Source organism: Tachyglossus aculeatus, chromosome X1 (genome assembly GCF_015852505.1).
Source record: "Tachyglossus aculeatus isolate mTacAcu1 chromosome X1, mTacAcu1.pri, whole genome shotgun sequence".
Lineage (NCBI taxonomy): Eukaryota > Metazoa > Chordata > Mammalia > Monotremata > Tachyglossidae > Tachyglossus > Tachyglossus aculeatus.
In genome coordinates, this window is record NC_052101.1 from 30,558,710 (window position 1) to 30,702,888 (window position 144,179).

General features: G+C 46.2%; 2 protein-coding genes across 4 annotated transcripts; one reads left to right on the forward strand and one right to left on the reverse strand.

Moving 5' to 3' along the window:
- The first annotated feature begins 3,751 nt into the window (after positions 1 to 3,751).
- Positions 3,752 to 41,332, forward strand: CCNJL (cyclin J like). 3 transcript variants are annotated; one of them, XM_038739914.1, is made up of 6 exons: positions 3,752 to 3,798; positions 9,545 to 9,656; positions 23,265 to 23,475; positions 38,494 to 38,793; positions 39,082 to 39,241; positions 40,839 to 41,332. In XM_038739914.1, the coding sequence occupies exons 1-6, from the start codon at positions 3,764 to 3,766 to the stop codon at positions 41,278 to 41,280; spliced, it is 1,260 nt and encodes a 419-aa protein (XP_038595842.1). In that variant the 5' UTR covers positions 3,752 to 3,763; the 3' UTR covers positions 41,281 to 41,332. The 3 variants fall into 3 exon arrangements, with proteins under 3 accessions (XP_038595842.1, XP_038595843.1, XP_038595844.1); XM_038739915.1 differs by lacking the exon at positions 3,752 to 3,798 and adding an exon at positions 3,845 to 3,890; XM_038739916.1 differs by lacking the exon at positions 3,752 to 3,798 and adding an exon at positions 3,865 to 3,890 and having other exon boundaries at positions 9,583 to 9,656.
- Positions 41,333 to 56,340: 15,008 nt separating this feature from the next.
- Positions 56,341 to 62,128, reverse strand: FABP6 (fatty acid binding protein 6). The gene is made up of 5 exons (XM_038771680.1): positions 62,071 to 62,128; positions 60,762 to 60,856; positions 59,254 to 59,429; positions 58,391 to 58,480; positions 56,341 to 56,394 (listed from the first exon to the last, which is right to left on the reverse strand). The coding sequence occupies exons 1-5, from the start codon at positions 62,109 to 62,111 to the stop codon at positions 56,341 to 56,343; spliced, it is 456 nt and encodes a 151-aa protein (XP_038627608.1). The 5' UTR covers positions 62,112 to 62,128.
- Between the last annotated feature and the right edge of the window lie 82,051 nt (positions 62,129 to 144,179).

A 144,179-nucleotide genomic window follows, 5' to 3' on the forward strand; every position in this document is an offset into this window, starting at 1 on the left:
TCACAGAGATCTCCGCTCTCTGGACCCCACCCATCTTTCGGAGCGCCTCACACCCCACCTCGCCGCCCTCTCCTCTCTACCCAGTCTTGATGATCAGATTACTGCTCTCAACTCTACCCTTTCTACTCAGCTAGACTCGCTCGCTCCCCTTTCCCTTCGCCGCTCTCGCACCACTAACCCACAGCCCTGGATCACTGCCACTGTCCGCCTCCTTCGTTCTTATGCTCGAGCTGCCGAACGCTGCTGGCGAAAGTCTAAACACCATGCCAACCTCGTTCACTTCAAGTTTATCCTTTCCTGCCTTAACTCAGCCCTCTCTTCTGCCAGACAAAACTATTTCTCCTCCCTTATTGACACCCATGCCCATCACCCCCGCCAGCTCTTCCGTACATTCAACTCCCTTCTCAGGCCCCCGGTTCCTCCCCCTCCTCCTTCCCTCACCCTCAATGATCTGGCCTCCTACTTCATTAACAAAATTAAATCCATCAGGTCCGACCTCCCCAAAGTCTCTTCCCCCCTTTCTCCAACCCCCTGGCTCTCAACACTCTCTGCTACTCTCCCATCCTTCCCAGCGGTATCCTCAGAGGAACTCTCCTCCCTCCTCTCAAGTGCTACTCCGGCCACCTGTGCTTCTGACCCCATTCCCTCTCATCTTATGAAATCTCTCACTCCATCCCTTCTCCCCTCCTTAACGTCCATCTTCAACCACTCACTCTCCACTGATTCCTTCCCCTCTGCCTTCAAACATGCCCATGTCTCTCCCATCCTAAAAAGACCCTCTCTTGACCCCACCTCACCTTCTAGTTATCGTCCCATATCCCTCCTACCATTCCTTTCCAAACTCCTTGAACGAGTTGTCTACACGCGCTGCCTAGAATTCCTCAACGACAACTCTCTCCTCGACCCCCTCCAGTCTGGCTTCCGTCCCCTTCATTCCACGGAAACTGCCCTCTCAAAGGTCACCAATGACCTCCTGCTTGCCAAATCCAACGGCTCCTACTCTGTCCTAATCCTCCTCGACCTCTCAGCTGCCTTTGACACTGTGGACCACCCCCTTCTCCTCAACACGCTATCTGACCTTGGCTTCACAGACTCCGTCCTCTCCCGGTTCTCCTCTTATCTCTCCGGTCGTTCTTTCTCAGTCTCTTTTGCAGGCTCCTCCTCCCCCTCCCATCCTCTTACTGTGGGGGTTCCCCAAGGTTCAGTGCTTGGTCCCCTTCTGTTCTCAATCTACACTCACTCCCTTGGTGACCTCATTCGCTCCCACGGCTTCAACTATCATCTCTACGCTGATGACACCCAGATCTACATCTCTGCCCCTGCTCTCTCCTCCTCCCTCCAGGCTCGCATCTCCTCCTGCCTTCAGGACATCTCCATCTGGATGTCCGCCCGCCACCTAAAGCTCAACATGTCGAAGACTGAGCTCCTTGTCTTCCCTCCCAAACCTTGCCCTCTCCCTGACTTTCCCATCTCTGTTGACGGCACTACCATCCTTCCCGTCTCACAAGCCCACAACCTTGGTGTCATCCTCGACTCCGCTCTCTCATTCACCCCTCACATCCAAGCCGTCACCAAAACCTGCCGGTCTCAGCTCCACAACATTGCCAAGATCCGCCCTTTCCTCTCCATCCAAACCGCTACCCTGCTCATTCAAGCTCTCATCCTATCCCGTCTGGACTACTGCACTAGCCTTCTCTCTGATCTCCCATCCTCGTGTCTCTCTCCACTTCAATCCATACTTCATGCTGCTGCCCGGATTGTCTTTGTCCAGAAACGCTCTGGGCATATTACTCCCCTCCTCAAAAACCTCCAATGGCTACCGATCAATCTGCGCATCAGGCAGAAACTCCTCACACTGGGCTTCAAGGCTGTCCATCCCCTCGCCCCCTCCTACCTCACCTCCCTTCTCTCCTTCTACTGCCCAGCCCGCACCCTCCGCTCCTCCACCACTAATCTCCTCACTGTACCTCGTTCTCGCCTGTCCCGCAGTCGACCCCCGGCCCACGTCATCCCCCGGGCCTGGAATGCCCTCCCTCTGCCCATCCGCCCAGCTAGCTCTCTTCCTCCCTTCAAGGCCCTACTGAGAGCTCACCTCCTCCAGGAGGCCTTCCCAGACTGAGCCCCTTCCTTCCTCTCCCCCTCGTCCCCCTCTCCATCCCCCCATCTTACCTCCTTCCCTTCCCCACAGCACCTGTATATATGTATATATGGTTGTACATATTTATTACTCTATTTATTTATTTATTTATTTTACTTGTACATTTCTATCCTATTTATTTTATTTTGTTGGTATGTTTGGTTCTGTTCTCTGTCTCCCCCTTTTAGACTGTGAGCCCACTGCTGGGTAGGGACTGTCTCTATGTGTTGCCAATTTGTACTTCCCAAGCGCTTAGTACAGTGCTCTGCACATAGTAAGCTCTCAATAAATACGATTGATTGATTGATTGATTGAATAAATACGATATGAATGAATGAATGAATACGATTGAATGAATGAATGAACACGAGTGAATGAATGAATGAATGAATGAATACGATTGAATGAATGAATGAACACGAGTGAATGAATGAATGAATAAATACGATTGATTGAATGAATGAATAAATAAGATTGATTGAATGAATAAAGACGATTGATTGAATGAATGAATGAATAAATACGATTGATTGAATGAATGAATGAATAAATACGATTGATTGAATGAATAAATATGATTGATTGAATGAATGAATAAATAAATACGATTGATTGATTGAATGAATAAATATGATCGATTGAATGAATGAATAAATAAATACGATTGATTGATTGAATGAATAAATATGATCGATTGAATGAACGAATAAATAAATACGATTGATTGATTGAATGAATAAATATGATCGATTGAATGAACAAATGAATAAATGCGATTGATTGATTGAATGAATAAATACGATTGATTGAATGAACGAATAAATAAATACGATTGATTGATTGAATGAATAAATACGATTGATTGAATGAACGAATAAATAAATACGATTGATTGATTGAATGAATAAACATGATTGATTGAATGAATGAATAAATAAATACGATTGATTGATTGAATGAATAAATACGATCGATTGAATGAATGAATAAATAAATACGATTGATTGATTGAATGAATAAACATGATTGATTGAATGAATGAATAAATACGATTGATTGATTGAATGAATAAATACGATCGATTGAATGAATGAATAAATAAATACGATTGATTGATTGAATGAATAAATAAGATTGATTGACTGAATAAATACGATTGATTGAATGAATGAATGAATAAATGCGATTGATTGATTGAATGAATAAATATGATTGATTGAATGAATAAATAAATATGATTGAATGAATACGATTGATTGAATGAATGAGTGAATAAATACGAATGAATGAATGAATAGGATCGATTGAATGAATGAGTGAATAAACAGGATGGAATGAATGACTACAATCCCCAGGTGCCCCGTGCTCCGGGGCGAGCGGCGCATGCGCGGCGGCGGCTCCGGCGGCGGCGGCGGCGGCGGCGGCGGCGGCCGCAGCCCGGTCGACCAGGCGGCCGCGGCGGGAGGCGGCGTGCGGTCCGGGCTGCGGGGGGGCGGCGAGGGGCCGGGGCCGGACGGAGGGGCGGCCCGCTCGGCCTGCTCGGCCCGCTCGGCCCGCTGGGCCCGCTCGGAGCGCGCTCGGAGCGCGGTCGGAGCCCGGACGCCGTCCGCGCCCGCCGCCCCGGGGATGCGCGCCCTGCGCCCTGCGGACGGGCCCGGCCGGTAGGACAAAGGCTGCCGGCCGGAGCCCCCTCCCTCCCAACGGACCCGCTTCTCCTCCTCCACCGCGCTCGGTGCAACTTTGACAACCTCAGGTCGGCTCGCCCCCGCTTCCTTCTCCAGCCTTAGTACTCACTCGTCTTTATTGAGCGCTCACGGTGTGCAGAGCACTGGACTGAGCGCTTGGGAAGTGCAAGTCGGCAACAGAATGATAGGAATCATTGATAATCAGTAATAATGATCATGGTATTTGGTAAGCGCTTGCTTTTCCAGCCTTAGTAGTCACTCATTCAGTCGTCTTTATTGAGCGCTCACTGTGTGCTGAGCACTGGACTGAGCGCTTGGGAAGTACAAGTCGGCAACAGCATGATAGGAATCATTGATAATTAGTAATCATAGTGATAATGATAATGGTATTTGGTAGGCGCTTGCTTTTCCGGCCTTAGTAGGCACTCATTCAGTCGTCTTTATTGAGCGCTTACTCTGTGCAGAGCACTGGACTGAGCGCTTGGGAAGTACAAGTCGGCAACAGCATGATAGGAATCATTGATAATTAGTAATCATAGTAATAATGATAATGGTATTTGGTAGGCGCTTGCTTTTCCAGCCTTAGTAGGCACTCATTCAGTCGTCTTTATTGAGCGCTCACTGTGTGCGGAGCACTGGACTGAGCGCTTGGGAAGTGCAAGTCGGCAACAGAATGATAGGAATCATTGATAATTAGTGATCATAGTAATAATGATAATGGTATTTGATAAGCGCTTGCTTTTCCAGCCTTAGTAGTCACTCATTCAGCCGTCTTTATTGAGCGCTTACTCTGTGCAGAGCACTGGACTGAGCGATTGGAAAGTACAAGTCGGCTACATAATAGTAATCATTGATAATCAGTCATTTGTGATCATAGTAATAATGATAATGGTATTTGGTAAGCGCTTGCTTTTCCAGCCTTAGTAATCACCCATTCGATCGTATTTATTCAGCGCTTTCTCTGTGCAGAGCACTAGACTGAGCGCTTGGGAAGTACAAGTCGGCAACAGAATGATAGGAATCATTGATAATTAGTAATCATAGTAATAATGATAATGGTATTTGGTAGGCGCTTGCTTTTCCAGCCTTAGTAGTCGCTCATTCAATCGTATTTATTGAGCGCTCACGGTGTGCAGAGCACTGGACTGAGCGCTTGGGAAGTACAAGTCGGCAACAGAATGATAGCAATCATTGAGAATCAGTCATTAGTAATCATAGTAATAATGATAAAGGTATTTGGTAAGCGCTTGCTTTTCCAGCCTTAGTAGTCACTCATTCAGTCGTATTTATTGACCGCTCATGGTGTGCAGAGCACTGGACTGAGCGCTTGGGAAGTACAAGTCGGCAACAGAATGATAGTAATCATTGATAATTAGTAATCATAGTAATAATGATAATGGTATTTGATAAGCGCTTGCTTTTCCAGCCTTAGTATTCACTCATTCAGTCGTCTTTATTGAGCGCTCACTGTGTGCAGAGCACTGGACTGAGCACTTGGGAACTACAAGTCGGCAACGTAATGATAGTAATCATTGATAATCGGTCATTAGTAATCATAGTAATAATGATAATGGTATTTGGTAAGCGCTTACCAAAAAGCGCTTGCTTTTCCAGCCTTAGTATTCACTCATTCAGTCGTATTTATTGAGCGCTTACTCTGTGCAGAGCACTGGACTGAGCGCTTGGGAAGTACAAGTCGGCAACAGAATGATAGTAATCATTGATAATTAGTGATCATAGTAATGATGATAATGGTATTTGGTAAGCGCTTGCTTTTCCAGCCTTAGTAGTCACTCGTTCAGTCGTCTTTATTGAGCGCTCACTGTGTGCGGAGCACTGGACTGAGCGCTTGGGAAGTACAAGGCGGCAACATAATAATAGTAATAATCATAGTAATAATGATAATGGCGTTTGGTAAGTGCTTACTATGTGCCAAGCACTGTCCTAAGCGCCGGGGGTGCGGGTGGGGAGTACAAGGTGATCGGGTTGTCCCACGTGGGGCTCCCAGGCTTAGTCCTGAGCGCTTGGGAAGTCCAACTTGGCAACATAATAATAGTAATAATGATAGTAATCATTAATAATCAGTTATTAGTAATCAGTAATCGTAGTAATAATGATAGTGATATTTGGTAAGCGCCTACTATGTGGCAAGCACTGTCCTAAGCGCCGTGGGGGGGTGGACACAAGGTGATCGGGTTGTCCCACGTGGAGCTCCCAGTCTTAATCTCCGTTTTACAGATGAGGTCGCCGAGATTTTAAGCGATTTGCCCAAGGTCACACGGCAGACATGTGGCGGAGTAGGGATTCGAACCCATGACCTCCGACTCCAAAGCCCGTGTTCATTCAATCGTATTTATTGAGCGCTTACTGTGTGCAGAGCACTGGACTGACTGCTTGGGAAGTCCAAGATGGCAACATGATAATAGTGATAATCATAGTAATCATTGATAATCGGTGATTAGTAATCATAGTAATAATGATAATGGCATTTGGGAAGCGCTTACTATGCGCCAAGCACTGTCCTAAGCGCCGGGGGTGCGGGTGGGGAGTACAAGGTGATCGGGTTGTCCCACGTGGGGCTCCCAGGCTTAATCCTGAGTGCTTGGGAAGTCCAAATTGGCAACATAATAATAGTAATAATGATAGTAATCATTAATAATCAGTAATTAGTAATCATTAGTAATCCTAGTAATAATAATGGCATTTGGTAAGCGCCTACCATGTGCCAAGTACTGTCCTAAGTGCCGGGGGTGGTGGTGGTGGATACAAGGTGATCGGGTTGTCCCACGTGGGACTCCCAGGCTTAATCCCCGTTTTACAGATGAGGTCGCTGAGATTTTAAGTGGTTTGCCCAAGGTCACACAGCAGACATGTGGCGGAGTCGGGATTCGAACCCCTGACCTCCGACTCCATAGCCCGTGTTCATTCAATCGTATTTATTGAGCGCTTACTGTGTGCAGAGCACTGGACTGACTGCTTGGGAAGTCCAAGTTGGCAACATGATAATAGTAATAATCATAGTAATCATTGATAATCGGTGATTAGTAATCATAGTAATAATGATAATGGCATTTGGGAAGCGCTTACTATGTGCCAAGCACTGTCCTAAGCGCCGGGGGTGCGGGTGGGGAGTACAAGGTGATCGGGTTGTCCCACGTGGGGCTCCCAGGCTTAATCCTGAGTGCTTGGGAAGTCCAAATTGGCAACATAATAATAGTAATAATGATAGTAATCATTAATAATCAGTAATTAGTAATCATTAGTAATCCTAGTAATAATAATGGCATTTGGTAAGCGCCTACCATGTGCCAAGTACTGTCCTAAGCGCCGGGGGTGGTGGTGGTGGATACAAGGTGATCGGGTTGTCCCACGTGGGACTCCCAGGCTTAATCCCCGTTTTACAGATGAGGTCGCTGAGATTTTAAGTGGTTTGCCCAAGGTCACACAGCAGACATGTGGCGGAGTCGGGATTCGAACCCCTGACCTCCGACTCCATAGCCCGTGTTCATTCAATCGTATTTATTGAGCGCTTACTGTGTGCAGAGCACTGGACTGACTGCTTGGGAAGTCCAAGTTGGCAACATGATAATAGTAATAATCATAGTAATCATTGATAATCGGTGATTAGTAATCATAGTAATAATGATAATGGCATTTGGGAAGCGCTTACTATGTGCCAAGCACTGTCCTAAGCGCCGGGGGTGCGGGTGGGGAGTACAAGGTGATCGGGTTGTCCCACGTGGGGCTCCCAGGCTTAATCCTGAGTGCTTGGGAAGTCCAAATTGGCAACATAATAATAGTAATAATGATAGTAATCATTAATAATCAGTAATTAGTAATCATTAGTAATCCTAGTAATAATAATGGCATTTGGTAAGCGCCTACCATGTGCCAAGTACTGTCCTAAGCGCCGGGGGTGGTGGTGGTGGATACAAGGTGATCGGGTTGTCCCACGTGGGACTCCCAGGCTTAATCCCCGTTTTACAGATGAGGTCGCTGAGATTTTAAGTGGTTTGCCCAAGGTCACACAGCAGACATGTGGCGGAGTCAGGATTCGAACCCCTGACCTCTGACTCCAAAGCCCGTGTTCATTCGATCGTATTTAATCGTATTTATTGAGCGCTTACTGTGTGCAGAGCACTGGACTGAGCACTTGGGAAGTACAAGTTGGCAACATAATAATAGTAATAATCATAGTAATCATTAGTAATTAGTAATCATAGTAAGAATGATAATGGCATTTGGTAAGCGCCTACTATGTGCCAAGCACTGTCCTAAGCGCCGGGGAGGGGGAATACAAAGTGATCGGGTTGTCCCACTTGGGGCTCCCAGTCTTAATCCCCGTTTTACAGATGAGCTCACCGAGATTTTAAGCGATTTGCCCAAGGTCACACAGCAGACACGGGGCGGAGTCGGGTTTCGAACCCATGACCTCCGACTCCAAAGCCCGTGTTCATTCAAACGTATTTAATCGTATTTATTGAGCGCTTACTGTGTGCAGAGCACTGGACTAAGCGCTTGGGCGGTACAAGTTGGCAACGTAGAGAGACGGTCCCTACCCAACAGTGGGCTCACAGTCTAGAAGGGGGAGACAGAGAACAAAACAAAACATATTAACAAAATAAAATAATTAGAATAAATATGTACAAGTAAAATAAATAGAGTAATAAATACGTACAAACATATATACATATATACAGGTGCTGTGGGGAAGGGAAGGAGGTAAGGCTGGGGGGATGAAGAGGGGGAGTTCTTTCCACTGAGCCACGCAGCCTTCTCCCTTTTTCCCCTTCCCCCATTCTTCCCCATTCCCAGCCCGGGTCAATCAATCAATCAATCGTATTTATTGAGCGCTTACTGTGTGCAGAGCACTGTACTAAGCGCTTAGTCTGCCTAAGGTGCAGGTCCCGCGGGAATGGATGTCACCCAGGAGGGGAACACCCCCCCACGGGCTCTCGGACAAACCCTGTCATTAGAGAAGCAGCGTGGCCCAGTGAAAGGGGCAGGGGCTTTGGAGTCAGAGGTCACGGGTTCAAATCCCGACTCCGCCACTTGTTAGCTGTGTGGGTTTGGGCAAGTCACTTCTCTGGGCCTCAGTTACCTCATCTGTAAAATGGGGATGAAGACTGTGAGCCCCACGTGGAACAACCTGATCACCTTGTAACCACCCCAGCGCTTAAAACTGTGCTTTGTGCCTAGTAAGCGCTTAACACATGCCATTATTATTATTATTCATTCAGTCAGTCGTAGACTGGGAGCCCGTTGTTGGGTCGGGACCGTCTGTATATGTTGCCGAGTTGTACTTCCCAAGCGCTTAGTACAGTGCTCCGCACACAGTATGCGCTCAATAAATACGATCGTTTGAATAAATAAATCTATTGAGCGCATACTGCGTGCAGAGCACTGGACAAAGCTGAAGTCACTTCACTGTGAGCCCCACGTGAGACAGCCTGATCACCTTGTATCCCCCCCCCGAGCTCTTAGAACAGTGCTTTGCACATAGTAAGCGCTTAACAAATACCATCATCATCACTATTATTAAGTGGCGGACCTTGGATTTGAACCCATGACATCTGACTCCAAATCCCGTGCACTTTCCACCGAGCCACGCTGTTTCTCTGACGGTCCCGACCCAACAACCAGGCTCACAGTCTCCCTCCCCCCGGGGCGCACCATCCTAGCGCTCTTTTTGCAAACTGACTTTCTTTTCCCATTTTCCCAGGTCCATAACCGGGATCCCTTCTGCCGACCTCGGAACAGGAAAAGCGAGAATGGAAGAGTCGTGGTGGGAAGGTCTGCTTGCATCAGATATCCACTCGGCACTGAGAGGGAAGGTAAGAGTTAAGCTCTTTGGTGTAATTCTTCTTCTCTCATCAGGGTCCACTGCCTGCTGGAAATAGAATTCCTCTGTTTTGTCCGCTTTCCACCCCCCTGCCTCCCCAACAACAACAAAAAAAAGTTTTCTTCTGTCCCGATCACCCGGAGTTATTAAGCAATCTCCCCGCCTGCTATTCTTGGTGTCTTCTATCCTTCTGATCAGAGAGTGTTTCTTGAGGCAACACAGATTGTCGGTATCACGAGTGACCTCCTTCTCTAATCTGAATGAACTTTTCTAGTCATTCAACATTTAGATAAAAAAAAAATATCACCGCAGGACATGTAGCGGTTTTGGGGGTTTGCCATTGGGGATTGAGGCCACACCCACGCATTTACCTACTAGCCGATTAAGTTGAAACCGAAGATTTGGATCTTTTTTGGTGGAAGATATCTAGACCTTAATGAAGAAAACAAAACCCTGTATCGCAGTGCTGATTCCTAGAGGTGGCAAAGGGGTATGTCAGTCCACCGGAAAGCGAACAGGAAGGAATTTGCGGCCAGATGAAATCTGTCCTCCTCCAAAGAAGTTCTTATCAGAATTAGGAAAGTTAGAATGCCACGAGCGTGCCAGAAATACCTGCCTCCTTTTGCCCCACATTTAAAGTTGTCTGTGATTGGAGGGATTCTTGGTGCTCTGATGTTAATTAGTGGTTCAGAAAGGAAAAATCAAATCAACTCAGCAGAAATTTGATTAACAAACATCACGTTTCTGAACATGTTCAAAATGCTTTGCCATTTCGGGAACCAGATTAACCGTATTTGGTGGAAGGAACCTATTCCAAACTTATTTTTTTCCCCATTATTGTGTAATTGTAATACCGTTACAATTACCATTAGGGATTATTTGTATGCTTTCCTTTCTGTTTGCTTGTAGATTTACGAAGTGTTCATTATGTGCAGTACTAAGCACTGGGAGAGTGTACATAGGTGAGAATTAGGTGCCTGTCCCTCCTGGGGACTGATGATCTAAAAGTGTAAGTGGGTGGGCAGAAGGGAGTGGACACAGTCTGGAGTTAAGAAATAGTAAAACACAACACGAAAAATACACCAAATAGATGCAACGCTTCAGTAGGGATGGTGATGGTTGCCGTCTTTTTTTTTTCGATGGGGATGGAGGTGGCTGAGCGCTGGAGTAACTTGTAACTTGGAGAGTGCTGGGAGCCAGGACCCTCAGTTTAGTTTGGCTCTTTAGTTTGACTCTATCACTGGTATTAATGATTATTCTTTAAACATCCAGCTGATCCATGAAGAAATCATTTTTCCTTTAGGTGATTTTTATAAAAGAGATTGTAGAGGCTGTGAGCCTGGAGATATTTAACGAGTCATTAGACTACTATCTGGATGGTTTCAGGCAGTGACCTACCTGAATGATGGATGGGCGCTGGACCAGATGATGGATGTAGTACCTATCCAACCGTGATCAATCTCCCAGTCCCACCACATTGGTTATGGAGCAAAAGTTGGGAGGAAAGAAAAGACAGAATTGATTGTTTCTACCAACTTGTTATACTACACTTTCCCACGTCCTTATTAATTTGGTGCTTTGCACACGTTAGTCGCTCAGTAAGGATTAGCAAGGGATCAGAGATGAGTTGAGGATAACGCCAAGAAAAACAGGGAGGACAGTTGTTGGCAGGTCATCCAAGTAGGATGTATTTTTCTGTGTATTTTGTGTATTTTTCTGTATATGTTGCCATCTTGTACTTCCCAAGCGCTTAGTACAGTGCTTTGCACACAGTAAGCGCTCAGTAAATATGATTGAATGAATGAATGATGAATTTGAGATGGACAAGGTCAGCCTGATATGGATTTCTGCCAGCAGTGCTCTGCAGCTCATGCACAGGATCAAAGGAAATGGATTATGGAGGCGAGCCAAGGCTGTGGGTTAGAGGGACAAGATGGATGAAGGGATAGAAGAGCAAGTGGGGTCAGTAGGGGAGGGTGTTGGTGTCAGTGTGTGTTACAAGGGAAGGTAGTTACTAAATGTTGACTTGAAAAAATTGGTGTGGATCAATAGATCCAGAGGTCTTTGTTGGGGGAACCGGACAGATATACAAGGAAAGCGATGTGTGGGAGAGAAGGCAGGTGAGGAGGTTGTGGTCATTTAGAGGGATTTCAGAGTTGGTTAGGGAAGAGGTGGTACTAGAAATGGTGAGATGAAGGTTAAAATGGTTAAAATGAAGGGTATGTCCAAGTTGGTGGTGAATTGGAGGGACAGTTAGAGACCCCAGTGTAGGTGCTTGGTGGGGTTCGCTTGCTTAGGATGCCTGCTTCCAGGAAAGACTAATTTTTTCACCATAACCAACCAGAGCTGTTCAGGCAGTTATTAGTATTGACCAGGAGTACTAGGTGTAATTTCCTGGAACCAAAATGTGTTGCAAAAGGGCACTACAGGGTACATTTCCCCATTTTAACAGTCGGAAGTACTCTTCCAACCAGTGCTGATTTTCATCTACTGAGTCAATTTTGAAAGAAGAAGAGTAGAGAAAGACTTTCCATGTTCTCCAGTGCATTTATTTTTTTAGATGAGGAAAACTTTTTTTGTGCAAAGTGTTCTCTTAGAGATCGAGGAGAGGACCAGTCAGTTTTGAACCTCCACCTGTGTGATTTATGACCAGAAAGTCTTTCATCAGGGTAGTTTTTCCGGATGTTCTGTTTTTCCCCACAAGGAGCTAAGGCATTTGGCTTGTTTTGGTACAACAGTGTTTGTGTACAGGAGGTTAGCTGGTTTCATATCTAATGAATGCCTACATCATGGGTGCTGCCCTTTGTGAGTTTGCACTTTAATGGGTCAGCAGAATAGCATACTAATGAGCTTTTAATATAGGACTTGAAGATAAACTCGAAGATCAAACAAACTTCATTTGTTTGATCAGTTATTTTCCTTTATACTATTGAATGGCCAGCCATATTAACCTTAAAAGACACGTTAAGGTCTGGATATAAACAAATTCTGAAGAAAAGAGGATGTCCAGATCTGGGAGAAATGTCAAAGGGGAACCAGATCATTTTAGATCTATAATCAGGTCACAGTCAGATCCATGACTGTATTATCAGTTCATACAGAAATGCCAAACATTAATGTGGATTGGATATAGACAATCGTTTTTATGCCCTTAGGATTCACTTTGAGGAAAGTTATCGGTGCTCTATAAATTATGTAATCAAATTTGATTGGTGAGGTACTCCAAGAGCAGTGTTTTCAAGAAAGTAGTAAATCAGTATTACCTTTCTCCTGGTATTCTGTCCAGGGTGCTTAATGAGGATGCTGTTGGGGAAGAGCTGGGCTAAGCATTGTCAGGACAAGATAATCAGGTTGGACCCAATGTCTGTCTCACATGGGACTCAAGGTGTAAGAAGGAGAGAGAACTGGTATATAATCTTCTTGTTAAAGATGAGGAAACTGAGGCCCAGAGTGGATAAGTGACTTGCCCAAAGTCACACAGCAGCTGATGGGACTAGAACCCCAGTCTTTTGGTCTTTTTATTAGGCCACACTGCTTATTTGTCAACACCTTTAAATGATGTACAATCATTTGCGTGGTTTGTTTTGTGTGGGCCTCTAGGGCTCAGTCATCTACTTACAGTAAATCTTGAATGACTATTTGTAGGAATTTGGTTGATGTACCATCACATAGGAAGTTAGTGTCAAAACGTCATTTAGAGCTTAGTTCTTGATTTTCCAGTCCATAGTTCATTAATTGCTTATGCTTATTGAGTGCCTACTGCGTGCACAGTACTGTACTAAGTGCCTGGGAGAGAACAATAGAAGAAAACATGATTCCTGCTCAATCAGTGGTATAGTGTTTATTGCAGAACACTCTTGGGAGAACACAATAGAGTAGGTAGATTTGTGGGGGAAAGTAGAGATAAAAAGTGCACAAATTGTAAGAAATACTCGGATATGTACAGAAGTTCATGGCAGTTCATGGTAGCCCCTTGACATCAGAACCCATCCAGCCTTCTCCACTGTCAGGGAGAGAGTGAAGTGACGAAAGATCATCAGACCCTGTAGGATGTTGGGGCTGGGCTGGCTGTGGTTGCTGTTAAGCGCTTACTATGAGACAGGCAATGTACTAAGCTCTGGGGTAATCATGGACCCAGGCCATATCCCACATGAGGCTCACAGTCTTAATCCCCTTTTTACAGAGAAGGCAGCTAGGACACAGAGAAATTAAATGAATTTCCCTAGGTCACATAGCAGGCAAGTGGTGGAGCTGGGACTAGAACCCAGGTCCTCTGGCTTCCATTCTATGCTCCTGTGCTCTTTCTCTCTCTCCATGCTCTGTTTATGTTGGGGGTTTTTTCAGGGGAGTGAGAGAAGGGTTTTATTTATTTTACCTTTCCTTGGGTGTCTGTCACCACATTCCTTATTCTTAGATTGGGAACTCCTTGAGGTGTAGGCACTGTGGCTAATTCTCATTCTCATCCCATGGAGAAGACACCGTGAGAGGCTACAGAAGCAGGAGAAAAACCATCCTAGAAACCTAGATTATACAGCCTCACCAAGAGGTAGGGGTGCCAAGGTTCACTTTAGTGGCATCTCTCATCTAGAGTGGAAAAAGCTGATCACGTGAATTTGCTGTCCTCGTTTGACAGCTTCAGGAGGAGTGTTGTAGAAGAAGCTTCTTGGCCAAGTTTCCCAAGCTGTACTGTAGGCCAGAAACATCTGGGTTCATCATTGAGCTGCCCAGTTCACTTGCACTTGATTTGATCGCCCGTCTTGTTCAACTTGTGGGTTTTCCTGTGGGTAGCGGGAGGCAGGCCAACAACTCTTTCACCGCAGCGCAAGAGAGATGCATTGTTGCACTTTAAGAGAAAAAAGCCATTAAGAACTAGAGAGAAGGGGGCCAGAGGAAAATTCCACTGACTCCAAATGATGTAAACGGAGTTAGTGAGTTTAATTAACGATGTCATAGATTGTATCTGCCTGGCTGAGTGCTTACTCGCAGGTCAGAATGTATCTTGGACCATGCAGTCTCTTTCTCTCTCTTTCTCTGTTTCTTTCTCCTTTACTCCTTCTTTGCCGGTCTTTTTGGAGCAGCAAGGGTCAGAGTTAGGGCAGAGTTTCCTGAGATGGTCTGATTGGTGTAATGGTTTATTTTGTAATCGAATCCTCCAAAGGCAGATCTTAATTGCCCTGAGGAGGGCACTCCTTGCAGGTGGCTATGCTGGCAGAGCTTCTGGTTTTATCCATAAAGCAAATAACCCTTCTGAAGGCTTAAAGCTTTGCTCTGAGGGAATGGAATGATTTTTCATATTAGTGCCTCTTCTCAGGGCCTGACCCCTCAAGAGAGGGGAGTTTCGCAGCCCTGTCAGGTATTCGTCTAGGCCATTCACTAACATTGGCAGAGCTTTGCCACTGGTAGAGAGGGTTCGTTTGTATCTTAAAATAATGAGCCAGATTGTCCTCAGAGCCTAAGGCATTTCTTGGGAGTAAGTTAGGTCACAGTCAGTCTTCCTACCTCAAAGTGGCCTGTGAATGCCCTGCAGCCACCTGGAAAGTTTAAAATCATGACAGTGATGTTCTACATGCTTCCTTCCTATATGAATGTTTGTGTCTTGAGGTACCTAACTTACTATTAGAGAGAATAGAATGCATGGGAGAGTGAAATTTTTTCATCATGCCCTAAGACTCCCAGAGCCCCACAATTCAGCGTTCTGTGTGGGAGACAACCACAGCACAGAGACAATCCCTGTGAGATGATCAACATGTCCTGCTTCCCATATCTCAAGTTTCTCTGTGAAACAGGACTAGAATCAAATAACACTATTATTATTATCATTCTTATTATTATTATCTAGCCTCCTTCCTGGGACATTAGGAGATGAGTGAGTGGAAGCTGTAGGCAAAGACAGACATAGGTGTCCTTGAAAGTTCAAGCCATCCCCTCTTAAACTGTAAACTATAGGTAAGGAACATGTCTACCAACTCTGTTGTATTAAAGTCTCCCAAGCATTTACTACTTGTTTTGTTTTGTTGTCCGTCTCCTCCTTTCTAGACTGTGAGCCCGTTGTTGGGTAGGGATTATCATCATCATCATCATCAATCGTATTTATTGAGCGCTTACTATGTGCAGAGCACTGTACTAAGTGCTTGGGAAGTACAAATTGGCAACATATAGAGACAGTCCCTACCCAACAGTGGGCTCACAGTCTAAAAAGTGGGCTCACAGTCTAAAATGTGGGCTTGTCACCGAATTGTACTTTCCAAGCGCTTAGTACAGTGCTCTGCACACAGTAAGTGCTCAATAAATATGATTGAATGAATGAATTTAGTACAGTGTTCTGCACAAAGTAAGCACTCAATATCACTGATTGATTTTGTTCAGTTCTGCTTTGGCAATCTAGTAGATCTCTGAGCCACTAGAGAGATTCCTCGGTGTCAGATTAAGATGGGAATTTGTATTAAGGAGAGAGGGTCAAAAATGAGAGCACTACTATCCCCGTAAGAGCTGGAAAGTGCTTGGTCCGGTTTCAGGGCTCAGATGCCCAAGTTTCTTTTCTACCGGACTGAATGTCATGGTAGGCCTTTTCAAAGAAAATGGAAGACTTGAGTCAACCAGTGTTGCTCATGGGTTTTAGATGCAGCCCATCAAGAGGTGCTGTCTTCTAAGGCTGGGCTTCCCCTTGTGTGGTCTGGGACATGGCTGCTGTTTCCGTCACCTCCAGGCAGAAGTGGTGTCCTGCATTTCTGCACCTACTCCTTGGAGGGGAAGGAAGGAAGGTCCCCTGTGGCTTTCCTCTCTCTGAAGGGAATCTCCTGTTGCTTCTTTGGGAGAAGCCGTGGATTAATTCTCTAGAGGAGGTGGGGTGGATTCATTCTGTAGAGGGGGTGGGGCACTACAGTCCATTGGGGAATTTCAGAATTTACAGAGAACAGTACCCTCCCCACTCCCCCCCCCGCCCCCACTGCTTCAATGGTAGTTTAGTCCCTGAAGTATATGAACTATAAGCAGTCAGCAGATGAACCAAAATGTACATGGGGAGTGGGTGTATGCGTGTGTCTGTGCAGTTTTTAGTTGCTGGTAGAGACCCCCCTCCTAGATCACCCAGTCTTTCTAATGTTGAAATGGGGTCTTCATTCTTAGCCACAGTTGTTACTTCCTCCTCCCTTATGTGGCAATCATAATTAGTTCTTCTGGGAATTCAGATGGGAGGAAGAAGAGGGGAGTTGCATGTATTTTGCAATGTGCCCATAGAGGATTTTAACCCAAGATGGGTTAGCTTTTTCATTACCTTAAATCTGAAAGTTTCCACATCCTGTTGGTCATTGCATAGAGTATTTCTTCATATCTTGTTTCTTTCTGGACTGTGACTTCTTATGCAAATCCAGCCCAGATAATCTGCCAACTCTTTTTTACCGTAATCTGGATGGCTTATAAAGTAGCTCAGAGAAGAGCTCCAGTGCCAAGGAACAAGCCAGGGATGAAGGTGTTGGGGAAGCGTGTGGGGAAAGTCCTGGTGAAGGGTCGGAAGCCCGTTGTTGTCTCTTGTTTCTGGGTCGGAAGCCTGATGGTTATGGTTGGGCTTTCAGGAGACCGCTTCTCATCAGCACTGTTTCTCAAGAGAGTCAGCTGCCTGTGCAATTCCCATGTGCAATGCACTATACCTTGAACTGTTCCTTCACACTGTATGTTATTTGACCTGTCCGTTCACTTAGGAGAGAGTTTTGGCCCATGTTATGCAGCTAATCTATACTCCAGCTGAGTGGCAGGAGATCCACCATCCCTGGAAAACATAAGTAGAAGGTGGTTGGGCAAAACAATCGCTACTACAAAGGACGGTATTTATCGAGCACTTACTGTGTGTAGAAAACTGTAGTAAGTGCTGGTGAGAGTGCAACACAACAGTTGATATGGGGCTCACAGTCTAAATTGGAGGGAGGAGGATTTAATACCTATTTTACAGATGAGGTAAATGAGTCATAGGGAAGTTAAGTGACTTGTCCATGGTCACACAGCAAGCTGTCGACAAAGCTGGGATTAGAACTCCCAGACCCGTCCTCTTTCCACTAGACGATGCTGCTTCTCAATCTTTGGAAACTTTCACAAAAGGAGCAGAGATGTGCTTTGGAGGAGAAGCTCTTATTTGCACCTAGTGTCTCTGAATCTCCAGGTAAGGCGGTTAGTTCCATTACTAAATCCTGAGCTCCATCAACAATTCCAGTTTGGAGAACCAGAATTTACCAGTGTGTCACCAGCATTTGACTTAGACCTTGACTGAAGGGGCTACCTTGGCCAATGTCCATAATGCCCTCTCTAAGGAGTTCAAAGTTTTTTGCAAATGTGCCCAGTTTGCCCCTTTGATGGGCGATTTGGGGAACTTCAAGTAGGTGGCAGAGTACAGCCACAGGGGAACTGAGGCACAAAGTGGGTGTCCAGTGGTTCGGGCTTGGGTCACTCCTCTGGGTCAGGCCAAGAGCTGGGCATAATTTCCATAGTGCCAAGCTGCCTGGCCTGGGTGACCCAAACTTGCGATGTTACAGTTAGCCGCTGCATTTGTTCATTCTCCTCTCCAGTTCTCAGGAGGTGCTGGAGAGTAGGGAGAGGGCACTTGCCAGGGCCTAACTTCCATTTGGGGAAGGAGAGAGTAAGTCACACTCTCCCTCCCCCCAAAACACGTAAGGGCAGAAGCTGCTTCTTCTACTTGACCTTGTTCATGTTGAGGTTGGAGCACAAACTTTGGGTTGCAATTTCCTGGTCTTCAACTGCCTTTCAAGCACTTAGCCATTAAGATCAGCCTCTCTCTGCTCAGGGCCAGTCAAACAAAGCTTTAAGACGGCTGCGAATGTGTTTCTGGAAGGAGAAAAGCCTTCCCGAGGGAGCTCCACCCCTTTTACTTTAAAGTGTGGCCTGCATTTTTTTTTTTTCATTTCTTGAATATCTTGAATTTCTGTAGAACTTTCATGGTTCCTCATCAATCCAGTCAGGCTGGTATCCCCTTTTATAGAAAAAGAAACTGAAGCCCAGAGGAGTTAAGTGACTTGCGTAAGGTCGTAAGGTCACAGTGGTGATTAGATCCTGGCCTTCAGAGTATTTATTGAGTGCTTTCTATGTGCAGAGCATTGTACTAAGCACCTGAGAGTAAGAGTGACCGGGGATCTAATCCCAGTTTCTCCATTTGTCTGCTTTGTGTCCTTGGACAAGTCCCTTCACTTTTCTGTTCCTCCTTTACCTCATCTGTAAAAATGGGGATTAAGACTGTGATCCCCACGTGGGACATGGACTGTCTCCAACCTGATTAGCTTATATCTACTCTAACTTCAGTTCTGGGGTCTTGTCTTGTTTATTGCTGTCGAATCGTACCTGACCCCTAACTCCATGGACACATCTCTCCCAGAATGCCCCATCTCTATCTGCGATCGAGTTCTGGGGTAGATACAAGACAATCAGGTCCAAGTAGGAGGGAGAACAAAGTTGGGATTAGAATTCAGGTCCTCCCAGAACCGTATTCTTTGCACTTAGGCCACGCTACTTCCCACAGAGCATTAGTACAGTGCTCTGTTCACAGTAATCACTCAGGAAATGTCACTGATTGATTAATTTATCGATTTAAGAAGCATGAAGGACTGAGGTTAGGTGTTATTGCCATGACAGTAAACAACCAGTTTCCATCAGGGCCTGGGATCCCCTGCCTCCGGCACACTTGGCTGTGCAGCTCTGCTTGTCACTTATCCAGGCAGAACGCGCTCCTGTGCTACTCCTCTTTTGTCTTTTTGTCAGTTTCACTGTCCATTTTCACCTATGGGATAGTAAACCTTCTACTACAAACCACCCACACATTTCGTTCCTGTAACACTAACTTTCTCATCGAACCTAGATCTTGTTTATCTCGCCACCGACTTCTCACCCACATCCTGCCTCTGGCCAGAAAGCCCTCCCTCCTCTTATAATAACAATAATAATAATAATAATGGCATTTATTAAGAGCTTACTATGTGCAAATCACTGTTCGAAGCACTGGGGAGGTTACAAGGTGATCAGGTTGTCCCACGGGGGGCTCACAGTCTTAATCCACATTTTACAGATGTAACTGAGGCACAGAGAAGTTCTGACTTGCCCCAAGTCACACAGCTGACAAGTGGCGGAGCCTGGATTTGAACCCATGACCTCTGACTCCAAAGCCCAGGCTCTTTCCACTGAGCCATGCTGCTTTTTTATCAGAGAAGGAGATATCTCTTATCAGACAGATGTGTGCTGTGCTCCACTTCAAAGCCTTATTAAAGGCACATCTCCTCCAAGAAGCCTTCCTGACTAAGCCCTCCTCTCCTTTTCTCCCACTCACTTCTGCATCACCCTGTCTTGCTCCCTTCATTCATCCTCCCCCGCATCCCCATAACACGTATTTATATATCTGTAATTTATTTATCTATACTGTGAGCTCATTGTGGGCAGGGAATGTCTGTGTTGTACTCTCCAAGCGCTTAGTATAATGCTTTGCACGCAGTAAGCACTCAATAAATGTGAATGAATGAATAAACTGGGCTTTTGATTCCTTTTTAGTAACCCTGAAAAGGGACATGTTGGCAAGAATCTTATGCAGACATTATTGAGTTGGGCAATAAAGAATAAAGAATACCAACAAAGAAACCCCATAAATTGGACACAGCCTCTAACTTCTAGTAGCTCACAATCTAAGGGAAAAGGAATTGTAGGAAGATTTAACAGTTAAGCATCAAGCATGTAAAAATTAAAAATTAATAATGGTAAAAAAGTCAAACTAGGGCCACTGGGTGAGGATGTGCTGGGCACCTCTATAGAATTATAGTAGACAGATTTTCTTTCTTGCTAATAATAATAATAACTGGTAATCATGTTGGTCACAGTCTCTGTCCCACATCGGGCTCACAATCTAAGATGGGAGAGAGAACAGATTCAGAATCCCCGTGTTAGAGATGAGGAAACTGAGGCACAGAGCAGTTAAATGAGAATTAGCGTGGCTCAGTGGAAAGACCACGGGCTTTGGAGTCAGAGGTCATGGGTTCAAATCCCGGCTCCACCAATTGTCAGCTGTGTGACTTTGGGCAAGTCACGTAACTTCTCTGTGCCTCAGTTACCTCATCTGTAAAATGGGGATTAAGACTGTGAGCCCCCAGTGGGACAACCTGATCACCTTGTAACCTCCCCAGCGCTTAGAACAGTGCTTTGCACATAGTAAGCGCTTAATAAAATGCCATTATCATTAAATGTCATGCCTAAGGTCATGCAGCAGGCAAATGACAGACCAGGGATCAGAACCCTTCGACCTGGAGTTTCTAATAAAATTTCTAGTGTTCTTCTAGGTAACTAATGGCTCAAATGAGATTTTGGAAATATGTGCAACCCCAAAACTATCCTCTCCAAGACTTTTATTGCCAGAGGCAGGGCACTGTTGGCTGAGAGTTGAAATACACCCTTACAGGCTGTTTGATGCTTACCTGTGAGCCTTGGGTGTGTTCCCTTCCTTGGTGTTGCCAGGGCTAAGGGAGTGTCCAGGGACATCAAAGTTGAAAGGCAGAAACTCCCGTTCCTTCTTGCCTTCAAAGGAAAGGAAATGAGGACCAAGGCCAGAGAAAAAAAAAGGATTTAAGTGTATAATAAAGTACCTTGGATTTGTAAAGCGTTTTTGTCTTTCCATAGCTCTTTCACATTGCTTATCTCATTTTGTCTACCCAGCTATCTGTGAGTTCAAGAGGGGCGGGTTTTATTATTGCCATTGGAGAAACTGAGGTTCAGAGAAGTTATGACTTACCTGAAGCCCCGCAGCAAGCCAGTGATAAAACTAGGACAAAAACTAGGCCCAGTGGCTCCCAGATTCATGCCCTTTCACTGGGCCCCTGTGTCTTGGAGCCTGAGGGTTTACCCGGTGTGACCCACTGCACCTTTGACTTAAATATATGGGCTTTTAAACCCCTCCTGCATCTCCAAGCCAACGAGCAAACGTTGGGAAACTTTGCCTCCAATCACTGTATCGGAGGGGCCCATGATGACCAAAGGTTGCTTGGCAAGGAGTGGCAGGCAGGTGCCACAACCTGGATTGATTGTGTTTTAACCATTTTAACCATCAGCTGCTGTTGGCTGCATGATCTTAGCTAAGCAGTCTATGCCATGCTAAAAGCAGCATGGCCTGGTGGCAAAAGCATGGTCGTGGTAGAAGACATGGGTTCAAATCCTGTCTCCACCACCTGTCTCCTGTGTGCCCTTGGGCAAATCACTAAACTTCTGTACCTCAGTTACATAATCTGTAAAATAGGTATTAAGACTGAGCCCCGTGTTGGACAGGGACTGTGTCCAAAATGTCCGACATGCTCAGCTTCTACTCAAGCGTTTTGTACACTGCCTGGCACAAAGTACTTAACAAATACCGTTAAAAAAATATATATATTTTGGTGGTGTTTTCTAACATTCGGAAGCTCAGGGTCTTACAAAGCTTGCTGTAGGTTTAATGTGAAAATCAAATATAAACCCTTATGTGATTTATCATCATAATGGTATTTATTGAACACTTCTTGTGTGCAGAGCACTGAACTAAGAACTTGAGAGAATATAATATAACAGAGTTGATAGACTGGATATTCACTATCCATAATGAGTTTACAGTCTGTAAGGGAGGATGGACATTAATAGGGATTCAAGGATTTTGAAGTATGTTATTTTGACATACAAAAACTCTGAGAAGAAAATCAGCCTTTGAGGTCATCACTGGACACTTTTCTTTACCTCGCTTCCCTTTTGTGCTCTCCCTCCAGGAGAAAACCTTTCCCTTCCACTTGTTTGTCTTTCACTTTGAAAATCCGGATGCTGTAACTCACAATACAATCGACATTGAGCAATGAACATGTGGTTATCGGCTTAAGGAAATGTTGGGCCCCCTCTCCACAGTCTCCAGGGGCTCACCGGGCCAGGTGGCCAGTGTAGATTCAGGCTCTTGGGTCCTAACTAGGTAAATCACTAGGTAACAAGAAAACTAGGTATATCATTCCTCACTATTGGCTTCAAAGCTCTCCATCACCTTTCCCCCGCCTATCTCACCTCCCTTCTCGCCTTCTGCAGTCCAGTCCGCACACTCTGCTCCTCTGGTGCTAACCTTCTCGCTGTGCCTTGTTCTCGCCTTTCCCGCTGTCAACCCCTGACCCACATCTTTCCTCTGGCCTGGAATACCCTCCCTCCTCAAATCTGTTAAACTAGCACACTTCTCCCCTTCAAAGCCCTACTGAAAGCTCATCTCCTCCAAGAGACCTTCCCGGGCTAAGTCCCCCTTTTCTTCTGCTCCCCCTCCCCTCCCTATCTCCCCTACTCCCTCCCTCTGCTCTACCCCCCTCCCTGCCCCACAACAATTCTATTTATTAATGATTTGTGTATATAATTCTATTTATTTTGACACCTTTGATGACTTTTTACTTGTTTTGATGTCTGTCTCCCCCTTCTAGACCGTGAGCCTGTTGAGGGCAGGGATTGTCTCTATTTCTTGCAGAATTGTACTTTCCAAGCACCTAGTACAGTGCTCTGCACACAAGCACTCAGTAAATACGATTGAATGAATGAAATCCCGACTCTAACCTTTTGGCTGTTGTCCCCCCTGTAGGAGCTGAAGTTGCCCGCGTACAGAGCCCGCTCCCCGCTCATTGGGATGCGCCGCTATTTTGCCGACCTCTTGGCCCTGCTCAGCAATCAGTGCCAGCTGTGCCCCACAGCTCGGCACCTGGCAGTCTACTTGCTAGACCTCTTCATGGATCACTACGACGTGACCACCAAGCAGCTGCACACCGTGGCCATGGCCTGTCTCTTGCTAGCAAGTAAGTGGATGCGCTCATTTGGGCAGAGCAATGGGCCCCAAACATAGCGACCCGCTATGAATGTTTAATCCCAGCTGCACCTTTCAGAGAGATCATCAAATCACTTTATAAGACAGTGGCCGGACAGGGTTTGGAACTTTGCATGGAGCCATTTTTCATGCTCATTGTGGATAGTGGGAGAGGATTGTGGCAGAAGAAATGATTGGTTTAGATTTGGGAAGGTGGGGGTGGCCCCATGTCACTTATTGAGTGGTACTATAAATAACTATCTGTAACCTGTTGGGTTTCTTTTTTACTTGTAACTGGAATGGGAAATGTTGTGGGGTAGAGTTGAGAAACACTTGAGGCTTTCTCTCTCCCTCTAAATGCCTCTAAATTACTTTCAAAATAGGATTTGTGCATGCTGTAGGGATTCTGAGCCAGTAGGTTTTGCTCGAAGGTGGTGAATTGGATTCCTCCAACTTCATTATTGGTGACCCCTCTGTTTCCCAGCATACTATTGAAATAAGTTTGTCTTGAAATAAGTGTAGGTGAATTGGGACTAGTTTCTTTCTTGGTAATGTAGTGCTCTGCATACAGTAAGTGCTCAAAAAATTTGATTGATTGATTGGTGCGAAAGCGTACCATAGTGCATTTTGGGTATATAGCCATTGGTGCTGAGCCCAAAAGATTGCCCTGGTTTTTGTATTCCTGACCCAATCAATCAGTAGTATTTAGTGAGCACCTTACGGTGTGTAGAGCACTGAACCATGTTTATGGAATTAGAATTAGTAGACATGATCCAGGCCCTGAAGGAACTACAATCTAGTTGACCAGGTGGCAGTAGTCAAGAGGACAAGTTTTCTTAACTGTCTGCCTGCCTGACTGCCTGCCTGCCAGCTAAGACAGCAAATGGTAATTGCATCTCCGGTGAACTGGAGCAAAACTTGTGCCACAGCTGTCAGCCGGAGAGACTTACAGAGAGATTAAATGTTCTCTTTTGCCTCTGCTCTTGCTCTCTCTCCTGTGCTTGCACTTTCTTTTCCCTGCACTCTTTCATTTCTGTCCTCTCTCTTGGGAGCGTGCCCTGCCCCTCACTTAAGGCAAAAAAAAAAAAAAAGCCCTTGGCCTGTCCATATTAACATTTTATTCCTTGAATTCATGTAGGCTAATGGAGGAGGCTTCAGTCACTTCCTGAATCTCCAATGATGAAGCCTTTCCCCCCTCACCTCTACACCTCCACAAACATACTCAGATTCATCCATTTTTCACTTCATATCAAATCGTCCCTGACTTGGCTGAGTTTTAAAGACTGGCTTGATGATGACAGATGGTTTTGCACATTCCCTAAGACCTCAGCCTACTAAGAAATGTCCGTTGAACGGGGCAGAAACAAGACCGTGGTGTGTTAGCCTGGCCCTGTGGGCCTTCCTCCTTCAGGATTATGCCTGGGCATACTCTTTTTTTGACATGAGGTGGGGTGGTGGGGGGAGGCACCCCCCCCAAATGAGAGGCAGACAGAGAGAGCACATGGCTCAGGAAAGAGCAGCGCTGCCTTAGGCAGTAAAATTGACTTTTCAGGACACCTGCCATATGCTGCTATTACCCAGCGAGAGAAAGGCTTCCATGGCAGCCCTGAAATCTCTTTCAGCTGGGTTTTTTTTTCCCTCTGCATTCATTCATTCAATCGTATTTATTGAGCATTTACTGTGTGCAGAGCACTGTACTAAGCGCTTGGGAAGTACAAGTCTTTCTTAAGCTGCTCCACTACCAAGTGGGTGACAAGCTATTGACTGTTCAGTTTTAGTGAGTTCAACTTCTTCTTTATCAAAATAACAGTGCTTGTTTGGCTCCAGGCTCCGGAGACCCAGCACAGCCCAGAAACCCTCTCGACCATTTTCAAGCCACCTTCAGAAGCAGGTTTTTTTTCCTTCTTTTTCCATGAAACGGGCTTTTTGTTCACCATTTCGAGTGGAGAATCTCCCCTTTCTGAAAGCGACTGCGCTTCTGTTACAGACGAGGGGCAGATTAGAAACTCCCCAGCTGCTCCTGGTGTACGTTCTGCAGGACCAGGTCTTCCCTGCCAGTTGCCTGGTTGAAGATGAAACCAGCTGCTTTTTTTTTTTTTTTTTTACCCCCTTCCTAATCATATACTTAGATGCCTCCATTTATCACTTCATATCAGATCAGCCCTGACTCGACTGAGTTTTAAAGACTGGTTTGCTGATGACAGATGTTTTTGCACATTCCCCAAGACCTCACCTCAGAAAGGGCAGGCGAAGACACTCTCTGACTGAGATAATCCAGGGAGGTCAGGGACTGGAGGCCTTTTACAATTGGTGTTCCTGGGGGCTCAGAGCAGTTTTCACACAACCCCCTCTCCCCACCCTCCCATTTATCCCCACCACTGGTGGTTTTTTCAAAGACCTTAAAAAAGAAGAACTGGTCCACATTGCCATTCTCCCTTTGGTGGCCTCATGGCCCTTCTGAAAGGAGCACTTAAAGCCACAGTTTTCCCCTGCACTCTAGAGAGCCTCTACTGGAATTCCTGAAGGTCACAGAGAGGTCTGGGCCTTGGGGAACGATGAGATATCCCCCCAGGAAGGGAAAAGGAAATGAAGGAAAGCCACCCGAGGTTCAGCGTGCCTGGATAAAAAGTGAACAAGAAATTCAGAGGCCCAGCAGAGAAGATTGCAGCCTCAAGGTAGAAGCGTGTGTGTGGACTGTGAGCCAAAGCCACGTCATTTGATTCTGGCCAAAAGAGAGCTGAAGGCTGCATTTGGTATGTTATTTATGATATAGGGTGATGACCGCCTAAACACACATCCTTTGTGTAGGGCCTAAACTTCATCTTACACAGTGCGAAAGAGAGCAGTAATGTGTGCAGATGGCTTGTAAACAGTGAGATCAGTGTGCATCAGTAATGATGTTCAGGGAGACTGGCCTATGTCTGTTTGGGTATTCTTGGGGAAGAGAGAAACTGAGCTTGTGCGACTTTCTGTCTTTTTTTTGGAAAATCATCCTTCTAAGCTGCTTTTATGCTGTGGTGTTTTTCCTCTACTGTTTACTTCCATTCATTTCCATTTTTCTTCTCAGGTCTCATCCTGTTATTTTATCATCCACTAAGGGGTTTTGCTCGGGGTTGTGCTTTGCATTTCCTCTTTCCACTGGCCTTCTAGTACCTGGAGTGCCCTTTCTGTCAATCATTGACTCTGTCTGAGCTGCTGTTTTACAGAAAGTGGAAAACATTTCATGAAAAAACAACCGAAGGCCAAGTCAGAAATTAAAAGAAAATCAAGGGCTGATCCATTAAAAATATTTTCCCTTATGCTTTTACAGTTAACCAATAAAGAGCTGATCTCTTTTTTTCTTTGAATGATAATGGCAATGGCAATAATGTTGGAAAATGAAGTGAAACAGGTTCAAAATATTTGCCGTGATGTACATGCTTGTTCTCAGAAAGTGATGGTTGTGATAATATTTATTGTATGTTCACTGGGTGCAGTGCACTGTACCAAGTGCTTGGGGGAAGTACAACAAAACTCCCTGCCCACAGGGACCTTTACACTAATGGGGGAGACAGACATTAAAATATTTGCAAATAAAGCAGATAGTAACCAGGGAAGTCTTTAAGACCACCTCTTCCTTTGCCTCCGTACCATGCAGCTATTGCCAGAGCTAAATAGACCGGATCTTTTTTGCAGTTAGTCTACAGCTCCAACTAGCAGATGAGCCTTGAGGGAGTCTTTAAAGTTAATTTGGGAAGCTGTTACAGTAGATAAGGTAGGGGCGAGCACATCCCAGCCGGAATGATCGGTGGGTTTCATGCCTTTTTCCTTCTTTCCCCTCCCCACTGCCCTTTCTGCAGTGTGGAATGAGCTTCTAGCTCTGGGCCTCCTGAGCTCAACTTGATATATGCCCTGCTGCTCTGCTCTGGCTTGAACGTGTGCTTGCAGAATGGCAAGCATCCACACTAACTGCGTTTTAATGGCCCCTTAAGTAGGGAATGGATGGCCCTTTCTCTCTCCCAGACACTGAGATTTCAATAAAAGTTATTGCCTTTCTTCCTGCTGTACCTTACAGGCTCTTTCTGTGTAGCGATTGTAGGAAGGTGCTTCAGAGTTCCTCATGACAACCCCATATACTCCAGTATCAGTTTTTACGCCTTGCGTGCAACCTTAATCACCTTCTGGTAGACAAAGATGAACGCATGCACCTCCCGCTCGCTTTCTATACGTGGGCCTCACTTTCCGTGGAGAGTTGAGGATGGCCCTGCCCAGACTCAGATCCAGGAACACCACTCAGCAATGTGCCCTTTGTGAACTATTCATTACCACGCTGTGAATTTCGATAGTCAAAGCATTCAAGCACCTAATTCTAATTTGGAACCGAACTTGAGTCCCATCCATCAACCTAATGGCTTGGACATTTCTCAAAGCCAAACTGTTCCTCAGACTTCTGCCAGTTAAAAATCCAACCCAGTTTTTCAGATAGTTTCAGGAGGGTGAGAATGGCCGTCTGCAAGGAAAAACAGGAAGAAAGTTTAAGTAGAAGATGAGAAATTGTGTATTGCAGTAGTATTGCCATATCAGTCTGGCAAAGGAAGCCATCCCGCATGCATACACATAGATAACACAGGAATGTAGCTTATGCAGTGTATGGTAATGAATTGTTGGAGAGTTTTGGGGTGGGTTTTTTCCCCTCTCTTTCCTGTAAAGTTGTCAGCAGATTGGCAGCTTCAAAACTTCTTTGGGGGGATTTTGCTTGAAATGCTTCTTGAGTATCTTACCAAAATGGAAACTCTAGTCTGTGGGTTTTGCTTTTAGTAAACAAGAGCATGAGAGTCCTTTACATAAAAGTGTCTGGACTCTTAGCTCAGAATGCTTATTTACATCATAATGTTTTCTCAATCCAGAATTACAAACATGAAAAACAGAAGAGATTTTGGAACTAATCTCTTCACATTTTGATAGTGGTTGGGGAGGATATGTCTGCTCCTTTTTTAAAAGAAATTTGTCAAGTGCCTAATATGTTCCTATGATAATCAGGTTTGACACAGTCCATGCCCTTCATGATGGTCTTAGTCTTGTTCCCTACTTTACAGATGTGGTTCTGAGCCACAGAGTTAAGTGATGCCCAAGACCATACAGCAGACAAATGGCAGAACCCAGGACCTTTGACTCACTAGTCTGAGCTCTTTCCACTAGGCCACACTACTTCTATTATCTCCTTCCATTAGAAAATTAGGCAGATGTTCTAACCAGCAAGAAAGCTGGGTGGAAGTATAAAGACAGCAATTGCAACATATTGCTCCCACACTTATGTCCTGTGTCTCAAAGCCTTAGCTCTTTGATTCATTCCTAAAGTAGTCATGCATTCGTCAGTGGTGTTTATTAAGCACTGTACCAAGCACCGTGCTAAGTGCTAGGGTTGATGCAAGGTATCGATCAGACAGGGGGGTCACGGTCAAAGAGGGAGGAAGAGATCAATCTCCATTACACAGATGTGGATATTGAAGCACAGGGAGGATAAGTGACTTCTCCAAGGTCATGCAGTGGGCCTGGGGCCGAGCTGGGATTAGAATCTGGGTCTCCTGACTCCATCCCCAAGCATGCCCTTTCCACAGCGTGGATTACTGGAAAGAATTCGGACCTTAAAGTCAGAGGACATAGGTTCCAATCCCAGCTCTGCCTGGATCACCTGGGGTCACCTTGTGTCCATTTCCTTGTCTGTAAAATGGGGATTGAATCCTATGCCCTCTACTTGGACTGTGAACCCCATGCGAGACAAAGACTCTGTCCAATCTGAATATTTTTTATCTGCCAAATACCATTATTACTTTTATCATCATCATCATTAGAACACTGCTCCCCCATGATGGTCTGTTATAAAAAATTAAGAGATTGCATCAAAGGGAGCTAGCAGTAGAAGTCCAGTTGCCAAAGAGCTGTACATACAGTAAGTGCCCAATAAATACAAATGAATGAATGCATGCTATTTTAGGGTTTTAGGGAGCTGATTTAGGACACTGCAGACTGAACTGGCTAGACTAGTTAACCAGCACCTCTTTGGGGTGGCTTTTATAGGCCTGAGTACAGAGAAGAATCAGTGACTATCTCAGAATGGATGGGCAGGAAAAGGGCCTGGACATTTCTTCACAGGGATGACCCATGGCTGTTTGGAGTAAGAGCCACTCTTAAGCCCAAATGACTATCAGCTCCACTAAGAATCTGAATGGTATTAGGGAAGGGGACTCTTTTCACTTTACTGTTGGACTTATCTTTCCTCTACTGCACTCTCCCAAGTACTTAGTACAGTTCCCTACCCCCAGTAGGCACTTGGTAACCTCTAGATTGATTGATTAGCGCAGTGTCTTCAATAGATATGGCTATTAATAATAATTAATAATAATACTACTAGTATTAGTCATATCCCCTAATGAGTATTGCTCGTAATACTACTAGTAAATGTTAACAATAATAATAATAATTGTGGTATTTAAGTGCTTACTACATGTCAGGCACTGTTCTAAGCACTGTGGTAGATAAAAGATAATCAGGTTAGACATAGTCCCTGTCCCACATAGGGTTCACAGTCTTAATCCTCATTTGATGGATGAAGAAATCGAGGCACAGAGAACTTAAATGACTTGCCCAAGGTCATAGCAGACAAGTGGCAGAACTGGAATTAGAACCCAGGTGCTTCTGACTCAGCCCTGTGCTTCTGACTAGGCTGTGGCAACTGTGTCAGGATATGATTTGGACAAAGACCTAGAGTCTGGAAACGCATACATAGAACAGTGCTCTGCACATAGTAAGCGCTTAACAAATGCCATTATTATTATTATAATACTTTTTCTTTTTGATAACCTCAAAAGAGGTTCAGGCAGTGGCCTCAGAGTACCAGGTAAAGAGGGCTTTCCCTCAGGTTTATAAAGTCTCCTGATTTTACCTCCTTGTGACCTTTTGAGCATTCAATATGGTTTGAGAAGCAGAGAGACCTCCCAGAATGCCATTATTCAAGGAATTTTGATATTTATTTATTTTGCAAGTTTGGGGGCCTGGATAAACCTTGAGAAAGGATTAAACTCCCAACAGACACATGCCATGTCAGTGTGCTGTTATCTCCAGAAATCGACTGTGCTTCATGATTTGTAGCTGTTTCATGTAACTCCGTCTTTGACATGGTGACAGGAATTCAGGAATGTGGGTCGAGTTCAATGCTGCAGTTAGTGTGGGCCCAGAGTTTGAGCGAAAACAAAGTGGGAGCCCTAGTGTCGCTCTGACTTGGATTTCTTTCATTCATTCATTCATTCATTCATTCAATCAATCGCATTTATTGAGCGCTTACTGTGTGCAGAGCACTGTACTAAGCGCTTGGGAAGTACAAGTTGGCAATATATAGAGACGGTTCCTACCCACCAACAGGCTCACAGTCTATTCTGGATTACCTACTTATAAAAAGGTGAACCATGGTGTCCTACTTTGGAAAAAAAAGTGCTAAGAGTGATGTAAACGGGAGCAACCCTCTGCCTCTTATCAATCATCTCAATCATAGGCACATATCCGGATCTCCTGGTGCCAGCCACATCTTTGCTGGAATAGCTTGGCCTTAAAGAGAAGGATTGCCCAATTTCCCCCGTCCCCTCTCTCCCCCTCTCACTTTGTGATTGTACAGGGAGAACTAAATGTTTGCCGGCAAATAACTCCCTCGAATTTGTGCCAAGGCCACAGAGCCATTCTTTGTGCAAATGCATCCTCCAGACTAATCCCTGGGGAATTACTTATGTTAATGGATCAGTTACAGTATACTTCTCCTGACCTCTCAGTGACCTGAGCCTAATGAGCCCATCTAAGACAGGAAGCGACAAAGAGCTCCTCAGGAAGCCAGGCGAAGTTGGAAACCAGCCCAGGGCACCGATGCCTTTCTCCCAAGCCCACTGCTTTTGGAATTTTCAGAATTTTCTGCATTTTCGCAGTTGGAGGCAGAGGCAGCTCTGATTTTGAAAGCAGACTTTCCCTCCAAATTTTCCCAACGCATTACAGTTGGTCTCACAATTCCTGTGATACACGAATATGTTTCAAACTTTCTGGGAGGCTAATACGTAGAAAAAACCAGGAAACCTCAAGGAAGGCCTCTGATTCGAAGGTGGTTTGTGACCGAATTAGGATCCCCAGTTTCCATGGCTAGAGGGACACTTTTCTAATATCATATTCCCACTGCAGAATGGAAATTAACGCAGTCCCTTGCTTTTTGACAAGTGAGTTTGCCTATTGTGTGTGGATTTTTACTCATCTGCCTTGCCCCACTTCCCAGGCAGTAATAGTCATTGTCATCATCAGTATTTATTGAGGGCATCCCATATGGTAGAGAGCATTGAACTAGGCACTTGGGAGAGATGTGCTGCCCTTCAGTCAATCAGTCAGTGGTATTTATATATTGCTAATTGTGTGCAGAGATCCGTACTAAGCGCTTGGCACTGTACTAAGCCTCCAAGAACTGGAAGTCTCATGATGGAGACAGGCCCAAATCTCAAGGAACAGAGCAGTTGAATAAGTGAAATAAATCAATCCATATGTGATGAATGCTCAGAGTCTGAGAGGATGATACGAAGGGGAGGTGGTGATCTGTAAGGAGAATCCTTTTGGAGGAAGTGGATTTTTAGGAAAGCCCTGTACTTAGAAATGGGAGTTACTTTGTGTCCTTGGAAGAGGAATGTCAGAGTTGGATAAAGTTGAAGGGTCAGTTATACTCTTCATTTTGTGCCAAACCAGAGGTTTCTGTATATCAAGCAAAATCTTTCTGATGCTACAAAACAAACCTTATTATTTTTTCATAGCTTGGAGTCATTTTGGCATTTGTTGATGTTCCATCCCCTTTGCCTTCAAACATACCATATCTCCCCATCCTAAATAAACAAAACAAAACAAAAACCAACCAAAAAACCCTCTTTTCTGGATCCCTCTGCACCCAATCAGTCGATCTCCAGCTTTACCTCGTATACTTGTTCTGATTCCCATTCCAACACCTCATACGAGCTATGGACACTTGTGCTGACCTGTACCTACTGCCTCTCATTCTCTGTTGCAGTTTCTGTCCTCTTCATCCCACAGATATGGCTCATTTGGGGAACCTTAATGACTCCTTGCTTGGCCAAGTCAATCAGGCTGCATCGTAGTATCTTAATTCTCCTCAAGCTCTCTGATCTAATTATTGGTTTCTTGGATACCATTCAATCCTGGTACACCTCTATCTCCACTCATCATCTGCTTTCACTCCTTGTTAACTTTTCACTTTACACTCCTTCCTCTTTTCACTTTACACTCCTTCCTCTGCATAGCTGATCCACTACCACCTGTGAGCCGATGATTCTGTCCTAAATCTACCCCCTTGCTAATCTGCAGTCTTGGATTTTTTCTTGGCCAAGGGCATCGCCAGATAGATTGCCACTCCTCTTCAGCCACTCAAGCACCATATTACCTGAACTGAGCTCCACACCATTGGGAAATCTAGATTGTAAATTCGTTTTGGGCAGGGAGTGTGGGGGAATGTAATAAATACCACTGATTGACTGAGCACCCCGAGCATCAGGGACCACTCATTTCTCCTTTATTAGGACAGTGTTTTTCACACAGTAGGTGACACATTCCTTAGCCAGTGAAATAGAATCAGGTAAAGGATAAAATGACCAAGGCAAGATGCAAAATAGAAAAGTAGAAGAAGCATCAATTAGGTTATAGGAAAGATTCTCCTAAACAAAAGAGTGGTCTCCATCTGTGAAATGGGGATTATGAAAGATAAAGCTGGGCCCTGGGCCAGCCCAGGGAGGATTGGCTACTCATGTGGCTGACAGTGTGGCAGAGGGAGGAAAGATTGGAAAGAAATATAATAAAACAAAGGACATCAATAAATACAAAAATCTCCAAATTGCCAGGGAAGGAGCCAGTACCCTCCCAAGTGCTTAGTACAGTGCTCTGCACACAGTAAATGTTCAGTGTTCAATCATTGTTCAATATCATTGATTGATTCATTGCTCCTGCCCCCACCCCTCATCAATGGTAATTATTGGAGCCTTTTGGAGTAGTACTATAAAGTTAGTAGACTCAGTCTGGCCCCGAGATGAGGCAGGTGGGGGATAAGCAACAGAATTTAAAGGTAAGTGGTGAGCATCTCCCAGTTTAGAGGTAAGGACTAGAACTTAGTCATGGTTCTCAGGTCTCTATAAGGCTTTCAGAATGGGGTCTTTTTTATCAGTGGGTGCCAGAATAGACCTTGTATGTTTGCATTAACTCAATGCTTAGTGTAGGGTTTGGCACATAGTGAATGTGAAATAAATATGAATAACCAGAAGGACCCTTCCTTTCATCTCTACATAGAGCTCTGCACAAAGCCCAAATCCTCGGAGAAAATCTTGAGCATTTAAAACAAATCAGTTTTAGATGATTAAGATTCTCTCTCTTGGGTCAAAGGCATTATTGTCTCCTTCTTTAAAATATCTGAATTTCCCAGCCAGCGACTTCTGATACATGTGAAGTAATACTATGTCTGAGCCCTTTTCACTACCTGACTTTTTGTGCAAATTTCCTTCTGCATGTCAGTGTTTCTCTCAGCCCAGTGACAAAACAGTAAACCAAGTTCACACATCTGAAGATTTATTTTGGTTTCCCCAAACCCTCAGCTCTTTCTGCTCTTGCTTCACATTGCAGTGCCCAAAGGAAGAAGTAATTAGCATCAGAAAGGGGTCCTTTTCAAGCCCTATGCTGCAAAAGAAAAATCAAGCAGACACGCATTTTAGAGTCTAGGTTATGTGTGACTCTTGGGCCTCCTTCAAGGGGGAGAGAACTGGGGAGAGGGAGTGGGAAGAAACATTTTAACAAGTGTTTCCAAATCCTCATGGTCAGCCTTCCGGGACAGCAGATTCCAAATTGCTGTCTGGGAAGAGATAAGTAAGTGCTTGGATCTTAGGAACAAAGGCAAAATGCTGTCTCTGTAGTGTTTCTTTATTCTTAACCTTTGTCTCCCCTTCTTTCCCTCCTCCTCCATTTTATTATGGGTACTATATTGCTGGAGGCCATATGGTTATTGCAGCTCATTGCAATTCAAGCAGCAAGGCAACATTGAACCATTCGAACTGTTTGAGGGGAAGGGACACTAGGTAGGTTTTTTTAGGGTTGCCTTCTTCCCCCAGGTTCAATGGGAGGATCAGTTTTCCTTTTTGAAAATTGCTATATATAGTGAGTGTATACTAAGAATTTCTACTCCTGAGTGTGAGTTGGTGAATCGCTTCCTTCTCTGCCCCCCTATTCCCGGGAAAAAAAGAAAGCAATAGTGAAAAGCCAAAGAGCTGAATGCAGTCCTTTCAGTCTCTTCCCCCCAAATTTCCAAACCTAAATCAAACCAACTCAAAGAATAGTTCTTCCGGTGTAATCTCTGGTGTAATCGTGAGTGCTCTGCATTTGCCCATGGTAGTGGGTAACAGGTTCGCCTTAAGTGTGTTTAGCTGTTGCTATAGCCCTACATTTATTCAGCTAGTTCACTGATATGTGGCGGATTGTGTCAGCAGGGATCTGGTCCCAGGGCATTGTTGATTGACTGGAGGGTCTGGGGCCGGTCAGGGCTGGCCCTGGTACCCTTGTTTTTCTGGAGTAGTGGGCGGTTGATGGTTTTTCTGCACTTCCTGGTGACTCGGAGAAAGAATTTTCCCTGCCCCTGGTATCTGTGTGTGGATGGAAGATAAGGCTCAGACCTTCAAGTGGTGGGATTTGTATAGCCAGAACAGTGGAATGGCCACCCTGATTCACTTTCGTGTGTGCCAAAGAGCGTGCTAGGAGTGTGCACATCTTGAGCAATTAAAAATAGAACTTACTTCAGGCCACACTGACCTTAGAGGGAAATGTGCAGAAATAGGGGCCAAGGGGTGGGGGGGGGCTTGTTGATGAGAACTCAAGTTTATACAGCCCACTGGATATTGCTCCACACCAAGTTCCTCTCCTAAATAGTCATGGTATTTGTTAAGCACTTGCTATATGCCATGCACTGTGCTAAGCACCAGGATAGGTCTAATACAATCTCATGTTGCAACTTGAACCTCTGCCTTTCCTAAAAGAAAGATAGAAGAAAGCCCCAGACATAGATCTGTGAGGTTAAGGAGGAGGACAATAACCCATGCCAATTCTGGGGTCCATGCTGCAGAGGGGATTTGTCAAGTGGTGGGTAAATCCCATCAGCCCCAACCAGCTGAAACAGCTGCCAGCTGCAACCTCTGCCTTCAGGACACATAGACAGAACCTGGCTCCTCTTCTCCTTGCTATTCCTGCTGTCAGGCATCTTCCGGGACCTTCCTGGACTTCTCCCATCCATAGCTGTCTTGAGGGATGCCTTGAAAACACAGAAGCAATTGTTAAACATGGCGGTGGTGTGAGTGTTTGTAGAGGGGGGCGGTGGGTGTAAGGGAAGAGGGATAAGAGTATCAGGAAGGGAGGGGACAGTGTGCTTGCTGAGCCAGAATTATTTACCCTTTAAAAGCAGTCAGTCTACCAGAACCCCCACCCGGATGTGACCCAACCTTTCCTAGTGAGAATTGGTTCTTTGAAGTTGTTTACCTTGTAGAAGAAGAACTTCTGCCTCATACTGTTGTGGTGACCAGGCCCTGACTGGTCCTCTTCCTCCTAAGTCTAGGAAGAAAAGTTAAGAAGGCATTGTCCTTGACTCCTCCCCCTCTTTAAACACTCCTATTCGGGTGTGTCATCTAATCCTAATCCTATCTGTTTTGCCTTCACAACATTTCCAAGATTTGCCAATTCCTTACCAAGCTACCTCTTTGTTAGTGCAGGCACTTGTGACCTGGTTTGACTACTGTATCAACCTCCTTCCTGCTCTCTATTTTTTTTTTTTTTTGATTAACAGTATCTGCTATGTGCTTACTGTGTGCCAGGCACTGTGTATGCCAGGCCAGGCCCAGCTATTTAAAAGTACTGGGAAAGTCCATGTCCCATGTGGGGCTCACAATCTCACAGATGAGGTAACTGAGGCACAAGGAAAGTGACTTTCCCGAGGTCACACAGCAGATAAGTGCCAGAGCCTGGGATTAGAACCCAGGTCCTCTGACTCCCACGCTGCTGCTACTACTACTACTACTACTACTACTACTACAACTACTACTACAACTACTACACGCTACTACTTTATCCCCTAGGCCATGCTGCTTTCCACTCTTTGCCTCCAGTCTTTCCCATTGCCAGTCCATTCTTCACTCTGTTGCCCAGATTATTAAACACCATTCTGCATTCATATCCCCACTCCTCAAAAAACTTCAGTGACGATGAATTCCTCTCCATAGCTCTCTACTTCCCACTTCTCTCTTCTCTTATTACCCCTCAGCTGGTACCCTCTAAAAAGTTACCTTCTTTTGGCACCTAATTTTGCTCCTCTTGTTCACAGGATTCCCCGCTGCCTGGAAATTCCTCTCCTTTCATTTCAAAAAGATCACCCCATCTTCAAAGCCCTTCTGAAATCAAATCATTAGATGGCCTTCCTGTCTTCTGTCCTCCATCTGCCTTTGAACCCTTCCACACTGTAGATGCAGGGACTGGGCCTTTCTGATTTTACTGCCTCTGCCCGCAGCACTTTATACAGTGCTTGGCATATAGTAAATACTTAACAAAGACCACAGAAGTAATAGTTACTATTAGATGGCCTAGTGTTTTTCATTGCTAATACCACAGAACCCTGCTTTGTGTTCAAGGAAGCTAAGGGGAATGGGATTGAGGGAAAGGCATGATGAGACCTGTGGTTGATTAGGTCTTCGGACTCAGTGGTTTTCAGAGTTTTCCTGTTGCTGAGACAATCAGACCTGTTTCCTTCCTAAAGGAAGTGGATTAGCTCAGGACAGTGCATGGCATATAGTAAGCACTATTTTTATTATTACCATTATTATTATTATTATTATTATTATTATTATTATTATTATTATGCTTGTGGCAACTCTGGAGAAATACTTACAGGCTCAGATAGTGGAATTGGCTAATCCCAGATCAGTTGTTGTGTTATCATCATCAATGGTATTGTGCGCGTACTGTGCAGAGCAATGTACTAAGTGCCTGGGAGAATACAATTTAACAGAATTGGTAGACACCTTCTGTGCCCACAGTGACCCTTAGGAAACCTTCAGAGCCAGGGTGTTGCAGCTTCCTCTTCAGAGAGATTGTGACTCAAAATATATGTTATGTTCTGCTTGGGGATAGCTAACACATTTGGATGCTGGATGGTTTGTTATGCTCAGTGTTAAAGACCTCAAGAAGAGGAAATGAAAACTTAGCTACAGGCAAAATGAACCACTATGGACTTTGAAGCATTAGGTTAATATTTTAATGTAACAAAATATTGTACTGGTGATTCAGAATCTTTCCTTTTTCCAACCCTCCTGGGGTCTTTCATCACCACCCAGAACCCCCAACCACTTCAAAGTGTTCTCCCCCTCAGCTTTGCCCACTGGGTGATGGTCTCCCGTGGTAGACGGTAAGCTCCTTAGGGGTAGGGACTACCAACTCTATTTTATTGCACTTTCCCAAGTGCATAGTATAGTGCTCTGCACGCAGTAAACAGTAAGTAGATACCTTTGATTGATCGATCGATTGTGTATATATTGAGGTAAAACGCTAAACACACCCGGGTTGCGGTGGGAGGTATGAATCAATCAGAGCACTGGGAGTTGGCAGAGTCCTTTTGCTCACAAAAGGACTCTAGAATTGCACTCTAGAATTAGTTTATACTCCTTCCAAAGTGTGTAACTTGCTGCTAATCCACTGGGACAGTCATGTTCAGCTTGGAGCACGGGTTCACACACACTCTGTAAATTCATGTGGTGTGTAAATGCCTCATTAATAAGAAGCAGCCCATTCACAAGGCTGCGAAGGATCTCTAGAAGTCATTTAAGCCATTCTCCTGCCCCCAGGCTGATGTGCATCCTAAAGCCTGCACCTCCACCCCCTTGGCTATACTTCCAGTGTCTTCATTTTCTCTGTTTTGCTTCTACCTCAGGTAAATTTGAAGAGAAGGAGGACAAAGTGCCAAAACTGGAGCAGATGAACAGCCTGGGCTTCATGTGCAGCCACCACCTCATGCTGAGCAAGAAGGATCTCCTGCAGACGGAGCTGCTGCTCCTGGAGGCGTTTGGCTGGAATCTGTGCCTGCCCACCCCAGCCCACTACGTTGACTACTACCTCTTGGCCTCTGTTAGCAAGAAAGACCTCTGCAACGGCTGGCCCATCACCTCCTTCACCAAAACCAAAGCGTTCCTGGAGAAGTACGCCCACTATTTCCTCGAGGTCTCCCTTCAAGGTAAGGCCCGGAGGAGGGAGCGGAAGAAAGAGGCAAGCTTTCTTACTGCTACCTCTAATTGATGCTAGAGCCTTGCTTAGGACAAAAATCCAGGGCTGGACCCTATTTCCAAGGTGGGGGAAGTGGGATGCAGGACACAGCACACATGGATCACTCAATACTGTTTATTAAGCACTTAGTACAGTGCTCTGTAAACAGAAAGTGCTCAATAAATACCATTGATTGATTGATTTTGGACAGAGGGTGAGTAGTACTGTGGATCTCTTCAACATGGTTACTCTCTTTCAGATCACATTTTCCTCAGCTTCCCTCCATCCCTGGTGGCCGCCGCCTGTGTTGGAGCCTCTCGAGTCTGCCTACAGATTTCCCCGTCCTGGACACAAGACCTTGAAAAAATAACACACTACTCCTGGGAACATCTCAACTCTTGCATTGATATCATGCTCATGTAAGGCCCTCTACACTGTTCTTTTTAAATGGTATTTGTTAAATAATAATAATGATGGTATTTGTTAAGTGCTTACTATTGTTCTAAGCACTGGGATAGATACAGGCTAATCAGGTTGTCCCACATGGGGCTCACAGTCTTAATCACTATTTTACAGATGAGGTAACTGAGACACAGAGAAGTTGAGTGACTTACCCAAAGTCACATAGCTGATAGGTGGCAGAGCCGAGATTAGAACCCACGACCTTTAACTCCCAAGCCCGTACTCTTTCCACCAAGCCATGTGCCAGGCACTGGATTAAGTGCTGGGGTAAATAAAAGATCAGCAGGTTGGACACAGTCCCTGTTCCACATGGGGTTCACAGTCTGAATCCATGTGGGACAACCCGATCACCTTGTATCCGCCCCCCCCCCCCCCAGTGCTTAGAACAGTGCTTCGCACATATTAAGCGCTTAACAAATGCCATCGTCATTATTATTATTATAAAGGTGTTTTAAGTGTTGAAGAGTATAATAGAAGTGTGATACTTTCCAGTTTAATTTGTTACTTTTCCTATTTCCTCCTTGTGGCAAAAGACCTCTGACTGTGTATTTTGAGGATAGAATAGAAGGATTAAAACTGCCAACTGGAAAGCTGAATACTGAGACAGGGATGTGATTTAGAGTTCCAAATCATGCGAAGTGTGGGCAAGAACCGTGAATCGTTGTTCACCAAATCCCACAACACGGAGATTCTCATCATCATCATCATCAATCGTATTTATTGAGCACTTACTATGTGCAGAGCACTGTACTGAGCGCTTGGGAAGTACAAATTGGCAACATATAGAGACAGTCCCTACCCAGCAGTGGGCTCACAGTCTAAAAGGGGGAGACAGAGAACAAAACCAAACATACTAACAAAATAAAATAAATAGAATAGATATGTACAAATAAAATAAATAAATAAATAGAGTAATAAATATGTACAAACATATATACATAAATACAGGTGCTGTGGGGAAGGGAAGGAGGTAAGATGAGGGGGATGGAGAGGGGACGAGGGGGAGAGGAAGGAAGGGGCTCAGTCTGGGAAGGCCCCCTGGAGGAGGTGAGCTCTCAGCAGGGCCTTGAAGGGAGGAAGAGAGCTAGCTTGGCGGATGGGCAGAGAGAGGGCATTCTCGGTTCTCATTCTCGGTTGCCCATTGAGGTTTCAGGGTGGTAGGCTCCAAAGTGACGCATGCAGTTGGCAGAAGCATCTGGAATGTATCACCCCAGAAGTCTGGGCAGGCAGAGGCAGCCAATTCAATACAGTTGGTAAACACAATCCCTGCCCTCAAGGAGTCCAGTGGGCGGAAGGTTCTACCCCAACCTTGATGACGAGGGAGAGGGTGTGTGAGATACTGTAATGGGAGAGACCTCGATGCGAAGTTTCCATCGGCTCCCGGTGCACCTTGAGAACATCCTTTTTTGGGGTGCTGGCTCAAGGAGCCCTCCGAATAACAGGCCCTCTCAGGATCGAATGGAAGTTTCTTCCATCCCTAGGAGTGTGGGTTCCGATGCACAGAGTCCAGCGGAAGCGGTTTTTCCTCACTGTGGTCTTTTTCTCTCCTCTCAGGGCCTATGATAGTGACATCAAAGAGGCGAGCAAAGCGAAGAGCCAGCCCGGGGGCCTGCAGCCCCAGATGATGGTGCCGAGCCCACACCAGGCCCCGACGCAAGTGCTGTTCCAGCAGCCCCCCTACCCGCCGCTGGCCCAACAGTCGGCCACCCTGTCCCAGTTCCAGGGCCCCGTCCAGGACCTGTGCTCAGCCTACCGTGACTCCCTGCAGGCCCACAGGTCCAGGGGCCTGCTCTCGGGGAGCACCAGCACCTCCTTGCACACTTACTCCGCCCTGCCAGCCGGGCTGCAGCCCGCCCTGCGGACTCTGCCCCTCCAGGGCCCGATCACCATGCAGGTCACCATCGCCGCCGAGCCCAGGCACTGCCTCTCCAGGAGCTACGGGAGCAGCTATTTCAGTGGACACCACTCATACCCCACAGGATGTTTTGACAGATGACAGACTAGCAAGGTGGCAAAATAGCGAAGATTTGGGTCTGGACCGAGAGGGAGGGAGGGAAGGGGGCTCTGGAGGTGAATAAATAGAGTGCTGATTATCTAATAATAAGTGTGAAAAAATTGATGATTCTTGCAGGGGAGGGAGGGAGGGAGCCCCGGACTGAAAAAGGGGAATACGTAGAATCACTGAATATTGGAATTTTGCCCTTCTACGACGGAGTCTTTGAAAAGAGTGACGAAAATTGCAATGACATACCTCACCAAGAACGTTTCTCTCTAAAGCGCCTCTCGCGAACTGTCGACCGAGGCGGCGGGTTTGCCAGCACCTTCTGGACCCAGGACTCCGTCTCATCAAACACGATTCAGCGCAGATGGACAGATGCCCTGGAACGGAGGGACTTTTGGTCCAAGAACATTTTTGGTTTTTAGCCTTGAAGGGATTCTGATGCTCATGGCAGCTATGTCACTGTAAACCACTGTTGGAAAGGATTTTTATACTGAAATTTCCTTGATTCCCTTTGGGAAGGCCAAGGAAAAATGGTGCTGTCCTATCCTGGATATAAAATCACAGAGCGCAAAAGCTATATTTAAAGAATAAAAACACAAAGACACATCGCACTGCCTGCCTTGCGGACGGGCGGAAGATCTTGGTCTCTATGCCTTTGTTGAGCTTAAAATTTAACTCTGCCTTTCGATTTCTAAGACTGAGATGCTGCTGTCTCCTTAAGTGACTTAGCTTTTGTTCAGTAAGATTTCTTGTTTACAAGCTGTATCAGGGATTTACTATTACTTGAAGAATTTTGAGGACAATTTTTATATATGTTGGAGGGCTCCCTGCCACCTTCCACTAAGTATTTTGGACTTACTGTGTCTCACGTCCTACTTAGTAAAAACTGATGACTAAAATTGTTTTTAGTAAGAAGAAAAAGGGAACCTAATGTGAAGTTAGGAAGTGTCACTTTCTCCTGAGCTTGCAGTACCAGATGGCTCATACATTTGTGTTTTAAACCTTGTTAACCTTTCAACTCCCCCTGTAAGTAGCTGTAACAGAGAGATGGTTGAACAGTAGCAAAAGGAGGCTAATTTTTTTCCTTCCTTGTTCAGTGGTTTGGTAAAAGTGTGGCAGAATTTGGGTTTTTTGTGTTGGTGTTTTTTTTTCCCCATAACTGAATGACAGGATAACTTGGGAGAATGGTAAAAATTCATATTGGGTTAGGATGGAAAATGAAATGTGTGATATGAAAGCAATTGGTAAGATTGAAAGCCAGTATTTGAGGTATCTGCAGCTAAAGGGTTCTCAGGATGACGAAGTATAAACAAGGTGCAATATGTTTTTACTCTGACTTTGTGGCACAGTCTCTGTGGTTGTGGTTTTTGGTTTTTTTTTTATTTTTTTGTGGGTTTTTTTGCATTGGGCAACTTTGTGATTTTTTTAAGAGAATTGTTTTAAGCAAGCAATCTCTGGCTTATAAAAAAAAATGTTTTCTAAGGCTACAGTAAACGGAACCAAAATACAATGTTGTATTTTGCAACCAGGAGCTCTGTTGTATTTGAAGATGCTAGTGCCCTTACTGTTAAAAGGTGAAGTTCAACAGAGTCACAAACACAAACCTGAAAAGCTAAGGAAACCATACAGCTTTCAAAGGTAAACGGGCTGCCATTTCTCAAGCAAAAATAGCTTTAGGAAATTTAGCATTTAGTGGTTTTTTTAATTATTATTATTATTATTATTCTGTCTTATTTGTATTTATGTGTTTGGACTCCTTGCTGTTGTACTTAATGCCTGCTGCAGCACATGTGCCACTGAGGCTGGCGTTTATTGAGAGTTATTACGTGGAGTCCCTGTTTGATCATCTTACAGCAGGCCTTGTTCACCCTCCTTTGGGTAAACTGTGTCCAAGTTCGTACCCGCTGCTATCCTATGCAGGATGTTCCCCAATAAACAGGTAACCCATGTTGTCATGTCTGTGCTGTCTTCATCTAGACCTTCTCTTGCTAGGCAGGGGGAGAGTCCTCTCGTTGTTTTATTGAAACGGTATTTTGAGTCCTTCCGGTCCCAGAACGAGTTTGGGCTATCTGAATTTTCATCGTGGAAAGCCTCCCCATCTTAGGCCAATGCTTGTGGTGATTTCTGCGTGGCTCAGTGGAAAGAGCCCGGGCTTTGGAGTCAGAAGTCATCGGTTCAAATCCCGGCTCCGCCAATTGTCAGCTCTGTGACTTTGGGCAAGTCACTTAACTTCTCTGGGCCCCAGTTACCTCATCTGTAAAATGGGGATTAAGACTGTGAGCCCCCCGTGGGCTAATCTGATAACCTTGTTACCTCCCCAGTGCTTAGAACAGTGCTTTGCACATAGTAAGCACTTAATAAATGCCATAATAATAATTATTATTATCTCTGAGCTGTAAACCCAGTTTGTGCAGTCCTGAGAGAACAGCAGTAATCACTGCTCAACCCGAGCCTCATCTTGACCCTAACTGGATTTTCCCCAGCAAAGGAGAGGCTGCTGGCATAGAGAGGAGAGAGTCATAAGAACTGTGGTGGTGAAGTGCTTATTAGACGTTGAGCACCGAACTAAGTGTGAGTGTAGATGCGAGCTAATCAGATTAGACATAGCCCCTCTCCTGCACTGGTCTCGCAGACTAAGTGAGAGCAAGAACAGGTATTGAATCCTTGTTTTCCAGAACTTTGGCCCAGAGAAGTTGACTTGCCCAAGTTCACACATCCCTTAAGAGGCAGAGCTGGGATTAGAACCCAGGTCCCCTGGATCCCAGCCTTGAGCCTTTTCTGCAGGGCCGCAGTGCATATCATGGCGGCAGAAAGGGAAGTAGGACCAGGGGGTAAGGGTGAGGACTCTTCGGAGCCGGAGAGGGAAGAGCAGAAGCACACTGAAGGTAGTGAAGTTCTGGCTTTGGGGGATGAATGGAAGAGCTCATGAGTTTCTGTTGTTTCTGTTTTTTGAATGGTTTTTTGTTAAGGCACTTAGTGGTTTTTGTTAAGTGCTGGGGTAATAATAATAATGATGGCATTTGTTCATTCAGTCAATCATATTTATTGAGCGCTTACTGTGTGCAGAGCACTGTACTAAGCGCTTGGGAAGTACAAGTTGGCAACATATAGAGACGGTCCCTACCCAACAGTGGGCTCACAGTCTAGAAGACTGTGAGCGCTTACTATGTGCAAAGCACTGTTCTAAGCGCTGGGGAGGATACAAGGTGATCAGGTTGTCCCACGGGGGGCTCACAGTCTTAATCCCCACTTTACAGATGAGGCCCAGAGAAGTGAACTGACTTGCCCAAGGTCACACAGCTGACAATCGGCGGAGCCGGGATTTGAACCCATGACCTCTGACTCCCAAGCCCGTGCTCTTTCCATTGAGCCATGCTGCTCCTCTGACAAGCTATTCAGGTTGGACATAGTCCATGTCCAACATATGGCTCACCATCTTAATTTTACAGACTTTGTAGATGAGGTAACTGTGGCACTGAAAAATTAAAGTGATTTGCCCAAAGTCACACTGCAGAAGTCACAGAGCTGGGATTAGAATGCAGTGCTTCTTACTCCCGGATCCACGCTCTACCCATTAGGCCATACTGCTTGTCCATGTATAAAAAGAGGGGAGAGGGCTAGGAAATTAGGCATAATTTGACAAGGTAATTGGCCGAAATTTTGCCAAGAAGCAGCCAAAGCTATATAAAGCCGTGAGCCCCATGTGGGGCGTGGACTCTTCAACCTGATTATCTCACATCTATCCCACAGGCAGTATAGTGTCTGGCACAAAGTAAGTGCTTAACAAATGCCATTAAAATAAATTCAGATTGAGGACACGTGTGAACAGGACATGGGGTAAGGGTAGTAAGTGGTAGGCAGCTAGGGTGGAGAGGGGCATCATCTTACCTCCTTCCCTTCCCCACAGCACCTGTATATATGTATATATGTTTGTACATATTTATTACTCTATTTTATTTGTACATATCTATTCTATTTATTTTATTTTGTTAGTATGTTTGGTTTTGTTCTCTGTCTCCCCCTTTTAGACTGTGAGCCCACTGTTGGGTAGGGACTGTCTCTATATGTTGCCAATTTGTACTTCCCAAGCGCTTAGTACAGTGCTCTGCACAGAGCGCTCAATAAATACGATTGATGATGATGATGCTCTGCGGAAAAGCAGCTGGGCAGGAGTACATCGGTTTCCTATAGCACTTTTATTGCTAAAGCACTCCCACATTAACCCTGTAAAGTTGTAGGGTCACAACAGCAACGACAACCCAGTGAGGTAGGGAGAGTGGGCACTTACTATTTAGACTGTGAGCCCGCTGTTGGGTAGGGACTGTCTCTATATGTTGCCAACTTGTGCTTCCCAAGCGCTCAGTACAGTGCTCTGCACACAGTAAGCGCTCAATAAATACGATTGATTGATTATTATCCCATTTTACAGATTGGGAATCTGAGAAGTTAAAGTGACTGGCCCACCTTCACAAGGCAGGTTATTAATGGCACCGCTCAGACCCCAACCGGGGTCTTCCGACTCTGAGTACCCGGGGCCCATTGGATGCAGGCCACTACCTGGGCCCCAGTGCCAAGTTCCCAAAGCCTTTACAATCTCCGGTTTCTTTCCCATCAATCAATTAATCTTAGTGCTCTCAGCCCCCTCACCCTTCTTGGCTCTAGCTCCTCTGGTAGCCCCTGAGCAGGGAGGCTTTGCCTCCCCTTCGGTCAACAGCTGTCTGCCGAGCCACTCAGCCCCCACCCGCCCCTCGCCCTCCCCTTTGAGGGGTCCCGTTGAACGTGACATCCATTACAGCGATGGGCTAATAAAAGTCTGGTATTGTCCTCCCCCTCTGCCACTGCTGATTTACAGAATAGAAACTGATTCCAGCTAAGGGCCCAGAACACGCTCGCCAGCAGCCAAATGAATAGCTTCCTGGGCACCTGCTATGTTGCTAATATAATTAAAAGCTCCATCCGCATCTTATTTGCTTCAAATTTGGATCTCTGGCCAGCCCCTGGTTTCTCAGGCTGTCCCCTAAATTAGTATTCCTCCAAATAATGCTCCTCCAGCCTCTGGAGTGTTGCTTCAACAGTTGTGCCCATTGCTGTGACCCCGAAGCAGCATGGCACAGTGGAAAGAGCACAGGCTTTGAAGAAAGAGGTCATGGGTTCAAATCCCAGCTCCGCCAATTGTCAGCTTTGTGACTTCGGGCAAGTCACTTAACTTCTCTGTGCCTCAGTTACCTCATCTGTAAAATGGGGATTGAGTATGAGCCCCCCAATGGGACAACCTGATCACCTTGTAACCTCCCCAGTGCTTAGAACACTGCTTTGCACATAGTGCTTAATAAATGCCATTATTTATTCATTTTTATTTTATTTATTTCTGCTGGAGGGTGAGGTTAGGCAGCGAAGGCAGTTGTCCCTGGTTTTTATTTACATTGCAGGGTCACAGATTGCTCAGGGGGGCCTCGTGTTTCCTTGCTTTTCATATCAATATTTTATCGGCCGTTTTTCCCAAGGAAAGAGAGCTTCCAAAACACTCCTCACTGCCTCTATGAAAGCCTGGAGCAAAAAATACAGGGCTTGTGTAATCAATCAATCGTATTTATTGAGCGCTTACTGTGTGCAGAGCACTGTACTAAGCGCTTGGGAAGTACAAGTTGGCAACATATAGAGACGGTCCCTGCCCAACTGTGGGCTCACAGTCTAGAAGGGGGAGACAGAGAACAAAACCAAACATTGACAAAATAAAATAAAATAGATATGTACAAGTAAAATAAATAGACTAATCCAATGTGTACTACTGTCAGCTAGGTAACCTTGCATCTCTGTAGAATACCCCCATCTTACCTCCTTCCCTTCCCCACAGCACCTGTATATATGTATATATGTTTGTACATATTTATTACTCCATTTTACTTGTACATATCTATTCTATTTATTTTATTTTGTTAGTATGTTTGGTTTTGTTCTCTGTCTCCCCCTTTTAGACTGTGAGCCCACTGTTGGGTAGGGACTGTCTCTATATGTTGCCAACTTGTACTTCCCAAGCGCTTAGTACAGTGCTCTGCACACAGTAAGCGCTCAATAAATACGATTGATTGATTGATAACTGGGTGGTCCTGGGGGATGAAAGCGCTGGACTGCTTCTGAAGTGTCCCAGCAGGAAAAAGTGGGATTTCAGAACCACACCAAGTTAAATTCTGGATCTACCAGACAAGCGCAGATATCTTGTAAAAGCCTGGATAATTGAGTTTTCCGGTTCCCCAAGGTCTGTATGTAAGCTGGTTGTGGACAGGGCACGTGTCTACTAACTCTGTTATACTGAGAGTTTAGTATAGTGCTCTAAACACAGTAAGCGCTCAATAAATACGATTGAGAAGCAGCGTGGCTCATTGGAAAGAGCCCGGGCTTTGGAGTCAGAGGTCATGGGTTCAAATCCCGTCTCCGCCAACTGTCAGCTGTGTGACTTTGGGCAAGTCACTTCACTTCTCTGGGCCTCAGTTACCTCATCAGTAAAAATGGAGATGAAAACTGTGAGCCCCCTGTGGGACAACCTGATCACTTTGTATCCTGTGTGACTTTGGGCAAGTCACTTAATCAATCAATCAATCGTATTTATTGAGCGCTTACTGTGTGCAGAGCACTGTACTAAGCGCTTGGGAAGTACAAGTTGGCAACATATAGAGACAGTCCCAACCCAACAGTGGGCTGGGCCTCAGTTACCTCATCTGTAAAATGGGGATTAAGACTGTGAGCCCCAAGTGGGACAACCTGATCACCTTGTGTCCTCCCCAGCGCTTAGAGCAGTGCTTTGCACATAGTAAGCGCTTAACAAATGCCATAATCATCATCATCATCATCATTATCATTAAAAGTGAGAGTTTTGGACTGGAAAATAGCGAGTATGGCGGACAGGGAGTAATAGTGCACCATCTACTGGTCAAAGTGGGAACATCTGGTCCCTTCCCTTGGCTGACGTCATTCATTCATTCATTCAATCGTATTTATTGAGCGCTTACATCATCATCAATCGTATTTATTGAGCGCTAACTGTGTGCAGAGCACTGTACTAAGCGCTTGGGAAGTGCAAGTTGGCAACATATACAGACAGTCCCTACCCAACAGCGGGCTCACAGTCTAGAAGGGGTAGACAGACAACAAAACAAAACCTATTAACTAAATAAAATAAATAGAATAGTAAATATATACAAGTAAAATAGAGTAATAAATCCGTAGAAGCATATATACAGGTGCTGTGGGGAGGGGAAGGAGGTAGGGCGGGGGGTTTCTAGACTGTGAGCCCACTGTTGGGTAGGGACCGTCTCCATATGTTGCCACCTTGTACTTCCCAAGCGCTTAGTACAGTGCTCTGCACACAGTAAGCGCTCAATAAATACGATTGAATGAATGAATGAATGAGAGGAATGGGGGGTCTCAGTCTGGGAAGGCCTCCTGGAGGAGGTGAGCTCTCAGTAGGGTTTTGAAGGGAGGAAGAGAGCTAGCTTGGCGGATGTGCGGAGGGAGGGCTTGAGTAAGGGTAGTGCTGAAAGCCCAGAAGTTCCACAGGCAAAACAGATGAGTTTTCGGAACTCCCCAGAGAGTTACTTTCAGTATTTATTAAGTACTGAGCACTGTGCTGAATGCTGAGATGAATACAAAATGAACAATTCTCACAAAGGTCCCTGTCCCACAAGGAGCTCATAATCTAAGTAGGGGAGACCACACATAGGAAAGAGAAATACATTCTGGACAGCAAATTACAAATAATGGGAGCATTTAAAATAAAAACAGTCAATAACCAAAGTCACAGATAGGTTCTTTCATTCATTCACTCATTCAATTGCATTTATCTAACACTTACTGTGTGCAAAGCACTGTACTAAGCGCTTGGGAGAGTATACTATAGCAACAAACAGACACATTCCCTGCCCATGATGATCTCACAGTCTAGAGGGGGAGACAGGTATTAATACCCATAAATACATTACAAATATATGCAGGGTTGGACATAGGTGTATCATTCATCCAGTTTTATCATAAGTAGTTTCATTTTCAGCTGACCTATGCCTTGTTCAATTGCTTCTATGTGTGATTTTAGAATTTTAAAGGTTAAGAAGCAGGGTGATCTAGTGGATAAAACACAGGCCCAGGAGTCAGAAAGACCCGGGCTCTAATCCTGGCTCTGCCAGGTGTCTGCTTGCTGGATGACCTTGGACAAGTCATTTAACTTCTCTTTGCCTCAGTTACCTTATCTGTAACTCTTGAGCTCTAAGTGGGACAAGGACTGTGTCCAACCTGATTACCATGTGTCTACTCTAGTGCTTAGAACAGTGCGGGGCATGTAGTAAACACTTAACAAATGCCATATATATTTTTTTAAAGTTATCCCTTCCTTATCCTCACACCATGCCATGATCTTGCTGCTGAGTGCCGTGGTTCCAACACAGCCTTAGGGCTGATAGGGCTCCGAGAAGAAAACGCAGCCCATCTGGAGTAAGTGCATAGTGTGGGAAGCAGGGGATCATTCCCCCTGAAGAAGCACAGACATTGGCCCAATTCGGAATTTATTCCAAAAAATGGCATCTGTGGTTCCCTGGTTCTGGCATGACACTTGTGATATATGCATCTCCTTGTCCAGAATTTGTAAGGTCCTTCAGTGGTCATCCTAGGCATAGGGGTCCAGATCCTTTCTGATCTTCCAACATCTTGTCTCTCCCTGCTTCAGTCTATACTTCACTCTGCTGCCCAGATTATCTTTCTACAGAAATGCTCTGGGCATGTCATCCAGCTCCTCAAAAATCTCCAGTGGTTGCCTATTAACCTTAGCATGAAGCAGAAACTCCTCACTGTTGGCTTCAAAGCTCTCCATCACCTTGCCCCCTCCTACCTCCACTCCCTTCTCTCCTGCTGCTAACCTCCTCATTGTGCCTCGTTCTCCCCTGTACCGCCGTCGACTCCTGGTCCACGTCCTACCTCTGGCCTGGAATGCCCTCCCTCCTCACATCTGCCAAACTAGCTCTCTTCCCCCCTTCAAAGCCCTACTAAGAGCTCGCCTCCTCCAGAAGGCCTTCCCAGACTGAAACCACTTTTCCTCTGCTCCTCCTCCTCTCCCCATTGCCCCTATTCCCTTTCTCTGCTCTACCCCCTTCCCTGCCCCACAGCACTTGTGTATATTTGTACATATTTATTATTCTATTTATTTTATTAATGATGTATATATATAATTCTTTTTATCTATTTTGATGCTATTGATGCCTGTCTATTTGTTTTGTTTTATTGTTTGTCTCACCCTTCTAGACTGTGAGCCTGTGTTGGGTAGGGATTGTCTCTATCTGTTGCCAAATTGTACTAAGTGCTTAGTACAGTGCTCCGCACACAGTAAGCACTCAGTAAATACGATTGAATGAATGAATAGGGATCACAGGAGTATTGAGGGATAAACCAGAGACACAGGGCCAGGTAGAAGTGGTGAAATACAAGGAGTCAGTTGATGTGTGGGTCCAGTGCGACCCATTACATGGACCAGGGTCTGAGTTCCTCCAAGGTCTGAATCTGAGGCAAAATATCTGTCACTTCCCTGCTATGTTACCTTGGACAAGTCGCTTAACTTCTCTGTGCCTGTTTCCTCATCTGTAAAATGGGGATTAAATGCCAGTCCTCCCTCACCTTTAGCTGGTGAAATTGATGTGGGGAAGGGACTCTGTCCACAATCTGATTAGCTTGCATTTACCCCAATGCTTAGTACAGTGCTTGGCACATGGTAAGTGCTTAACAGCGCTTGAAGCAGTGTGGCTTAGTGGAAAGAGGATGGGCTTGGGAGTCAGAGGAGGTGGTTTCTAATCCTGGCTCCACCACCTGTCAGCTGTTTGATTGGTAAAATGGGGATTAAGAGTGTGAGCCCTACAACCTGATTACCTTGTATCTACCCCAGCACTTAGAACAGTGCTTGACACAAAGTAAGTGCCTAACAAATACCATAATAATAGCAATAATAATATTTATTAACAAATACCAAAATTATCATCATTTTTATTATTGTTGTTGTTGTTGTTGATGTTAATTGGACCAAGCTGGGCTGAGCTTGCCCTCCACCACTTCCCGCAGAGCTCTGCATGGGTGGGCGGGGCCTGTGAGCACCACAGGCCCTGAGCCCCTAGGATTGACTCAGCTGAATTTGAATCTGGTTCAGGTGAATGGCCCTCTGGCCCCAGTGGTGTTCCCATATCAGACTGGAGCGAAATACCTGAGGGCTGTCTGTGGCAACCTTAAGTTTCTCCTTGGAGAGGCCTGGAGAAGAAGACCTAGCAGTCTAAAGGTCTACTGTTTAGGGAGCCTCAGACCCTGGAATTGAGGACAGGCCAGTCCACTTATAATAATAATAATAATGATGGCATTTATTAAGCGCTTACTATGTTCAAAGCACTGTTCTAAGCGCTGGGGAGGTTACAAGATGATCAGGTTGTCCCACGGGGGGCTCACAGGCTTAATCCCCGTTTTACAGATGAGGGAACTGAGGCACAGAGAAGTGAAGTAACTTGCCCAAAGTCATACAGCTGACAACTGGCGGAGTTGGGATTTGAACCCATGACCTCTGACTCCAAAGCCCGGGCTCTTTTCCACTGAGCCACGCTGCTTCACTTCCAGCTTATCTGGGGACAGGATAGATCTGTAGCCTTGAATCCTGTCACAGCTTCGGTTTTTGGCTGCCCTCACTTTACTGCAAAGTGTGGGGCAGGTGGCTGAAAAACTGTGGCTGAAAAACAGTCCGTGGCTGGAGAAGGGGCATTCAGCCAATCAATCACACTGGAGGGAGAATTCTGTGCTAAGAGCTTGGGGTACGTACAATACGGTACAGCCGGTAGACTCGATCAACTCCTCTATACTGTAAACTCGTGGGCAGGGAATGTGTCTACCAACTCTATTATATTGTTATATAATACTTTGCCAAGTGCTTAGTCCTGTGCTCTGCACACAGTATGTGCTCAAAAAGTATGATTGATTGACTCCTGCCCTCAAGGATCTTATAATCTAGCTGGGGAGATGGGCATTTAAATAATAATTGGTAGGGGAAGCAGCAGAGTGTGATTTAGGTGTGGACATCTCTGCTGTGGGGCTGGGGCTGGAGAGCGGAGCTTTCTGGGGATCAGATCCAGGAAGGGGCCAAGAAGCACCTGGAAAAGGTGATTCTGGGGGAATATGAGTATTCTGTATAACATATGGATGATTGGTTGTGTGTGCTTGATTCTGCACATGTGAGTCTGCAGGTTATCGGGTTTGTGGGCAAAAGTGTGTTTGTGTGTCCAAGCCCCTGTCTCCCCTGTAAAGTTGAATGTCTCTCCACTGGCAGATTAATAACTGGGGTTTCTAATTAATTTCCACTCTACAAACAGTTTGCATTTCCCCTTAATTCACAGAAGTGAAAACATTCTCTTTTTATTTTCAGCCTAATTACTGTTAGCTCTCAGTTATTTGGAGACTTATTATCCAACCTCATTATAAGCAATTATTCAATCTTGAGGAGAATAGCATCATTGCTTCTTTAATTTAATGCTTACCTAGTTCACTTGATTAGCAATAAGTTCTGGTAGAACAGTGCAAATAGGGGTGGGAGGGATGGCGGTGGGGGGATGAGAGTCCTGACCGGTGAAGCAGAGAGCCTGGGCAGTCTTGGAGATGATTTGCTTCTTAAAGGGGCCTGCAGGGAACTGAAGATGCTGCCAGATGGCCTGACCCCTGGGACAAACAATCGGAAAAGATCACGCTCAACTCCCTGAGATTCAGAAGGAAGCTAAAGAAATTAGAGGCTAAAGCCTCCTCCGCACTGCCTCTGAAACTGGAAAACCCAGGCTTTAGCTGGGCAAAGATTAGCGTAGCTCTAGTCCCTCCATCTATTCAACATCTTCAACATCACCACTGATATCGCTACTGATAAAGGTTAGTAATCGATCAGTAGTATTTATTTCTTTCTTACTGGGCGTTGAACACTGTACTAAGCGTTTGGGAGAGTATAGTGCAATAGAGCCGGTAGACCTGATCCTCAAAGCCCTTGCAGTCCAATAAGAACAACTGATATCTGTATATATGTTTGTACATCTTTATCACTCTATTTTACTTGTACATATTCTATTTTGTTAATATGTTTTGTTTTGTTTGTCTCTCCCTTCTAGACTGTGAGCCCGCTGTTGGGTAGGGACCGTCTCTATATGTTGCCAACTTCTACTTCCCAAGCGCTTAGTACAGTGCTCTGCACACAGTAAGCGCTCAATAAATACAATTGAATGAATATCCCTAACACAGTGCGCTTCTTCTGCTCCTCTTAAACTGCTGAGCGCTGAAGGCTGAAATCTAAGTTCCTGGCCTATCTTGGCCACTTGGACACTTGGCTGAGTGACAGTAAGTAACCGTAACTCTGTTTTATTTTTTTATGGCATTTATTAAGTGCTTAGTATGAGCCAGGCATTGTTCTAAGCGCTGGGGTAAATACAAGGTAATCAGATTGGACACAGTTCATGTCCCACATGGAGCTCACAGTCATAATCCCATTTTACAGGTGAGGTAACTGATGCGCAGAGAAGTGAAGTGACTTTCCCAAGGTGATACTGCAGACGAGGGGTGAAGCTGGATTAGAATCCATGTCCTTCTGACTCCCAGGCTTGTGCTCCACTGGCTATGCTGCTTCTCTCATGGGCAGGGGACGTGTCTACCAACTCTGTTAGGTTCTACTTTCCCAAACCCTCTAAAATGTAAACTTGTTGCGGGCAGGGAATATATCTGTTTAGTGTTATATTGTACTCTCCCAAGGGCTTAGAATGGTGCTCTGCACACAGTGCATGCTCAATAAACATGATTGGCCGATTGATTGTTGATTGTTCAGCCCCTGTTTAGATCAGTTGCTGCCTTTACAACCAGAGTTGGTTATTCTTTAGGAAGTGGGGAAAAAAACATCAGTCCCACTGCCACTTTCTTGTGACACAAAAAGAAATCTAAATCTTTTCCCCGGATTTTGGGGCCCCAGTCACCACCAAGACCTGGAACCTTTACAGTGGGTTTTGTTTTCTGTTTCCAGAGGTTCTTTCTATGCTCCACAATATTGGCACGATACAAGGGCTTTAGATGCCCTCCCTTTCCTATTTGCTCCTTGGAAAGACTCCTGCCATATTTCTGTTGGGCACCTGTGGGTTAAGGAGCCTGGGTCAGCTAGGGGAGAAGGAAATGGGGAAGAAGCTGGAGAAGAGATATGACAACAAATGACAGCTACAATTCTGAAGCATAATATTAATAATTATTGTGGGTTTTATTAAGCACATACTATATGCCAAGTATTGTACTAAGCATTGGAGTAGACAATACAATCTGGTCAAACACAGTCCTTGTCCCACATGGGACTCATAGTCTAAGGGGGTGAGATAAGAGGTATTGAAATAATAATAATAATTATAATGGCATTTATTAAATGCTTACTATGTGCAAAGCACTGTTCTAAGCGCTGGGGGGGGATACAAGGTGATCAGGTTGTCCCACGTGGGGCTCACAGTCTTAATCCCCATTTTCCAGATGAGGTAACTGAGGCACAGAGAAGTTAAGTGACTTGCCCAAAGTCACACAGCTGACAAGTGTCAGAGCTGGGATTTGACCCATGACCTCTGACTCCAATTTTACAGAGGGAGAAATTGAGAAGTTAAGTGGAGGAGCGGGCATTAGAACCCAGGTCTCCTGACTGCCCCGTCCTGTAACCTTTTTTTTTTTTTTTGGTATTTGTTAAGCGCTTACTATGTGTAAAGCACTGTTTTAAGCGCTGAGGAGGTTACAAGGTGATCTGGTTGTCCCACGGGGGGCTCACAGTTTTAATCCCCATTTTACAGATGAGGTAACTAAGGCACAGAGAAGTTAAGTGACCTGCCCAAAGTCACACAGCTGACAGTTGGCAGAGGCGGGATTTGAACCCATGACCTCTGACTCCAAACCCCGGGCTCTTTCCACTGAGCTACGTAATCTTGCCAGTAGGCCATGCTGCTTCTCCATTTTAATAAGCTGTTGTAAAATTGGCCTTAGAATAGAAAATGGCCTATTTTATGCAACTATCTCACATGGCTCCTGAAAAATTCCAAATGGATATTTCTGAACTCCTACTATTCAATCAATCGTATTTATTTAGTGCTTACTGTGTGCAGAGCATTGTACTAAGCGCTTGGGAAGTACAAGTTGGTGACATATAGAGAACAGAACAGGAAACCCAGGTTGATCACAAAGCTTCCAATAACTATGAAGCTTTATCAATCAATCAATCAATCGTATTTATTGAGCGCTTACTATGTGCAGAGCACTGTACTAAGCGCTTGGGAAGTACAAATTGGCAACACATAGAGACAGTCCCTACCCAACAGTGGGCTCACAGTCTAAAAGGGGGAGACAGAGAACAGAACCAAACATACCAACAAAATAAAATAAATAGGATAGAAATGTACAAGTAAAATAAATAAATAAATAAATAAATAGAGTAATAAATAAATAATAAAAAGCTTTAGCATCACCACTCTCTCCAAACTCAGTTTCCCAACCAGGCTTCCCCTCTTCCTCCTCTCCAGGTTCTTATTCATTGTTATTATTACTATTATATTTGTTAAGCACTTACTATGTGCCAAGTACTGTATTACTAGGGTAAATACTAGATAATCAGGTTAGGCATAGTCCATGTCCACATGGGGCTCACAGTCTAAGTAGCAGAGAGTAGGATTTAATTCCCATTTCACAGATGAGGATATGAAAGCACAGTTAAGTCAAGTGACTTGCCCAGGGTCATGCAGCAGAAAAGTGGCAGAGTAAGATTAGAACACAGCTCTTCTGAATCCCAGTCCCATGTCCTTTCTCCTAGGCAGCACCAGTTCTCTAAGTCTTCCCCAGATGAAACCTCTTAATCAGAGAACTCCTGGGAGTAAAGCACGTGCTAAATATGAGACTTTCATTATTTCCCACAGAGAGCCAGAAAGACCAGGTTATTCATAAAATTGGTTTTATTTACTTTGGCTTTCTCTTTTGAAGGTGTGTGGGCAGCCTGGGCTTGCCTGCTTATGTCAGCCTCTTGCTGACTCTTTCATATGTCACTCCTCCAATAGTGGAAATCTGGAAAGAAGTAGAGATAAAGCAAGTTAAATTGGCCTTGAATGTGAGGGAGGCTGATTAGAGAGAAAAAGTGGAAATCAATCAATCAAATAATCAAGAAGCAGCATGGCCCAGAGGAAATAGCACAGGACTGGGAGTCAAAGAAACTGGATTCTAATCCTGCTCTGCCACTTGCCTGTTGTGTGACCTCGGGCAAGTCACTTAACTTCTCTGTGCCTCAGTTACCTCATCTTTAAAATGGGGATTAAGACTGTGAGCCCCATGTGGGACATGGACTGTGTCCAACCTGATTAGCTTGTATCTACCTCAGCACTTAGTACAGTACCTAGCTCCTTAGTAAGCACTTAACAAATGCCATGAAAAAAAAATCGATCAGTGGCATTTATTGAATCACTGGGTGCAGAGCACTGTACTAAATACTTGGGAGAGTGCACACAGTAATTGCTTAATAAATACCATGCAATATAACAGAGTTGGCAGGAATGTTCCCTGTCTACAAGAAGCTTGCAGTCTAGAAAGCTGACTTGTCCATAGTCTCCAGTAGAATTCCCAAAGGCTCTTTAGTGGTCCTCCTCAGTTAGACCTGGTTGGGCTTTGCAGGCTGGAAGGTGGTGTATGCTCTCTGTGGGCAGAGAATACAGCTCTTCCTATAGTTGTACTTTTCCCAGTTGCTTAGTACAGTGCAGCCAGTGGGTGAGCAATAAATGCCTTGACTACCACCTTGCAAGGGCAGTATCTTGTATCTCAGACTGGAATCAGTCAGTCAGTGTTATTCATTGACCACTGATTGCAGTGTACTGTACTAAGCACTTGGGAGAATACAATCGAGGTGGTAGACACAATTCCTGCCCTTAGAGCCTTGTGCGAGCTTCTTTCCTTCCTCCCCAGTTTACAGAAATAACTACTTGTTTTAGAAGGGAGAATGTAGGGAAACGGGGAAAGACTGCTTCTCTTCACCAGGGCTATAGGTGTTCTGCATAAGAGGCAGACCTCAGGCATTGGTCTCTTTGGTTGAGTTCATTCAAGGGCTTGGTAAAGTGTCTAAGCACTTAGTATAGTGCTCAGCACACAGTAAGCACTCAGTAAATACCATTTTGGTTGAGTTCATTCTAGGGTTGGTAAAGTGTCCAAGCACTCAGTATAGTGCTCAGACCACAGTAAACACTCAGTAAATACCATTGATGGACGGATTATTCCATTCAGCTGTCCCCTAGGCAGCAGCTGCTTCTTTCTCTTACTCCCAGTCTGTGATTAGCATTTAGACTTTTGGTTTCTCCACCTTTCCCTGGCGACTGAAGGACTCATACAACCTTGACCAGAATATGAATAAGCAAAAGATAATATCCCCTTTGTCTTCCTGTATGCCTCTAGTAAAAAAAAATCTCTTTGTAGTGCTGGTAGGGTCCCCCTCTAGACTGTAAGCTCACTGTGGACAGGGAACTTTCTACCAACTCTGTTGAATTGTACTCTCCCAAGGGCTTAGTGCAGTGCTCTGCACACAATAGTGCCCAATAAATACCACGACTGAGAGGTTGATTGGAAGAGAAGAATCCTGTCCTGCACTAGGATGGGCTACTGCCCCTGGACAAAAATATTTCTGTTTGGGTGGTTTGTGCATTGACCCTTGCAGAGGACTCATGACAGATTCCCAGAAGAGCCAGAAAGCTGATTTCTCTTTATTCCTCTTGGGTCTCACTCAGGTTTGGGCACGCTGGAGCAAAAATTCTTCTCCTCCTAAAGCTTTCTCATATCAAAGGTAGAGTCATGCTACCACTACAGGGTTGGATGGGGAGGAAGGAGAGAGGCTAGGGAAGATATTTAAAGGGCAGAATTGGCTTCCACCAGGGTGAGAACCTTTTACCTACTTTGACGGGAAGGGATCCAGCTGCTAGGAGGGAAAAATCAATAGACTGAGCCTTGGCTAGTAAGGCAAGGAAATTCTTTTCATGATCATGAGAAGAGAGCTGATCTTTACCAGAGGCCAGGGAACACTTACCTCCACCAGTTTGTCTCCAACAATCTCTGAGGTCTGGTGAAAGTTGGGGAAACTCACCATCACCTTCCCTCCCTCCATCTGCACAGTGGCCTACAAAGAAAACTGATTAGTTTCCCCACAGCTGCCGGTGCAAATTACCAACACGAAAAGCAACAAATAGTAAACACAGCCAATTATGTTGCTTGAGCCAGAGATTTTTTCAAGGGATCTCCAAGCAGTGTGGCCAAGTGGGAAGAGAATGGGTCCGTTAGGAGATCTGGGTTTTAATTCTGCCTCTGCCAGGTACTTGCTGTGTGACCTTGTCACTTAACTTCTTTGTGCTTCAGTTTTCTCATCTATAAAATGGGAATTAAACACTTGTCTCTCTCCCCCTTAGACTGTGGATTGGTGTTACTGAGGACAGCTGACTCCGACTATCTTCACAGTCAGAGGTTTTTCCATCCTTCCCTCCCTTAACTTGAGCTTCTTGGGAGGTAACAGAGCCCCCTGAAAAGAGCACTGAGACTGAGTCGGGAGACTTGGGTTTTACTCCCAGATCTGACACTGGCCTGCCATGGAACCTTGAGTAAGTCACTTGACTATTCTGCGCCTCAGTTTTCTCATGTGTAAAATGGGATATGATATCTGCTCTCCCTGCCTCTTAGAATGTGAGCCCTGTTTGGGATACAGACTCTGTCTGATCTGATTGTCTACCCCAATTTTTAGCCTAGTGCTTAGCAAATAGTAAGAGCTTAAATACCATTAAAAAAATGGACAGATTCTCCAACACCTCAAAGCACTGAGAGAGTAAAAGGGATCCAGGTTTCCTATTCTCACTGTAGAGTGTTGGTGGCCAGAGGCCCTTTCACCCTTCCAATGCTTACCTTGAACTTCTTGCCCCCCATGGTCTCCATGTTGCACTTTTCACCGATGGTGAATTTATTAATCATACTGTGCCCCCTTGGGTAGAACTGGGACCAGGTGAAGTCATTGCCATTCTGCACCACCTCAGTGATGATCTTGAAGTTTCTCCCTTTTTCGATGACATCGCTGGGGAGTCCTGGCAGGAAGGGAAACATCAGAAAGCCCACCTCCTGGACAGAGCCCAAGATCAGAGAGAGAGAGAGATATCACTCCCTGGGGTGCAGATGAATTCCTTCCCTTACCACTCACCCCAGCACCCAACCTGAACTGTACATCTTGAGATGTCTAGAGCCTTTTGGTCTGGTATAGAGCCATGGACTCTGGGTGGGCATGGTGCCACACACAGAGCAGTGCCCTGGGAGATAAAGGTGTTGTTGAAATCTGGGCTGAGCCACTTTGGTTTCCGCCTGGGCATGACTTAGATCAACCTGGCACCAGCCACGGTGCTGGCCATTGAAGCTGACCCAGAAATGGCCAGGATCTTGCTTCTGGGGGGTTTGCCAGGCTGCCCTGATGAAAAGCAAACAGAGCAGGGACTGCTCAAATGGAGCCCGTTCCATCTAAGTCTGGCTCTGGGCCGATCGGACCCAGCTCCGGGGCATGGCCTCAACGTTCCTCAGTGGACCATATGGGCAAAGCCCCTCATCCTCTAGTCCTCACAACGCTGGTGAGATGATTGCTGTTTGGGAGGAGATTTTGCATCCCAGATGGACTGCGGGAGTCTTGTATTAAAAAGTCACCCGTACAAAATCCCTTTCAGGGGAGTGTACTGGCTGCCCAGCACAGGTTGGGGAGGAGTTCCCAGAGTGGAGGCTCTGGAAAGAGAGGGGTTGAGGGAGGTGGAATTGAAATTGGGAGTGAGTGTCACAAGCAGCAAGGTGATAACATAAGTGCTCTGTGCTCCCATCAGGGGTCCTCTCATCTTGGATCTGAAAGGGACACGGAGACACACACACACACACACACACACACAAAAAAAAAAAAAACACCTGGGGGCTCAGATCTGCAAAGCACTAACAACCCTAGACAAGTGGAAGATCCTTTAAGCCTTCTGGAAGGATCAGAAGGAAACGCACCCAGCAGATGCCATATGGCTAACCCAACCCCACAGTGGGCAAGAAACCCATATTTTGGCCCAAACAACACACATCCTTATTTTCCTTTGCAGGGGACAAGCTTCAGGCAAGTTTGCACCTGGGAAAAATGTGCATTAGGAGCATTTTAATGCCTACAGAACAATTATTGTTGTAGTGTACTCTCCCAAGCGCTTAGTACAGTGCTTTGCACATAGTAAGTGCTCAATAAATACGAATGAGTGAATGAGTAATTGCACACGTTATTTTAATACAGAGGCAGTCAGCTACTCTGGCAACTGCACCTGAATGTACAGAGCATCACATCTGAGAAGGGTATTTAACAGCACTGACTTACTGAGAGGATTTTTGAAGAAAGGCAAGAGCGTACTCACCAAGACGTTTCATAAATTCATCATAGTTCTTTTCACTTTCAATTTCATATTTGCCGTTAAAAGCCATGTCACTGGAAGACTGGAGAGCCGGTGTTCTTGGGATATAGAAAGAGTTGGTGATGAGAGACCAGAGCTTTGGCTTATAAACTCTGTCCGGTTCACCTGTCCTGTCCTTAAATCATCCCACCTATGGGAGTGACACTATCAGTCAGCAATTCTGGTGCCTTTGAACCCCAAGAGAACTTCCGGCTTTTATTCTGTTCCAGCTTGTTGGCCTTGGGAGGACAAGAACTTTTGTTTTGCTTTAGTAATATAGCAGAGCACCTTCTCTCAAACCTAAAAAAAAGCTGGTCTGCCTCTATGGCCTCTGAGACTGACAATATCCAAATCTCTGAGGGAATTGTGTAGTAGCAGTCTCCCTTTTTTGTATATTTGTTAAGCACTTACTATGTGTCAAACACTGTTCTAAGTGCTAGGGTATGTACACATTACTTAGGTTGTACACAGTCCCACTCCTGCATGGAGTTCACAATCTAAGTAGGAAGGAGAAAATGTGCTTAATTTCCATTTTACAGTTGAGAGAACTGAGGCACAGAGGAGTTAAGTGACTTGCCCAAGGTCACACAGCAAGCAGGTGACAGAGCTGGGATTAGAACCCAATCAGAGGACTTCTTCACAGGTGGTCTTTCCACTAGACCATGCTGCTTCTCCTTGTTGCATTTCAGTTTCAGAAATATGTTCCAGCAGGGATTTTACAGACACAGAATTAGCTTTGCCACTTTCTACCAGCCTCTGAATTTCTGGATTTTTTTATGGTATTTGTTAAGCACTTACTATATAGAAGGCACTATACTAAGCTCTGAGGTAGACAAAAGCTAATCAGGCTGGATAAAGTCTATATCCCACATGGGGTTTATAGGCTTAATCCCCATTTTACAGATGAAGTAATGGAAGCAGAGAGAAGTTAAGTGACTTGCCCAAAGTCACACTGGAGACAAGTGGCAGTGGCGGATTAGAACCCCAGGTCCTCTGAATCCCAGGCCTGTGCTCTCTATTCACTTGGCAATGCTGCTTCCCGGCTTCTTCTGAGATCTTTCGGATTTAGGGCTAAGGGGAATTTATAAAAAGATAATTGGGAGACTAAAACAATGAAGAAGAATGTCAGTTTCCAGGGTCAAGTCAGTCTAAAGCGCTGCAATACACTGTACCAACAGAGATTTGGGTTGGACCTAAAGAAACACTTCCAACCCAGCAAGTGGTAGCTCCCTACCTCCCTGAAGAGCTTTAAGAATAGGAAGGGCAATCATACCTTGTTTGGAGGCAAGGGGATAGACTAGATGACTTCTTCATGCCCTTCCATGTCAGTGATTTTCTGCATAACAGAGAAACACAGGTGATGAATGTTTCTTGCACAGTAGCTCTTCTCTGGAATTGAAAGCATTCTAAATAGTGTCTCTGGCATCTGGTGGGTCTATCATCCTTACACTCTAGCCTCAAACAGCTAGAGTGTGAATGGTTTTTCCAGAGAGCCAGTCGGTGATTTTCACCCTCCTTCCCAGCCCCTCCACAGTCAAGGTGGGTCCAGTTCCCTGCAGATCTGGGTTGCCGTGAGATTTGCTTTTGAGAGGACTAGGCAGGTTTTCCAGGTGTCACAGGTTTTCCAAGCAGAGATTTTTCTTGTCACACAATGTTGAACTATTGTTTCAGCCTCTTCACTGGGCTTTTTGCCTCCAGTGGGTTCTGTTCACTGCCTTACAGATCATCTTCCTGAAGCATCACATCACACATCTTTCCATTCCTCGAAAATTTCCAATGGCTTCCCAACTCCATCCACCTCAGTCAAAAATTCCTCACAATTGGCCTTGAAACCAATTTTACATATCACTTCTCCTCACCTGCTTACTTCCCAGCTCATTCTCTTTCTCCCAAGCTAATCTCCTAATTATTATCATTATGTTGGCATATGTTGAGCACTTACTATGTGTCAAGCACTGTTCTAGGCACTGTGGTAAATACAAGTTAATCAGGTCAAACACATCCCCTGTCCCACATGGAGCTCACAATCTAAGTAAGAAAGGGAACAGGCATTGAAACTTTATTTTACAGAAGTTAAGTGACTTGCCCAAGATCACACAACAGACAAGTGACAGAGTCAGGATTAGAACCCAGTTCCTCTGTCCCCCAGGCCCATGCTCTTTCCATTAGGCCATGCTGCTTCTACTGTCCCAATCACCTAGCATAGTTCTCTGCACACAATAAGCGCTCAATAAATACCACTCATATCCTCCACAGAAAGAGCAGAGGAAATCTATCTCGAGTAAGATATAAGGAAGACATTCTTGTAGTGATTCAGTCTCTCCTCTCCTGCACCAAATAGAAGGGAAAACATTGCTGTGCTCAACTCTAACATAGACCCTGCAGCCTTTTCTTGGTTGAGACAGTGAAAAGGACTGTTGGGCCAAGTTAGAATAAACCCCAGGGTGATTCCTGTCAAGCCTGATTTCAGCTGATTCCTGCCAAGACCTGGATAGCAGCTTCAATGTACCAGGTAACTTTTACCCTACTTTTCTGGAGGCTCCAACTCCACTTTTGAACCGCTGTCTCTTCAAACTATATCAGTGGTCAAGGGGCAATCAATCACTCAAAGGTATTATTTATTGAGTGCTTGCTGCTACTACTACCACTACTACTACTACTAGTACTACTACTACTACTAACAGTAATTCTGTGATTTGGTAAATACTTACTATGTGCCAAACACTGTACTAAGTGCTAGGGTAGGTACGAGATAATTAGGTCACACATTGAGCTGACATTCTAAGTAGGAGGGAATGTAGCTATTGAATCCCCATTTTCAGATGAGGGAACTGAGGCAGAGAGAAGTGAAGCGACTTGCCCAAGGTCACATAGGTAAGTGGCAGAGTCAGGATTAGAACCCAGGTCCTCTGACTTCCCAGGCCCATGCTCTTTCTAGTAGCTACACCACTTCCAAATAGCTTACTGTGTGCAGAGAACTGTACTAAGCTCCTGGAAGTGAACAGTACGACAGAGCTGGTAGACATGTTGGTAGGCACAGGTCAATGAACATAAGCTGAAGCCTTCTATTTACCTGTGATTTATGGGACAATCTTGCTAAAACAGTAACGTCCCACAAGGACTTTGAAAACAAGATAAATTGATAAGGAAAGCATCAGGGTTTGGGAGAGCAGTTTGAAAAGATAAGAAGATTGTAAAATCCTGCTTTTTGGCTGAGTTATCACTGGGTACATCAAAGGTCAGCAATAAGAGTTACAGCTTCTAACGAATGACCTCAAAAGTAGGCTGAGAAACCCACACCCGGGTGGACCTTAACTTCAGGCTCTAAGGCTCATGACGTCAGTCAGTCAATGGAATTTATTGAGATTCTGCCGGAGATCTGTATTAGGCATTTGGGATTCATGTGAAGCAGTGTGGCTCAGTGGAAAGAGCCCGGGCTTTGGAGTCATGGGTCATGGGTTCAAACCCCAGCTCTGCCAATTGTCAGCTGTGTGACTTTGGGCAAGTCACTTAACTTCTCTGTGCCTCAGTTACCTCATCTGTAGAACGGGGATTAAGACTGTGAGCCCCCTGTGGGACAGGCTGATCACCTTGAAATCTCCCCAGTGATTAGAACAGTGCTTTGCACATAGTGTCTAATAAATGCCATCATTATTATTATTATTACTATGTGAAAGAATAGTCCAGAGCTCACATTCTAGCAATATGATCCTGCTGCTATTTGTAAGATCCTGGACCTCCCCTCCTCTGACCCCCAACACTTCCCCACCTTCATCTTCACCACATTTGCAAAACTTTCCCTTGGAGAATAGGCAGCTTTAATGGAGTCGATCCATCTCTAGATTGTTATCTGGTTTGGGGCAGGGAATGCGACTGTTTACTGTTGTATTGTACTCTCCCAAGCACTTAGTACAGTGCTCTGCACACAGTAGGTGCTCAATAAATACGACTGACTGACTGACCCAAATCTAGCCCCTCAGAGAAGAAGCAGCATGGCCCAGTGGAAAGAGCCTGGGCATGGGAGTCAGAGGACCTGGGTTCTAATCCTGTTTCTACCACTTGTCTTCTGTGTGACCTTGGGTAAGTCAACTTCACTGCGCCACAGTTACCTCATCCATAAAATGGGGATGAAACCCTACTCCCTCCTAGTTAGACTGTGTCCAACCTGATTATCTTGGATAATCAGTGGTGAGTACAGTGTTTGGCACATGGTAAGTGGCTAACAAGTACCACAACTGTATTATTGTTATAAAGCCATGACCACTGGGAACCCATCCATCTGTGCACCCGAACCCATCCATTTGAAGGTCGGAAAAGTGAGGTTGTTGCTCTCTTTCTTTCAGAGACATCCTGACTCTGCCCATGTCCTATTTGATGAGGTGAATAGGCTCTCCAGGGTGCTCCAAAGATCAGCCACACCAAGCCCTACACGAGGAGTTCCAGCACCTGACTGGTTCAGAGCAGCTTCGCAAACAAAGGGCAGAAGGTGGGACCTTTACCAAATCCTCCCTCTGAATAATCCCCCATTCACACAAAGTCACCCTGGAAAGAATGTCGTAGACCAAAGCTTGAATTTGAGAGCCTTCTTGCAACTCTCCCTGCATTTATTCAGCTTGCCCCTCCACCACATGGACTAATCATTATTAATTCCTGTGGTATCCACAGCAATCATTCTTAATGAATTCGTAATGAACTCATTTGGTGTTAATGGAATGTGTAATTCCATGGGAGTCACATTATAATTTAGCCTTATTAAGTATCCAGTTATCGGGCGGTATCAGGGCTCTAAATGCATAAGTGGTAGAAAAGTAATTATCCAGAGTATGTGGTTAAATTGCTTAAAGGCCAGGGTTTCTGCAGTAAGAGCATTTCCCGCAACACCACCTGGTCTTTCTGTCATTTCTCCTCTCAAGGTGTTAGCCAGTGACAGGAAACATGACTGTCAAGTTAGCCTGCTTGTGCCTCTGTAGGAAAAGCAGAACTCCACTTTTTTTAAAAGTATCTGTTTAGCGCTTACTATGTGCCAGACACTGCACTAAGCACTGGGATAGATGCAAGATAATCAGGTTGGACACAGCCCAAGTCCCACGTGGGGCTCACAGTATTAATCCCCATTTTACAGAGGGGGTAATTGGGGTCCAGAGAAGTTAAGTGACTTGCCCAGAGTCACACAGCAGACAAGTGGAGGAGTTGAATTAGAACCCAGATCCTTCTGACTCCCAAGCCAGTGCGCTATCCACTAGGTCACACAGCTGATTCTTACGGGACTTAGAAGCACCTAGGGAACTTTCAGAGCTGATGTCCACTCCAGAAGGTCCAGATAGAAATGTTCCCAAATCCAGATTAGCCCTTTGAACAAAAGCAGATTTTCCTGGATAGATGAACTACCCGGGAACAAGCTCCATCCCTACTACGGAATCAAGTGAACACTCAAGGGTTAAAATCCTAGCAACTAGAATCTGGAAACACAGAATTAGTGTTTGGGGCACCACTCCAAATGCACTCACATTCACAGAGGGAGAGACAGGGGTGCCATTTTAAAGATGTAAATCTTTTAAATAATCACCTGTGATTTCTAAGTCAATCAAAGCTGAGCCTGGAGGGATTAATTACACTTACACTCACACAGTATTCATCCCCTCTGGCTCTATGACAGATTGGATCCCCTTTCTCTAAAAGAGGAATAAATATGAGAACCACTTCTCTGCCTGCCTTGTTGGTGTATGTGTGCGGGAAAGCTGGGTTCATGCGCATGTGAACGTGTATGTTTAAGATTCCATCTCACTGATGATACCTACTTCAGCTCATGTGCGGAGATGGCAGATCTGGCCAAAGTTAAAGATCTAATCTGCCAAAGGATCTTGGCCTTGGGTCAGAGACCTTGGGGCTCAGAGCCATGATGACAATCAGCTCATTTCCTTGGGCACAAAGAGGTCAACAATTACAACCATTACAGGTTAGGGTGAATAGCTGAACTTTTTGCAGTTTGGGCTCCCATGAACTACCCGAAAGTAGGAAGCCTTGGACTTTAATCGTTCACCACTCTGATTTCCACTTGAGTCTTAACTATGGAGCGATGTAGCATGGAATTAGCACCTATGGAACAAAGCCATTAGTTTGTCCACCACAGCTTTGGGCAGGGCAGACAGGTATAGCCAGCCATCCCTAACCTTGGAACCAGCTAAGATGGCAGCTCCGCTTCTTGCCCCCTGTCAGCAGGCAGGCTTCTTTCCCCAGACTTCTCCATACAGACTTGAGCCAGCCAACTCCGTTCTTCTGAGAGAAGAGGGACTCTGGTTCAGGGCTGATCATTTTTATTTTGTCTCCTTCTGCCTCCTTTTGCCCCTGTCTTTTCTCTATCATCATTCTACATATCTCTTTATCCTGTTTGATCTATCCCTATGTTTCATACTTTAGTGGCCGTGCTATTCCTTCCATTTCCCATTCCTCAACCTCTTCCTTTTTCTCAGTCTTTTAGACTGTGAGCCCACCTTTCAGACTGTGAGCCCACTGTTGGGTAGGGACTGTCTCTATATGTTGCCATCTTGTACTTCCCAAGTGCTTAGTACAGTGCTCTGCACACAGTAAGCGCTCAATAAATACGATTGATTGATTGATTCCTTTTTCTCCTTATCTCTTCTTTTTCCAAGAACCCACCCATGACCTCCATTCCCATTTTCTCTCTTTTTTTTCATCCCTGTTATTCTACCAACCTATATGGCCCTTCCACCATGTCTGGCACAAACTTACTCAAAGAATGACAATGCCAGTCAATTCCACCAACCCACCCAACTCCACCCAGGACTACTCTAATTCTCCATTCCTACCCCCTTACCCCTTCCTGCCTCTACCACCAACACACACAGCTCTAATGCCGTGTCGAGCTTAAGAGAAACAGCTTTGACCTAGTGGAAACAGCACAGGTCTGGGAGTTAGCGGACCTGGGTTCTAATCCCAGCTTTGCCACCTGCCTGCTTTATGACCTTGGGCAAGTCACTTAAATTCTCTGAATCTGTTTCCTCATCTGTGAAATGGGGATTCAATACTTGTTCTCCTTCCTACTTATACTGAAAGCGCTGTGTGGGACAGAGACTATATCTGATCAGATTGTCAGCTGTGTGACTTTGGGCACGCCACTTAACTTCTCTGGGCCTCAGTTCCCTCATCTGTAAAATGGGGATTAAGACTGTGAGTCCCCCGTGGGACCACCTGATCACCTTGTAACCTCCCCAGGGCTTAGAACAGTGCTTTGCACATAGTAAGTGCTTAATAAATGCCATTATTATTATTATTATCTTATCTACCCCAGAGTTTAGCACAGTGCTCAGCATATAATAAGAACTCAAATACCACAGTTACTATATTGGTGTCAAACCCTGCACTCAGCTCCATACTTAGAGAAGCAGCATGACGTAGTGGACGGAGCACGGCCCTGAAAGTCAGAATGTCATTCATTTATTCATTCAATTGAATTTATTGAGCGCTTACAGTGTGCAGAGCACTGCGGATTCCAATCCCAGCTCCACTACTTCTCTGCTGTGTGACTGTCACTTCACTTCTCTGTGCCTCAGTTACCTCATCTGTAAAATGGAGATTGAGACTGTGAGCCCCACATGGGACAGGGACTGTGTCCAACTTGATTTACTTGTATCCACCCCAGTGCTTAGTACAGTGCCTGGCACACAGTAAGTGCTTAAAAAATACCACCATTACCATCTTCATCATTTCTCAATTGCCTTCTGTGTGTAGGCCACTGCACTAGGTGCTTGGGAGCCTATGCTACGTCACTCCCATCACTCCACGTGCAACACTGCCTACGTTCTCACGCAGCTTTCTCTCTGGTCACTCAATCCCATCCTTGTTGCTCATGCAGTGACAGAGGGAGGCGATGGAGACTCTGCATTGTCACCGCCTTTATAAGATCCAATTTTGAACACTATGGCTTATTGGTGTCCCAAATAGCAGCCATCTTGTTTGTATCAAGAGGCATGTCTCTTCACCTGCAGTTGGCCACCCTGCAACAATTGATGATGATGACGATGGTATTTATTAAGCACTTACTATGTGCAAAGCACTGTTCTAAGCCCTGGGGAGGTTACAAGGCGATCAGGTTGTCCCAAGAGGGGCTCACAGTCTTAATCCCCATTTTACTTTTCTGACTTCCTCTATGAAGCCAGCTTTGTGAATAACACTCCCTTTAGTGGTGGTAGTAGTAGTAGTATTCATCAGGCATTTACTATAAGTAGAGCACTGTGCTAAGTCCTGGGAGAGAACCCACAAGTAGGAATTAGACATGTTTCTGAGTATACTCCTTTCCCTTCTTTCCCAGAGTATGCATAGAATACCAGACTCTCTGGAGTTCTCCAGAGATGTTCAGTTTCATGTGCTTAGAGAACGTTCTGATTCGGCTACACCACAAGAAAGAAAAATATTTCAACCAACTACTGTGTAAAATGAGTATTCTTTTTTGGCGGGGGTAAAGCTTTCTCCTGCTTTCTCACATTTTCTATTTTCTAACACTTGGGAAGAATGAAGTTAGTTGTTTAAGAGGATGTAGCACGGTAGGAAAGGGGATACTGACAGAAGATAGACACATTTCACCCTTCTGCTTCCTAGTCATTCCTTGTCACTGACTTTGGGAGATGCCCTAGAACTATAGCATTAAGTCACAGAGCAAAAGTTTCCTCTCAGAGTTTAGAAACTGCCCTTGGCTACTGCAGAGCTGTCCTTGGGTTCAGAGAGGACTCTGCCAGTGATGAGACTCATCATCATCATCATCAATCGTATTTATTGAGCACTTACTATGTGCAGAGCACTGTACTTAGCGCTTGGGAAGTACAAATTGGCAACATATGGAGACAGTCCCTACCCAACAGTGGGCTCGCAGTCTAAAAGGGGTAGACTGATCCATGATTGTCTTAGAATTGTTCACACACTTCCTGGCTGTCCAGGAATATGCAGTAGTGGAGCCCTCCTGGCCCCTCACCATTCAGAATGCCCCCAGAAGGACAATGGAATAATAATAATAATAATAATAATGATGGAATTTGTTAAGCGCTTACTATGTGCAAAGCACTGTTCTGAGCGCTGGGGGAGATACAAGGTGATCAGGTTGTCCCACGTGGGGTTCATAGTCTTAATCCCCATTTTACAGGTGAGGTAACTGAGGCTCAGAGAAGTTAAGTGTCTTGCCCAAGGTCACACAGCAGACATGTGGTGGAGCTGGGATTCGAACCCATGACCCCTGACTCCAAAGCCCAGGCTCTTTCCACTGAGCCATGCTGTGTTGCCAACAATCCCATCCACTCCTGGGCTGGAAATAAATCATTCCACCTTCTCCTGGGGACACAATTGCCTAGCATCTGCCCCAGGGCAGAGGCTGGACACTTCACATCTCTCTGACATCCCTGGAAAATGACTGAGCCAGAAGTACTGCAGTCGGCCACGACTGCCCTGAGGAAATCGGATACGGTGGCAAACCAACTTTGGGAAGTCTAGTTTGGCTCTCCCTCCCAAACTTTATTTCCAATTTGCTTCTGGGTTAATTTTATTCAGTGGGATCTGGTATTCTTGCCTGAATTCATTTTCTGGGCAGAAATCTCTTAGACCTAATGGCTAAATTCAATGTTCAGAAAAAATTAGTCAAAGAACATTTTTTAAATGCCCGCACTTTGAAACCAGGGCTGGAGATCAATCCATCGATCGATCAATCTGTGGTATTTATTGAGTGCTTACTGTGTGCAGAGCACTGTACTAAGTGCTTGGGAGAGCCCTTTTAGACTGTGAGCCCACTGTTGGGTAGAGACTGTCTCTATATGTTGCCAACTTGTACTTCCCAAGCGCTTAGTACAGTGCTCTGCACACAGTAAGCACTCAATAAATACGATTGATTGAGAGTGTAAACTTGTAGTGGGCAGGGAATGTATCATCATCATCATCATCAATTGTATTTATTGAGCACTTACTGTGTGCAGAGCACTGTACTAAGCGCTTGGGAAGTACAAGTTGGCAACATATAGAGACAGTCCCTACCCAACAGTGGGCTCACAGTCTAAAAGGGGGAGATAGAGAACAAAACCAAATATACTAACAAAATAAAATAAATAGAATAGATATGTACAAGTAAAATAAATAAATAAATAGAGTAATAAATATGTACAAACATATATACATATATACAGGTGCTGTGGGGAAGGGAAGGGGTAAGATGAGGCACAGAGAAGTCAAGTAACTTGCCATAGGTCATACAGCAGACAAGTGGCAAAGCTGGGATTAGAACCCAGGTCCTCTGACTTTTAGGCCTCAGCTCTTCCCTGTAGGCCACATTTTCTCTTTACTACCTAGAAACAGAAAGATTTGTGTTCAGGCAGGATGTGAGAGAAATGAAGTACAAATGGAGAGAGATTCAGAGATGTTGAAGTCTGCCAGTATAAATGGTGGAGCAGCCTCCATTTAGTCATGAGAATCTCAGGACTGATCATCTGCGTGGAGGAATAGGCCAGTGTTAGCTCTGCTCCCACCCTCTTGACCCCTGGGCAAGTGTTTTCCTGAGGGAATAGTGTAATAACCTAGTAAATGGGTTAGCTGTTGGTAGCACGCTGCCAAGGGCATACAAGAATCGGTGGCTCAAATGACTGCAGCACAGTGTCCCTGCTGGCTCAGAGTACCATAATAGTAATGATAGTATTTACTGTGCGCACAACACTGTACTAAGTACTGGGAAAGGCTACACAGGTGGGAACTAGACATAGGCCCGCCCCTCAAGCAATTCTAAAACTCAATATGTCCAAGACTGAACTCCTTATCTTCCCTCCCAAACCCTGCCCTCTTCCTGACTTTCCCATCACTGTTGACGGCACTACCATCCTTCCCATCTCACAAGCCCGCAACCTTGGTGTCATCCTCGACTCTGCTCTCTCGTTCACCCCTCACATCCAATCCGTCACCAAAAACTGCTGGTCTCACCTCCGCAACATCTCCAAGATCCGCCCTTTCCTCTCCATCCAAACCGCTACCCTGCTGGTTCAATCTCTCATCCTATCCCGACTGGATTACTGCATCAGCCTTCGCTCTGATCTCCCATCCTCGTGTCTCTCCCCACTTCAATCCATACTTCATGCTCCTGCCCAGATCATCTTTGTGCAGAAACGCTCTGGGCATGTTACTCCCCTCCTCAAAAGTCTCCAGTGGCTACCAATCAATCTGCGCATCAGGCAGAAACTCCTCACCCTGGGCTTCAAGGCTGTCCATCCCCTCGCCCCCTCCTACCTCACCTCCCTTCTCTCCTTCTCCAGCCCACCCCACACCCTCCACTCTTCTGCCGCTAATCTCCTCACCGTACCTCGTTCTCGCCTGTCCCGCCGTCGACCCCGGGCACACATCCTCCCCCTGGCCTGGAATGCCCTCCCTCCACACATCCGCCAAACTAGCTCTCTTCCTCCCTTCAAAGCCCTACTGAGAGCTCACCTCCTCCAGGAGGCCTTCCCAGACTGAGCCCCCTTTTTCCTCTCCCCCTCCCCATCTCCCCACCCTACCTCCTTCCCCTCCCCACAGCACCTGTATATATGTTTGTACAGATTTATTACTCATTTATTTTACTTGTACATATTTACTATTCTATTTATTTTATTTTGTTAATATGTTTTGTTTTGTTGTCTGTCTCCCCCTTCTAGACTGTGAGCCCACTGTTGGGTAGGGACCATCTCGATATGTTGCCAATTTGTACTTCCCAAGCGCTTAGTACAGTGCTCTGCACACAGTAAGCGCTCAATAAATACAATTGAATGAGTGAATGAATGCCCTTGCTCAGTAGCAGGTGGCCCGAGTCGCCACCTCAATAGCCGCTCCAGGCTCGGCCACCTAGATTAGCCAGCTAATAATTGTAGCATTTGTCCATCACTTAGAACAGTGCTTGGCACACAGTAAGCACTTAACAAATGCCATCAACCTTATTATTATTATTAAGCACTCGCTTACTATGCACCAAGCACTCTTGTAAGCACTGTGGTAGAGAGAAGCAGCGTGGCTCAGTGGAAATAGCATGGGCTTGGGAATCAGAGGTCATGGGTTCTAATCCCAACTCCACCACTTTGGGAAAGTCACTTCACGTCTCTGTGCCTCAGTTCCCTCATCTGTAAAATGGGGATTAAGACTGTGAGCCCCACGTGGGACAACCTTGATTACCTTGTAATCCCCCAGCGCTTAGAACAGTGCTTGGCCCATAGTAAGCGCTTAACAAATGCCAACATTATTATTTATTATTAAGGTAATCAGGTTGGACACAAACCCTGTCCCACGTGGGCTCACAGTCTTAGTCCCCATTTTCCAGATGAGGTAGCTGAGGCACAGAGAAGTCAAATGACTTGCTGATCCAGTCAACAACGTGAGTCTCTCTAGGTGGTTCTTCTTTCTGAGCCTTCACCCTTGACAGCCCAGCCCAGCAGGCAATTCTCCTATTTCTAGCTGTTTCTCTGTCCCCAACTCCAGAAAGTCAGGTGCTGGACTTGCTGTGGAGTAGTTTGTCTTCATTTAGAACTGTGGCTGCTGAAGACAGTAGCAGGCCCGCAGCATGGCTCAGTGGAAAGAGCACAGGCTTTAGAATCAGAGGTCATGGGTTCAAATCCCGGCTCCACCCATTGTCAGCTGTGTGACTTTGGGCAAGTCACTTAGCTTCTCTGTGCTTCAGTTCCCTCATCTGTAAAATGGGGATTAAGACTGTGATCCCCCCGTGGGACAACCTGATCACCTTGTATCCTCCCCAGTGCTTAGAACAGTGCTTTGCACATAGTAAGCGCTTAACAAATGCCATTATTATTATTATATCTGCACAGAGACAGGACTGATCAGTCCCTCTAGCCTGCAAGCTCACTATGGACGGTGAACGTATCTACCAACTGTGTCATATTGTACTCTCCTAAGTGATTAGCACAGTGCTCTGCACACAGTAAGCCCTCAATAAAGATGATTGATTCATTGATTGGTCTGGGATCATCCTGCTTCCTAAATCAGCCACCCTTGCCTGCAGAAGCCCTGACACTCCAATGATCCACTGTTCATTGACTCAGATCTATTGGGTTGAGAAAAAGCACCTGGAATCTTTTTGTCTGGGTTGGTGTCTCGTTTTTTGTTTTTGCTTCTCTTCTGGTTTTCCCAAGATTGTGGAAAAGACACACCCTTTCCCTCTTCCAACCTTTCTTTGTCACAGTGAGTCACACTTAAGACTGGCTTACAAAATAGGTGAAGTCTGCTGTCGACTGAGGGGTCTCAAAGATATTCTAAAGATGTCTCAGAGATATTCTTTTTCAAGACCATAGACTCCATCTGCTACCCCTACTAGCTGACTCACACTGTGTGCCTCTAGGTTCAAGGGGGCCAGTGAAAACATCATTGTTATAGGCAAGATAATGTGCATGATTCAGTATAAACCTTCACTGCTTTGGGCAAGAGAGTGTGGATGACACAGTGCAAATCACCACCCAAAAACCCAACAAAACAACTATAGCATGTGGCCTGCAGAAGATAAGGGCATACCTATCCTTTCTTAGCCATTTGCATCTGAACAATACTCACCCTGAATAGCAAGGGACTAGAAAAGGTGCACAACTGTAGTTCCTGGACCAAGTGTGCAAGAGGTTGCAAGTATGTAAGTATGCAAGTGTGTAAAAGATTACTAGTATGCAAGTTATAAAGGTACAGGAAGTGGAAATGTGAATAAGTGCTTCCCTGACTGAACATCTAAAGGCCTGGTTTTCCTAAAGGAATCTTAAAATCAAATCCATGCATGTGAGGAGGCCAAGAAGGTCAAGAACAGGAAGAAGATCACTCGAGAATCCATCAGGCCTTCTAGAATAGATTCGAAACCCAGGATGGCACCACGATGGATTTGAGCAAGAAAAAATTCTAGAGCAAGGGCCTCAAGATCATGCCTTACAGCAACAATTGTGGTATTTGTAAAGAGCTTACTGGGTAGACTGTGAAATTCATCCTCAGGACTGTAAGCTTGTTGTGAGCAGGGAATGTGTCTAAGCACTCTCTCAAGTGCTTAATATGGTGCTCTGCACACAGTAAGGGCCCAATAAATATCACTGAATGAATGACTGATTTGTGTCAAGCACTGTACTAAGCACTGGGGTAGATACAAGATTATCAGGTCACACATGGGGCCTAAGTAAGAGGGAGAACAGGTATTTTGCAGAAGAAGGAACTGAGGCACAGACAAATTAAGTGACTGGTCCAAGGTCACCCTGCAGACAAATGGCCGAGTCACATTAGAACCCAGATCCTGTGACTCTCAAGCCCATCCTCTTTCAATCAATCAATCAGTCGTATTTATTGAGCACTTACTGTGTGCAGAGCACTGTACTAAGCGCTTGGGAAGTACAAGTTGGCAACATATAGAGACAGTTCCTACCCAACAGTGGGCTCACAGTCTAGAAGGGAGAGGCATTTGGCATAATGGCATTTCCTCTAGGCCACGTTGCTTCTCACATCCAGGGAGTTCCAGGTCCAAACCCTATACCCCATCCCCTGGCCCTTCCCCTCCCCACAGCACCTGTATATATGTTTGTGCAGATTTAGTACTCTATTTATTTTACTTGTACATATTTACTATTCTTTTTATTTTGTTAATGATGTGCATCTAGCTTTAATTCTATTTGCTCTGATGACACCTGTCCACATGTTTTGTTCTCTGTCTCCCCCTTCTAGACTGTGAGCCCGTTGTTGGTAGGGACCATCTCTATATGTTGCCAACTTGTACTTCCCAAGCACTTAGTACAGTGCTCTGCACACAGTAAGCGCTCAATAAATACGATTGAATGAATGGATATACCCAGTTCCTACAGGATCTTGCATGGCTCACAAGCATACAGAGATCATTTACAGGAGCAGGGAGCATGTAGGATTTTGCTGTTCTTGGACTGGGACAGGACGGAAAAGAGGTGTCTTTGAGGTTTAATTGTTAGTGCTGTGTTTTTCTTCTTCCCTACTCTTTAGAGTGGGAGTCTCTTGTATACAGGGAGTGTTTTCAGTTTATATCTTCTGTGTATAATCTCCAATTCCTAGTGTCACGTGCGTAGTAAGCACTCAACCAACTTTAGTAGTAATAATGGCATTCATTAAGCGCTTACTATGTGCAAAGCACTGTTCTAAGCGCTGGGAGGTTACAAGGTTGTCCCTGGTGGGGCTCACAGTCATAATCCCCATTTTACAGATGAGGTAACTGAGGCCCAGAGAAGTGAAGTGACTTGCCCAAAGTCACACAGCTGACAATTGGCAGAGCCGGGATTTGAACCCAGACTTCTGACTCCAAAGCCCGGGCTCTTTCCACCGAGCCACGCTGCTGTCCTCCTCAGGATTGGATGTTTGATCTGTTCTCTAAATCTATCCCCTACACCTGTTCTCTAGACTCCACCCCGCTGCTGTTTCCCAGACCACAGCCCCCTATTGCTACCCCTCCCCTGCCCTCTGGAACACCTGTGACTGATCTATGTTTGTTCAGGGGTGTTCCACAATTCCTCTGCTCCTTCTGACTTCCCCCCTGCCACCCTGGTTCCTCCCTCTGCCCCACCAGCCCTGCTTATGTGACTTGTGTTGGGTGTGTGGGATCATGATTAGTTCCTAGACCAGCTAGATGAGGTCTGGTGTGATTAGGGTTCGAATCCCGGCTCTGCCACATGTCTACTGTGTGACCTTGGGCAAGTCACTTAACTTCTCTGAGCCTCAGTTACATCATCTGTAAAATGGGGATTAAGACTGTGAGCCCCACGTGGGACAACCTGATCACTTTGTACCCCTAGCGCTTAGAACAGTGCTTTGCACATAGTAAGCGCTTAACAAATGCCAAAATTATTATTATTATTATTATTATTATTATTATTATTATTATTAGGCTCCCATCTCTCTCCTCTTCCAAAACCTCCAACGGTTACCCACTTCTCACTGCATCTAGCAAAAACTCCTGACCTAACTCTCCACTAACCCTTTCTCATCATCATCAATCGTATTTATTGAGCGCTTACTGTGTGCAGAGCACTGGACTAAGCGCTTGGGAAGTACAAATTGGCAACATATAGAGACAGTCCCTACCCAACAGTGGGCTCACAGTCTAAAAGGGGGAGACAGAGAACAAAACCAAACATACTAACAAAATAAAATAGAATAGATATGTACAAGTAAAATAAATAAATAGAATAATAAATATGTGCAAACATATATACAGGTGCTGTGGGGAAGGGAAGGAGGTAAGATGAGGGGGATGGAGAGGGGGACGAGGGGGAGAGGTGCTATCTACCCTCTTCAGGGCAATTCCCCTGTTCTCATTCTGCTTCCTCCTATGCAAATCCTCACACTATCTATTCTCACTTCTATCTCAGCCCATTCCTCATACTCACCCCGTCTGGAAACTCCCTTTCCAGTCAAACATGCAAAACCACAGAGCTCCCCATCTTCCAAGTCCTTCTGAAATCCCACCTCCTTCTGGAGGCTTTCTCCATTTCACTTTTCCTTCCAAATATCGCCTCAGCAAAACCACACAGAGAGGAATTTTTCCCGCATCTGAGATGCCGAACTAACACCGCCTGGTAGAGAGAACTCGTGGCTGTGATGGGAGTGGTGAAGCAGGCCAGCCTCTGGGACTCCTCAGTAGCCCCCACCCATCCCCAGATGGTGGCAAGACCAGTGACCAGTGATCGACTCTGACCTGGGCCACCAACACGCAAGCCACAACTGCTTCCAGGTCAGTGATAATAATAATAATAATGGTATTTGTTCATTCATTCAATAGTATTTATTGAGCATTTACTGTGTGCAGAGCACAGTAGTTAAGTGCCTACTATGTACCAAGCACTGTTCTAACTGCTGGGGTAGATACAAGATAATCAGGTTGTCCGACGTGGGGCTCACAGACTTAATCCCCATTTTACAGATGAGGTGACTGAGGCACAGAGAAGTTAAATGACTTCATTCATTCATTCAATTGTATTCATTGAGCGCTTACTGTGTGCAGAGCACTGTACTAAGCGTTTGGGAAGTACAGGTCGGCAACATAGACGGTCCCTACCCAACAACGGGCTCACAGTCTAGAAGGGGGAGACAGACAACAAAACAAAACATGTAGACAGGTGTCAAAATCATCAGAACAAATAGAATTAAAGCGATATGCACATCATTACCAAAATAAATAGAACAGTCAACAGGTACAGGTAAAATAGAGTAATAAATCTGTACAAATCTATACAAGTGCAGTGGGGAGGGGAAGGAGGAGAGGAAAAAGGGGGCTTAGTCTGGGAAGGCCTTCTGGAGGAGGTGAGCTCTCAGTAGGGCTTTGAAGGGAGGAAGAGAGCTAGCAGAGTCAGGATTAGAACCCACGACCTCTGACTCCCAAGCCCTTGCTCTTTCCACTAAGCCACGCTGCTTTAGTGATGCTGTGTCATGGAGGATTCTCAGCCTCTACAGGGAGCCCTCTGTCCTCTTGAAGGCTTGGATGGTGACAGGATTGTGCTATTTGAGGCAGGGTGGTGATCCTTCTAGGACCCAGTAAGCCACGCTTATTTCAAGCTTGCCAATGGTGTGTCCATGGAGGGCTCCCTGCACTGGTCCAAGGATCCCCTTGAGGAACGGACTTGGCCCTTTCTGCCAAAAAAGGTGACACCACAAGGCTGGCACCCCTCTGTGGGGTTGAGCTTCAGTGGCCTACTAATGTGCATGGCAACACGAAGTGGAAGGAGGAGAGAGCTGGCTGCTCAGTCATCATCATCATCATCAATCGTATTTATTGAGCGCTTACTGTGTGCAGAGCACTGTACTAAGTGCTTGGGAAGTACAAATTGGCAACATATAGAGACAGTCCCTGCCCAACAGTGGGCTCACAGTCTAAAAGGGGGAGACAGAGAACAAAACCAAACATACTGACAAAATAAAATAAATAGAATAGATATGTACAAGTAAAATAAATAAATAAATAGAGTAATAAATATGTACAAACATATATACATACATACAGGTGCTGTGGGGAAGGGAAGGAGGTAAGATGGGGGGATGGAGAGGGGGACGAGGGGGAGAGGAGGGAAGGGGCTCAGTCTGGGAAGGCCTCCTGGAGGAGGTGAGCTCTCAGTAGGGCCTTGAAGGGAGGAAGAGAGCTAGCTTGGCGGATGGGCAGAGGGAGGGCATTCCAGGCCCGGGGGATGACATGGGCCAGGGGTCGATGGCGGGACAGGCGTGAACGAGGTACGGTGAGGAGATTAGCGGTCTCCTCTACCTCCGCTGTTCTCCATAATTTTGATAGGCACCTGGGCTGGATTGGGGATGGGAAGGGGAGAGGCACAATTGAGACGCTATAAGCGCCGGCATTTGGGAAACAAAGAGTTCTCTTCCTCCCGCATCATCCACCGGGGAGGTGTTTCTGCGTGGTGTACAACCCCACAGACCCCTAGAGACCCCCATTGCACTAGCACTTAGTACAGTGCTCTGCACACAGTAAGCACTCAATAAATACGATTGAATGAATAAATGAATAGATAGAGTGAGGACGGTGGGTAGTGGACGCCCCCACCTCTTCCAGGAGATTGCTAGCAGAGTCTTGCTCAGCGATGGTCCATCTGTTTAAGAAGAAACAGGAGACTAATGCCCAGAGGGTAAGACATGCTCTAAGTGCTGTTTGCAGGTCAGCTACAGGCAGGAAGTGATCCCCAGTTTTATTATCCAAACTTCCAGTAACTCTTCCTTCAGCGCACATAGAAGAATGATTTTCCGACAGGAGCTGCAGCCTCAACTATTTATGACTGTGGCCTCAGGCAGGCTTGTGCAGGGGAAGGTTCTGAGGAAGATTATCTGAGGAATGAGGACCCAGAGTGAGAAGTAATAATGATAATAATTACGGTATTTGTTAAGCGCTTACTGTGTGCCAGGAAGTAGTTTGGCCTAGTGGTGAGCAGCTTAGGGAAGCTTGGAGAAGCAGTGTGGCTCAGTGGAAAGAGCACGGGCTTTGGAGTCAGAGGTCATGGGTTCGAGTCCCGGCTCCACCACATGTCTGCTGTGTGACCTTGGGCAAGTCACTTAACTTCTTGGAGCCTCAGTTACCTCGTCTGTAAAATGGGGATGATGACCGTGAGCCCCACACAGGACAACCTGATCACCTTGTATTCCCCCCCAGCGCTTAGAACAGTGCTTTGCACATAGTAAACGCTTAACAAATGCCATCATTATTATTATTAGTAGTAGAAAGAGCCAAGGCCTGGGAATCAGAGGACCTAGGTTCTAATCCCAGCTCTGTCACTGCCTGCTGTATGGCATTGAGCAAGTCACTTAGCTTCTCTGTACCTCATTTCCTCATCTATAAAATGGAGATAAAATAGCTGTTCCACATCCTACTTCGACTGTGACTCACATGTGAGATAGGGATTGTGTCCGATTTGTATCCACCCCAGTGCTTGGTACGTGGTAAGTGCTGGTTGATTAACAAATACCACAATTTTTATTAATATTACTATGACAACAGTGGGAGAGGAGAGAGGAAAAAAAATAGAGGTTCATGACTCTCCTCCCCAGCCTCTTATCCCTGTGCAATTAAGCTGAAAGCTGAATGTGTGCTGAGAGTTGGGTCACGGAGCAGATCAAGGCCATTCCTTATCCATGTTTGATCCCAAAGTAGGAGTCCACCAAGGTTGAGGAGGGGTCCTTTGAAGGCCCAGAACTCTAGCTAGTCTCTTTGGGGTCCATTAATGGGAAGGAACTTCTACCTAAGCATCTGGCTTAGGTTCAACCGTGCTTGTGCAACCCTGGCAAATGAACCCATCTGTCCTCTCCATCCTATTAGCCTACAAAAGAGTAAGAGGAACGAAACAAAGCTGCTTCAAATACAGCCACCATAGTAGCTGGTTGGTGCCCTGCCTCTGGACACATGACCCCATTGTATTTTTATCTGAAAGTCCAATGGCCAAAGAAAGGTGGTGAGAAATGGAAAGGAGGGAGTGGGGATAGATGAGAAGGTTAATCTATCAAAGATGTATCTACTGTATGCAGAGTGCTGTACAAAATGCCTGGGAGAATGCATAATCTATCGAAGATGTATCTACTGCATGCAGAGTGCTGTACAAAATGCCTGGGAGAATACATAATCTATCAAAGATGCATCTACTGTATGCAGAATGCTGTACAAAATGCCTGGGAGAATACATAATCTATCAAAGATGCATCTACTGTATGCAGAGTGCTGTACAAAATGCCTGGGAGAATACAATACAGTATAATAGAGTTGACAGCCATGATCATTGTCCTCCAGAAGTTTACAATATAGCAGAGGAAACAGAGACACTAATATAAATTACAAGCAGCAGGGAACAATAGAGTAAAAAGATTTAGATTCCTGTGGCTCAGTTATAATAAAAATTAATCTTTGCGGTATTAGAGGAGCAGCGTGGCTCAGTGGAAAGAGCCCAGGGTTTGGAGTCAGAGGTCATGGGTTCAAATCCCTGCTCTGCCACTTGTCAGCTGTGTGACTTTGGGCAAGTCACTTAACTTCTCTGTGCCTCAATTACCTCATCTGTAAAATGGGGATTAAGACTGTGAGCCCCCCGTGGGACAACCTGATCACCTTGTAACCTTCCCAGCGCTTAGAACAGTGCTTTGCACATAATAAGCGCTTAGAGAAGCAGTGTGGTTCAGTGGAAAGAGCAAGGGCTTTGGAGTCAGAAGTCATGGGTTCAAATCCCTGCTCTGCCACTTGTCAGCTGTGTGACTTAGGGCAAGTCACTTCACTTCTCTGGGCCTCAGTGACCTCATTTGTAAAATGGGGTTAAAGACTGTGAGCCCCACGTGGGACAACCTGATCACCTTGTAACCTTCCCAGCGCTTAGAACAGTGCTTTGTATACAGTAAGTGCCTAGAGAAGCAGCGTGGCTCAGTGGAAAGAGCCCGGGCTTTGGAGTCAGAAGTCATGGGTTCAAATCCCTGCTCTGCCACTTGTCAGCTGTGTGACTTTGGGCAAGTCACTTCACTTCTCTGGGCCTCAGTTCCCCCATCTGTAAAATGGGGATAAAGACTGTGAGCCCCCCGTGGGACAACCTGATCACCTTGTAACCTTCCCAGAGCTTAGAACAGTGCTTTGCATATAGTAAGCGCTTAGAGAAGCAGTGTGGCTCAGTGGAAAGAGCCTGGGCTTTGTAGTCAGAGGTCATGGGTTCAAATCCTGGCTCCACCACTTGTCAGCTGTGTGACTTTTGGCAAGTCACTTCACTTCTCTGGGCCTCAGTGACCTCATCTGTAAAATGGGGTTAAAGACTGTGAGCCCCCCTTGGGACAACCTGATCATCTTGTAACCTTCCCAGCGCTTAGAACAGTGCTTTGCACACAGTAAGCGCTTAGAGAAGCAGCGTGGCTCAGTGGAAAGAGCCCAGGCTTTGGAGTCAGAGGTCATGGGCTCAAATCCCAGCTCCGCCACTTGTCAGCTGTGTGACTTTGGGCAAGTCACTTCACTTCTCTGGGCCTCAGCGACCTCATCTGTAAAATGGGGTTAAAGACTGTGAGCCCCACGTGGGACAACCTGATCACCTTGTAACCAGCCTGGCGCTTAGAACAATGCTTTGCACACAGTAAGCGCTTAGAGAAGCAGCGTGGCTCAGTGGAAAGAGCCTGGGCTTTGGAGTCAGAGGTCATGGGTTCAAATCCCGGCTCCGCCACTTGTCTGCCGTGTGACTTTGGGTAAGTCACTTCACTTCTCTGGGCCTCAGCGACCTCATTTGTAAAATGGGGTTCAAGACTGTGAGCCCCACGTGGGGCAACCTGATCACCTTGTAACCAGCCCGGCGCTTAGAACGGTGCTTTGCACATAGCAAGTGCTTAAGACTGTGAGCCCACTGTTGGGTAGGGACTGTCTCTCTATGTTGCCAACTTGTACTTCCCAAGCGCTTAGTCCAGTGCTCTGCACACAGTAACCGCTCAATCAATACGATTGATTGATTTATTGATTAATAAATGCCATCATTACTATTATTATTCTTTAGACCCAGCGTGGCCTAGTGGAAAGAGCAGAGGCCTGTGAGCGTTTTTCGGGGCGCGGCCGCGGTCCTCGGCGGGGGAGGGAGACCTCTAGCGGCGGCCAGCAGCACTGCCGGCCCGCCCCGGCCCAAGGAGCCCACGGATTCAATCAATCAATCAATCAATCAATCAATCAATCAATCAATCGTATTTATTGAGCGCTTACTGTGTGCAGAGCACTGGACTAAGCGCTTGGGACGTACAAGTTGGCAACATATAGAGACAGTCCCTACCCACTCACAGTCTAAAAGACTCACAGTCTAAAAGGGGGAGACAGAGAACAAAACCAAACATACTAACAAAATACAATAAATAGAATAGATATGTACAAGTAAAATAAATAAATAGAGGAATAAATATGTACAAACATATATACATATATACAGGTGCTGTGGGGAAGGGAAGGAGGTAAGATGGGGGGGATGGAGAGGGGGACGAGGGGGAGAGGAAGGAAGGGGCTCAGTCTGGGAAGGCCTCCTGGAGGAGGGGAGCTCTCAGCAGGGCCTTGAAGGGAGGAAGAGAGCTAGCTTGGCGGATGGGCAGAGGGAGGGCATTCCAGGCCCGGGGGAGGACGTGGGCCGGGGGTCGATGGAGGGACGGGGCGAGAATGAGGCCCGGTGAGGAGATTAGCGGCAGAAGAGCGGAGGGTGTGGGGTGGGCTGTAGAAGGAGAGAAAGGAGGTGAGGTAGGAGGGGGCGAGGTGATGGACAGCCTTGAAGCCCAGGGTGAGGAGTTTGTGCCTGATGCGCAGATTGATTGGTAGCCATTGGAGATTTTTGAGGAGGGGAGTAACGGTGAGGAGATTAGTGGCAGAGGAGCGGTAGGTGTGGGGTGGGCTGTAGAAGGAGAGAAGGGAGGTGAGGTTCTCGCACACCCCCGACTTCAGTTGAAAACGGGGTGGGTGGGACTGGAGATTAAAAAAAAACACATGAAAACGCAAAGCAGGGAGCTCTCAGTCAACACCTTGATCAAACGAGACAGTCATTGAGCGCTTACGATAATAATAATAATAATAATGATAGCTTTTATTAAGCGCTTACTATGTGCAAAGCACTGTTCTAAGCACTGGGGAGGTTACAGGGTGATCAGGTTGTCCCACGTGGGGCTCACAGTCTTTATCCCAGTTTTGCAGGTGACATAACTGAGGCACAGAGAAGTGAAGTGGGTAGGGACTGTATGTGTTGCCAACTTGTACTTCCCAAGCGCTTAGTACAGTGCTCTGCACACAGTAAGCGCTCAATAAATACGATTGATTGATTGAAGTGACTTGCCCAAAGTCACACAGTTGACAATGGGTGGAGCCGGGATTTGAACCCATGAGTTCTGACTCCAAAGCCCGGGCTCTTTCCACTGAGCCACGCTGCTTTTCTAAGTGCTTACTGTGTGCAAAGCACTGTTCTAAGTGCTGGGAAGGTGACAAGGTGATCAGGTTGTCCCACGGGGGGCTCACAGTCATCACCCCCATTTTACAGATGAGGGAACTGAGGCACAAAGAAGTGAAGTGACTTGCCCAAAGTCACACAGCTGACAATGGGCAGAGCTGGAATTTGAACCCATGAGTTCTGACTCCAAAGCCCGGGCTCTTCTCACTGTGCAGAACACTGTACTAAGCGCTTGAGAGAGTAATAATAATGATTATGGTATCTGTTAAACACTTTTTATGGCATTTCTTAAGCGCTTACTATGTGCAAAGCACTGTTCTAAACGCTGGGGAGGTTACAAGGTGACCAGGTTGTCCCACGGGGGTGCTCACAGTCTTTATCCTCATTTTACAGATGAAGTAACTGAGGCCCAGAGAAGTTAATAATAATAATAATGTCATTTATCAGGTGCTTACTATGTGCAAAACACTGTTCAAAAAGGCTGGGAAGGTTACAAGGTGATCAGGTTGTCCCACGGGGGGCTTACAGTCTTCATCCCCATTTTACAGATGAGGTAACTGAGGCCCAGAGAAGTGAAGTGACTTGCCCAGAGTCACCCGGCTGACAAGCGGCGGAGCTGGGATTGGAACCCAGGACCTCTGACTCCCAAGCCCTGGCTCTTTCCACTGAGCCATGGGGACTGACTCCTCAAATATCTCCAGTGGCTACCAATCAATCTGCGCATCAGGCAGAAACTCCTCACCCTGGGCTTCAAGGCTGTCCATCCCCTCGCCCCCTCCTACCTCACCTCCCTTCTCTCCTTCTCCAGCCCAGCCCACACCCTCCGCTCCTCTGCCGCTAATCTCCTCATCGTGCCTCCTTCTCGCCTGTCCCGCCATCGACCCCCGGCCCACGTCATCCCCCGGGCCTGGAATGCCCTCCCTCTGCCCATCCGCCAAGCTAGCTCTCTTCCTCCCTTCAAGGCCCTGCTGAGAGCTCACCTCCTCCAGGAGGCCTTCCCAGACTGAGCCCCTTCTTTCCCCTCCCCCTCGTCCCCCTCTCCATCCCCCCGTCTTACCTCCTTCCCTTCCCCACAACACCTGTATATATGTATATATGGTTGTACATATTTATTACTCTATTTATTTATTTTACTTGTACATTTCTATCCTACTTATTTTATTTTGTTGGTATGTTTGGTTCTGTTCTCTGTCTCCCCCTTTTAGACTGTGAGCCCACTGTTGGGTAGGGACTGTCTCTATGTGATGCCAATTTGTACTTCCCAAGCGCTTAGTACAGTGCTCTGCACATAGTAAGCGCTCAATAAATACGATTGATTGATTGATTGATCATCATCATCAATCGTATTTATTGAGCGCTTACTGTGTGCAGAGCACTGTATTAAGCGCTTGGGAAGTACAAATTGGCAACATATAGAGACAGTCCCTACCCAACAGTGGGCTCACAGTCTAAAAGGGGGAGACAAAACCAAACATACTAACAAAATAAAATAAATAGAATAGATATGTACAAAATAAATAAATAGAGTAATAGATATGTACAAACATATATACATATATACAGGTGCTGTGGGGAAGGGAAGGAGGTAAGATGGGGGGGATGGAGAGGGGGACGAGGGGGAGAGGAAGGAAGGGGCTCAGTCTGGGAAGGCCTCCTGGAGGAGGTGAGCTCTCAGCAGGGCCTTGAAGGGAGGAAGAGAGCGAGCTTGGCGGATGGGCAGAGGGAGGGCATTCCAGGCCCGGGGGATGACGTGGGCCGGGGGTCGATGGCGGGACAGGCGAGAGCGAGGTACAGTGAGGAGATTAGTGGTGGAGGAGCGGAGGGTGCGGGCTGGGCAGTAGAAGGAGAGAAGGGAGGTGAGGTAGGAGGGGGCGAGGTGATGGACAGCCTTGAAGCCCAGGGTGAGGAGTTTCTGCCTGATGCACAGATTGATCGGTAGCCATTGGAGGTTTTTGAGGAGGGGAGTAATATGTCCAGAGCGTTTCTGGACAAAGATAATCCGGGCAGCAGCATGAAGTATGGATTGAAGTGGAGAGAGACACGAGGATGGGAGATCAGAGAGAAGGCTGGTGCAGTAGTCCAGACGGGATAGGATGAGAGCTTGAATGAGGAGGGTAGCGGTTTGGATGGAGAGGAAAGGGCGGATCTTGGCAATGTTGCGGAGCTGAGACCGGCAGGTTTTGGTGACGGCTTGGATGTGAGGGGTGAATGAGAGAGCGGAGTCGAGGATGACACCAAGGTTGCGGGCTTGTGAGACGGGAAGGATGGTAGTGCCGTCAACAGAGATGGGAAAGTCAGGGAGAGGACAAGGTTTGGGAGGGAAGACAAGGAGCTCAGTCTTCGACATGTTGAGCTTTAGGTGGCGGGCGGACATCCAGATGGAGATGTCCTGAAGGCAGGAGGAGATGCGAGCCTGGAGGGAGGGGGAGAGAGCAGGGGCAGAGATGTAGATCTGGGTTTCATCAGCGTAGAGATGATAGTTGAAGCCGTGGGAGCGAATGAGGTCACCAAGGGAGTGAGTGTAGATTGAGAACAGAAGGGGACCAAGCACTGAACCTTGGGGAACCCCCACAGTAAGAGGATGGGAGGGGGAGGAGGAGCCTGCAAAAGAGACTGAGAAAGAACGACAGGAGAGATAAGAGGAGAACCAGGAGAGGACGGAGTCTGTGAAGCCAAGGTCAGATAACGTGTTGAGGAGAAGGGGGTGGTCCACAGTGTCAAAGGCAGCTGAGAGGTCGAGGAGGATTAGGACAGAGTATGAGCCGTTGGATTTGGCAAGCAGGAGGTCATTGGTGACCTTTGAGAGCGCAGTTTCCGTGGAATGAAGGGGACGGAAGCCAGACTGGAGGGGGTCGAGGAGAGAGTTGTTGTTGAGGAATTCTAGGCAGCGCGTGTAGACAACTCGTTCAAGGAGTTTGGAAAGGAATGGTAGGAGGGAGATGGGGCGATAACTAGAAGGTGAGGTGGGGTCAAGAGAGGGTTTTTTTAGGATGGGAGAGACATGGGCATGTTTGAAGGCAGAGGGGAAGGAACCAGTGGAGAGTGAGCGGTTGAAGATGGAAGTTAAGGAGGGGAGAAGGGATGGAGCGAGAGATTTCATAAGATGAGAGGGAATGGGGTCAGAAATGTTCTGAGTATGTCACCTCCTCCTCAAAAATCTCCAGTGGTTGCCTATCAACCTCCGTATCAAACAAAAACTCTTCAATATTGGCTTCAAAGCTCTCTATCAACTTGTCCCTTTTAACCTCACCTCCCTTCTCTCCTCCTACATCCCAGCCTGCACTCTTCTCCTCTGGTGCTAACCTTCTCAGCCTCCTTTTTGACCACCCATCCTCCTGCCTCTCCCCACTTCAGTCCATACTTCACTCTGCTGCCTAGACTATCTTTCTATAGAAATGTTCTGAGTATGTCATCCCCCTCCTCAAAAATCTCCAGTGGTTGCCTATCAACCTCCGTATCAAACAAGAATTCTTCAATATTGGCTTCAAAGCTCTCCATCAACTTGCCCCTTTTAACCTCACCTCCCTTCTCTCCTCCTACATCCCAGCCCGCACATTCTGCTCCTTTATTCATTTATTTATTTTACCTGTACATATCTATTCTATTTATTTTATTTTGTTAGTATGTTTGGTTTTGTTCTCTGTCTCCCCCTTTTAGACTGTGAGCCCACTGTTGGGTAGGGACTGTCTCTATATGTTGCTAATTTGTACTTCCCAAGCGCTTAGTACAGTGCTCTGCACACAGTAAGCACTCAATAAATACGATTGATGATGATGATGATGCTCCTCTGGTGCTAACCTTCTCACTGTGCCTCTATCTTGCCTGTCCCGCCATCGGCCCCTGGCCTGTGTCCTATCTCTGGCCTGGAACCCCTCCCTCCTCAAATCCACCGAACAACCACTCTTCCCCCCTTCAAAGCCCTACTGAAGAGATGTTCCCAGAATAAGCCTCCCTTTTCCTCAGGCCTCTTCCATTCAGTGTCACCTCGACTCACTCCCCTTTGCTCTTCCCCACTTCTCCCTGCTCCATAGCGCTTATGTATGTATGTATATGTCTATAATTCCATTTATTTATATTGATGCCTGTTTACTTGTTTTGATGTGTATGTATACCATAATTCTATTTATATTGATGCCGGTTTTGTTTTGATGTCTGTTTTCCCTCTTCTAGACTGTAAACCCGACGTGGACAGGGATTGTCTCTCTCTATTTCTGAACTATACTTTCCAAGCACTTTAGAGCAGTGCTCTGCACACAGTAAGCGCTCAATAAATATGATTGAGTGAATGAATGAATGACAGGACAGTATTGCTGGGGAGGGGGATATCCCAGGTCTTGTGCACCCAGGAAGCCCATCCCACCAGTCATCCCAAATAACTCTGCTCTTTAATCCATCCGCCCCCATGACAATCAATCAATCAATCGTATTTATTGAGTGCTTATTGTGTGCAGAGAACTGTACTAAGCGCTTGGGAAGTACAAGTTGGCAACATAACCCATTCCACCAGTGTCCGCGCCAGTGCCCCAAATCCCACACCCGGGAAGCCTAGGGCTGGGGAGCAGAAAGGCAAAGAAAGTCTCCTGATGCCAGAGGTTTTGGAGTCCCCACTGGCATTTTGGGATGAGGCCAGAGAGGAGGTTCCCAGTCAGATGCTGCCAATTGGCAGGGAGAAGGCTGATACCACACTGAAGGCTGATACCAAAGGCACTTGAACGCTGATTATTGAAACTGCTTGACGCTACCCACGTCATAGCAGGCACATGGCATGATGTGATCGATCAATCAGTCAATCAGTGTTATTTATTGAGCACTTTACTGTGAGGAGGCCCCTGTACCAAATGCTTGAGAACAGTGCTTGACACATAGTAAGCACTTAAAAAACCCATCATTATTATTCAGTACAACAGAGTTGGCAGCCACCTTCTCTGCCCAGAATGAGTTTACAGACTAGAGATGAGGTTATATGATGGGGTTATAGGCCCCATTTTATGGAATTAGGCTGAATTCACCTAGATTTAAAGCATTTCTGCCCTAGGGGTCCCCTGCTCCAGTGCTGCTGTGTTCTTGTGTTGGGTCCCTATGAGCACAGGCACCGCACCCAATCCATGGAATTGGGTGGCAGGGGCTGGGAGCAGAGGCAGCTGGAGGCCGGACAGAGAAATCAATCAATCAATCAATCAATCAATCGTATTTATTGAGCGCTTACTATGTGCAGAGCACTGTACTAAGCGCTTGGGAAGTACAAATTGGCAACACATAGAGACAGTCCCTACCCAACAGTGGGCTCACAGTCTAAAAGGGGGAGACAGAGAACAGAACCAAACATACCAACAAAATAAAATAAATAGGATAGAAATGTACAAGTAAAATAAATAAATAAATAAATAAATAGAGTAATAAATATGCACAACCATATATACATATATACAGGTGCTGTGGGGAAGGGAAGGAGGTAAGATGGGGGGATGGAGAGGGGGACGAGGGGGAGAGGAGGGAAGGGGCTCAGTCTGGGAAGGCCTCCTGGAGGAGGTGAGCTCTCAGCAGGGCGTTGAAGGGAGGAAGAGAGCTAGTTTGGCGGAGGGGGAGAGGGAGGGCATTCCAGGCCCGGACGTGGGCCAGGGGTCGATAGCGGGACAGGTGAGAACGAGGTACAGTGAGGAGATTAGCGGTGGAGGAGCGGAGGTTGCAGGCTGGGCAGTAGAAGGAGAGAAGGGAGGTGAGGTAGGAGGGGGCGAGGTGATGGACAGCCTTGAAGCCCAGGGTGAGGAGTCTCTGCCTGATGCGCAGATTGATTGGTAGCCACTGGAGATTTTTGAGGAGGGGAGTAATATGCCCAGAGCGTTTCTGGACAAAGATAATCCGGGCAGCAGCATGAAGTATGGATTGAAGTGGAGAGAGACACGAGGATGGGAGATCAGAGAGAAGGCTGATGCAGTAGAAATAGCAGGTGTTGAGGCAACCAGTGCTGCTTCCATAGCAGGCAGGGGAGAGACCAGCTGAAATAAGCCCTGCATAAATCTGGATGACTGCCATGCTAGAGGGCCCCTTGAGTGCCTGAATCTTCCTCTGGTTTAAGCTATGGTGTTCATAGAGTAAGAAACACAGAATCCTAAAATTGAATCTAGTTCAACCATCTGTCTTCAGGGAGGTGAATTCTTAAGCCATCCAGAAAAGATGCTGGTCCATTCAGAAAGCGATGCCCATCCATGTTGTTTTAAAGTCTCCCTGAGCTGTCAGGATCACAGGATCAGGGGATTCAGTGGCCCAGTGTGAAACTGTGCAACACAGACTATAATCTAGTCCGTTGACTCCAGCCACCACCCCTGTGAGCTAAGGGCTGTGATTTCTTCTGTTCTCTCATCTCCATGTAGTAGCCCCCACCACCACACACACACACACACACCACACACCCCACCCCATCCCCCTCCCCAACCAGAGCCTGGCCAGGCCCCCAGTGAGCACTCAGCCCAAATTGGTTGATGATTAGCCTGGCCCTGGTGGGGGATTCTCTGTTCCTGTCCATGTCTCACTCCTCTTAGCTTCCTTCATTTGTCTTTTGCTCTCTGAGGCTTTGTGTGAATCCTTGACCTTCTGAAACCAGAAATGCTAATGGACGTTAATGCCCAGTGACCATAAGAAGAGCAGGTTGCTTCCCCCAAAGGGACATAATACCGTCTCTATAGAGGCTGGGCTCCAGAAGCAGCTTGGCCTAGTGAAAGAGCACAGGGCTGGGACTTAACAGGCTGGAGTTTTAATTCTGGTTCTACCTCTTTATTTTGTGTCTTTGGAAAAGCCACCCACCATCCCTGTGCCTCAGTTTCCTCAGCTGCACATTGGAGACTAAATCCCTGCTTTCCCTCCTCTTCAGACTGTGAGCCCCATGTGGGACAGGAACTGAGACTAATCTGATTGTATCCACCCCGGAGATTAGCACAGTGTTTAGCACATAGTAAATGCTTAACAAATACCGCTATTATTATTATTATTTTTCGTGGACTTGAGAGGATATTGGCAGAGTTGTTCCAAGGAACTCTGAGGCCCAAAGGCCTGGGACCTACCTTGTTTGACTGCCAACTAGACACTTCCACCTCCCACCCCCATGAAAGAATGTGGGCTCAGCACCTGAAACAAAGGCAGGCATTTCCCACTGGCCTGGCCAGCCTGAAGGGCCACCAGAGCTTGCTTCCAGCCCAGCCAACTGCTGCTCCTAATTTGGCAGTGCATCAGATTGTCTGATTAATTGATCAGCAGAGAGAAGAAGGCTCTCTCCTTCCCCTGCTGGTCTCACTGCAGTTCATCCCGTTGAGGGGGTGGGGAAGACACGCAGGCGATAATGTTTCAGCCCATGCTGTTTCAGGCAGGGCCTCTTGGAATTGGGCCATTGCAGAGAGATCTCGATTCTTTACAGAGAGACTTTGAAATCACATCTCCTCCAGGAGGCCTTCCCGGCTGAATTTCTCACTCTCCCACTCTCTTCCTTCTCTCCCTCCCCACCTGCCAACTGCCACTGCAGCACTTCCTCCTCACATGAACTCTTGGATACTCCCACCCCTCTGCAGCACTCATGAACATTTATTTATTCTCTAATACTCCCTCTTATTTATAACTTAGTGAAGTGTCTGCCTCACTTGCTAGAAGGTCAATTGTTTGAGAGCAGGAATCGGGCTTACTCATTCTATTATACCCTCCCAAGTGCCTAGTACAGTGCTCTGCACCCAGGAGGTGTTCAGTAAATACTATTGTTGATCAATTTGAACCCATATTAGAACATCTGCTCCAGTGCCTAGGAGGGAAACAGCAACCCTGTGGCCTCATTTCAGCCATGGATCCAGGCAAAGTCCCTGGGGACAGTGAGGATGGCGAGGTGAGGCAGAGTCTTTCAGCTAGGGGTTTTGATTCCCTTCTGTTGAGCATACCCGTTTCAGCCTTAGTGTTGGGTCTGTGCAAGCCAACTCTTTTCAGTCAATCATATTTACTGAGCGCTTACTGTGGGCAGAGCACTGTGCTAATAATAATAATGATGATGATGGCATTTGTTAAGAGATTACTATGTGCTAAGCGCTGGGGAGGTTACAAGGTGATCAGGTTGTCCCACAGGGGGCTCACAGTTTTAATCCCCATTTTACAGATGAGGTAACTGAGGCACAGATAAGCTACCTGTATATATGTATATATGTTTGTACATATTTATTACTCTATTTTACTTGTACATATCTATTCTATTTTATTTTGTTAATATGTTTGGTTTTGTTCTGTGTCTCCCCCTTCTAGACTGTGAGCCCACTGTTGGGTAGGGACTGTCTCTGTATGTTGCCAACCTGTACTTCCCAAGCACTTAGTACAGTGCTCTGCACACAGTAAGCGCTCAATAAATGTGATCGATTGATTAAGTGACTTGCCCAAAGTCACACAACTGACAGCTGTGATAGTTAAGCATTTAAACAGACACATTCCCTGCCCACAATGAGCTTACAGTCTAGAGGGGGAGACAGGACATCACAGATATGTACATAAGTGCTGTGGGACTGGGCGGGGGGGATGACTAAACGGAGCAAGTCAGGGTGAAGCAGAAGGGGAGTGGAAGAAGAGGAAAGGAGGGCTTAGTCGGGGAAGGCCTCTAGGAGGAAATGTGTCTTCAATAAGGCTTTGAATGGGGAGGGGGAGGGAGTAATTGTCAGATGAGGAGAGAGGGCGTTCCAGGTCAGAGGCAGGATGTGGTGCGAAACATTGCACGGAGGAAGCAGAAAGCCCCTCAGTCCTACATCTTTAGAGGGCCACAGCTGGGGAGGTCCCTTGATCTGCCCTGACTCTTCAGGGCGTCCTGGTGTATTCTGCTCACATTAGAAGAGGGCTGCCATCTTTAACATCTGCCTCTCCCACTAGATTTTAAGATCCTCGAGGGCAGGGTTAGTGTCTTCACTGTGCTCTTCCAAGCATCTAGTATAGTGCTTTATATGCAATATGTGCGCAGTAAATACTTTTGATTGATTGATTAAACTGCTGGGCATTGGGCCACTGCCACCTCAGTCTGAGGCTTTTAAATGTGCTTTAGAAGTTGCCCCTGGCTACTGGGATCCTTCTTTTAACAACTTTATTAATGCTGAAGCCTCAGATTGGGTTAGTAGCAGTGGGCTCTGAAGCCCCGTAGCTTAAAATAGACACAGTAATCTGCCTGGATCAGAGCAGGGAGCCAGAGGAATGGCTGAAATGCTGTTCTCCAGTATTGCTGTAGGGAAAGAGAGTGACGGAAGATCTGAGGAAAAAGGAGAAAAAGAGGCTGGGAGACTGAGGGAGCAATGAGAGAGTGAGAGGAATATAGAAGGAAGGAGATAGACGATGAATAATATCTATTATGAATTTACTATGTGCAGAGAACTATACTAGATGCTTAGGAGAGTACAATAGAGTTAGGGGACATGATCCCTGCCTTCAAGAAATTTACAATCCAGTGAGGAAGACAGACCCCCAGATAATTAAGAGAGCCTGGCTAGTGGCAAGAGCTCAGGACTAGGAGATCAGGACTCTAACCCCGCCTCTGCTGCTTGCTTGCTGGGTGACCTTGGGAAAGTCACTTACCCTTTCTGTGCCTCAGTTTCTGAATCTGAAAATGGGGATTAACTTCTCATTCTCCCTCCCCCATAGACCCTGAGCCCCCTTGGGGCCAGGGATTGTATTTGATGGGATTATCTTGTATCTAGCCCACATTTAGCACTGTGCTTGGCCCTTAGTAAACTCTTAGAATACCACAATCGTCATTATTATTATCATAGCAGGAAGAAAGGTGATAGAGTTCATAAGTAATAATTGGGTTTGTAAGATAGGTATAAAATGTACTTCCCAAGCGCTTAGTACACAGTAAGCGCTCAATAAATACGATTGAATGAATGAATGAAAAAGGTGGTTGTTGAATGAATGCATGTATAGGGGAATATATCCGGAGGGAAGAGAAAGTTAAGCAGTTTAGGCTTCACGGGGAGGGGCGGGGTGTGAGAGAGAGAGATTTAGGTATAAAGACGTTAAAGGCAGGAATTGTCTTAAGCTTCTATTGTAGGTTCCAAAAGCCCCGGTACTGTTATATGATTGAATCTGATACTGAGAGAAAGCTAGGAGGGAATGTTAGGGTGAGGATCCGCAGAGACAGTGAAAGGGAGGTGAATAGAAGGAAGAGGGTAAAAGGAAACCAAAAGAGCAACAGAGACCTGCCACTAAAACGACCGGATAATGTATATCCCTTGCAAGTCTACTGGCAGCAGTGATTCATCTCTCAATTATCTGAACGTGCCTCGGTCCCAATTAGTTTGGATAATTGCCTTTCTCCATTGCCTATTTAAAAATTTTATTGAAGCCCCAGACAACATAAAAACAAGTCACATTCTCTCTCCTTTCTCGATCTATCTCTATCACACATATAGTCCTGCAGGGTGTGGCCGGACTATGAAAAAGCTTCCCGCAGAGACAAGTGGCTGGGCTGGCTGGAAATGAGGCTCCGAAAAGCCTGCCTTCTGCCTTCTCTCCCGTTTTTCATTCTAGTTGGGTGGCTCACAAAATCTTTTTGCTCAGATAGGCTGAAGGGGATTCTCAGAAGGGCTGCTTCTGTGTCTCTGCTCTGCTGGTGGAGTTCCTAAGGCTAGGGACGGTCTCAAGAAGATGAGAATTATCTCAGTGCCTGTTGAACTGTGTCAGGGAGATGGGCTCCTAGCAACCAGAGTTATGGGAACTGTGACTAGTTATGGAGGGGTTAGTTCAGGGCCCACAGGCTGGGGACAGTGAGCATTTCTTGCTCCTCTATATTTTTTTGTTGTTCAGGTACCCTCCCCATGACATAATACAACCTGATCACCTTGTAACCTCCCCAGCGCTTAGAACAGTGCTCTGCACATAGTAAGCGCTTAATAAATGCCATCATTATAATGCGCTGGGGAGGTTACAAGGTGACCAGGTTGTCCCACGAGGTTCACAGTCTTCATCCCCATTTTACAGATGAGGTAATTGAGGCCCAGAGAAGTGAAGTGACTTGCCCAAAGTCACACAGCTGACAAGTGGCAGAGCCAGGATTTGAACCCATGACCTCTGACTCCAAAGCCTGTGTTCTTTCCACTGAGCCACGCTGGTTCTCATACATCCCTTCTAGTCTCAAAAAAGCACAGATCTGCTCATCACCCAACACTCAGTGATTTCCCTCAGTCTGTTTCAAATGAGACCTGTTCGTTTGGCCTGAGCTGCCCTTATTTTACCTCGAGCATTCTGACCTGCAGATGGGAACTCTTCTAGCACTGCACCGAGACACATGGAGGCACAGAGAAGTCACTGGTCAAGCCCCAGCTGGGAGATCAGAGAAGAGAGTATTGGAGAGGCTCCACGCTACTTGGGAGAGTATTTGCCAGGTACAGTCCCCCCCCCGACCCCCCCCCCACCCAGATTACCTGATGTTTTTGCTACCACCCATTAATATGACTCTTTTATTCTCCTCTTTCACCATGACCTACTCAGGAATCAGTTGGGATCGATTTGACTAGCCCAGCATATTGACTATAAAATAGGTGCTTCCCTGAAAATCCTTTATTCCTTTGCCCAGTAGTATGGTCACAAATGGTGTAGAAACCTAGATCACCTGACTTGCAGGCATTTCTTACTAGTTAAGAAAAATTGAATTAAATGAAGGGTGGTGTCAAGCTAAATCAAGACCTATTAAATCCTATTCTAAGCATTCGACTGTAAGCTCTTTGTGAGCAGGGAACATGTCTACCAACTCTATCATATTGTACTCTCCCAATAGTACCACGCTCTGCGCACAGTAAGAGCCCAATAACTCGATTGATTAATTAAGCACCTCTCCGCCTCTAATCTAGACTTTACATTGTGAGCTCATCCCTAGACCGTAAGCTCATTGTGGGCAGGGAATGTGTCTGTTTATTGTAGTATTGTACTCTCCCAAGAGCTTAATACAGTGTTCTGCACACAGTAAGTGCTCAATAAATATGATTGAATAAATGGTCTGGTCTGAATTCAGGCTCCACAGCCCAACCAAGACAAGTCGAGGTCTTTGGCCATGTGGCTTTTCCAGATCTGTTAACTGGGATTCCCTCTCTCTCTCTCTCTCCCCTGCCCTGAAGTTGGGCTCTTCCAGAATAAGCAGCTGCAGTAGTAGTAATAATGATATGTAGTGGGCGGCCACTGGGAACAATGCACTATGCTGAGTGGTCCATCAGGATACCCTAGGGGGATGTAGCAGCTCATCCTCTCTGGCTGACCAGGTGCCCCCCAGATCTGTGGAGAGCGGACACATCAGCCAAGGCTGTCAGCCTGGAGCTGGCCATCCGCTCTGCATTTAGGCATTTCACGCAGAGAGAGCAGCCATTTTTCTCATTGCAGGAAATAGATGAGAAAGCAGTGAGGAGAGACACGACCAGCCCTCCGTGCCTCTCCAGTTGCCCTTGGCCACTCAGAAGGCCATTTGTTCCAAAAGACCCCCTCCTTCCAGCCTCCCCGCACCCCCGTCACTCTGCATGATCACCATTTCTCTCTCACCTTGCCGCAGAGGCAGGCACTGTGCTTGTTTGGCTTTCTCTTTCTTCTCCTGGTTACAGCCCAGTAGGGATCCCTCATCGCCCTGATATGCATAGAAATGAATGTTGAAAAAGTCAGGGCCGTCCTCAGAGGGGCCCTCGTGTTGCTACAGGTCTTCATGTTTACTATCCTAGTAGAAATTGGGACTAAGTACTGAGGTGGTGGAAATGGACCCCCGGTGAGACAGAAGCCGTGAGCAGAAGATTTGGGCTGGCTGCAAAGCAGACTGAAAAAAAATCAAGTCATAACACATTCCCTTGACCTTTGCCCCTGCTTCATCCCTTGTCCTTGGGATCAGGAAGGACTAACAGCCTCCACCCCTGAAGCCCTGCTATTAGAGGCTGCATTTCTTTCTGTCTACGGCAGCCATCTCTGCCGGCACGATGAATCGACTCGTCCTTTCCTGCATCTGGGACTCATTCCAGGCCTCCGTGGACCCTAGCCAGAGCTGCCTCCCACTGTCGGGGAGGGACGAGAGGGACTGGGGAAACTGGATCCGGATCGAGTCCATGATGTGGTAAGGAGCTGATGTTGCCATGACCTCCTCTCCAGTTCTGTCCTGGGGAGGGGGAAGAGGGAGAGATGCGTAGTTTCAGATCAGAATGAAACATAACCTCTCCGATCGGTCCTCCAAGGGAGAGTCATTTCTCTCTGGCCAAGCCCAGCTAGGTCAGGGGTTTTCATGGCTTTGATCCCCAGGTTTGAGGTGTTGGTCTCAAAATATGCACCTTAGCTAAAAGAAACAGAAAAAGGAGAGTGGACTGGAGCCATGGTTTAGGTACGGAAAACTGGGCATTGCTGTGTCTGCCGTGGGTATGGCCTTAGAGGCAGACAAAGGCGATATTCCCAGCTGCTCATCTGTCTTTGGAAGCAGGCGGAAGTGGGGTTGGAAGTGGAGAGGGTATCGCTTAGCTGGGCCAGCTGGGGATTCCTCATCTCCCCTGGTGCCGCCAGCTGGGGAGAAAGGGGGACAGGAAAGCATCAGCAAAATCACCACCCGACTCAGGCAGATACAGAGCCTCCTTCAGGCTCCTGGCTTGTTCTTTTCCTCCGAGATGGTTCTGGTTCGAGCACTGATTTCTGTCTGTCTGGTGGTGCTTTTAGAATGATTCCCTTTCATACAGGAAATCCTGGCTCATCCTATGGGAATTAGCGCCTGGGTAAAGCTTCTGTGCTACTGGGCTGCTGAAAATCCCTGGCGGCCACCTGGGCCTTGGAAACATTTCACTGTCTTGCTGAGGATGGGGAAGGGGGAGCGTGGGGAGGAAGGCCGGCTGGCTGGCTGAGAAAAGAGTAGCTCACTCACTTCCTGCCAGGGGGTTTGCAGTGAGTCAGAGGAAAGCAGCTTTCCCGAGCAGCCGCTGGCAGCCTCAGCTCCCTGTCAGCCTGAACACAGCCACCCCAACCTCATCAGATATCAGGTTCCCCTTCATTTCCAGCCACAGAAACCTCATCTGCTGATGCAGCCACGTGGCCCAAGGGAGGTCTTGAGCAGAAACTGTATTTGAGGCATCAGGGCTTGGGTGGCGTTTCTACCGAGGCTGATCCTCGGTCAGAATTTTTGAAGCGTTGAGGCACCAGGGTATCGAGCAGGGTCGAGAGCTCTGGAGGGTGGTCGTAAGGCAGGGGGATGTCACAGATTGGAGCGGCGGAGTTTAAGCAAGTGGCATCTGCAGAAGCCGTCCACCATGCGCAGGGGGCCATTCTGTGGGAAGAAAACTGCCTTGCCTGGTGCTGCCAGGTCTCCCAACACCCTCTGCTCTGGCCCAGGAAGGACTCAAAACAGCAGCAGCAGGAAAACATGGGGAAGGCCACCACTAATAAATATGATTGATTCATGAGTCAAGCATAATGCTAAAATTTTGGCTTGTGACACAGGGAGAGTGGTGATGTTGTCTACAATAATGTTAAAGTCTTGGGGAGGACGGGGTTTTCATGGGAAGATGAAGAGTGGTAAATCAGTGGCAATTATTGAGTCTATACTGTGTGCAGAGCACTGTACTCAGCACTTGCGAGAAATCGATAGAAATGGTAGACATGATCCCTGTTCTCATGGAGATTCCAATCTAGTTGAGAAGACAGGCATCACAACAAATTACAGATAGGGGGGATGAGGGAGTATAAGGATATGTGCATAAGTGCTGTGGGGTTGGGGTTAGAGTGAATATCATAGTGCTATATGGACCCAAGTGTATCTGTGACAGAAGGGAGGGTGAAAAGGGTGGGAAATGAGATGTTAGTCAGGGAAGGCATCTTGGAGATTTGAGCAAGACTTTCGAGATAGGGAGAAAGGTGGTGTGTCAGATATGAAAGGGGAGGGTTGTGCCAGAGTGTGGACAAGGTATTGATGAGAACAGAGGCAAGATCGAGGCACAGTAAGTAGGTTGATGTTAGAGGAGCCAAGTCATCCATATTTTGGTTTCATCTTATCTTACAGTTCTGTGCCAACACTGTCACCATCCACCACTTTCTCTTAGATCGCGAGCCCCTTAGAGAATGGGGGCAGTGCTTAAATCTCATCCATATGCTTTTCCCAGCAGTTAGTACAATGCTTTGCACAAAGAAGGTACTTACTGGATGCTATTAGTATGACTAATCAAAACTGCTGGGTTTTGGCAGAAGTGAACAGAGCTGGATGAGGAGGTGAATTGGGCTCCTTTGCCTCCTGGGCCCCTGATTCTGCTGTACCCTCAGGGTTAGGGCAGAGGTAACTGGATTTGAAGAGCTCAAAGTGAGTGGGAAGCAGGGGGAGCAGGGCAGGAAAGACAGAGTGATGGAAATATACAGAGAGGGAAAGAGAATGGTGGCTAGGAGAAAAGAAAAAGGCAAAGCAAGAGCAGCTGGACAGAAAGAAGAAGGAACAAAGAGGAGGGTGGGGATAAAGCAAAGGGGACAGGGAGGACAGAAAGGGGTTGGGGGTTGAGGGAGCAGGGGCAGAGATAAACAGAGACTCACATGAACAATCATCATCACCCTCACCTGGGCTGGCAGGAGGTTTCCTTATCACTGCACAAGCTCTATGCAGAACTTTGTCCTTGTCAATCAATCAGTGATATTTATTGAGCCCTTACTGTACTCAGAGCTTGGAAGAGTTCAATAGAATTGGTAGACATGATCCCTGCTCTCATGGAGAATCCAATCTCATTGGGAAGACAGGCATCAAAATAATTTAAAGATAGGGGAATGGGAGAGTATAAGGATATGCACATAAATGCTGTGGGGCTGGGGGTGGGGTGAAGAGATTTCCGTTATTTGAGCTGGCAGCAGCAGCGGGGTTGGGGGGTGGGGGTGGCAGCCAGAGGCTGGCATCAATCCCTGCAGCTGTCTGGCTGCCCCAAACTGGTCTTTTCAGGCAGGAAATACATTTTTCATTTTTCAGTTTCTTTACCTGGGGATGGTAGAACTAGAAGGGTCAAATCTCTGTCTCTTGGGCAGGTTGGGAGGGGCACACGTGGACTCAGCCTGGGTTTGAGCTTCTGAGAGAGAGTGGCATCAACAGCCTGAGGTTCTGGTGTATGAATAAAATCCAAACACAAATTTACGGTTGGAGCAGCAGTAAAATGTGGGGCCACTGACAGGCAGCTTGCTGCACTGTGGATTTTCTGGGTGAGGTCTCTGGCCTTGATGAGAGGCCCCTTTTGTTTGGTTCCATCTGATTGAGCAGAAAAATTTCCTGGCATCTGGTATAGAGCCCTAGGCAAGAGAGAGAGCAGGAGACCAGGAGAGGAAGAGACAGTGACAGGGAGAGAGGGAAATGATGAGATGAGGGGAGGAGATGGGGTGGCAAGGAGAGGAGATAAGGGATAGAGATAGAGGAAAAGAATGAGAAAAGGAGAGAGGGTTAAGAACAGGGAGGGAGAGGGAGAGGGAGAGGAAGAGATGGGAGACAGAGGGGGGGAGACAGGGAGAGGAAAAGATGGGGATGGTGAGAGGAAGAGACAGGGAGACAAGGAGAGATGGGGAACAGGGAGAGGAAGAGATGGGGACAGGGAGAAAGGGAGTGAAAGAGACAGGGAGAGGGTGACTAGGGAAAGGAAGAGACGGGGAACAGGGAGAGAATGAAATGAAGGGACAGGGAGAGAGGGAAAGGATAAGAAAGGAAGAGGAAAAGATAGGCAGGAGACAGGGAGAGGAAGAGACAGGAGAAGGGGGATGAGGAGGAAATGACAGGGAGAAGAGGGGACAGGGACAGGAAGAGGTGGGAGGACAGGAAGAGGGTGAGACAGGGGGACATGGAGCGAGGGAAAGGATAAGAGGAAGAGACAAGGGAAAAGGGAGAGGAAGATATAGAAAGAGAGGGAGACAAGGAGATAGAGGGTGAGAGGGAGAGGAGATTGACAGAGGGAGAAGAGAAGTGGCTAGAAAGGAAAGAAGACCAGCTTGAGAAGATCCCAAAGCACAATCTGGGGCCAGATGGGTTTCCTTTCCACTTAATTATTCACATGCTGCTTCCCTTCCACCCACAGAACTAAATCAGCGCCAAGAAGGACAGGGGGAGGGGAGGCAAAGAGGAGGAAGCAGAAACTTCATGGTTCAGAGTTTCCCCTGCTGCTCCACCTTTCTTTTGTCAGATGCACCAAGTTTCCTCCCTTCCCATTACTCCCCCTCCCCAATCTGTATCTCTCTCATACAGATTGAGCAGCCCATTCAGGAAAACTTTGGTGTCTATAATCCAGAATGTTCAGGTGAAAAATGGGTTTTGTGGACCTTGAAATAGCTTAAAAAACTAAGGCCAAAGGTGAGGTGTCCCCTCCCAAGTCTAAACTAGCAAATTACACCTAAGTGTATCCTCTGGAAAATTTGATCAGATATGCCTGACCTCTAGAGTGGCGATATTACAGTGGAAGTCACAGACAGACACCCTGAACCAGAGGCCAAACTTTGAGGGGGGTGATGAGAAACAGCTCCAAGAATGTGTCTCTACTGGGAAGAGAGAGAGAGAAAAAGAGAGAGAATGAGAGAGAGAATGAAGGTGGAAATCCAGGAAGCATTGGTTGGGCCAGGACCCTTGGGTTGAACCAAGCTGTGAACGCGAAATTGGGGTGGAAATGTGTGAGGTTTTAGGTGCTAAGGAGGTCGCCTGGACAGAAAATCTTTGCTCTCAAATCAATCTTCAGTACCCATGTGGCAGCTCAGAAATACAGACTGCCTTAACAGCTGCTCCAAGCCCCAAGTCCCTAGGGAACAAGTCAGAAAATGAAGAAGGAAGCGAAGGGGATTCCAAGAGTCAGAATGTGCCTTCCAAATCAGAGGAATCAACTTGCTGTCATAAGAGGTGCTTTCTGGGTGCTCTGGTAATGATAATAATAATAATAATGTTGGTATTTGTCAAGTGCTTACTATGTACCAAGCACTGTTCTAAGTGTTGGGGTAATCAATCAATCAATCAATCATATTTATTGAGCACTTACTGTCTGCAGAGCACTGTACTAAGCGCTTGGGAAGTAGAAGTTGGCAACATATAAAGTCCCTACCCAACAGTGGGCTCACAGTCTAAAAGGGGGAGACAGAGAACAAAACCAAACATACTAACAAAATAAAATAAATAGAATAGATATGTACAAGCAAAATAAATAAATAAATAAATAAAGTAATAAATATGTACAAACATATCTACATATATACAGGTGCTGTGGGGAAGGGAAGGAGGTAAGATGGGGATAGATACAAGGTAATCAGGTTGTCCCACGTGGGGTTCAGTGTCTTCATGCCCATTTTACAGATGAGGAAACTAAGGCCCAGAGAAGTTAAGTGACTTGCCTAAGGTCACACAGCTGACAAGTGGTGGAGCCAGAATTAGAAACCATAACCTCTGGCTCCCCAGCCCGTACTCTTTCCACTGAGCCACGCTGCTTCTCATAGTTCAAAAAGATGTCTGTCACCCAGGTCAGTCCTAGACAGACTCCCCACTGAGTGAATCAACAGTCCCTCCTCCAGCTCCAGACCTTTGGGTGCCCCCTCCCCGCACACTCTCCCACAGCAAGCTCCCCCTGCTCCATATCCTGTAAGAGCCAAGTCAATCAATCAATCAATCAATCAATCATATTTATTGAGCGCTTACTGTGTGCAGAGCACTGTACTAAGCGCTTGGTCCAAGTTAGGCCTATGGGCAGGTGCTTAGGGGAATATCTTTAGGCACAGGTACTGTATCTCTGAAATTATACTTTTATATGTGCCTGCCCTTGGGTCTTTGGTCAGCTTTTATAGTCTGTCCCTTGTTTTTTTCTTAATGGTATTTTTTTAATTACTTACTACATGCCGAGCACCGTTCCAAGTGCTGGGGTAGATATAAGTTTATCAGGTTGGACACAGTCCGTGTCCCACATAGGGCTCACAGTCTTAATCCTCATTTTACAGATGAGGGAACTGAGGCACGGAGAAGTTAAATGGAGTGCCCAAGGTCAAATGGCAGACAAATAGAGGAACTGAGATTAGAACTCTGGTCCTCTGACTCCTTAGCCTGTGCCCTTTCCACTAAGCCATGCTGCTTCCCTGGTGTATCCTGCCACTCTAATGACATGCTGAGCTCCTTGAAGGACTAGGTCTGAGGCTTGTAACTCCCAGAGCCCTTCATGTGGTGTTTAGCACACCACAAATACTCCCTATACACTGCTAATCAACTTACTGACCAACTGTGAAATCTTCCTGATTTTCCTGCAGTTGGTCCCTTGGTCTTTTCAGAGATAGCATGGCTGTGTGTGTCACGCCAGGATTGAATTCGAGCACGTTAGCTGAAACCCAGATCCAGAGTCCTTCTTGAAGGAGACAAGGGCCAGCTGAATAGCCACATCACAGGAGAAGTTTGCAGACTCTGCAGTTGGAAAGCCCAACATTCTCCTTTGGCTGGGAACTTGAATTTTCTGGGCTGGAAAGCACTGGGGCTCAGGGATTCGATTCTGAGGGTCATTTTCCTCAGTGAGTTCCTCTGAACAGCTAGGCCTCCCCACAGTTATGATCCCACATTTTGCACAGTCACTCACCAAAGCAGGGAGAGATTGTGATGGTTTGCCTGGTCTCCCAAAGCAAATCATGGTAGTGGTTGGAAATTCAAAGCATGTAGATTTGAAGCAAGAAGGAACGTAGGGAACGTAGGGAAAATAGGAGGAAGGGAAAGAAAGGAAGCAGTGTAACCTGTTGTCCACAGCGGACTTGGCATGAATGACTCCATCTTGTGCATATCAACAGTAACACTTTATTTTGTGCAGACCGAAGCACTCCAGTGTTTGTAAAGTAACATTAACCAAAGTGGCCCCTCTCTGTCTGGAATGTCCCCATCCTGTGTTGACCATTATCTCCTGATAACATCTTGTAAACAGGGATTTTAACACTAACCAAACCATGACAAACAAACGGTTGTACTTTAACTTGGGATCTTGGAATGCCAAGGCCTCACGTACGGCACTACTCTCAGGAATCCTTTGTGTAGCTCGGATTTGAAACCCAATAAAAGAGGAAGAAGCGGCTGGGATCGGGGCTGCTTGTCACTCGTACCTCTCCCGGGAGGTGAACGGGCAGGTAGCCACTTTCCTTCTTTACTGCTCTATCTGAACTCATGTCTCCGAGTCATTTTTCCTATCTGCGTCACCACCCTGGGTACAAGAACCCTGCGGCCGATTTACACCGATTAACCTATTTTGCACCCTACTTGTCGATAACAGTAACTTCTTTGGCGACCACGAAGGGACCCTCGTGCAGTGATCTGGATAGGAACAATCTCCGTGGGTGAGAACGGTCGACTCTCGTGACGCGTCAGACTTTGTAAGTAAGGATCCGCTTTTAGGGTCTGAGTCTCCCCTTCTCTCCTTCTGGGTTGTTAATTTGGAGCGCCCGGTGGTGTTCCGGGTTAGCGGTTTCTCCCCCCTTCGGTTAGAAGGGGCGGGTGGTTTCTCCTCCTGGGTTAGGAGGTGGTTTACCTCAGAAGACGTTCTGAGGGGGCCTAGGAGACGTCCTAGGTGTTCTTTCTGGGTTGACTGGAAAGGGGGTTCCGGTTGTTGGAACCATGGGCACGAGTCTTTCTAAGACTAGTTGGTGCCTGGCTAAAGTTCTCCAATCATGGGATGAGGGTCACTTGCCTGTAACTAAAGGAATGTCTAAGAAACAACTTGTAGGGTGTCACAAGGCCTGGACTAAGTTCCGGGACCAACAGGGTTATTCTTTCTGGCCCGAGGGAGGGTCTTTTGATCCTCAAACTCTTCGCAAACTCCGGGAGATTTTATCTTGTTCCCGGTCTGATGAAATGTGCTATTGGTATTGTTGGGCTGAAGTTAGCAAGAATCAGTCCTCTCAGACTGAAGTAGCAACACTGTCACCTGTGGCAGAAAAAGGCTGCGTTGCCTTCAGTCCCGAGTCCGCAGTCCCACTCAGCGGACCTGATAGGTCCCCCAGTTCCTAACCCCCCTGCTTATTTACCTCCGGTACCACTTCTAGCCCCTGTTCGTGAGAACTACCAGCAGATCCCAGGGGCGGGAGGGAATGTCGTAATAGCCGGAGTAAGGGCTCATGTCCCTTTTGAGCCCCAAACCCTTATAACCTGGCAGCAGAATACTCCACCCTTTCAAAAATCCTCAGGAAGTGTATCGAAGGGTCCTGGGAATTTTTAGAACCCATCTTCCTCCTTGGGCGGATGTAGAAGAGCTGCTTGAATTGTTTTTCACTTCTGATGAGCACTCCTGTCTCAGAGCCTTGACTGTAAAGTTAGAGAACGATGGTCAGCCTCATGTGGCGTGGCCATCAATTGAGCCTAATTGGAATTTAAATGTGGAAGTAGATTGGTATCGCCTTAATCAAGGGTAGCAGACTCTCCTGGCTGCCACCCAAGAATTGGGCCGTAAAACCCCTAATTGGGACTCCTTCCACGGGATGATCCAGAGGGAAAGGGAAACCTCCGATGACTTTTTCACTCGTCTTAGTGAGAGAGAAGAGATGATGGTTAAAAGAATTGTATGTGTATAAAGGAAGAAGGAGGGAAAAGAAGGAAAAAGGAAGGTGAAGCAATTGCAGTTGAAGGAAATTGTCTGTTCAGGCATCTACACCCTGCGAAGCAGGTGTCCCATAAGAGTGGAATGATGGGTGGAGAGATTGCCTCTGAAGGAAATTGTATGTGTATGAAGGTTAGAGTAAGTGTGTGTGAAGGAGAAAGAGAAGAGACACGAGGGAATTTTAGTCAAATGTCGGTCTCCCTGTAATGCTCCTGTGTTGTCTGTGCGAAAACCAGGCTCCCCTCTGTCCTATTGGTTAGTCCAGGACTTGCGTGCAATTAACTCTTACGTTTTGCCTATGCATGCTGTGGTTCCTAGTCCTACGGCAGTAGTTAGCGCCATGAGCCCCGAAGCAACCTGTTTTACTTGTATTGATCTAACTGATGCTTTCTTTACTATCCCGGTGTCCTGTGAGAGCCAGTACCTCTTTGCCTTTACCTGGGAAGGTCGTCAACTAACCTGGACGAGGCTTCCCCAGGGTTTTGTTCACTCCCCAACTATCTTTTCGAGAGAATTGTGCAGAGCCTTATCTCCCCTCAAATTACCCGAAGGGATCAGTATGTTCCAGTATGTGGATGATATCCTTATTGCTGGTGACACGAAGGATCTGTGTAGGTCAGGTTCCCTCCAGGTCCTAGCATGTTTGCATCAGCTTGGTCTTAAAGTTAGTCGTGAGAAACTGCAGTGGTGTCAGCCCCAGGTAAAATATCTTGGGTTCATGTTGCGGGCAGGAGAAAGAGCAATAGCCCCCAAGCGAGCAAGCCTTATTCAATGCATGCCTCGCCCCACTACTAAGAGAGCCTTGAGAGGTTTTCTAGGTGTGGCTGGGTTTTGTCGAGCTTGGATTCCAGAATTTGGGTTGTTAACCAGACCCCTTTTTGAGCTCCTAAAAATGACTTCCCCAGAGCCCCTGGACTGGACTCCTGAGGCTGTAGAAGCCTTTCAGACACTAAAATCATGCCTGAGTTCAGCCCCTGCCCTGGGACTCCCTGACTACAGTAAGCCGTTCTATTTGTACATTCATGAACGCCGCAGAGTGGCCTCAGGTGTTTTGTGCCAAACTCTCGGTCCTCACTATCGACCAGTAGCCTATTATTCAGGTGTCCTTGATCCTGTCATTCTAGGTCAGATACCCTGTATCCGCTGCATAGCTGCGGTGGTAATGCTGCTTGAAAAGTCTCAGGATATCCTCTTGGGACATCCCGTTGTTGTTCGGACTCTGCATGAAGTTGTGCGCCTCCTTCGTGGAGCAGCCACCCAAGCCTTATCTGTGGCACGCCTGACTAAATATGAAGTTGCTTTATTGGAGAATCCGCAGGTACATGTGGAGCACTGTGGCTCCTTGAATCCAGCTACCCTGCTTGAGTCCTCTCCCATGACTGACCAAATTCATGATTGTGATGAAGTAGTTCAGGAAACTGTCGCTCCTCGATCTGACCTTCACGATGAGCCTTTGTCCTCTTCTGATCTAACTTTGTTTACAGATGGCTCCTCCTTTATGAACCAAGGGGTGCGCCTCACCGGTGCTGCTGTTGTCACCCTAACCTCTGTGCTGTGGACCGGCTCACTCCCAGCTTCTTGCAGTGCGCAGGCAGCTGAGCTTGAAGCCCTTACACACGCATTATTACTCGGTAAAGGGAAGCGTGTGACCATCAATACAGACTCTAAGTATGCCTTTGGCGTCTGTCATGCTACAGGTGCCCTGTGGCAAAGTCGTGGGTTCCTCACTTCAGCGGGTCGTCAGGTTGCTAATGGGGATCATATAGAACGCCTATTACAGGCCCTCTTGCTCCCAGCTGAGGTGGCTGTCGTGCACGTGCATGCCCACACCCGAGGAAGTGATTCCCCGAGTTTGGGCAATCGCCAGGACGACGAGGCCTCTCGTCGGGCAGCTTGGCATGCCCCCCTTGTATGTGTAGCTCCTGTTATGACCCTGGCCCCCACGTCTATACCTGGCACTCTGTTGCCCTCCCTGATTACTGATAAGGAAAGAGCTGAGTGGCCTCGGCAATATGAGGCACTGGAATGGGACGGACTCTTTTGGGTCCCTGATGGACGCCCTATTTTGCCTGCTGCTGCACTGCGACCAGTTTGTCTGGGTCTTCACCAGGAGACTCACTTTGGTGCAGATGCCCTGGCAGCCACAGTTCTCCGAGTTTGGTTTGCCCCAGGTATCCATCCTGTTGCCAAATGTGTTACAGCCAGTTGTGCTACTTGCCAGAGCTTCAATGCTCACCCTGGTCGTCGGGTTCCCTTGGGAGGACGCCCTTGGGTCTATTCCCCTTTTGAGGGTTTGCAGGTTGATTTTGTGACACTTCCAAGGGCTGGTCATTTCCGATATTTACTGGTCATTGTTGATCACCTGACTGGGTGGATTGAGGCTTTCCCTTCCTCCCGAGCAACCGCTCTTACAGTGGTGAAATGTCTCTTGCGGGAAATCATTCCCAGGTTTGGACCACCTGCTGTTATTGATTCTGATCAGGGATCGCATTTTACTGAGTCTGTTCTATCTGAAATCTATCGATCACTTGGAATCGAACGTTCTTTACTTGCACCCTACCATCCCCAGAGTTCAGGGAAAGTGGAACGTGCTAATCGTGAGTTGAAAACCCTTTTGGGAAAGCTTTGTATGGAAACTCATCTCAAATGGCCCGAGGTTCTACCTCTAGCCCTTTATCGTCTACGATGTCGCCCCCAGGCTCCTTTAAATATATCTCCTTATGAGATGCTATTTGGTCATTCCCCGTTTTGGGGAAGCCTTTCAGATCCCCGACCTCCTCCGACCCTACAGGTGGGCGATGATGCCCTGCGAGCCTATGTTTTGTCTCTCCAGGCAATTCTAGCTGAGCTGCAGGCTGCTGGAATCCTCCGTCAGCGCATCCCTCTCACCGATCATCTGCATCCATTCATCGCCGGAGATTGGGTTTGGGTTAAGCGCATGGTCGGTAACGCTTCACTTAAGCCATCCTGGGAGGGACCCTACCAGGTTCTCTTGTCTTCCTTTTCTGCAGTTCGTGTTGCTGAGCGCCCCTCATGGATCCACCACTCCCAGGTGAAGCCAGCCGTTTTTGATGCTTCGCCTCCTGATTGTACTCCCCCATCAGTTTCTGCTGACTCTCAGGATTCTGAGCCACCCGCTGTCCCAGCTTTATGGCTGCGTCGAACTTCTACCGGATGGGCCTCAGTCCTCTCCTGAAGGCCTGCCTCCGACGCGCTTCATCTACCCTGATGCTTCTACAAACCCCGACCACACCCCTGTCCAAAGCTGAAGTCACGGACATGCAGCACCGTCTGGACGCTGTGTTTCACTGAGGAGGGGGATTGTTGGATTGTTGTGTGTGCTCAGTTGTGCCTGAATTTTTCTGTTGGATTTTTCTGTCTTTTCTTTTTGCCTGGATTTTTGTCTTTTTCCTTGTCCTATGCTTTAGGCGCCGGCTTTGCGGAAGACCTTTGTTATCTCGAGGAGGGTCATATGTGATCCTCCCGGAGGCCATGGGCCTCGGAAGGATCAAAGGGGGGATTGTTGTCCACAGCGGACTTGGCATGAATGACTCCATCTTGTGCATATCAACAGTAACACTTTATTTTGTGCAGACCGAAGCACTCCAGTGTTTGTAAAGTAACATTAACCAAAGTGGCCCCTCTCTGTCTGGAATGTCCCCATCCTGTGTTGACCATTATCTCCTGATAACATCTTGTAAACAGGGATTTTAACACTAACCAAACCATGACAAACAAACGGTTGTACTTTAACTTGGGATCTTGGAATGCCAAGGCCTCACGTACGGCACTACTCTCAGGAATCCTTTGTGTAGCTCGGATTTGAAACCCAATAAAAGAGGAAGAAGCGGCTGGGATCGGGGCTGCTTGTCACTCGTACCTCTCCCGGGAGGTGAACGGGCAGGTAGCCACTTTCCTTCTTTACTGCTCTATCTGAACTCATGTCTCCGAGTCATTTTTCCTATCTGCGTCACCACCCTGGGTACAAGAACCCTGCGGCCGATTTACACCGATTAACCTATTTTGCACCCTACTTGTCGATAACAAACCTAATGGAAAGAACATTGGCCTGGGAATCAGAAGACCGGGGTTCTAATTTTGACTCTGCCACATCTGCTGTGTGACCCTGGACAAGTCACTTAAATTCTCTAGATCACAGCTACCTCATCTGTAAATTGGGGATTATGACTGTGAGTACCAAGTAGGACACAGACTGTGTCCAACCTGATTAGCTTGTGTGTACCCCCAAGCTTAGTACAGTCTCTGGCACATAGTAAGCTCATAAAAAATACCACTTAAAAAAAAAAAAACAGAGGAAACAGAGGGAAGTGAGAGAAATCATTCAGACCAGGAGTCAGATGAAGAGATATTCCAGGCAGTAATCAGGATGCTTGCATTTTAAGATCAACCCTCAATCAATCAATCAATCAATTGTATTTATTGAGCGCTTACTGTGTGCAGAGCACTGCACTAAGCGCTTGGGAAGTACAAGTTGGCAACATACCAGCTTACCAGCTTTGAGTCCTACACTCATTAGGTGCCTCAGTTAAGACCTGGGTTCTAATCCTGGCTCTGCCACTTGCTGCAAGGCCTAGGACAAGTCACTTGAGTTCTCTGTACTTCAGTTTCCTCATCTGAGAAATGGGGGTTAAATGTCTGTTATTCTTAGTTAGATCGTGAATCCAGTGTGGGAGAGGGACAAGGTCCAATCTGATTATCTTCTATCTACCCCAGGTGTTAGCAGAGTGCTTGACATACAGTGCTTTGAAAATACCATTTAAGTTATTATTATTGCTATTATTATTCATTCAGGTATATTTATTGAGTGCTTATTGTGTGCACAGGTCTGTACTAAGCGCTTGGGAGAGTGCACTACAACAATAAAGAGTCATATTCCCTGTCCACAGTGAGCTTACAGTCTCATCATCATTATCATCATCTGAAAGATGGGGCTAGAATAGGATCCTTTGGTGGGGGAATATAAGGTTGGCTATTCCGCCACATAAACTCGGGTAACTATTATTAGTATCTTGCAGGAAACTGTTCATTTTTCAGAGGTTTCCATCTCTGCAGACTCCCAACAAAGCCCTGCCTTTGGCCGGCTGCCTGCTCCGAAAGGCTTCTGCTCATCAATCACTCTGCTTTCTGCTATCTCAGGGAAAAGACAAGCAAGTTAAAGACAAGAAGGGGAAGACGCTCAGGGGAAGAATCAAAGTCGTTGGAGGATCCCGTAAAGCCAAAGAGCTGTGGACACTGCACATGGAAAGCCGCTGTGGTGATTGATTCACAGAGCTAAGGAGGATCTATAACGAGAAGACAGGGAAGGATTAGCTTTTGCCGAGCTGACAGGGAGGGGAAGTGAAGAAATGGTTGAAAGGGGTTGGTGCATTTCCGTTTATCGGGAGCGTCAGCTCCAGAAATTCAACCTCTCCCCGGGTTCTCTGCCAATTCCTCCTAGGCCTACGGTTCTGATTGACGGCATTTGGAACAGAGTCACATTTTATTTGTTTATCCACCCCGGGCCCCTTTGGCAATTTGAAGTTCTGCACACTATCCTGTTGTCGGTGGAGCCTCCCCTCTGCCCCTTCCCCCTCTTTTGTGACTGAACGGATCTGTTGGGTGTCCTCACCCCCAACCCCTGCATTTCCGTGTCCTCCTGCTCCTGCGTCTCGGTGTTATCGAATACTGCCAGAGAACTTGGAGCTGCCAGGCAGAAAGAAGCACGTTTCACTTTCGCGGAACCTTTCCAAACTAAGCCCTCCCACCTCTAGAAAGGCGAGGGGTCTACCAGAGAAGCAGCATGGCATAGTGGATAGGGCACGGACCTGGGAATCAGAGGGTCATGGGTTCTAATCATAGCTCCGCCACTTGTCTGCTGGGTGACCTTGAGTAAGTCACTTCTCTGGGACTCAGTTACCTCATCTGTATAATGGGGAATGAGACTGTGAGCCCATGTGGGATAGGGGCTCTGTCCAACCTGATTTTCTTGTATCTACTCCAGTGCCTAACACAGTGCCGGGCACAGCGTAAATGCTTAACGAATACCACAATTATCATTATTATTATCATTATCTATCGAGGCCTCACATTGCTCCCATCTTGGTTCCTCCAGGGTGGCATGTGAAGCAGCTTGGCTCAGTGGAAAGAGCACAGGCTTGGGAGTCAGAGGTCATGGGTCATGGGTTCAAATCCCCGCTCCGCCCCTTGTCAGCTGTGGGACTTTGGGAAAGTCGTTTAACTTCTCCGTGCCTCAGTTACCTCATCTGTAAAATGGGGTTTAAGATTATGAGCCCTACAGGGGACAACATGATCGCCTTGTATCCTCCCCAGTGCTTAGAACAGTGCTTTGCACATAGGAAGCGCTTAACAAATACCAAAACTATGATGATTATTATTATGTGGTGCCTGCATCCCTCCCCTCTACTGAGCCACCACAAGGTTTGCACCTGCACAGAGGGGAAACCCTCAAGCCAGGGTTTGGCCCAGCAGGTCTTAGCCACAGGCTAAATTGAATGAATGAATGAATGAATGGACACCTGTCCACATGTTTTGTTTTGTTGTCTGTCTCCCCGCTTCTAGACTGTGAGCCCGTTGGTGGGTAGGGACCGTCACTATATGTCGCCGACTTGTACTTCCCAAGCGCTTAGTACAGTGCTCTGCACACAGTAAGCGCTCAATAAATACGATTGAATGAATGAATGAATAAATGGAGAAGGGAAGGAATCCCGTGACTGAGCTCAACTGTACCCCTCAACTAAAAGCATGATACACTCTGGGCCTGGGAGTTAAATGTGAGATTGAGGGTTAAAGGCAAGGGGGTGGAAAGTACCTCAAAAATGCAGTGCTGAGGGCCCAGGAATTGCTCAGTAAATTACCAGTGATAGATTGAGGGTTTGGGCTCATTCCCAGAAGTAGGGCAGAAAGGAAAGGCCGACGGGGATGGGGCTTTGAGGCCAGCTGGAGGCTGGGCCAGCGTGTCACCCCTCTAATTGGATGGCTACATCCTCCTCTAAGGTCCACCACCGCCTCTCCTCTCCCTCCCCCGGGCCCCAGCTGCTGATGCCTGGGAAGTCACGCCTTGCTCAGTGTCTTTCTAACCCCATCCCTGCCTAGGGCTTGGTGGACTGAGGCAGCTGAGCGGTGGGATCGGGCCGCAGTTTCGTTACCCAGCACTCCCACCCCGGCCTGGCTGAGCTTCCCTCCTGCTGCTGCTGTTGCTGCTGTGGTGGCTGGCTCCTGGCCAGGGCCTGGCTCATCCTAAAGCTTCCTGGTTGGCTGGGTTTCAGGCTCCTCAAAGCCTCCCATCTAACCTGCTCTAAACAGTTGGCGACTGTGCGGTTGAAAGTTGAAGGGCGGGAAGGAAGCGGAAGAAGAGATGACTTCAAATGAAGCACCACCAGTGGCAGAGGGCTCTCCCTTCAAACACTATTATAAAGCAGAGGAAGAAGGGTATGGGCAGGCTGACACTGGCATTGCTCGGAAACACCATGCTCAGGGATGCAATCATGTTTCCTCCACCGCGCAGGGTGGCTGCAGCATAAGGTGGCTACAAGGGCATGGGGGTCAAATTGCACTCTAGTCAGAGAGACAGAGGGGTGCAGCCCTGCTTCCAAAATCCTGGCTGGAGTCTGGATTGAGAAGGATGGAACCTGGACACTGTTTGGGTTTTTTTTTTAATGGTATTTTAAAATAATAATCGTGGTATTTGTTAACCATTTACTATGTGCCAGGCACTGTTCTAAGCACTGGGGTAGATACACCAAGGTAATCAGGTTGGACACAGTCCCTGTTCCTCAGGGGGTCACAGGCTTAATCCTTATTTTACGGATGAGGTAACTGAGGCACAGAGAGGTTGAGACTTGCCCAAGGTCACACACTGTACTTCCCAAGCACTTAGTACAGTGCTCTGCACACAGTAAGCACTCAATAAATACAATTGATTGATCAGACAAGTGGCAAAGCTGGGACTAGAACGCAGGTAACTTCTGACTTCTGGCCCCATGCTCTGTGCACTAGGCCTCAGTGATTCTCCGTGTATAGAAGCCGGAAATAATAATGAGGGTGAATGAAGTGTGAAGAAGCATCATGGCCTAGTAGCTAGAGCATCTTAACAGATGTCATAAAAAAACAAGTAACAACAATAAAAAATCCCCGACTTTTTCATTCCCATTTTACAGATGAGGAGACAGAGGCCCAGAGAAGTGAAGTTACTTACCCAAGGTCAAAGCAGCGTGGCTCAGTGGAAAGAGTCCGGGCTTGGGAGTCAGAGGTCATGGGTTCTAATCTCTGCTCAGCCGCTTGTCAGCTGTGTGACTTTGGGCAAGTCACTTAACTTCTCTGGGCCTCAGTTCCCTCATCTGTAAAATGGGGATTAAGACTGGGAGCCCCACCTGGGACAACCTGATCACCTTGTAACTTCCCCAGTGCTTTACATATAGTAAGGGCTTAATAAATGCCATCATTATTATCATTATTATTATTAAGTGGCAGAGCTGGGATTACAACCCAAATCCTCTGAGTCCCAGGCCAATTCTCTTTTCACTGGGCCTCACTGCTTCATTAGTGGCTGTCCTTCATTATCTCTCTTGACCTAATCACAGCGATACACCTTTTGCTAGAGGCTATTACTCCTTCCTTTTGTTTATTTGCAAATTATAGTATTTGTTAAGTGCTTACTATGTGACAATTCTAATGCTGGGGTAGATCAGATTTGGACACAGATCTTGTCCCACACGGACCTCACAGTCTTCATCACTTATTATGTACCTAGCACAGGTGCTCAGCATTGGAGTAGAAATAATATAACTAAATCAGACATGGTGCCTTTATATCCACAAAGCGTTCATGTTCTAAGAAGTCAGGAGAGCAGGGATGTTATTCCAGGTTTCAGATGAGGACACTGGGGAGGAGGAGTTAAGTGACTTACCCAAGGTCACACAAGTAGGTCAGTCGTGGAGCTTGGATGAAAATCTCTGACTCCTGACTCTCAAACCCCGTGTACTGTCCAGTGTGAATTTGGTGATGTCTGCATTCATCAGGAAAGTTTCTCTCCAGGATATATTCTCTGATGAGCAATGAGGTTGGTGTATTGATGGAATAATAATAATAATAATGGTATTTATTAAGCGCTTACTATGTGCAAAGCACTGTTCTAAGCACGGGGGAGTTTACAAGGTGATCAGGCTGTCCCACGGGGGGCTCACAGTCTTAATCCCCATTTTACAGATGAAGGAACTGAGGCACAGAGAAGTTAAGTGACTTGCCCAAAGTCACACAGCTGACAAGTGGTGGAGCCGGGATTTGAACCCGTGACCTCTGACTCCAAAGCCCGGGCTCTTTCCACTGAGCCATGCTGCTTCTCATGCTTTCCCACATTCCTTATTAAACTGGGGAAAATAAAGACCAGGAGCAATATATAGCAGCAAAGGAGGAAACTGACAGTATAATCACTACGATCTCCCAGCAGTTTACCAGAAAACGGCCCTTCAAGATCACTTTAAAAGAATGCCCTGGACCTAAACCACCCAATCAATCCAACTGCATTCTCTCCTGGGGGAAAAAAGTTTTTTCAAGACAGAACCTTAGGTGTTGGTACTTCCCTACTGATTTTTGTTTTTATCGTTGTATTTTTTTCATGATATTCATTAAACGCTTACTGTGTGCCAGACACCATACTTACTGCTGAGGTAGGTTCAAGATAATTGGTCTGGGCATAATCCCTGTCCTAAATAGGGCTCACAGCCTTAATCACCGTTTTACAGAAAAGATAACTGAGGCACAGAGAAGTTAAGTGACTTGCCAAGGTCACACAGCCGTTCTTGGATTAGAACCCAGGTTCTCTGACTCCCAGTTCAGTGCTCTTTTCCACTAGGCCAGGCTGCTTCTCATTTGTATTGTACCCTGCTTTATTGTTTCATTTTTCCTTAGGTGTCCAATTCCAATCTTCTCTTCCCCTTTATAGTCTTAAAACCCTTGAGGACCAGGGAACATGTCTAACTCCCACCTCTGTATACTTTACCAGCATCTAGTAGAGTGCTCTTCACCAAGTAAGCACTTAAACACATATATTTAAGTACTACTGTTACTATTAGTATTACAATACTATTAAGTATTGCTATTACTTCTAATTCCTTATATTGGCAACCCATTTAAAAATAACAATATGGTTTGAATTGAGGCCTGTTTAAAGAAGGCCACTGCCTGCTCATGTGTGCATACACAAGTTGTTTATGATCATTTGCACACCTACAATTTTGCTCCCTTTTGTGTGTAAGAGTCAGTCTGTTTCTTTTCAAACCATAATTAGGCAGGTTTGGCAGGTTTGCCCCAGATCTGGCTGGAGATGAGTGGGGGGAGCCAAAAATGGCAGAAAGGCAGTCTCCTACGAGCCAGATTAAAACTCCGTCTCCTTTTTTCTTGTATTTGTTAAGTGCTTACTATGTCTCCTCCTCAAAAATCTCCAGTGGCTGCCAATCAACCTACCCATCAGGCAAAAACTCCTCACCCTCGGCTTCAAGGCTGTCCATCACCTCGCCCCCTCCTACCTCACCTCCCTTCTCTCCTTCTACAGCCCAGCCTGCACCCTCCGCTCCTCTGCTGCTAATTTCCTCACTATGCCTCATTCTCGCCTGCCCCACCATCGACCCCCGGCCCACGTCCTCCCCCTGGCCTAGAATGCCCTCCATCGCACATCCTCCAAGCTAGCTCTCTTCCTCTCTTCAAAGCCCTACTGAGAGCTCACCTCCTCCAGGAGGCCTTCCCAGACTGAGCCCCCTCCTTCCTCTCCCCTTCCTCCTCCTCTCCATTCCCCCGGCCTTACCTCCTTCCCCTCCCCACACCACCTGTATATATGTACATATGCTTGTATGTATTTATTACTCTATTTATTTTATTTGTACATATTTATTCTATTTATTTTATTTTGTTAATATGTTTTGTTTTGTTGTCTGTCTCCCCCTTCTAGACTGTGAGCCCGCTGTTGGGTAGGGACCGTATCTATATGTTGCCAACTTGTACTTCCCAAGCGCTTAGTACAGTGCTCTGCACACAGTAAGTGCTCAATAAATACGATTGATTGAATGAATGAATGAATGTCAAGCTCTGTTCTAAGTGCTGAGGTAGACTCAGTCTATTTTGACCGGATACAGTGCCTGTCCCACATGGGGCTCACAGACTAAGGAGGAGAGAGAGGACAGGTATTGAATCTCTATTTTGCAGTTGAGGAAGTGGAGGCACACAGAAGTTAAATGATTGCCCAAGGTCACAGAGCAGGCAAGTGGAGGAACCACAATTAGGTCTCAGGTCCTCTGGCTCCCAGGCCCACACTCTAACTGTTAGGCCACGCTGCTTCCCTTTTCCATGAAGGTTTACCTTACTGCACTCATTCTCTTTTAAAGCGATCAACTATACCTCTGTAGTGGGCTGATCAATAATTTGGGGCTTCCTACAGGCCACTCAAAAATCTTCCGGTGGGATCAGTCTGTGTTTTAGAAAACACCGGGCTCATTACCGGTGGTTGGTGGTAGTGGATGCTGTGACGGTGGGGAGGCCCTGGGCCAGCAGGTCTGCAGCAGTGGGTTGGGGGTGGGGACTGTTAAGGATTCCGCTTCCAACAGAGCATTCCAGAAAATGGTGTCAGTGATGGTAAAGATGATGATGACGATGATGATGATAAGAGTCTCCCGTCGGATTCGACCGACAAGTTTCAGGCCTGAGACTTCAGGATCAAGAACCTGAGCAAGGAATTGATTTTAATGACCATGGTCTGTCTAGCGCCCATCTCGTGCTCTAGTTCCCCAATAGTCACGCTGCCACGGGGATCGAGGGGTGAGGGATGAGCGGGTGGAAGGGCAGAGGTGCTGGGCGATGCAAAGACAGGCCTTCGTTTGCAGCTGAGCAGACCAGAGCATGGTGCTGATGCTGGGCTGAGCTCCGCAAGCCAGCTGGCGGTTGCCTTGGCAGCCACGCTGGTCTCTGCTGCTCATGTTAGCCAGCTTTTATTCAGGATTCCTGCTGGGCCTTTCCATCTTGCAGAATACGCCGACGGGCAGTTCTTCTGTCCTGGTGGACATTCCCCTACTTGCAGACCCAGAGCTAAAACCCAGATCTTTTGGTTCCCAGAGGCATGATCTTGGCCCTAGCTTAAAAGCAGGGCTGGAACATGGAACAAGGTAATGAAATAGGGACAATCCAGTATATCTGGTCACCCTCTCTTGTTCTTTTGTCATTGTTCCTGCTGTCCTCCTCACCGGCACATTGTCATAGCTACCAGGCCTTCAAGGCAATCTTGCTCTCATCCAGCCTCCTGTCTCTTCTTGTCCTCCCCAGGGACTTGGAAACGTCATATGAGACTCTAGATTACTTCCTCGTCTGCATCATGCTTGCATGATTTTTTTTGTTTGTATGTTTGTTTTTTAATTGTATTTGTTAAGAGCTTCCTATGTGCCAGGCACTGTACTAAGCCCTGATGTAGATACAGACTAATAAGGGTGGACATGGTCCATGTCCCACGTGGTCACAGTCTTCATCCTCATTTTACAAATGAGATAACTAAGGCACAGAGAAATTGAATGACTTGCCCAAGGTCACCCAGTGCTGAAGCTGGTATTAGCACCTGCGTCCTCTGATTTCCAGGCTCATGCTGTTTCTACGAAGCCATGTTGTTCCTTATGGTTGGCATGGCAGTGGGTGGAAAATGACATCACAGAGAAGCAGCATGGTCCAGTGGATAGAGCACGGGCCCCGGGAGTGAAAAGGACCTGAGTTCTAATCCCGGTTCTGCCAGGTGTCTGCTGTATGGCCTTGGGCAAGTCACTTCTCTGTGCCTCAGTTACCCCATCCTGTCAAATGGGGATTAAGACTGTGAGCCCCATGTAGGACATGGACTACACCCAACCAAGCTACATTACCTTGGATCTACCCAGCGCTTAGTACAGTGCCTGGCACACAGTAGGCATTTAACAAATACCATAAAAAAATGAATGCCAACCTGGAGAGACATAAAGAGATAACCAGAGATGGGGGAATGCCGACACCCAGAGATATTGAGACACAAGGGAAGAAAGGCCTGCCTGTGGAGGGGTGGAGAGGGCAATGGCAGCTGTGGAGCCGGGTGATGTTCTCAGTCACAATCTGAGGGCATGGAAGTGGGGGGCCCCCAATCCTCCAGGGGTCCAGGGCCAGGGTCTTCCTGCCTTCAGGTGTAAAGAATCACGCACACGCTCCCCTATGCCCACTTTAGCTCCTACCAAGCAAGCTCATGCAGTCTTCTGCAAGCTCTCTTTCCGTCAGGCTCCTTAGATGGATCGGCTCCCCATCACACTATCACCTCTGCCCTGCTTCCATTAGCTCCTCTCTTTTCTAAGAGTGGGTCATCAAGAGGTACCCAGCAGTGCAGTCTGCCAGAGCCCAGCTTTAGTTACTTGCTGGCAATTAGCTGCAATTATTTCCCAAAGTATCAAACCTAGTACAGTGTCCTGCTGGTGGAGATTTGAACAGTAGAGTTTATAGTCATCACTCCACTGCTGGAGAGATGGTAAATGACATTCACAATCTCACAGATGCAAGTGCCCAGAGACAAACCTTTGGACAAGTGACCCCATTAATAATAATTGCTGTATTCGTCAAGGGCTTATTATGAATCAAGCATTATGCTAAGCCCTGGGGTAGATATTAGCTGTGGTGGAAAGGGAATGTGTCTGTTTATTGTTATATTGTACTCTCCCAAGCACTTAGTACAGTGCTTTGCACGTAGTATGTACTGAATAAGTATGATTGATTGAACGAATGAATATAAGATCATTCATTCATTCATTCAATCATATTTATTGAGCACTTACTATTTGCAGAGCACTGTACTAATTAGAAAGTACAATTCAGCAATAGAGACAATCCCTGCCCACAACGGGCTTACAGTCTTGGAGCGGGGCTGGGGGGACAGACATCAAAACAAGTAGACAGGCATCAATATAAATAAATAGAATAATAGATGCATACATATATACATAAATGCTGTGGGGTGGGGAAGGGGGAAGAAATCAGGTCAGGCACAGAGCCTGCCCCCCATGGGCTCAAGGGAAGGGGAAGGGAGTCCCCATTTAGGAAACTGAGGACAAGGAAACTGAGGGACAGAGAAGCCAAGTGACTTGGCCAAGGTCACACAGCAGATGAGTAGTCCTTGTGGCTCCCAGTCCTGTGCTCCTTCCTCTAGTCCATATTGTTTCCATTTAGTGCAAAAGGAGGCAAGAGTCAGAGGGTGAAATTTACACTCTCAAATGAATATTCATTTTCAAATGTCTCCTCTGGCTTAATTTTTCACCTGCCCTGGGGTTAAGATGAAGTCAGGTCAGAAGCTCCTATTAGTTAATTGTTACAAAAATATCTGCCCCAGGTCAGGAACTGCAAGGTTGTTTCACAACAGAGAACAAAAGACAATTACTTCCAAGACAGGAATTGAAGGGTCTTATTATCTGATTGACTCATTCTTGCAGCTATAGCCCAGGCTCAGCTGAACTGTGTTTTTTGTAGCTCACAACCTTCACCGAGAGAAGGTAAACAAATGCAATGTGATTAGATTTAAGGGATCCTCATTTTCTGTCTGACTGGGAGCTGTGCTTTTTTTCACAGCTTACAGCTGTAGCTGTTTCCCCAAAAATCTATTATTAAAAATGCTGTGCTCTTGAAAGCTGTAGGCTTTCCACACTGCTCCGGATGGAAGGACCTTGTCTTTCCTGGGTTCTGAAGAGTGCCTAGCAAAGCATTAGGGTCCATGTCCATGGCAGGTTTCCTCATCACCCAATCAATAATATTTATTGAGTGCTTAATAATTATTATGGTATTTGTTAAGTGCTTCTTATGTGCCGGGCACCGTACTAAGCACTGGGGTTGACACAAGCAAAATCAGGTTGGACACAGTCCCTGTCCCACGTGGGGCTTACAGCTCTATCCCCATTTTACAGATCAATCAATCAATCGTATTTATTGAGCGCTTACTGTGTGCAGTGCACTGTACTAAGTGCTTGGGAAGTACAAGCTGGCAACATATAGACACAGTCCCTACCCAACAGTGGGCTCACAGTCTAGAAGGGGGCATAACTGAGGTACAGAGAAGTAAAATAACTTGGCCAAGGTCACACAGATGACAAGTTGTGGAATCAGGATTAGAACCCACAAGCTTCTGACTCATTCATTCATTCATTCATTCAATCGTATTTATTGAGCGCTTACTGTGTGCAGAGCACTGTACTAAGCACTTGGGAAGGACTCCCACGCCCACGCTCTATCCACTGCACCATGCTGCTCTCAGCTTACTTTGTGCAGTGCTCCATACTAAATGTTTAGTTAAAAGACATGAACCCTGTCTTCAGAGAGCTTAGAAGTTATTGTTCCAGAGAAAGCAATACGGCCTAGCAGAAAGAGCAGGGGCCTGGTTGGTAGAGGATCTATATTCTAATCCTGGCTCTCCAATTTACCTGTTGTATGACTCTAGTGAAGTCACTTGACTTCTCTGGACCTCAGTTTCCTCATCTATAAAATGGGGATTTCAAAGGCTGATCTCCCTCCGCCTTACCGGTGAGTCCCATGAGGGACAGGGATTGGGGCTGACCTGGTTGTAATCATAAAAATAATAATGATAATCATGATTCTTATCTAAGTACTTACTACGTGCCAAGCACTATGCTGGGATAGAGGCAAGATTATCAAGTCCCATAAGGGGCTCACAGTCTAAGTCGGAGGGAGAACAGGTATTGAACCCTCATTTTGCAGATTAGGTGAACAGAGGTACAGAGAAATTCAGTGACTGGCCCAAGATCACCCGGCTGGTCCGTGGCAAAGCTGGGATCAGAACCTGGGTTCCCTGATTCCCAGGCCCATGCTCTTTCCACTAGGCCACACTGCTTCTCATATTTGCTCCAGTGCTCAGAACAGGGCTTGGCCCAATAAGTGCTTAACAGTGTGGCTCAGTGGAAAGAGCATGGGTTTTGGAGTCAGGGGTCATGGGTTCAAATCCCACCTCTGTCAATTGTCAGCCGTGTGACTTTGGGCAAGTCACTTAACTTCTCTGGGCCTCAGTTACCTCATCTGTAAAATGGGGATGAAGACTGTGAGCCCCCCCCCCGCGGGACAACCTTGTAGCCTCCCCAGTGCTTAGAACAGTGCTTTGCACACAGTAAGCACTTAATAAAATGCCATTTTCTTTATTATTGTTATTAAATATCAATCAACCAATGATATTTATTGAGCACTTATTTTATGCAGAGAACTGTGCTGAGCATTTGGGACAGAATAGAGTTGGTAGGAATTATTATTATTGTTGTTATGATGATGGTGATGAAGACTGACATTAAAAAACTGCTGAACTTCTACTAAATCCTTCCCCGTCTGAACGCTCACCTGTCATAGAAATTACAGTTTGGTTCATTCATTCATTCATTCAATCGTATTTATTGAGCGCTTACAGTGTGCAGAGCACTGTACTAAGCGCTTGGGAAGCTGGCAACATATAGAGACGGTCCCTACTCAACAGCGGGCTCAGGGTTCTGACAGGAAGTGCACCCCTTAAGCAATTTTATACTCAACCCACCCCGGGCCCTATAGCACTTATATACATATCAATCAATCCATCAATCAATGGTATTTAGAGAGAGCTTAGTATGTACAGCATTTTACTAAGTGTTTGGCAGAGTAAAATACAACAAAATTGGTAGACACATTTCCTGCCCACAAGGAGCTTACAGTCAAGAGGGGGAGAGAGACATTAAAATAAATTGCAGATATGTATAAAGAGTGCTGGAGAAGTGAGGGTGGATGAATGTCAAGTGCCTAAAGGGTACAAATCCAAGTGCTTAGTTGAGATAGAATGGAGAGGGAGAAGGGGAAATGAGGGCTTAGGGAAGGCGTTTTGGAGGAGACATTATTTTACTAAGGCTCTGAAGGTGGGGAGAAGTGGTGGTCTGTCGTATATGAAGGGGGAGGGAGTTACATAAGTGTAGCAGAAGCAGAGAAGCACCATGACTCGAAGAAAAGAGCACAGGCTTGAAAGTCAGAGGTCACAGGTTCAAATCCCGTCTCTGCCAATTCGCTGTGTGACTTTGGGCAGGTCACTTAACTTCTCTGTGCCTCGGTTACTTCATCTGTAAAACTGGGATGAAGACTGTGAGCCCCACGTGGGAGAATCTGTTCACCTTGTATTCTCCCCAGCGCTTAGAACAGTGCTTTGCACATACTAAGCGCTTAACAAATGCCATCATCATCACCATGGCCTAGTGGGAGTCAGAAGGACCTGGGTTCTAATCCTAACTCCGCCACTTGTCTGCTGTGTGACCTTGGGCAAGTCACTTCACTTCTCTGTGCCTTAGTTACCTTATCTGTAAAATGGGGATTAAGACTGTGAGCCTTATACGGGACAGGGACTGTGTTCAACCTGATTACTTTGTAATCAGAGTAGAGAAGCAGCGTGGCTCAGTGGAAAGAGCCCGGGCTTTGGAGTCGGAGGTCATGGGTTCGAATCCCGGCTCCGCCACATGCCTGCTGTGTGACCTTGGGCAAGTCACTTAACTTCTCTGAGCCTCAGTGACCTCATCTGGAAAATGGGGATTAAGACTGTGAGCCCCATGTGGGACAACTTAATTACCTTGTATTCCCCCACCAGCGCTTAGAACAGTGCTTTGCACATAGTAAGCGCTTAACAAATGCCATTATTATTATTATTATTATTTGTATCAACCCCAGTGCTTAGTACAGTGCCTGGCACATAGTAAGCACTTAACAAATACCATTAAAAAAAGCAGAAGGGAGGGAGGATTAATCAATGGTATTTATTAAGCACTTACTGTATGCAAAAGCATTGAATTAAGTGCTTGGGAGAGTACAATATAACAGAGTTGGTAGACAAGTTCCTTGCCCACCATGATCTTAGAGTTTAGAGTGAGAGAAAGACATCAATACAAATAAATCTAACTCCAGAGGGGGATAAAGACATTAATACAAATAAATCTAACTCCCCCTTTCCCAGCCCCCGTCTCACTGCTGGGGGTCAGGTCAGGGAATAGCATCTCAAAATCACCAAGTGGTTCACCAACCCTGAGAATGAAATAAAATATCATAGAGCAACCTACCCCAGCTGGACAAAACATTCCTCATACTATCCGGAGGCCTCAAATAATGTTCTGCCTTGTGTGCTCCTAGCCTCAGGGAGGAGAAACGTTTGACATTTACAGACTGAGCGTTCTGTCCCTTGGGTGAGTGTTGCTTGATCCTAAGGGATTGTTTGATTCTAGGGCTGCGGATGTGGAACTCTCAGCCCTGCTTTGTTAATCTCTCTAAATTAGTTTTACAGACCCAACCCGGATCAATCTCCAGCCCCACGTTCACCTTACTGCTGTTCTCTGTAGCTTTCCACCTCACAGAGTGGATCTCTCCCACCACCAGTTTGTGCTGAATCCAGCTCTCAGGCTGCGGCTGCAGCGATTATGTACAGACCCCTCTCTACTCAGGGAGCTAACTAGGCTTGTATCTCAGCTGCGAACAGAAAGGACAGACCTTGGTGAAAGAGGAGCTAGAAATAGACGGTGAGCGGGTTTTTTTTTTTGAGCTGGAGAGATACTTGTAACACCCCTATGCACTGCGGGTTCCTCAGCTAGAAAGTTTTAATTGGATTAAATTGACAAGTGGCTAAGTGAGAACAGTCCTTCAAGTTGAAGTACACATTAACGCTATCTGAGATAGCAAGAGGAAAAGCAGAGAGGAGAGAGACAGAGAGAGAGAGCGATGGGGAGAAGTGGAGGGGAAGGATAGAAGGGGAGGAAATGAGAGCAAGCAAGCGGGGGTAAAAAAGGAAAAACCGAAAGAATGGAGGCTCTTTGAAGGGGTGCCAACTTCCATTGTAACTGTGGGAGCAGAACCTTGAGAGGTGGGACTTCAAAGGCGTAGAATTTGAGAGGTGTAGCTTTGAGGTAGTAGCCCGTGGCTTTAATGGGGGTTGAAAAAGAATGAGAGGGAATGGAACTTCAGCAGAGGTCTTAACAGGCCCTGGCCTTCATGGAAGTTGGGAAATAAGGAGAGGGAGAATAGGGAGAAAAGGCAAAGGAAGACAGTGGAGAAAAAGAAGAGGAGGAGGAGAGAGATAATGAAGAGGAGAAGGGTTAAGGTTACGGTGAGGAGGTGGAGAATGAAAAGGAGAAGGGAAAGAAAGTGAAGGACCACTGCCATGTCTTTTCCACTGCCTTCATCCACAGCCAAGTGGCAGCAGTTTCAGTGCCCAGCTGAAGATGGGCTAGCTGAGCCTGGGCAATCAGAAGTTCTGGACCTGTGCTGGCAAGTGGTTACTCCTAGCAATCAATCAGTGATGTTTATTGAGTGCTTACAGTGTGCAGAGCACTGTACTGAACAATTCTGTGACAGAGTGTAAGCTCCTTGGGTCTGAGATCACATCTTGGGCTTCTGTTGTGCTTTCCCAGTTACTCAATACAGAGCATTGCTCTCAGTAGGAACCCAATTAGTACCACTGCTACTAGTACTACTACAACATGGCATAGTGGATAGAGCACAGGCCTGAGAGTCAGAAGGTCATAGGTTCTAATTCTGGCTCCCCCACTTGTCTGCTCTGTGACCTTGGCCTAGTCACTTCATTTCTCTGTGCCTCGATTACCTCATCTGCAAAATGGGGATTGAGACCGTAAGCCCTGAATGGGACAGGTACTGTGTCCAACTCGATTTGCTTGTATCCACTTAGTACAGTGCCTGGCGCATAGTAAGCACTTAATAGCATCATTATTACTACTGTTCTACCACTCACCTTCCCTCTCTTTGAGGGAACAGTCTAGTCAGTCAGTCATATTTATTTAGCACTTACTGTGTGCACGGCACTGTACTAAGCACTTGGGAGAGTACAGTATTACAATAAACAGAGGGATTCCGTGCCCACAATGAATTTGTAGTCTCGTGGTGGGGGTGAGAGGTGGGGAAAGTCCTTAAAGCGTGAAGTATGTGCATGGCTTAGACAAATCCTCCTCAGTAGTAGGCAGTGGGGAACAATCCTCACTCTTGAACATAATAATAATAATAATAATGGCATTTATTAAGCGCTTACTATGTGCAAAGCACTGTTCTCAGCTCTGGGGAGGTTTCAAGGTGATCAGGTTGTCCCACGGGGGGCTCACAGTCTTAATCCCCATTTTACAGATGAGGTAACTGAGGCACAGAGAAGTGAAGTGACTTGCCCAAAGTCACACAGCTGACAATTGGCGGAGCTGGGATTTGAACCCATGACCTCTGACTCCAAAGCCCATGCTCTTTTCACTGAGCCACGCTGCTTCTCTACATCCAGGAACCGCCATCAATCGAGGTACAGTGAGAAGGTTAGCACTAGAGGAATGAAGTGAGCTGTGTTGAAATAGGAGAGTAGTGTGGTGAGGTAGGAGGGGGAAAAGTGATTAAGTGCTTTAAAGCCAGTGGTGAGGAGTTTTCTTCTGATGCGGAGGTGGATGGGCAACCACTGGAGTTTCTTGAGGAGTGGGGAAACATGGTCTGATAATTTTTGAAGGAAAATGGTTTGGGCAGCAGAGTGGAGTATGGACTGGAGTGGGGAGAGACAAGAGGCAGGGAAGTCAGCAAGGAGGCTGACACAATAATCAAGGTGGGATAGGGTAAGGGCTTGCATTAAATGTGGTAATGCCACTTGTTGACCTTGGGCAAAGCACTTCACTTATCTGTGCCTCAGTTACCTTGCCTGTAAAATGTGTATTGAGATTGTGAGCCCCATGTGGAACAGGGACTGTGTGCAACCCTATTTGTTTGTATCTACCCCAGCACTTAGTACAATGCCTGGCACAAAAGTAAGCGCTTAACCAATACCACAATTATTATTATTATTATCTCCTCTGCTACTCATTTATTCATTCATTCAATCATATTTATTGAACGCTTACTGCGTGCAGAGCACTGTACTAAGCGCTTGGAAAGTACAAGTTGGCAACATATAGAGATGGTCCCTACCCAGCAACAGGCTCACAGTCTAGAAGGGAATAATAATGACGGCATTTATTAAACACTTACTATGTGCAAAGCACTGTTCTAAGCTCTGGGGAGGTTACAAGGTGATCAGGGGGTCCCACGTGGGGCTCACAGTCTTAATACCCATTTTACAGATGAGGTAACTGAGGCCCAGAGAAGTGAAGTGACTTGCCCAAAGTCACACAGCTGACAAGTGGCAGAGCAGGGATTTGAACCCCTGACCTCTGACTCCAAAGCACATGCTCTTTCCACTGAGCCACGCTGCTTCTCATTACTCTCACTACTCTCCTACTACAAACCAGCCTGCACACTTTGTTCCTCTAACTGTACCTCCATCTCATCTATCATGCCACCGACCTCTCACCCACATCCTACCTCTGGCCTGGAACGCCCTTCCTCCTCATATCCGACAGGTAATCGCTTTCCCCCTCCACAAAGCCTTCTCTGACTAAGCCCTTCTCTCTTCTTCTCCCACTCCCTTCTCTATCGCCTGACTTGCTCCCTTCATTATTATTATTATTCCCCACAGCACCTCTATATATGTATATATGTTTGTACGTATTTATTCCTCCATTTATTTATTTATTTATTTTACTTGTACATATCTATTCTATTTATTTTATTTTGTTAGTATGTTTGGTTTCGTTCTCTGTCTCCCCCGTCTAGACTGTGAGCCCACTGTTGGATAGGGACTGTCTCTGTATGTTGCCAACTTGTACTTCCCAAGCGCTTAGTACAGTGCTCTGCACACAGTAAGTGCTCAATAAATACGATTGATTGATCCTCCCTCCCATCCCCACAGCACATTATTAATCAATGTATAAATTCTGACTCCCTCTCTAGACTGTGAGCTCCCTGTAGCCTCTGTTGTTGAATTATACTCTCCCAAGCACTTAGTACCATGCTTTGCACACAGTAAGTGCTCGATAAATGCTAATGAATGAATGAATATTATGACTGCTGTCTCCCTCCATCCTTCACTGTTGCCGTCAGCATGCCCAGCACTTTTTCAGGACACAGCAGTCACTGCTGCATCCTGGCTCCAGCAGTTTGGACCTGGAGAGTCACTGCTGCCCTCTGAGGTTTGGGACAGAGAACGTGGCAGGCTGGGATGGGCAATGGCAGGCAGGCATCTTGCTGTACCAGAATCAGTCTTTCAGGGCTCCTTAATGCCCCTGGCCAGCCAGATGATGAATTTCCCATGTACTGGAATTGCCCGTTGACAGCGGTGATAGCAGTAGTGGTAGCACTTGCTGTTTCCACTCTGAAACACCATTTTCCCTCTAGGCTGTAAGCTCACCGTGGGCAGGGAATGTGTCTCCTTACTGTTACATTGTACTCTCCCAGGTGCTTAGTACAGTGCTCTGCACCCAGTAAGCACTCAATAAATATGATTGACTTACTGACTGAGGAGGAGGAAGAGGAGGACTAGATTGGGTAGCTTCCTCCTCCACTCCTCCTCTTTCCTGGTGCCCTGCTACTGTATTGCCACTGTGGCTGATGGGACCCCCTGAGAGTCAAGTTCCCGTGGGTCCTGCCTTAGGACTTTCAAGTGGCAGAATAGAACCCAAAAAGCATGACCAGCCTCCCATATCCAGTCTGGTCTCCTTAGCAGGGGGAGATGGAGGAGAGGGGAGATGGAGGAGAGGGGAGCCGGGGGTGGGGGGTACGGTTAGAGAGACCATTCAGCTTAGGCACTAAGAGAATAGAGGCAGAGAGGACACGTGAAAGGCCCAGCAAGAAAATATCTGGAGCAGCAGGACCCTTCCTGAGCCCCCCGCTGAGCTGTAGAGATTTCTGGAAAGTTCCCTGGGACCAGCTCCCTCCTCGGCCGGCTGCTGTTTCTCGAGGAAATAGCAGAACGTGTGGATTGGTCCAAAACTCTTGAAGCTGCGTCCTTGGGCTTTTTATCCCACCACTCAACTCATTTCCAACATGAAGCTTTCCTCTGGGCACAGGTAAGCGATTTACTGGTTAGGTAAGCAACCAGTTACAAACCCATGAGCTGGAGGCCTGGTGACCAGCCATTTTGGGGGAAGAGAAGAAAGAAGAGTGATTTGTTCACGTGCCCAGACTGCTGCCATCCAGGGGAACAAAATCCCAGTTCAGGGACTAGGCCTCTTCGGTTTTTTCATGGGCTTCTTCTTTTTTCTTTTTCTTTTTTTAAAAAAAAAAATTGGGCTAGATTGAATAGCAAATATTTCATTAGTAGATCATCATAATCAATCGTATTTATTGAGCACTTACTGTGTGCAGAGCACTGTACTAAGCGCTTGGGAAGTACAAGTTGGCAACATATAGAGACAGTCCCTACCCAATAGTGGGCTCACAGTCTAAAAGGGGGAGAAGTAGTAGATGCTTCTCAAAGAAAAAAAACCTTATTCCCCAGCTGAGGAAAAACTTGCTCCCTTCCAGGTGCATTATAAGCAGAATGCTCACAGTACTTGTTCCTGCTAGCTACCTCAGAGGATGCTATAAAGTTGGCACAGCCGACAACTCTGCCCAAGGCCAGTCCCAGGGGATGAACGCTAGAGTTTGCATGGAGTTCCTCAGCTCCTCTACTCCAGGCTGCTTCTCTCTGGGACTTTATGGTCCAGGTCAGCCTGAAGTGAAGCACAGGGCAGCTCAGTGGGTGGGGTACAATGTCTAACAATGAGTGTGTATGTGTGTGTGTGTGCACGCATGCACATGTGGGCCTGTGGAGGAAGGTTCTGGATGTAATCCCAGGATGGATTCTAAGAAAGGCACTGGATCAGGGTGCCCCTTCAGCCTTTTGTGGAGAGGCCGTTTTGTGGTACTTTGCCCTTAGATGGACTTCAAAGCATTTCTGACACCATTTAGAGATGCGTGAAATGAGACTCTGAGAGATTCAAGCTCTTCTGATAGATCCATAGGGCCTCCAGCCCCCACCCACCTATGTAGAGGTTTCTGGAGGCTCAAAAAGTGCCTAAAGCCTTTCACCAGTGCCATTTACCTTTTTAGATGGTGCAATAAGGATAATAATAATAATAATGTTGGTATTTGTTAAGTCCTTACTATGTGCCAAGCACTGTTCTAAGCACTGGGATAGTTACAAGGTTATTAGGTTGTCCCACTTGGGGCTCACAGTCTTCATCCCCATTTTACTGATGAGGGAACTGAGGCACAGAGAAGTGAAGTGACTTGCCCAAAGTCACACAGCTGACAAGTACCGGAGCTGGGATTAGAACCCATGACCTCTGACTCCCAAGCCCGGCCTCTTTCCACTGAGCCACGCTGCTTCTAACATGGACTCCAAAAAAAGAAAAAGAAAAAAGGCCATCGAGGAACCCATGGGCTTTATCTTAGACGGTTGGCTAGCAATCACCCTCCAGAAGATGATGATGATGGCATTTGTTAAGCGCTTACTATGTGCAAAGCACTGTTTAAAGCGCTGGAGCACTGTTAGAGGATGGCAGGAACAAAAGACTAAATGAATTCTGACATTCAATCCTAAAATATGCTTGCCAGCAAGCTGCAAAGCTCCTCCAATGGAAGCATACTCAGTTTCCATGGACTGCAGGGTCAAGAGTGCCCTGACAACTCTTCTATGTCCGTGACCATGTGAACAGGAAATGCAAGATAAATATTTGCAGATTTCTGATTTCTCTTGTATTAATCATGTCTCTTTCAAGCCCCGAATAAACATTAATGATCATTCAGAAAGATCTAACAGGTTTGATTTTCTCCATAAGCAATTTTTCCCTTTGATGTATTTTCTCACATTTTACAGAAAAAATAAACCTTGTTCATGGTTGGCTCTCGGTACACTTAGGATGATAATACAAATCCCTTAAATTCATTCTCTTTTGACTAAAGATTCCTATGGTATTTACTCATTTCTCTTTCTCTCTTTTTCTCTCCCTCTCCTGTCCTCTCTATATAAAGTGCAGAAATTAACCCGTGTCACTACCTCCTTGCACTCTGACTGGCTTGGACTAGGAGGCCATACTAAACACTTTGGATAGTACAACACAATAGAGTTGTACTCCTGTCCACAGGGACCTTACAATCTAGCCTAGAGATGGACCTTGAAGTAAATTGCATATAGGGGAAATGGCAAAGTATAAGGATATGTACATAAGTGCTGTAGGGGCTGGGGGTGGAGTTAGGGATCTACTTAAGGGGAGCAGACTCCAAGTGCACAGGTGATGCAAAGAAGAAAGAAAATCTGTTTTTAGCAATTACGTCTGTTTTGCTTTTATTTTGTGTGTTGACCTTTTTACTTGAGTGTCAATGGTTTTTTTTTAAAAAAAATGGTATTTGTTAAGACAAGCACTGTTCTAAACCCTGGGGTAGATACAAATCAATCAGGTTGGACATAGTCCTTATCCCACGTGGGGCTTAGAGTCCAAGTAAGTGGGAGAACAGTGTGGTCTAGTGGATAGAGCACAGGCCCGGGAATCAGAAGGACCTGGGTGCTAGTCCCGGCTTTGCCACTTGTCTGCTGTGTGTCCTTGGGCAAGTCACTTAACTTCTCTATGCCTGTTATCTCATCTGCAAAATGGGAGTTATGACTATGAGCCCCGTGTGGGCTATGTCCAACCTGATTACCTTGAACTACCCAAGCACTTAGAACAGTGCCTGGAATATAGAAAGCACTTAACAAATACCATAAAAAACCCATTTTACAGTTGAGAAAACTGAGGCACAGAGAAGTGAAGTGACTACTTGCCAAAGGTCACCCCGCGGTCAAGTGACGGAACTGGGATTAGAACCCAGATCCTCTAATTCCCAGGGCCGTGCTGTTTCCACTAGGCTACGTTCCTTGTCTCCGCCATAGAGTCTGCTGCTGAGTTGTGTGGCTTGGATGTGGCGCTCTAGTCTCTTTGTCCCTGTGAGGGTGCTGGGGTTGTGGAAGGTTTAGGGGTCCCTCCAGAGAAGCACTCTGTGACCACACAAAATGGACATCCTTCTGCAAAACGGCTTGTGGGATGTCATTCTGCTGGGCTGCCTGCCCGGTGTGACATGTGGTGACATAAATACCTGATTGTCCAGTATCTCCAAGATCTGAGAGCCATCAAGGACCACCCAAGTTTGGAGAAAGCTTCTGGCAGTGATTTGCTATGAGCACTGAGCCACTGGAGGGGCAAAAGTAGGAGTGGAGGAGAAAGAGGGAGAACAGAGGAAGAAGAATCGTGGAAATAAGCACTCCCTCATCCTTAAGCACTTGGATACTCAGTCAATCAATGGCATTTAAAAGTATATTAGTTCATTAGCATAACATATGAAGTGTTTGGGAGAGTACAGTACAAAAGAATTGATAGGAATGTCCCTGGACTGTTTAGGGAGAGGACGCACATGTCTGTAACAAGCAAAAACTCCTCACTATTGGGTTCAAAGCTTTCAATCACTTTGCCCCTTCTTACCTCACCTCCCTTTTCTCCTTCTACATCCCAGCCCGCACACTCTGCTCCTCTGGTGCTAACCTTCTCACTGTGCCTCATTCTCACTTGTCCCACCATCAACCCCTGACCCACGTCCTACCTCTGGCCTAGAATGCCCTCCCTCCTCAAATCTGCCAAACTAGCATACTTTCCCATGCTCAATAAATGAATGCATATATATTTACTACTACACTGTTCCCTCCTACCTGTAATTTATTTTAGTCTGTTCCCCCTGCTTATATAGTAAGCTTCTTGAGAGAAGTACTTAGTAGAGTGCTCTGGACTGCACGCAGTAGGAGCTCCATGAAAGTCATTAACTGACTGATCGATTGAGTGGTTGGTATTGTGAATATTACTGGGCCTTATAGTTTGCTCCTGTTCATGCTAAAGTGTTAATTCCCAGCCTACCCCGAATTAACTCTACCTCCATTTTCCCCTCTTGCTCCTACCACTCCAGGACAATCCTGGTTCTAACAATGTCTAAATCTGGGGAGGTTGGGAGAGGTGGCTAAAAGTTCAGTAAATTGCAATCATGTTTACTCAGACAGTTAGCTCCCTCTTGGCTAAGCACCTGTGGAAATTTGGGCTCACCCAAGTTGGAAACCAAAAGAGAAGCAGCGTGGCTCAGTGGAAAAAGCATGGGCTTGGGAGTCAGAGGTCATGGGTCCGAATCCCGGCTCCGCCAGTCAGTCGTGTGACCTTGGGCAAGCCATTTAACTTATCTGTGCCTCAGTTACCTCATCTGTAAAATGGGGAGTAAGACTGTAAACCCCACGTGGGGCAACCTGATCACCTTGTATCCCCCCAGCACTTAAAACAGTGTTTTGCACATAGTAAGCGCTTAACAAATACCATCATTATTATTATTATTAAATGCAACTCACGCATAAGAAGCTGGTTTACTAAATCCCCAGTCGAGAACAGAAAGGGCCGGGGAAGCAGCATGGATAGAGCACGGGCCTGGGATTCAGAAGGTCATGGGTTCTAATCCCTGCTCTGACAGTTGTCTGCTGTGTGACCTCGGGCAAGTCACTTCACTTCTCTGTGCCTCAGTTACCTCATCTGTAAAATGGGGATTAAGACTGAAAGCGTCGTGTGGGACAACCTGATTACCTTGTATCTACTATAATGTTTAGAACAGTGCTTGGCACTTATTAAGCACTCAACAAGTACCATAATAATAATAATAAAGGGTGATAATCTCAGTGACTGCCTGTTCTGAGATTAAAATAGAGCCCTATTTGTATATCTGCTCCCACAAACGTGAGACATTTGTGACTATCTTCAGTTTGACCACTGAACTTCCAGTATAACCTCCAGTGGTTGCCCATCCACCTCTGCATCAAACAGAAACTACTTGCCATCAGCTTTAAAGCACTCGATCAGCTCTCCCCCTCATCATCATCATCATTAAAGGTATTTATTGAGTGCTTACTAGGTGCAGATAGCACTGTACTAAGTGTTTGGGAGAGTACAATGCAACCCTGTTGCAGACACGTTCCCTGTCCATAAGGAGCTTATAGCCTAGAGGGGGAGACAGACATTAATATAAATGAATAATGTATAATATATATTTTAAAAATATGTAATGTAATTTAAAGGTATCCTATTTTGCCCCGCTGATTTCCTATTGCAACCCAGCCCACACACTTGGCTCCTCTAATGCCCATTTCCTCACTGTAACTTCATCTAATCTATCTCACGCTCATGCTTTACTCAAGTCCTCCCTCTGGTCTGCAACTCTCTCCACCTTAACATCCCCCCCTCAAAGCTCTACTGACTGCTCACCTCCTCCAGGAGGCCTTCCCAGACTAAGACCCCCTTTTCCTCAGCTCCCCCTCTCCCCACTCACTCCCTTTGCTCTACCCCCTCACCCCACAGCACTTGGGTATATATTTACATATCTATAATTCTATTTGTTTATATTAACACCTGTTTTACTTGTTCTGATGTGTATAGGTATCTCTCTAATTCTATTTATTTATATTGAAGCTATTGATGCCTGTTTACTTGTTTTGATGTCCGTCTCCCCCATTCCAGACTGTGAGCCCATTGTAGACAGGGATTGTCTCTCTGTTGCTGAATTGTACTTTCGAAGCACTTTGTACAGTGCTCTGCACACAGTAAGTGCTCAATAAATACGATTGAATGAATGAATCCAATAGACAACTTAACAACATCCAATTTATTGCTGAATTGTGCTTTCCAAGCGCTTAGCATAGTGCTCTGCACACAGTCAGTGTTCAATAAATATGACTGAATGAATAAAATGACCACCACCCTCCCCACCTTCAAAAACTTATTAAAATCACCTCTCCTCCAAGAGACCTCACCTGACTAAGCTCTCCCTCTCTAACCTGAAAACTTCTGTTGGGCAGGCAACATATCTATGAATTCTGTTATATTGTAGTCTCCCAAGTCAAGCGCTTACTCTGCAAATGGTAAGCACTTAATAAATGCAATTCATTGATTGACCTAATCAATCATGTCCCCTACCCCTCTCCCCTTCTGTGTCATCTGTGCATTTAGATCTGTACCCCTTAAGTACTTGAAATTCACCCCCCCAGTGTTTATGTACAGAGCTATAATTTATATTAATCTGTGTCCCCCTCTAGACTGTAAGCTCTTTTTGGGCAGGGAAAGTGTGTGCCAACTCTGTTGTAGTAATAATAATAATATTTATTATTAAGTGCTTATAAAGTGTCGAGCACTGGATTAAGCACTGGGATAGGTGCAAGATATTCAGGCTGGGCACAATCCCTGTCCCACATAGGATTCACAGCCAGTAGGATTTAATTCCCATTGTGTAGATGAGGAAGTGAGGCCCAGAGGAGTTAAGTAACTTCACGCAGCAGGTACATGGTGAAGCTGGGATCAGAACCTAAATCCTGTCTCCCAGGCCAGTGCTCTTTTCACTAGGCCATGCTGCTAACCTCCAAAATACTTAATATAGTACTCTGCTCACAGTAAATGCTCAACATATATATATATATATATAAAATTAGAAAAATACAAACACACTCACACACATACACATCTTTATCATCAGTGTACATGGTTTTGTGCTTGCCTGCTGTGTGACCTTGTAACTTCTCTGTGCCTCAGTTTGCTCATCTACAAAATGGGGATAAAATACCTGTTCTCTCTCCCTCTTGCCCATGGGGACAAGGACTCTGAGCTGATTATTTTATCTCCCCAAGTGTTTAGCCCAGAAAAGGTGGAGTTCAGATGCTTGAGCAATATGCTGTGGGTATGTGGCTCAGCTGCGTGGGCAGAATTTGGCCCCATGTGCTTTCTGACGTTTGTGACAAATTTAATCAAGGCTCCAGGCACCAGGCCCAGCATAGACCCAATGTGAGAAAGTCTTGAAATCATTTTTAATCCTTATTAATGCCGAATGAAGCCAAGATTGTTGACTTCCTCTTATGTTCATAGGGCATTTAGAGTGCAATTAACGTTTTCAAATTCAAGTAGAGACTTTTGGGGGCAGATGGGCCTACAGTGAGATTTACAAAATCCTTTAAGGATCATTCATAAACTCAGGCGAACGAACACTGCATGCTTATTTCTGTGAAAATCGTTCATGACCGAGGGTGTGTGGTTGGGGGGGAGAGGGAGGGCTTGGCTGCTTTTTTCTTCACTCTAGTCGGTTTTCTGCAAGAAGTCGTCGATTGGGTCTTAAAGTGATCCTAATGAAAATGCCATTTACAGTAATTAACAATTGGTTGGGTAAAGCTTTGCAGTTTGCCTGAAATCGTTTCTGAAGCTCCCTAGTGTTGGCTGGATGCAGTAATGTCTGTGGGCCCTATTCCTGGAATTTCAAAAGGCATCTTATCAGGGAAACAAAAGAGAAAACCACCCTGACAACGATCTCCCTTTCCATAAGAGTAGGATGTGCTTGCTTTGTCTCTTCGAGTGCTTAGAAACTAGAATGTGAACTGCTGAGCTGAGTAAAGAAAAATACGTGGAAGAGTCAGGGAGATGCTCTTTGGACAAACGAGACCATAGGTTATTGGAGAACTTACATGGCTGTGTTTCTGCATTTGCTGTCTCGATTTTATCCCACTTCTGTTCATACCTTTCAAGGTTCTCAGGCCTTTAGAAACCCAATCAAACCAAGAAAACGCCTTTCAAATTCCATTTTTTGCAAGGCTATGATTCTGGAGCAGAGCTCTAGCTTTTGTTCTGCCCTCGATTCCCCACGTGAGCTTCCTCTGCAGCTACAATAGAAGGGCTTATTCTAAAAACTGCAATAGCCCTCAGGATGGTCCCCAGTGAGATGCAGATTGCGTTTATTTGTCTTCGGCAAATGACTCTTTAGTTTGATAAAAAGCTGGAGATTCACCTGGTCAGTGTTTGCACAAGGCTGCCTACAAAACTGCCTACAAAACTACAAGACTGCCTACAAAATCATAGCCCTAAGGTCTACTGAATCATAGCCTAAAGAGAAGCAGAGAGGAGAGCACCAACTTTGCAAAGACATTCCCCCTACTTTGACTGTGTCCAACCCGATTAACCTGTGTCTACCCCAGCGCTTAGAACAGCGCTTGACACACCGTAAGAACTTAACAAATATAATAATAATAGTAACAATAATCTAGCAGCAGAATCTCATACAAGCTGATCCAGTGCTGAGACTGTTGAGAGGCCGCTGACAACAGACAGATCCAGCATGCAGGAACCAGAGGAGGAGGCTCTTTCTTCTTCTCAGGTTTGGTGAAGATTGGGATATCGAGAGGCAGTCTCAAAAACCGAAATGGGCCTTGTGGTTTTGCTTTTTTTTTTTTGATGGCATTTATTAAGTGCTATGTGCAAAGCACTGTTCTAAGCGCTGGGGAGTTTACAAGGTGATCAGGTTGTCCCACGTGGGGCTCACAGTCAATCCCCATTTTACAGATGAGGCAAATGAAGCACAGAGAAGTTAAGTGACTTGCCCAAATTCACACAGCTGACAAATGATGGAGCCGGGATTTGAACCGATGACCTCTGACTCCAGAGCCCGTGTTCATTCCACTGAGCCAACGCTGCTTCCCACTGTGTGCAGTGAATGCATCAGTGCAGAAAGGGACGCGTGCACCCGACATGAATGAACTCTGGATTATGCATTGGCCTTTTCATTCTATTTCACTACCCACCAGCTGACACTCTCCCTTCCTCCCCAGCTCAGTTTCTCCCTCCCATCTCCAACCCCTGCCTAAAACCGTCTCTCCTTCCTGGAACACCCACCAAATTCACATCCCCAAGACCACCAGTCTCCCCTTCTGAAATCCCACTTCCTCCAGGAGGCCTTCTCTAATTAATTTTTCTTCCACCCAGGTCATTTCCTCTGTGCTATCACCTCAGCACTTTTGCACCATATTAGCAACTAAGCATTACTACTGCTCACTGTAACTTGTGTATGTATTGTATTGCATACTATTGTCATGCACTTCTTCCTTCGATTAGTTTTTTTTTTTTTAATGGTACTAGTTAAGGACTTACTATGTGCTAGGCACTGTACCGATTGCTGGGGTAGATACTGGAGAATTAGGTTGTACCCAATCCATGTCCCAGATGGGGCTACTATTCTAAATTGGATGAAGCAGGCTCCAATCCCCATTTTCTAAATGAGGTAACTGAGGTACAGGGAAATCGATTTGCCCAAGGTCACACAGCAGACGAGTGGCAGAGCCAGGATTAAAAGCCAGGTCTCCGATTCCCAGGTCTGTGCTCTTTCCAGTAGGCCACACTGCTTCCACAAGCAGTATTTGTAAATTATTTTATGCCTTTCTTCCTTATTAGATTATACACTTTTTAGGGAAGGGATTATGTCTTCTTTTATTTTACCCGTCCAAATGCTTAATACTGTGTTCTTTGCCAATAGGTGCTCAATAAAAACTATCCATTGATTTACAAATTGATTCAGCCATGGTATACACAGTGAGATCTGGCGATCAGTAGAAAATGAAAGTTCTAACATCAGTCAATCAATGGTATTTATTGAGTGTTTACTGTGTGCAGAGCACTTTACTAAGCTCTTGTTCCTCAAATGCTGTGCAAGTGTTCTGATCCATAGCAACTCCATGGACACACCCTTTCCAGAATGTCCATCTTCTGCCATGAAGTCTTTCTGGTAGGCGTATCCATAGAGTTTGCTTGGTAAACTCTCTGCACACAGTAAGCGCTCAATAAATACGATTGATGATGATGATGATGGTAAAGATACAGAAGTGGTTTACCTTTGCCTTCTTCCCAATGGTAAAGAACTTGAGTCTCTGCCGTTGTCTTTGATCAACGTTTTGCTCTCTTAGTCATCTGCCTTTGACTCTTTCCCATTTCGGTGCTGCCCAGGGCAGGTGAATTGAATTTGTCTGATGCTTCTGTTTAGACTGCTCCATTATGGGTAACCCTAGGGCATAGCTCTAGGCTTCATGAGCGTATGCAAACTAGCTATAATTCTATCTATTCTGATGGTATTAATAATAACAGTGATGGTATTTGTTAAGCACTTACTATGAGCAAAGCACTGTTCTAAGTACTGGGGAGGTTACAAGGTGATGAGGTTGTCTCACGGGAGGCTCACAGTTTTAATCCCCATTTTACAAATGAGGTAAATGAGGCCCAGAGAAGTTAAGTGACTTGCCCAAAGTCACAGAGCTGGCAGTTGGTGGAACCGGGATTTGAACCCATGACCTCTGACTCCAAAGCCCGTGTTCTTTCCCCTGAGCCACACTGCTTCTCACAGGTATTGACACCTGTTTACTTTTTTTGTTTTGTTGTCCGTCTCCCCCTTCTAGACCGTGAGCCCGTTGTTGGGTAGGGACCGTCTCTACTTCCCAAGTGCTTAGTACAGTGCTCTGCACACAGTAAGTGCTCAATAAATATGATTGAATGAATGAATGAATGATTCATAGGAGAGACTAAGCACTTGGGAGTGTAGACATGTTCCCTCCCCACAGAACATATTCATTGTTACAGATGTTGTTCCTTCTCCCTCTCTTCCTCCCTCTCTCTTCCTCCCTCTCTCTCTCACTCCTCCCCCTCTCGCTTTCTCTCTCTATTCTCTCTCTCTCTCTCCCCTCCTCTCTTTCTCTACCCACGCTTTCCATATTTTAACACAAACTGGGTTGCGTCTCTGCTCCATGGTTGCACTGTCTATGCCAGATTTAGACATGACACTTTCTTTAATCAATTAGACCATGTCTAATTCTCACTTATGTGTTCTTCCCCAGTATAGTGTTCTGCACGGAGTAATCATTTAAATACTATTTTTACTACTACTACTACAGTCTCCCCCACCCTCACTTCTTCCATCTGTTAAGTGCCCTCACGATACATCTTTCTGACAATGTGATGACAAATGTGACACATTCTACAGGGGTTTTTTTTTTGGAAAGGAATATCAATCAATAGTATTTATTGAGTACTTGCAGATAAGCGTAATAAGAGTGCTTGGGAAAATGCAACAGAGAATTAGTAAACACGATCCCTGCCCTCAAGGGTTTACAATCTAGCTGGTAGGATAGGCATGAAACCAATCAACTAATCAATCATATTTACTGAGTGCTTAAAGTGCTCAATAATAGTACAGTAGTGCAGCAGAGCATTGTACTAAGTGATTGGGAGAGTAAAACGTGAAAGTGTTGGTAGGCACATTCCCTGCCCACAACGAGCTTACAGTTTAGAGAGGGAGAAAGACATTAATATGAATAAATTATTGTAAACATACATAAGTGCTTAGGGCTGAGATTAGGATGAAGAAAGGGTGCAAACTGAGTGCAAGGGCAATGCAGAAGGGAGTGAGAGAAGGCCCCTTGGAGATGTGATTCTAATAAGCCTTCAAAGGTGAGGAGAGCGATCATCCTCTGTCTGATATGAAGGGGGAGGGAATGCCAGTCCAGAGGCAGGATGTGGTGAGAGTTGGCAGTGAGATAGATGAGATCGAGGTTCAGTGAGTAATCTGGGTTGTATTAGGAAATCAGAGAGGTTTTGGTAGGAGAAGACAAGATGACTGAATGCCTTAAAGCCAACAGTAAGGAGTTTCTGTTTGATGCAGAGGTGGATGGGCAACCACTGGAAGTACTTGAGGAATGGGCAAACACGGATGGGGAGGTGTTGTAGGAGTATGGACTGAAGTAGGGAGAGACAGGAGGCAGGGAGTTCAGCAAGGAGGATGATACAATAATCAAGGGAAGGATAGCATAGGTACTTGGATCAATGAGGTAGTGGTTTGGATGGAGAAGAAAGGGGAGATTTTACCAAAAAGATGTGAAGGTAGGACCTACCGGAATTGGTGACAGATTGATGATGTAAATCTGCAGTTTTGTATTTCCTTCTGCTTTCAGGATATCTCTACTTGGATGCTCTGGTGACACCTCAAATTAAGCATTTCCAAAACTGAGTTCCTCTTTCCACCGAAATCCTATTCTCTCCCTGACTTCGTCGTCACTGCAGGCAGCAGTACATCCTCCCTGTCTCACAGGCCTGTAACCTAGGCATTATCCTCAACAAATTCTTCTCACTAATCCCACATATTCAACGTCACCAAATCCTGTCAGTTCTACCTTCACAACATTGCTAAAATCAGCCCTTTCTTCTTCATCAAAGCTGCTACTACGCTGATCCTAAGACTTCTCCTATCCTGCTTTTACTGCAATCAGACTCCTTGCTGACCTCCCTGCCTCCTGTCTATCTCCATTACCATCCCTTCTACACCCTGCTGTCTGTATCATTCATTTTTCATCATCCATCCATCCGCCAAGCTAGCTCTCTTCCTCCCTTCAAGGCCCTGCTGAGAGCTCACCTCCTCCAGGAGGCCTTCCCAGACTGAGCCCCTTCTTTCCTCTCCCCCTCGTCCCCCTCTCCATCCCCCCGTCTTACCTCCTTCCCTTCCCCACAGCACCTGTATATATGTATATATGGTTGTACATATTTATTACTCTATTTATTTATTCATTTATTTATTTTACTTGTACATTTCTATCCTACTTATTTTATTTTGTTGGTATGTTTGGTTCTGTTCTCTGTCTCCCCCTTTTAGACTGTGAGCCCACTGTTGGGTAGGGACTGTCTCTATGTGTTGCCAATTTGTACTTCCCAAGCGCTTAGTACAGTGCTCTGCACATAGTAAGCGCTCAATAAATACGATTGATTGATTGATTGATTGATTTTTCAGTCAGTCTCTTTCAGGGGTTACCCGCCCACCCCAGCATCAAATAGAAACTCTTTACCATAGGCGGCTTCAAAGCGATTAAATCACTTTGCCCCCCTTTTACCTTACCTTGCTGCTTTCCTGCTGCAACTTCGCAAGCTCGCTTCACTCCTCTAATGCCAACCTACTCACTCTACCTCGATCTCGTCTTTCTTGCCGCCAACCTCTTGGCCACGTCCTGCCCCTGGCCTGGGACTTCCTCGACCTTCACGTGTGTCAGACCATCACTCTCCCCATCTTCAAAGCCTTATCAAAATCATATCCTCTCCAGAAAGCCTTCCCCAACTAAGCCCTCATTTTTCCCACTCCCTCTCCCTTCTGTGTTGCCCTTGCATTTGGATTTGTTCCCTTTATTCACCCCACTCTCAGCCCCACAGCACTTATGTACATATCCATAATTTGTCTTTCTCCCCCAACCCCCAAACTGTAAGCTCCTTCAGTCATTCAATCGCATCTATTGAGTGCTTACTGTGTACAAAGCACTGTACAAAGCGCTTGGGAGAGTACAATAGAACAATAAACAGACACATTTCCTGCCCACAACGGGCTTCCAATCTAATGGGGCAGGTGGGGAGGGATTTATTTACTTGTAAGGGTAGGCTGGAGCAATGAATGATCCAGGTTGTATCCTCCCACGGGTTGGAAGCCTCAGAGTGGTCGGAGCAAGCGCTCAATAAATACAATTGATCGATTGATCACATGTTCCTTTAACTCCTCCTTTAATGAGCACCTTTACACTCTGTACAGTTGGCTCTAGGGGTGATCCAGATGGGAATCGGAGGTCTTGGGTTCTAATCCCGGCTCCGCCACGTGTCAGCCGTGTGACTTTGGGCAAGCCATGTAACTTCTCTGTGCCTCAGTTACCTCATCTGTAAAATGGGGATTAAGACCGTGAGCCCCACAGTGGGACAACCTGATTACCTTGTATCTACCCCAGTGCTTAGAACAGTGCTTGGCACATAGTAAGCGCTTAACAAATACCATCATCATCATCATCATTATTATTATTACCAGCGCTTAGAACAGTGCTTTGCACATAGTAAGCGCTTAATAAATGCCATTATTATTATTATTATGAAAGAAATGCAACTTCGTAAGGTGGGGATATTTTTTACCTTTTTTGGCAATAGCAGCTCTGCATTAAAGCAGAGACCTAATTCCCTCTTCTGCCCTCACTGAATATAAAAGCTCTAGATGAATCATTCAGTTTTCGAAGAATCTCTGAAAAGCCTCTGGGGCCAGGTTTTGCCTTCAACTAGCACATACACCAGATTATAAAGCAATTTGTGAAACCAAAAGATAGATTCCCATCTCTGAACTAAAATTGAAGTCCTTTTGGTGGCCTGATGGTCCGTAGCGGGGTTGGGGGTAGTGGAGGGTACATCGCTCATCTCCATCCAGTACATTCACCTTTCACAAACATGCTGTTTTCGGGAGACTTATGGTCTTCAGAATCAGGGGCCACTGAATATGACGGAGAGGGGACACGAGACAGTTGATGATAAGCTTTTTTAGTAACGTAATGCCACTTTTTTGGCTGCTAGAGTAAGGACTTTACCAAACAAAGAACAAAAGCTGAAAGCCACTCCCTGCTGTATCCCAGGGAAAAAAGGGCAAAACTAGAACTTGGTCTAAATAAATAAAAGCAGCCCAAGCCTGTATCTTTAATAAAAATGTTTCCTCTTACGTCTTTGCGTCTTCATCTACACTGGCATAAACGAGCAGGGATTAATGAACTGATAGGCGGTATGTCAGAGATGTGGTGCATATCCCCATACATTTGAGACCACATTTCTGTGCGTTCTGAGAAGCAGAACGAACCTGTGTTGAAATGCTCTGGACCTGAAGCTTTTCAAAGGTGAATTTTATCAGCCCCACTAGTCAAGCTCTCAGAAATGTTGACCAAAGATTTGAAGGCACATCGGTCCCCTCACCGGGGGTAATAATAATGATAATAATAATTCTGGTATTTCATTCAATTCATTCATTCAATCGGATTTACCGAGCGCTTACTGTGTGCAGAGCAGTGTGCTAAGCGCTTGGAAAGTACAATTCAGCAGCAGATAGAGACAATTCCTACCCAACAAAGGGCTCACAGCCTAGAAGGGGAAGACAGACAACCAACAGAACAAGTAGACAGGTGTCAATATCACCAATGCCAATATTTGTTAAGTGCTTACTATGGGCCAGGCACTGTACTAAGTGCTGGGGTGGACACAAGGGGACCATTGGGGGTGAAAGCTGGATTGTAGAGGGTCAAGGAGGGAGATGGTTGGAGGAGATAAAGAGGAGGCAGCAAGTGTCCTGTCGTACTTTAGAGTGTGTCCCTTTGTCTCAGACAGTGAGCTTCATAAGGGACAGCTACTGTGTCCAATCCGATTCTCTGGAATCTAGCTCAGCATTTAGTAGTATAGTGCCTGACACATAATAGTGTGCGGAATTCGAACCCATGACCTCGGACTCCAAGGCCCGGACTCTTTCCACTGAGCCACGGTGCTTCTCGATAATGCACGTGGACACCCCGCCACCCCAACACACACAGAGTCCCCAGACATACATCAACATACAATTATTATACAATATTATTATACAATATTACTCTAACTTGTACATTTTTATTCTACTTATTTTGTTAATGTGTTTTGTTTTGTTCTCTGCCTTCCCCTTCCAGACTGTGAGCCCACTGTTGGGTAGGGACCATCGCTATATGTTGCCAACTTGTACATCCCAAGCGCTTAGTACAGTGCTCTGCACACAGTAAGCGCTCAATAAATACAATTGAATGAATGAATGAATAAGCACTCATCAAGCACCAT

Excerpts from the sequence above, each read along its gene's own strand:
- CCNJL (XM_038739914.1), top strand. The coding sequence starts at position 3,764 with ATGCGCGCCCTGCGCCCTGCGGACGGGCCCGGCCG. Across the intron at positions 3,799-9,544 it reads CCTGCGGACGGGCCCGGCCG|GTCCATAACCGGGATCCCTT; the intron begins GTAGGACAAAGG and ends CCATTTTCCCAG. Across the intron at positions 39,242-40,838 it reads TGCATTGATATCATGCTCAT|GGCCTATGATAGTGACATCA; the intron begins GTAAGGCCCTCT and ends CTCTCCTCTCAG.
- FABP6 (XM_038771680.1), bottom strand. The coding sequence starts at position 62,111 with ATGAAGAAGTCATCTAGTCTATCCCCTTGCCTCCAAACAAG. Across the intron at positions 59,430-60,761 it reads TGAATTTATGAAACGTCTTG|GACTCCCCAGCGATGTCATC; the intron begins GTGAGTACGCTC and ends CCTTCCTGCCAG. Across the intron at positions 58,481-59,253 it reads TGGGGGGCAAGAAGTTCAAG|GCCACTGTGCAGATGGAGGG; the intron begins GTAAGCATTGGA and ends TTTTCTTTGTAG.